Genomic DNA, 144179 nt, shown 5'->3' with positions numbered 1-144179 from the left:
AATTAAAACTTCAAGCAACTCCAACAACAACAATAACAACCACCACCAACCAAACTTGATCGTTTCTCTTTGTGTTTTCCTAGAAATATGCAGCTAATCGAACCGGTGTACGATACTTACAACAACAACGGTGCGATGTCCGACCAGGGGGACTCCTCCTCTGCTGAGGAAGTGGAGTCGCCGCGGTCAGTTGTGACCGCGGCTGTAGGGAGAAAAGGTAGTAGTGTTGGTGGAAGGTGGAGACGGTGGCGCAAACGATGCGCCAATAACAATAACAATAATAATAATGGGATTCAGAAGGAGAAGAGTTATTTGCATAGTCAGGTTTTGAGGGTTAAGGAAGAAGAGTTACAAATTGGAGAGTATTTGAAGGGTGCTTTTGGAATTTATAATATAAATTACGTGCCCGATTCGATTCCGCTTGTTGTTGTTGATGATGATCTTGATGCTTCTTCTAAGATGGTTTTGCCTGCTTCTCCTCTTGGATCTAAGAAGAATAATTGTTAGGATTATATGCTTGGATTTCAGAACAGAGCATCAGGTTTGTTTGTTTTTTTTTTTTAATCTTTCCTTTTTTTTTGTTATTAGGTTATATATTAGAAGTAGAAAAAATTAGTCGAGTGATCATGTTAGATATCTAATACGGCGTGTTTATAATCGATATCTGAGAATTGTCAAGTTTATAGCGGTTATGAATCCTTTTTTTTATAATTATTTAGTGATCGTTGTTTGAAATTCAAATATATAGATATATATCTGACTTGTGTTAGAGATCTAGTGTGACACTTATTTGAAGCCATCTTGTTACAATATTCATCGTTATTTTATCCATTCGATTACTCGATCTAACTAAATGATTTTGTTAAAAAAAAAATTAAATACTCCGTAGATCTTTTATAAAATACTATGACTTTACGAGTATATAATTACGAATTAAGGAAAGACTTTTGAATAATTTTATGTTACATATGAATATGTGGTAGGAATTATTTTGAAACGGATAGATGAAAAACGTGAGGCATAAAAGGTGGAAATAAATTTGAAAGTTTCAAAGTAGAGAAGGTTGAGCTGCTCTGCTTTTTGGCAGTTATAACAGTTACCCATTAATTTGGATGTTTGAAAAGAATATTCTTTAATTCCACATTACTATTGGTCAAAATTCTCAATTAAGATTTATGTTTGAAGAACGTTACTACGGAGTACTAAATTACTAATATAAGACCTATGTTTATTACTCCCTCCGTCCCCGATTGATAGTCACTTTTGTCATTTTTGGTGACTCAAAATGTTAGTTACATTTGCTTTTTTCAAGTACCATTAATATTATTTTTGTACCAAAATTTTTCTAACATTTGCAAAAATATTTGTGCAAATTTAACTTTTCCATGTAAATTTTATTTTTTCATGTATTTTAATTACTTCCCCTCTCTACTTTTTTGCATATCTAATATAAATTTACTTTTCAATATACTTTCTTTAATTCTCCTTAATTCCCGTAATTTTTCTTCAAAAGTGACTATCAATCGGCAGACCCGACGCGACTGACAGATAAGCCGACGTTAATAGCAGGTCTAATTCGGGGACGGAGGGAGTAATTGTTTTAGATAAATTGGATTGTCTTTGAGATCATTTCAAATAGTTGGAATTTCATAATTGTCTATGATAATTAATTTCATAATGAAATTAATAACCTTAAAGTATTACTCATAACATTGGATTTAAGTTGCTATCAACAAAACTTCTACATTTATATCGACATTTGCAATCTGAAGGGTAGTAGGCTAGTAGCTTAGATAATCCATAGCTAAAATTCAATAGTCCATACCATATATTGGTTTTATAGTAACAATTTCAGGTATTAAATGAAATGGAATCCGATTAATTAGCTTACATCAATACCCTTTTATCATTCATATATAAAATTTACTAACGTTGGAAATTGTATGGAAATTACAGGAAGAAAATGATGGTGGCAAGAGGACAAAAGAGATGAAACCCGGACAAACAAGTGAACAACACGAACGATCTTTCTTGGGTCTCACCGTCTCACACTTGTTTTTGTTTTGTTTAGTTTCTTAATGAATGCACATATATATCTTAGAGATATTTTGAGATCTTTTGTAGCCACTTGTACAGTTAAATTTCATAAGAAACAATACAAAGGTGGTAGCTGTCACATTTTCAAATGTGATTCACCCCATTTTGATTAGATTTGCATTATTCTTCTCAACCAATTTGCAACAATAATGCTTGATTAAAGGTAACCATTGAATTATGACTAATATAATACCAATACGTCAAGTTATTATTATTAAAGTTGGATCAATTTTAACTTTTTAAAAAATGACAAGGTTAATGGGCAATGTCAGCAATTGCTCAAAATCTCTAATCAATCATCAAAGTGTTTGTAGTTTTGGATAACAATATGTGTTAATTTGTGATTGGGTGGACTAAAAATGATTTTGAAATGCACTTGAAATAATATATACAATTAGTTTATTTAAAGAAGTAAAATATCATGTATAATAGATATTTATTCGATAGGCTAATTAACCTTGAGAAGGGGAAATAATCCCTTTGAGTAGTAATGTAGTATTGAGGGAAGAGTCCAAGGGCCTGTTCATATTTACTGAGCTGAACTGAAGTGATTGGAGCTGAACTAAACTGAACTGAACTGATCTGATTGGAAATGAACTGAACTGAACTGAACTAAGCTGAAATGAATATTTTATGAGAGAGGGAAATTAAGAGCTGAACTGAACTGAACTGATTGGAGCTGAGCTGAACTGAACTGAACTGATTGGAACTGAACTGAACTGAACTGGACTGAAAATAAGTAAATATGAACAGGCCCCAAGACGAAAGAGTACGTCATATGATTAGTACAAATTACATAGCATGATAATTAAATATATGGACTTATTTAGTTAGAGCATCTTGGTTAATTATTAGGACTTACTTGTAATATTATGTCTAGATACCTTCTTAGTATATATATATGTATATATATATCTATAACTTTATACTAAAGGCGAAACCAGGAATGACACATGTCATCTCCTGGTTAAAAAATTTCCTTCCAAAAGTTTTTTTTTTTTAATTTTTATTTTTTTGGCCAAAGCTTCTTAAAGAAGTTTTTAATACAAACTATGCTATAATATTTCATTTCCTATTTGATAAGTATATTCTATTTGTACACATTCAAACAAAGATATTATTTTTTTATACAATAATATGCAATAAAAGTTTGCTATCTATAACCTTGTAATGTAATTCATAGTTATTTTTATTAGTCGTGCATGCATTATTATCTCTGTTTTCTTTAGCGTGATAAATTTTTATTATTTATTTTTTTTTTATTTTTTTTTGTAATTACAGAACTTTCATCCTATTTTGCAATTAGGTATAATTTTTTATAATTAAATAATAGTGTTAAACTAATGATAATTATTAAGTATTAAAAATTACCGTGCATGGCGCGGGACTTAACCTAGTATATATATATATATATATATATATATATATATATATATATATATATATATATATATATATATATATATATATATATATATATATAACCAAATTCCACTAACTTGTTTTGACATCTTTTTAGTTTCCTTCTGATTTTTTTTTTTTTAAAAAAAAAAAAAAAAAACAAACAGGAAACAAGAAATAATAATTAAATAAATCAATTGACATTATCAAAACAAGAAAAAATAAAACATCAAAAAAATTACCTTAAATCAAACATAGGGTTGGCACTTGGCAAAGGAGGAATCCCTTAAATCAGTAATTAACAAAGCAATACGACTAATTTGATCACATGAGTTATGTATTTAATTCCATATAACCTTTTGATACGAATAATCATGAAAAATAAAAATTAAAAATGCTCATCGCCAATGTTACAAAAGAAGAATCGTTTGAGTTTGGTTGAAAATAATTTTTTTTTTTTCCATTGAAATTTGTGAGAAAATAGACAATATAAAATTCCATGGAATTATATGGAAAATTGTATTGATGTAATAATGATATACTAATTTGAATCGATTGAAAAATATAGAAATTGTAGAAATTAATATAGTAGCTTCAATTAAAAATACTCTTTATTTTTTTATGATATAAATTAAGACTTAATAAGTGTCAAATTTGTTTAAAGATAGTAACTTTGTTTGCAAATCTATATTAATATTATATTATCGAGTTGCTCACGAACTTATCGAGTCAAGTTAGAGCTTGCTCAACTCGTACTCGTTAACATCTTGAGTCGAGTCGAGCTAACTCGAGTCGAATTTTGACCGAGCGTTGACCGAATTGAGTACGAGTTGCTCGCGAGCTGCTCAACTCAATTAACACCCCTAGCCGTGACCCCCGCTGTTGTCTTCCTTAACCCAAACCTCCCCTCCTGCTAATTTACAGAAAATCTAGAAAAAATTCCCAAGGAAGCCAAAATCTTCACTGATGCTTCAAATTCCCGACCTTTGTCCAGCCAATATGGGAGCCTGGATTCAAACCATCCGATGCTTCAAATTTAGCCAATCCTTGGCTACACTATGTTATCTTTAATTTTGTGTTTTTATTTTTGTTGATTTTGATACTCTATTTTGTATATATAGCTTAATTTCTTTTGTGAAAAAAAAGTGTCACTTTTGTGGGGAAAAAAAGTCATTTTTGTGATAAAAAGTCACTTTTGTGAAAAAAAAGGGTCACCTTTGTGAAAAAGGGTCACTTTTATACAAAAAAAGGGTCACTTTTGTAAAAGAAAAATGGTCACTTTTCGTAAAATGTTCGATGTACAATAAAATTATTGTAAATCGGGGGCATGCAAAAGTTTTTGATTTTAAAATTAGGGGTCACTTGTTGAATATAATACCAGTTACGTGTGTATAAACCTTAGGTCCACTATAATGTTATTGTGGACCAGGTCCACACAAGATTTTCTTAATTAAACTTGGGTAGCCCTGACTAACCCTTATAACAATATCACAACTTATCTGAACTTATTTTATCTTATCTGGAATTTTTTTTAAAAGAAACTGCTCGGCGAGCAAGATTAGCATAAATTAACCAAAGTCAATATCCACCAAGGCAATTAAGCCTTGGGGGAAGGAAGATACAAACACTTGTTCCACATTGTTCTCAGGGCTAATCCTAGCAGCCATATGGGCAACATAATCCCCCCCCCCCCCCCACCCACCCCTTTTAATATGATTACATGAAAAAGAAAGGAACTTCGTACTCAAAGCAATAATATCATCAAAAATCAGATCCACAGGTGCTCTTCCATCTCTGGGCTTGCAAACAACATTCACCACTGCAGACGAGTCACACTAAGCTCCACCTTCTGCATACCCATATCCTTTGCAAGAATTAAGTCCATTCTAGTAGCCAAAGACTCTGTCGTCACTACACTCCCCATAACACTTAAGCGACGCACCATAACAGCTCGAATTCTGCCCAGATCATCTCTGATAACAGCCCTAAGACCTACTCCCCCATCCCTCCTTCACAGCAGCGTCAACATTGATGCGTAACACCCCAGCCGCAGGTGCATACCAAGCACTCCTAGCAGCCACAGCAGTGCGTCTGACCGAACAGGACACAACACCCATATACCCCGAATAATCACCCACGAGTTTCACAAAGCCAAGCACACCAATATCCCTGTTACTCCATGGCTCCTCAAAGATAACAGCGTTCCTGTAAGCCCACGCAGCCCAAGCCAATGAAACAAACAGCAAGAAATCCTCTTTACTAACCTTGGAATGAAACCACAGCAGCCTTTCCATGAATGAAGAAGAGGGAGCATCGGCTAAAAGATTGGCAAAGGGTGACATATCCCAAATGCTCGCAACATTTGAACACGAGAAAATTGCATGAATGATACTTTCAGCCTCTCTGCTACAAATTTTACACATCCCATCATCTCTTATGTGTCTTTGGTGCAGCCTCTCAAATGTAGCTAATGAACCTGTACACGCTCGCCAGATGAAATTGCGTAATTTCGGAGGCCCATCAACATTCCAAATTTTATTCCAAGCCAAAGCAGCTGTACTACCAAAGTGTGACTCCCACCCACGAATATGGATCAATCTACCAGTCAAATATCCAGATTTTGTAGTGTAAATGCCATCCTCTGCCGCTGCCCAGAATCTATGTAGACACCTAAAAATGTCTCCCCGAAACCAAACCCGATGATGAACAAACTTTTACCGCCACTATTGGTCGGGTTCAGTATTTAATCCCGAGAGTGCTTAAAAAATCGTATTTAATTAAATTCAATTTTTTTTGAATGGTCCATGGATCAGTCTTGATGTTTAGTCAAAGCATAGTTTTTTATTATTTTAGCCCTGTAGACACCTAAAAATGTCTCAAAAAAACCAAACCCGATGATGAACAACCTTTCACCGCCATTATTGGTCGGGTTGAGTATTTAATCTTGGAGTGCTTAAATCCATATTTCCATTTCATAAAACAACCCAAATTCTAGCCCATTTCCCCAAACCATAACTTATTTTCCACTTTTCGTACCTTTAAACCCAAAATAATTCATTTCGTGTCCCTGTAAAATCATTCATTTCGTGTCCTTTTTATAAAACGTTTATTACAGTTTATTTTAGTCCATTATCTGGGTTCAATGATTGAATATTTGTATGGGGTTTTAAAAGAGCTTTTCAAATATATATTATAAGCCCAAATCCGAGTTATAACGAATAAGTTATGGCCAAAATATTAAACTGAGCCCAAACCGAACCTAAGCCCACCTTACCTACGACCCAATGATCATGTAGAGGGTCAAAATTATTTAATCCAATTCCTAAACCAATTAGGATTAATTGGAAGCTTCTATAAGTTTCTAAAAGATCCTAATTATTCTTTTTGAAAAGATAAGATTAAAGAGTTTGAAATTGAATAAAACTCCTTTTTTTGAAAGACCTAATTCTATCTGAATTGAAAGACGTTCAAAGATAGACATATATTATTTTTGTGACTCATAGTTTTTATCCTAATTTTATAGGGTTGGATATCCCTTGAAATTATCTTTCCAATGATATATTATAATATCAATTCCGAGCTATAACGGAAAAGATATGAATAAAATGTCAAACTCTATCCAAAACTGACACCGTCTCATTATTTCGGCTATATCTTTTGTTATACAAAATATTTTAATCTGATTTCAATTGGGTTAGAAAGTAGACTTCAAGATATTTCCAACAATATCTTATTAATCTTATTCCGATTTCTGGATCAACAGATATGATAAAAACAAAAACCGCAAAAACTACATTCTATCGAGTTTTATTTCGATTTAATTCGGATCTTGTCATAATTTTTCGACCCTTCTTTTTTCTCTATAAATAGAGGTCATATCACCCCTTTTCCAATTATCAATAAGATTGATCATCAAATAATTCTCTTCTCCCTATTTAGCCTAAACACTAGCCTCCCTATTCTTTCATTCCTTCCCTTAAGCACTCCAAGGAGTTCATACAATACCCAAAGTTTTATACTTAAAACCAAGGTGTGAAAAGGTAGAATTAACTGAGGGTTTGGACCAAATCAAATCTATATTTATTTAATTTAATTTTCATTTGATTTATATTTTTATTGAAGTTACTAACAGTTTATTCATGATGTAGCAATTTAAAGGAACGCGCGGAATGTGAGTAATTAATTAATTTAATTACTCTTATTTTATTTTTATATTGCTAGTATCATGATTAGGTTTATTATTATTTGATTTAACTCACATTATTATTGCTAAATTGCTTCCAATATTAATGTTTATTCTATTATTTTTATGATCACTATATTGCATGTTTAAAGGGAATATGTAATTGAAAATCACGCCTAATAAGATAATTTGAACAACCGGTTTAGGTTCCTTTTTAATCTTGTTGTTTAATCAAGTGATCACGATATTTTAGAATTATATGTTGCATTAATATTCAACCAATCTAGCTTAATAATAGTTTGGAGCGAATTGAATCTCTGTTTGCATGCCTTTGAGATCGCAGGAATCACTTTTCACTATAAGAATCGAGTAGAGGTCAATACGGGCGAATGTGACTCCATGACTCACTTCGTACCATCATCCCCGATCCTCCTTTCGTGGTTCCGAACCATATGTAGTTAGTAATCTCATGGATTATGAATGGGGTGTAACCTTCACGGGTCAATCGTTATCTGTTGCCTATCGTTGACCCTTTAATCGTGGTTGCCTTTTATGATCCATGAACGGTTTACAAGTTCCTTAAAAACTTGTTGGCGGCTCCTACTTTATTTGTCCCTAATCGTATTATGTTAATTCCCACTTCCTATGAGTGCCAAGCATATTCACACATGCTTTAACGTAGGCGCACTTCGAGCGACGCCTACAAGCCCAAACCTTTTTTATTTTTTATTTTGGCCAAAACCTGTTATTTATTTTATTTATTTTGTTTAATTATTTATTTTAGCCCAATTAATAATAATAAATCAGAAATGACCCGAAATTATTAATCGACACTTAAAAATGCTGAATGAAATTAGGGATAAAAATTAATTTGGACGGAAAAATGGACTACAGACTCCCGCGTCACGGTAAATGTCCAGCATGTCATGGGAATGTTCCCCGTCTAACGGTGGATTTCCCGTGACATGGTGCCCCTGCCGTGACACGGGGCAGTTCCGTGTCCTTTCTGCGTAAACCCTTCATGTGTTTTATTCCCCGTACCCTAAATATTTCCCGCGTCACACAACTGTTCACCGTGTCACGGGAAACTGTCCCGTCTAACGGTGCCAAGCATCGTGTCACGGAGCCCTCTTCCGTGTCGTGGTGTAATTTTTTAGGGTTTTTATCTTTTTAGGGTTCCGTGTGTTCCCTCAGCACATTTTTTTCTATAAATACCCCCTTATATCTGATGTACGGGGCATCAATTAATTCTCTATTTTTCTCTCCTCTATGCTCTAAGCCTAAACACTAGCGTACCCTTCTTCTTTCAAAATTCCTTCTTCAAGCACTCCAAGGAGTCCATACTTTACTCGTGGTTTTGTCCTTAAGACAAGGCGTAAAAGGTAGAACTTTTGAGGGTTTGGCCCCAAATCAATTCTATTTAATTTAATTTAATTATCGTTTTATTATTATTTCCTTGAAGTTACTAACTCGTTTATTATTTTATAGTTGTAAACAAATAGAATCAAAGTAAGAATTATGCTCCTTTTATTATCCTTTCGTGGTTTCGAACCATATGGAGTTAGTAATCTCATGGATTATGAATGGGGTGTAACCTTCACGGGTCAATCGTTGTTGCCTATCGTTATCCCTTATCGTGGTTGCCTTTTTATGATCCGTGAACGGTTTACAAGTTCCTTAAAAACTTGTTGGCGGCCCCCTACTTTTCTTTGTCCCTAATCGTTGTCCCTAATCGTAATGTCAATTCCCACTTCCTATGAGTGCCAAGCATATTCACACATGCTTTAATTAACGTAGACGCACTTTGAACGACGCCTACAATCTGATATCTTTTTTGTGTTGAAAACTCAGAGGTATAATCTGAGCAAGACTAGCATCCTCAAGAGAAAGGTGTTGGTGCAAAGCTTTAATGTTCCAGGTACGATTTTCAGCATCAATCAAGTCCTCAACTCGTAAGTCGGCAGAGCTTTCAATATTGGGACTTGGAACACGACTAACACCTTCACTCGGCAGCCACACATCATCCCACACATTAATATCTCTCCCATCCCCCACTCTCCATTTCAAACCATCAAGTAGAAGAGCCTTAGAGCCCCAAATACTTTTCCACACAAAGCTAGGGTCATGACCACGATTTGCCGACAAAAAATCATCATTTTTAAAATGTCAGGCTTTTAACACTTGATGCACGAGGGAATTAGGGTTACAAATCATCCTCCAACCTTGCTTGGCTAAAAGAGCTTGGTTGAAGGTGCTTAAATCACAAAAGCCCATCCCACCAAAGGACTTTGGAAGACACAATTTCTCCCAGCTAATCCAGTGGAGTTTTCTCTCCGTTCCCGTAGCACCCCACCAAAAACGAGCCACCATTCTATTGTTATCATCGATAATGCCTTCCGGAATACGAAACAAACCCATCATATAAGTCGAAATAGCTTGCGCTACAACCTTAATGAGCACCTCCTTCCCGGCTTGGGAGAGAAATTTCTCCTTCCACCCTTGCATCTTCTTCCAAATCCACTGTATGAATTGGGGCTTCAACTCAAAACTCTGAGCGGTAACAGGTGGTCTAACAATACTGGAGAGAAATTCGGTTGTTGTATCCGGAATACCATACTCCAAAAGAGATTTTGTTCCTGGGGCGACCATGTTTCCTATATTTCGATTTCTCCTTCTTCTACCTCTTCGTCTTCTCGCGGTAGCTTCGATCTCAGAATCAAAAGGTGTTAAATCATCTGAACCTGAACTTCGAGTTTGCATGCAACAAAGAAACTAAAACGGGAGATCAAAGACACAAGGAACAATAGCTGAAGCAACAAAATATATGCTTAGTAAAACGAATCACAAATAACTAGAATGAAACCGTTAGTCCCCGGAAACGGCGCCAAAATTTGATAGGCGTGTCGCGTACCTAACAAAAATAAACCTAACTAGACCACTACTATGTAGACGGGCAAGCAAGGGTCGGATCCCAAGAGACTACGGTTCAACTGATTAAATAGACTCAAGCAATTACTAAGCAAGTAACCAAATCAAATGAATGAGAATCAATAATTAAATAACTAATTAAAACTATTAAATCAAAACAAAATGACAATTCAATGCTAAAAACATACAAGATCAAGCTTCACCACGAATACAATTAATGCAATAGTCGTTCTACCCCTAACACATAATTTAATTGATTAAAGAGGAAAAGTAATCCATGAATAATACCAATAGTCTCTCCCAAGTTATCAATGGCTTCTATAACCACAATCAAGCCTACTTCCATGGAATCATGTAAATTAGAGACCTTAAGCACATTACTCTAATTTCCTAATCATCCATTCAACTACTCCCGTGATGAACTTCAAACCCTTAATTGATTTATTCAAATCCGTCAAAACCCAACTCCCGTTGCGATTAAAACAAAGGATTAATAACAATACCAATTATCCCTAATCTAGTATTGGCATAAGCATAATCAATTAAGCAAATCAATTACAATTATTATTAGAGAATTTAAAGAATTAAATCATGCATTAATCATATTCGGGTTCCGCTAGATCTTGGAATAAAGAACTACTCACACATATTAATGAAAGCAAAAACAATAATCAATGAAGAAAACATGATTAATAAGCAGTTAAAAGTAAAAGAAGAAATAAAGATGAATACCAATTGCTTGAATGAAGAAAAGTACCAATTGTTGATGAATAAAGATTAAAACTTGAAAGTGGAATGTAATCTAGATCTAGAGAGAATATTAGGGTTCTAATAGTGTTTTAAAACTGCTAGGATAATGATTAAGTATGTTAAGTCGGGGTTTACAAAGGGTATTTATATTCCTTAATTAAGAAAACCCGAAAATAGTGAAAATACGCTTCGCGAAACTCCGCCTGGTCAGACCGGGCAAGGCTGCCCGGTCGGGCGCAAGAAACAAAGTCGGCTTGCGCTTCTTCATCTAGCTTCCTCATGTAATACCTCGTCTGCCCGGGCTGCCCGGGCAAGGCTGCCCGGTCCGGGCGGACGGAAGTTGAGTTCTTCATATTCTCCGCATTTCTCTTCCTTCCTTCGCCCTGGCTGCCAGGGCAATGTTGCCCTCCAGGGCGGACACGGGTATCATCACACTTCCATCTTAACAAACTCTCGTGACCATCCAAATTAGTCTCGTTCATCCTGAAATACATCAAAAATAACGAAACTACCCATAAAAGCACAACATGATCACAACCAAATCAAAACAAGCTAAAATAAGCTATGAACAATTAATCTAAGCTTGAAAACTACCTAAATGAACTCTAAAAACACGCTCAATATACGACTTATCACATCTTCTTCCAAATCCACTCCTTAAGACATGAGAAGACAACTTTTTTTTATCTCCCAATCATAGTCGGAAGGCTAAGGTATTTCTCATGTCTAGCCACTTGCTTCACCCCAAGAACTCCGATGATGTCCCTCCTTCAGCTTGCCTCCACGTTCTTGCTAAAAGACTTTTCGGACTTATCAAAATTTGTTTTTTGCCCCGATGCTCGTTCATAAATGCTAATAATGTTAGCAATTGTAGAGCATTCATGAAGTGTCGCCCTCGAGAATAAAATACTATCGTCCGCAAAAAACAAGTGAGAGATTCTCAGAGCACCTCTACATACCAAGGCCCCATGGATAAGATTCTCATTAGCCGCTTTGACCAGCAATGAAGAAAAAGCTTTGGCACAAAGGAGGAAAATATAGGGGGATATCGGATCCCCCTGCCTCAAACCACGAGAAGGAGAAATAGAACCAGTAAATTGTCCATTGAACTTGAAGGAGTACTTAACCGAAGACAAACACATCATAATGCGACTCGTCCACCCATCATCGAAACCCAACTTATCAAGAATATGCTTCAAAAAAGTCCACTCAACTCGGTCATAGGCCTTACTCATATCAAGTTTAAGCGCCATCGTTCCTCGTTTCCCCTCCCCCCTTCTCTTCATGGCATGAAAAATCTCGAACGCCACAATCGCATTATCTTTGATCAAACGAACCGGCACAAAAGCACTCTGATGATGAGAAATAAGCTCCGGAAGGATAACCTTAAGACGATTAGCCATCATCTTAGAGATTATTTTATTGATAACATTGCATAAGCTTATTGGTCGAAACTCAGTCATCTTCGTCGGTTCCTGGCATTTAGGAATTAACACGATGCAAGTCTTGTTCACCTCACTAAGATCACCCCCCCTCCCCTCAGTCCACCACTTCTAAATAAAAACCACAACATCAGGTGCCACAATGTGCCAACATTTCTGGAAAAAGAGAGCATGCATTCCGTCAACCCCCGGGGCCTTATTAGGATGCATCTGAGAGAGAGCTTGAAAAATTTCATCCATCGTGGGTACTTTTGTAAGGGCCTCATTCATATAAGTTGACACCATCGAGTTAAGACCTGCAAGAGCCTCCTCAAAACTAAGCTAGAAGGCAATGATGAAGAAAAAATGTTAGAAAAATAATTTTCAATGATGCCTTCCATCTACCCTTCATCATCACACATGACTCCATTTGCATCTTCAAGCTTGCTAATGCAATTATGCCGCCTTCTATAATTAGCTTTATGGTGAAAATACAAGGAATTTTTATCACCAACCTTTAACATATTGACTCTAGCTCGCGCGTGCCAATAAGACTCATCGAGTCTTTGTAATTCCTCCAGTTCAGCCACGATATTAGCACATTGCTCCATCGTCACAGCATCCGGATCACAACGCTGCCAATTCTGAAGCTCTTGCTCCTTGAGAGTGATTTTTTTCCTTGTGTCCCCAAATGTCTCATTGGCCCAAAAGTGAAGTCTACTAGCATAAGCAGCAGTTTTAGCACCAATACTCTGCCCAGCACCATTAGCCCAAGCATCCTTCACTGTACGTTGAAACTCTCCATGAGACAACCATAAAGCTTCGAAATACCGATGCTTTCTACCCTTTTTTCGTCGCCTCTCATAATCAGTCTCCAATAAAAAGGAGCGTGGTCAGAGTAAACGATAGGAAAGTGACAAACATGCCTCTTTCTAAACAGCTCACACCACCCATCACAAGCAACAAAACGGTCTAACCTTTCCCTAACAACATGTAATGTCTTGGATCATTTCCTATCTGCCATGTGAAAATTTTCCCCTTATATCCAAGATCACTAAATTCACATTGCTCCGTCATATCACGAACAAGCTCCATCTTCCTTTCACTTCTACTCACTCCACCGCTCTTCTCATTATCATGCAATATCTCATTAAAATCACCAAAGACAACCATAGGAACATGAATCTCATCCTTCAGCATCCGAATTAACTCAAAAGTAAAGCGTTTATTCCCAGTTTCCGGCCAACCGTACACTCCAACCGCTGCCCGGCCACTTTGGTGTTTTATCCGCATCTCTAACCTCAATAGCCATATGATGAGCCGAATAGGACCAAATATGAGCATTAATGTCCTTCCACCATAAGCCAATCCCACCGGAATTACCAACACTACTCAAACAAACTCCATCCGTAAAACCACACCGATTTCTAATAGCCTCTAACCTACGCGCATCAGTCATAGTCTCCATAACAAGCACAATATTTGGGCGTTCCCTCTAACACCAATATTGGAGATTATGAACTTTCCGGGGGTTGCCTAATCCCCGGCAGTTCCAGCTCAAGATTTTCATTGTCGTTCGCGGGGTTGGTACACGCCAACCTTTGCTACTTTCCCCGCATTAGTGACCATGGTAGAACCCTCACCAAACTTGTACTTCTTTCCATTGCCTTCAAGCACGTCACCCAATTCATCAGACAACTCCCCTGTATGTTTCCTCTTCAAACCCACCACACCTTCCTTATCATCCCTCTCCATGTGCATCCCATCCCTCCCATGTAACAATTTCACTTTTCTTAATTTTTTGCTAGCTATATTCGGAGCATTAAGAATAGCAGCATCATGTACCCCCCTATCTCCAATTAAACTGGCAGCATTAATTTCCTTGGCATCACATATATAGCCAAAAGTCAACCCACTAGCGTTCCCACTATCACTGACAACATTCCCCTCTTTTTCCAACCCATCTATTGTGACCCCACCCAATTGAGACACCACATCATTCACCACACCTTTGTGCTCCTTACTAACAAAACGGGTCTTTTTAGCAATAAATAATTGTTTTTCATAGCTCCCCTCTTCACTTTTATCACTCTCATCAATTGGTTTCACTACTTTCCAAGGAGACAAAACCCTCATAGTATCACTGTATTTTTTCCCAGTTGGCAGATCATTATTATCTTCATCACAATCTTTATCCCCATGTCCTAACTTCCCACACACATAAGAAAATATAAGGAGCTTTTCATACTTAATATCAACGTACTGTTTATCCCCACCCCTCAATTTCAAGCTAATTTTTTTTAGCGGCTTCCGCACATCCACATTCACTTTGATGCGAAGGGATTTATTAATTCCAGCATTTCCAGTATTTTCCAAATATAAGAACGAGCCAAATTTATCGCCAATAGTTTGAGCATTTGCAATATTATTCCTCCCCATAAAGGAAGATCATAAAACCTAACCCAAAAAGGAACATAAAATAGAGGGATTTTAGACAGTTTACAATTACCTTCAATGTTGCTCAAAATCAACACATGTCTGTCAAAGTGCCAAGGTTGTTGCCCCTCCATTACTTTACTCTTATCCTTCCAATGGTGGGATTGGAACAGATACAAATTCTTCTCAATACAGTTGGCCTCCATTCCATGCTTAGGGTTCCAGAGCCGGTTCATTTGAGCGATTAAAGTGTTTGAATTTACATGCCTTTCAGTCCAAATATTTCCTACAACCCCTAAGGAAACCCTAGCTTCCTCCTGCTCCTTTGCTTCCACTATCCAATCAACCCCATCTTCATCGTCACTAAGCGTAGGTTCGTTACGGGTAATAGAGAGATTATCGTCACCACTTGCCATTAAAACAACCTCAAAAATTCGAGACAAAGCCTTCAACGAAGGAAGAAACTAGGATGCCCTAGAGAAACCCTCCCAAAAGTCGCACTCTAGAGGGAAAAAATTATATCAAAGGAGGCTAGTTGGATTTTTACCCTTATCGATCTAAACTTATTAACCCTGAAATAAGTGAAAATAAGGTGAACATATTAGGGCCTTAATCAATTTAAATCATCTAAATCAATCAAATTTATGTATAATTGTATAGTAACCTTTTTTAAGCCAGTAATTGTATAGTTACCTTAAGGGGCCGTTTAGTTCACCCGGGGTAAACGGAATGGAATGAACAAAGGGAATGGAAGAGAATGGAATGAAAATACCCAATATTCTCTATGTTGTTTGTTTTAGAAACAAAGGGAAAGAATCTCATCAACCCACCATCACACAACCACCTAATTCATATACTTTCCACCTTTTGTAGCCACCATCCGTCCACCAAATCACCAGCCGCACCTTCGCCGCCCTCCGCCGCACACGCGCATCACTCTCTTCCCTGAAAATCAACCTCTAAAAAACCCTAGAAACTAACCCAACCCATAGAAATCCCTCCCTCTCCCCGCAAAACCACCGTCCGACCCTCCCCTACCCTTGAAACCCTAGCGGCTAGGTTTTCGAGGGTGGGGGAGGGTCGGACGACGGTTTTGCGGGGAGAGGGAGGGATTTCTAGGGGTTGGGTTAGAGTTTGCGTGAGGAGAAGAGAGTTTTACGGGGAGGGGGAGAGGCGGCGAAGGTCGTCGGAGAGGCGGCGAAGCAATGGGTAGTGCGGTGGTTGGGTTTCTCGGTGGTGTGTGGAGGTAGGAAGGTGGTGATGTGGTGGTGGCTAGGGAATGGAATGGAAAAGTCTAGGGGGTGGGGAATGACCTTAGAGGGATTTGGGGTAATGAAGAGGGGAAAGGGAATGAAAGAAAGTTCTAAACAAACATCAACAAAGGGAATCGAGCCAGTTGGTTCCCATTCCCTTTCCTGATTACCCCCAACCAAACGGCCCCTAATTGATTTATTATACTACATAGTACTTAACTCAAATAATGTGACAAGCAAAGAAGCTTACAATAATTTTATTATGATTAAAAGCATTTAATTTAATTATTTTTAGCGTTGATTTTATTAGGCGTTAAATATGTTAAGAATAGCATAGCCCTCTTCATCGATGAGGAAATCAATTAATTTCGAGACATTTGTGTCTGCTTTATAAATGGTACTCCCCAATTATCTTTGAACTTATACACTACACTATAATGTTGATGCACAATATACAAAAATATTTCGCTTTTAATAAGGAAATTTTGTGTAGAACTACTCTAAAGATAGGGTCATTTGTGAACAACTATCCATTTTTTTTATTTGTTTAGTATTACCCACAAGTTTGAAAACGTTTGAGTAGCACTACTCATTAATTTTCGTAAAAAAAAAAAAAAAAAAAAAAAAAAAAAAAAACTACTTATTAACACTTTCCTTCTAATTAAGACTTTATCGAAGCCCACTTTTTTCACTTTTGCCGCTCAATTAACTCTCCCAAATTGTATAAAGGTTTTAATTAACCAAATTAGGGTTTGAATTAGAATTTATTTTAGGGTTCATGAGTTTAATATTATTTGGGGATTTTGATTTCTAAAATTTGGGGGTTTAATTGTGTAGAAACCTAAAAATGTCTCCCCAAAACCAAACCCGATGATGAACAACCTTTCACCGCCATTATTGGTCGGGTTGAGTATTTAATCTTGGAGTGCTTAAATCCATATTCAAATCCATATTTTCATTTCATAAACCAACCCAACTTCTATCCCATTTTCCCAAACCATAACTTATTTTCCTCTTTTCGTGTCTTTAAACCCAAAATAATTCATTTCGTGTCCTTTAAAATCAATCATTTCGTGTCCTTTTATAAAAACGTTTAATCCAGTTTATTTTGGTCCAAAATCTGGATTCAATGATTGAATAGTTGGATGAAGCTTGAAAAGATCTTTACAACGATATATTATAAGCCCAAATCCGAGTTATAACGAATAAGTTATGGCCAAAATATTAAACTGAGCCCAAACCGAACCTAAACCCACCTTACCTACGACCCAATGATCTTGTAGAGGGTCCAAATTATTTAATCCCATTCCTAAACCAATTAGGATTAATTAGAAGCTTCTATAAGTTTCTAAAATATCTTAATTATCATTTTTAAAAAGATAAGATTAAAGAGTTTGAAATTGAATAAAACTTTTCTTTTTGAAAATCCTATTTCTAACCGAATTGAAAGATGTTCAAATATATACAGATATTATTTTCATGCCTCATAGTTTTTATCCAAATTTTATATGGTTGGATAGCCCTTGAAATTATCTTTCCAATGCTATATTATAATATCAATTCCGAGCTATAACAGAAAAGATATGAATAAAATGTCAAACTCTATCCAAAACAGACACCGTCTCACTATTTCATCCATATATTTTATATTCTAATTGGGTTAGAAAGTAGACTTCAAGAGCTTTCCAACGATATCTTATTCATCTTATTCCAATTTCTGGATCAAAAGATATGATAAAAACAAAAACCGCAAAAACTGTTGTCTATCGCAAGAGTTTTAATCCGATTCGAACTCGATCTTTTCTTACTTCTTCGACCCTCTTTTTTCCCTATAAATAGAGGTCATATCACCCCTTTTTCAACCATCAAATAATTCTCTTCTCCCTCTTTAGCCTAAACACTAGCTTCCCCATTCTTTCACTATTTCTTCCTTTAAGCACTCCAAGGAGTTCATACAATACCCAAAGTTCTATACTTAAACCAAGGTGTGAAAGGTATAATTGATTGAGGGTTTGGACCAAATCAACTCTACTTTTATTTTAATTTAATTTTCATTTGATTTATTTTTTAGTGAAGTTACTAACAGTTTATTCATGATGTAGCAATTTAAAGGAACGCGTGGAATGTGAGTAATTAATTAATTTAATTACTCTTATTTTATTTTAATATTGCTAGTATCATGATTAGGGTTATTTTATATTTGATTTTACTAACAAATTTGTTAAATTGCTTCCAATATTAATGTTTATTCTATTATTTTCATGATCACCATATTGCATGTTTAAAGGGAATATGTAATTGAAAATCACGTCTAATAAGATAATTTGGACAACCGGTTTAGGATCCTTTTTAATCTTGTTGTTTAATCAAGTGATCACAATATTTTAGAATTATATGTTGCATTAATATCAAACCAATTTAGCGTAATAATAGTTTGGAGCAAATTGAATCTTTGTTTGCATGCCTTTGAGATCGCATGAATCACTTTCCACTATAAGAATCGAGTAGAGGCCAATACGGGCGAATGTGACTCCATGAATCACTTCGTACCATCATCCCCGATCCTCCTTTCGTGGTTCCGAACCACATGGAGTTAGTAATATCATGGATTATGAATGGGGTGTAACCTTCACGGGTCAATCGTTGTTGCCTATCGTTGTCCCTTATTCGTGGTTGTCTTTTATGATCCGTGAACGGTTTACAAGTTCCTTAAAAACTTGTTGGCGGCTCCCTACTTTCCTTGTCCCTAATCGTGTCCCTTGTCGTATTATGTCAATTCCCACTTCCTATGAGTGCTAAGCATATTCACACATGCTTTTAACGTAGGCGCACTTCAAGCGATGCCTACAATTTGGCGACTCCACTGAGGAGGATTCTTGGTTATTTATCGATTTGAGTGAGCAGTATTTAATTGAGATGAGTGGATGAGACTTGAAAGATTCTTGAAAAATATTCCTTAAATTTAATTGGCATTGTCACATATGCATATGATTTTTTTAGGTTACCTATTTTGCCACAATAATACGTATTCTACATATGTTCCACTAGGAAGGCTGCCTTGCTAACGCGTCCAAACTCTTAACCATGGTACCCTTTGACACCCAAAAGCTTGACCATAGTGCAACATAGATCTTGACTTTAGGTTGCGAACTTCATTGCATCATTCGTGACAATGTGATTATATGTGCATTTTTTGACTTTGTATTTATTCATTATCAAACCCTTTTTTTATTATTAGATTCGAGCCATAGATTTTATTTTATTTTTTAATTTTTGAGTCAACCCGAATTTTTATTCCCGTATACTGCACAAGAGTCAACTTGTTTTGGTCATATCTGGAGTTCTAGAAATAGTTACGTGTCGTGAAACCAATGGATCTGTAGCCCCGAGTTTTATCTTTCATTTGGAATTGGTTTCGTCCCAATCGGAGTCGCAGATAAAAAGTTATAACTGATATACTACAGTCTGTCCAGTTTAGGTGTCTTTTTAGCGTCAACTTTCTTTTATTTATTTATTTATTTATTTATTTATCTTTTTTCGTGTCAAGCTAGTCTTAGCCAAGTCCTTTAATCCGTGTCAACTCATATAATATAGGATTATAGATTTTTATTTTTATTTATTTATTTTTTATACCCATGAGTCATAACTCTTCTAGAATTCTAGTCATCTTCCTAGTTTCTTGTGATCAATTTTTGTGCTAACCTTAACATGGGTTCTTTGTCTTTGATTGTGGTTGATCTTATTTATGACTAACGATTGCCAAGGGACCATTTTCACCTATTAAATAGCATAAACATTAAAATTGGACAAAATTAATCAAGTTAGTTTGTCTTTTAGTCTTCCGTGCTATTTGGTCATTGGGTCTTTTGTTTTTCATAACGTCCTCATGTCTAGCCATGCGATCATACCACGAGTCTTAATAAACTCACCTAATCACATATGTTGAGTCATTGCACACACTTTGTCTTTGAGTAATGCACTATAATGTTTATGATCGTATATTAAGACCATGCATGCGTCATTTTCCGTCATAATAGGAATGAGTGGAGTTTTTCCCTTAGTTTTCAAAATTGTTTCATACACTCTTCCTTTCCAATCCGAGTATTGAGTGAATGCATTAAGTGAGTTTATCCTTACACATTACTTGAGTCTAAAATCACTAGGCAATAGTTGGAAGAATAAGGGGAACGTCACTCCTTCCTTCTTTCCTTCCAATCAAAACATCAACAACATGAAACTATTTTCCAGCAGGCAGCTAGAAGTAACTCATAAACAGCCATGAAGACAATGCACGATGCAAGCTTCTCACCAAGATTTCATTTTTTCTTCTTCTTTTGTTTCAAACCCTTCCCCCTAAAAATCTAGCATAGGTTCTCCTTATCCATGTGTCTATGTGTCACATTGCTTACCTTTTTTATCAATGAGCATTTCTTTCCTTTTCATTCGATCATGTCATTCGCCAAAAAAAAAAAAAAAAAAAAAAAAAAAAAAAAAAAAATCAATTACCGAACTAAACCCAAGGTACACCAATGACTCGAGGCACCTTTGCAACCCTGTCATTCCCTGTTAACCGTTCAATCACATTCCATTTCTTCATCAACCATTTTGAGCCTCGTCTAACGTTTGGCCTTCATTTCTTCATCCCACACTCACTTAACCCTGGGATTGGAAGATGTGTAATTGTATAACATTCATAAAGCAAGTAAAAAAAAAGCAGCAAAACAACAATAAAACAATGTCTAAGGGCAAGTGTTCCAATGTCTTTGATATGAACACGTCTCAAATTGCGTCTCTCATCGAGTGTTTGGTATGGTGCCTGAGAAACATGAATGCCAAGTGAGTGATGGACCGCATGATCTGAGATTGCCTACATTGATTCACAAGAATGGAAAAAAGAAAAAAAATATATATTTCAAAACAAAAAAAAATTTATGAAAAATAAAACTTGCAAAGTCTAATACACAATTGCATATCTTAGGGGCTTCTCTCGGGTCTTGAGCCTTTTAGCTTAACCACCTTACAACCCTTGAAAGACCTCTTTGAGGTGTACACACACTTATGCAAAGTTCGGTTAGAGCTAAGTTCGGCCTGATTCCTAACGGATACGTAGGCAACCTCACATCGAGGTGCGGCCACATTCATATTCATATCCATGCATGATCGAGTCAAAGAATATCCTATGCTTACCCCTACCCATTTAGAACTAGACTTGGGGGCTTGAACCCACATCATTTATCCTACCTAGCCTAAAGAGTCATCATCTTTGACTCTTCTCACATCTCTTTCCATCGCCATAACCCTTGCAGCCAGCCTTAGTATCACATTCACACACTTCACTCACACATCCATATCCATATCAATCATCTTTCCCTTTAAGAACCCTTTTTCATGAAATCTTGTTTCAACACTATGCATGCTTCATCATCTTTCGAGACAACATTCATTAGAAGAAACATTGTATACGTGCTTAGCTTCTAGACCTAAGAAATGTTCATTGTTTCATACATCGCATATTGTGCTTAGCTCCTTGACCTATGTGACATTCATTATGCGATACTCATCGATCACTTCATCTATATACGTGCTTAGCTTCCAAACCTAAGTAACGTTCAAGATCGTTTCTTTACACCATATGTGATGCTTAGCTCCATGACCTAAGTTCATTCATCTATCGTGTCACATGACGTAATTTTCCTTAGCCTCCTAGCCTAAGAACATACATCATGCATACATTATACTCGAGACGGGCAGTTCAATATGACAAGAAGAAAATCCATGCGATTCATTTTGTCTTCCTCGACGAGGAAGTTCAAAACTTCTTTCCTTTTTTCGCGTCTTTTCTTTTGAGGAAGTTTATAAAAACTTTTTCAAAACTTTCTCATCGAGGAAAGTTTGAAAATAAAAGTTCAGTTTTCACATCTTTCTTTTTCGGGAGAAAGTCGGTACCCTCCACTCATGACAAAAATTGACGGAAAATGTTTGCTTTTGCATCTTCGTTTGCTTGTGTCTGCACACACACACACTCACAAGTCATGTCACATCAAGTCAAACTTGGTCAAGTTAGTGGTCAAGTCAATCACAATATATACGAGTCCATCGGCAAATTTATTTTTGCAGGTCTCAGCTACAACCCACGTCCGGGGACAAGCGGACCATCTACTGCCCACGTTCGGGGACAAGCGAACCAACTACAACCCACGTCTAGGGACAAGCGGACCATCTACAGCCCACTTCCGGGGACAAGCGGACCATTTACAACTAGCCCACGTCCTGGGACAAGCGGACCATCTACAGCCCACGTCCGGGGACAAGAGGACCATCTACAGCCCACGTTCGGGGACAAGAGGACCATCTACAGCCCACGTTCGGGGATAAGCGGACCATTTACAGCCCACATTCGGGGACAAGCGAACCAACTACATCCCACGCCTGGGGACAAGCGGACCATCTACAGCCCACGTTCGGGGACAAGCGAACCAACTACAACCCACGTCCGGGGTCAAGCGGACCATCTATAGCCCACGCACGGGGACAAGTGGACCATCTACAATCCACGTCCGGGGACAAGCGGACCATCTACATCCCATGTTCGGGGACAATCGAACCACCATCATTTCATGATTTAAGGTTCTCGATACACAGAGACTTGCAATTTCATCATTTGTCGACTTTCCTCAAGCATGGAAAGTATTATCCGGTGGATTTCTTCAAGCATAGAAAACCGCCAAATTCCTTTATCGGCTTTCCTCAAGCATGGAAAGCATTATCGGTGGATTTCTTCAAGCATAGAAAAATGCCAAAATCATATGTCGACTTTCCTCAAGCATGGAAAGTGTCATCCGGTAGGTTTCTTCAGGCTTAGAAAGCTACCAAACTCATCTGTCGGCTTTCCTCAGGCATGGAAATCATTTCAACAAACGTCATCCGGTGGATTCCTTCAAGCATAGGAATATACCAAACTCATTTGTCACCTATATACTAGTGTCAGATAAGCATTCTATCCCTTTACTCTTTTATCTGTAGAACTAACATTTTTCTGCAGGTATCGGCGTATACAAAGTGATTTAGGATCGCAGAACGTCTTAAATCATTCTCCGTCCCTATCGACTACTTTGACTATCGTTTTCGAAACTGTCTTTTCTACAAACTCAGTCAAAGTGGGAGCTTCTGTAGACACCTAAAAATGTCTCCCCAAAACCAAACCCGATGATGAACAACCTTTCACTGCCATTATTGGTCGGGTTGAGTATTTAATCTTGGAGTGCTTAAATCCATATTCAAATCCATATTTTAATTTCATAAACCAACCCAAAATTCTAGCCCATTTTCCCAAACCATAACTTATTTTCCTCTTTTCGTGTCTTTAAACCCAAAATAATTCATTTCGTGTCCTTTAAAATCAATCATTCCGTGTCCTTTTTATAAAAACGTTTAATCCAGTTTATTTTGGTCCATAATCTGAGTTCAATGATTTATTAGTTGGATGGGGCTTGAAAAGATCTTTCCAACGATATATTATAAGCCTAAATCCGAGTTATAACGAATAAGTTATGGCCAAAATATTAAACTGAGCCCAAACCGAACCTAAGCCCACCTTACCTACGACCCAATGATCATGTAGAGGGTCCAAATTATTTAATCTCATTCCTAAAACAATTAGGATTAATTAGAAGCTTCTATAAGTTTCTAAAATATCTTAATTATCATTTTTAAAAAGATAAGATTAAAGAGTTTGAAATTGAATAAAACGTTTCTTTTTGAAAATCCTATTTCTAACCGAATTGAAAGATGTTCAAAGATAGACAAATATTATTTTCATGCCTCATATTTTTTTATCCAAATTTTATATGGTTAGATAGCCCTTGAAATTATCTTTCCAATGATATATTATAATATCAATTCCGAGTTATAACAGAAAAGATATGAATAAAATGTCAAACTCTATCCAAAACAGACACCGTCTCATTATTTCGGCCATATCTTTTATTCTAAAAAATATTTTAATCTGATTCTAATTGGGTTAGGAAATTAGACTTCAAGAGATTTCCAATGATATCTTATTCATCTTAATCCGATTTCTGGATCAAAAGATATGATAAAAAAAAAAACCGCAAAAACTGCTGTCTATCGCAAGAGTTTTAATCCGATTCGAACTCGATCTTTTCTTGATTTTTCGACCCTCTTTTTTCCCTAAAAATAGAGGTCATATCACCCCTTTTTCAACCAACAAATAATTATCTTCTCCCTCTTTAGCCTAAACACTAGCTTCCCTATTCTTTCACTATTTCTTCCTTTAAGCACTCCAAGGAGTTCATACAATACCCAAAGTTCTATACTTAAACCAAGGTGTGAAAGGTATAATTGACTGAGGGTTTGGACCAAATCAACTCTACTTTTAATTTAATTTAATTTTCATTTGATTTATTTTTTATTGAAGTTACTAACAGTTTATTCATGATGTAGCAATTTAAAGGAACACGTGGAATGTGAGTAATTAATTAATTTAATTACTCTTATTTTATTTTAATATTGCTAGTATCATGATTAGGGTTATTTTATATTTGATTTTACTAACAACTTTGTTAAATTGCTTCCAATATTGATGTTTATTCTATTATTTTTTATGATCACCATATTGCATGTTTAAAGGGAATATGTAGTTGAAAATCACGTCTATTAAGATAATTTGGACAACCGGTTTAGGATCCTTTTTAATCTTGTTGTTTAATAAAGTGATCACAATATTTTAGAATTATATGTTGCATTAATATCAAACCAATTTAGCATAATAATAGTTTGGAGCAAATTGAATCTTTGTTTGCATGTCTTTGAGATCGCAAGAATCACTTTTCACTATAAGAATCGAGTAGAGGCCAATACGGGTGAATGTGACTCCATGAATCACTTCGTACCATCATCCCCGATCCTCCTTTCGTGGTTCCGAACCACATGGAGTTATTTATATCATGGATTATGAATGGGGTGTAACCTTCACGGGTCAATCGTTGTTGCCTATCGTTGTCCCTTATTCGTTGTTGTCTTTTATGATCCGTGAACGGTTTACAAGTTCCTTAAAAATTTGTTGGCGGCTCCCTACTTTCCTTGTCCCTAATCGTGTCCCTTATTGTATTATGTCAATTCCCACTTCCTATGAGTGCTAAGCTTATTCACACATGCTTTTACGTAGGCGCACTTCGAACGACGCCTACAAATTGAATTGGGGTTTTTGCTTATTTTAGCATTAATTGGCCATTGTAATTGAAAAAAGTGAAAAATTGGGCCAAAATAACGTTTTAATTGAACGAAAAACGTTAGTGGGTAGTGCTACCCAAAATTTTCCAAACTTTTGGGTCGTTTTAAACAAATAAAAAAAATGGATAGTTGTTCACAAATAACCCTATCTTTAGGGTAGTTCTACACAAAATTTCCTTTTTATAACTCAATTATACAATATTGCATTGCTTTCTCCATACCAATGTGGTTAATTACCAAGGCCGTTAATATGAAATTTTAACAAATTCTACTTGTATACTTCTTTTGTCCCTATTTTATTTATTTATTTATTTATTTTCCTCATTGTCAATATTTGGGTCAAATTTTAAAACTTTGGTAATAAATTAACATTAATAATATAGTCATGTACTTATGTTTGTAGGATAATGGATTCCTCCAATTCTGTATTTTATTAACATCATATTTCTTACAATTTTTACGAATATGAAACTAGATATGTACGTTTAAAATCCGTGTTGGAGATCGTAAAAGCCAAAAAGGTCGCTCCAATTAATCTCCGTGATAAATTAACGGAGTAAAATCGCTATTTGAGGAAGTAATTTTGTCTTAGAATATATTCTCTAATTATAGTATAGTGTAAAAGTTCATCAAAGATATATACAACAATTTGAAAATATATTCTATTGTATATATCTTTATTATTGTAGATATTGACTAGCTAAATAAAGATATATACACAATTTGACAATATATGCTAAATATATTCTAAGCTACTTGTCAAGTCGTAACTTTGTAAAGCTTAAATTACTCTATGTACCCGAAACTGATAGGATTCGACTTGATATCAACCCGAGACTTAGATTAACCCAATATTTGAGACCGAACCCAAACATGACCCGACTTGAAAATTATCTGACCTGACAATAACCCGCAAATTACTGACTAGAACTGAACTTTACTCGAATCTTGGAATGACCCCTTACTCATTTTAACCCAACCCGCATAAATTATGACATTAACTTGAATTGACCTAACCCATACTAACCCGATCCAAACCCAACCTGTTTACCCAAATTGAAAGCTCTAGATACAATATTAACGTCATTGCACTGGTGTAGATTAGAGTATTAGACGATGCAAGAAGTCTTGCGGAACTTTCATTATTTGTGGGCTTGATTCTGTCCATTAAAATTTATCGGACCCAACCCAAACATGATATACAATAAACCTTTGTAATTCACTGCATTATACTTCCTCTGTTCTGTTAATATTGCAACAAGGAGGAAATTACGCATCCCAAAATACATTTTATATGCTAAATATCTATAATTGTGTAAAAGTAAAAATTATAAAAAATTGATATTGTGAAAGTATTTTATGAGACGAACCCAACAAGATCCCACTTGACTATATTTTGCTTAACGTATAACTCATATTATATGGTCAAACGAGAGTGATAAATAGTGCAAAAATTCCATTGTTGCAATATTAATAGAACGGAGGAAGTACATCAATTAGCATTCAAAATTTCAAATGAATCAAATAAAAAAGGCTCATACAGTACATTTTTTTTTTGAAACTGGCTCATACACTCATACAGTACATGTACCTTGCTTCCTCCGGTTATTTTTTTTCCTTTTTTCTTTTTTTATGTTACTTTTATTTTACTAGGCCAGTTTGCCAAAACTTGTCTTAGATATTAAAATTTTATACTAACATAAACAATATTTATAGATATCTTCAATGTGTATTTCAATATTATTATTTTTTTAGAATTTTATTTAACAGTCGATTTATACAAAATCTAATGGTCAAAACTTAAAAAACAAAGCGAAATTAGGTCAAAACGTTGCATCCATTTATAAAATAGGATAAGTTAATATTTAAGCTATAAATATACTTATATTCTCCATTCGCTTTCCTCTTTTCCCATTTGTATTTTTTCCTCCATTGCTTTTCAGATGGTATTGATGAATGATCGCTGATAATGGTGTAAAACAGTAAAAGTTGATGACAAAAATGATTGGTACAAGTTTTTTCAAAAAAGAAAAAAAAGGTAAATATAAAAAAATAAATAAAATAAATAAATAATAAATAAATAAATAAAGAATTTAGTATATTTTCTAAAACTTCCTTTTAAAAGTATCCGGTGGGCCCGAAATGAAAAGCCCAAGAGAAACAGTTAGGATCTGAGCTAAAATTGATAAAAGTCTAACTGTCCATATGGGCCCAAATCCAAGGCGGGACAACATTCAATCAATAGTTCAACACTATTTACACATTCAACTATTCCTTTGAAGAAGTTTAAACCCTTAGTTGAAATAAACAATCTCATTAAAAACCCAACTTTCGTTGCGATAAAAATAAAGGGATGATAATAATGTTAATTATCCAAATTTAGCATTAGCATAAGCGAAATCAATTAAGCATGCCAATTAGATTAATTATTGGGGAATTTAATGAGTTGAAATAAACAATCCCATTAAAAACCCAACTTTCGTTGCGATAAAAATAAAGGGACGATAATAATGTTAATTATCCAAATTTAGCATTAGCATAAGCGAAATCAATTAAGCATGCCAATTAGATTAATTATTGGGGAATTTAATGAGTTAATTCATGCATCAATCATATTCGGATTCCTCTAAGATTTGGGAAATTTCTCACACATAGTCACGAAAGTAAAAACGATAATCAACAGAGTAAACATGATTAACAATAATTAAAGAGAACAAGGCCTTGTTCTTTTGAGTAATATTTTTCTGCTATGCTTTGTCGACACTTGCTTTGCTTGCTGACAACTGCTATACCTCCATTCTTATATTTTCTACTCACTTGCCTAAAGTACGCAATTTAAGAGATTGTTGAAAGAAGTGGGTGAGTGCGGGAAATGATTTTGGCATACCCCAATTGATTTTGGCACACCCTTATGTGAGAGGACAGTTTTCTATGCTCTTCTCACATAGGGGTGTGCCAAAATCAATAAAGGGTGTGCCAAAATCAATTTCGATGAGTGCTATGTATATAAGATGATGTTAGAGGGATAATGTATAAAGGTAAGTTTGTGTAAGAAAAAAGTGAATAAAACAAGATAAAGATTAAGGAAAGCAATGTGTTATTATGGAGGACTTAGAATAATAAGATGGTAAAATGGATATGCCATAAATATAATAAGCAAAGTGAGTACTACTACTGCTGCTACTAAGACCAAGGCCTAAGACATTAAACCAACGAGAAGGATATATAGCTAACAAAAATGATTATTCCTTTTCAATAAAGGTATCATTTTAAATCTTGGATAACATAAAGATTTATCAAAAAAATTCTTAAGAAAGCCTCAACCAAAAGGACCAAAAATTCCTAAGAAAGATAAACCACGATCTTGAAGACAAAAGTTTTGAGGTTTAAATTAGATAAGGATAAAATTCCAATCGAACAAAATAAAATTATGAAAAATTTAGAAAAATAGGATCGTTGCCACTCCTAATGACAAAGCTGAAGAATGTTATTTTGTCTTCATTGACATGAGACTACTATTGTTGCACATTAAAAAGAGTCGTATATTATAAGGAGAATGACAAATTATTTTTAACCCTTTTAGGATGAAATTTGTATATGGTCAAACTGTCATCAAATATGAGCTTAATTTAGCCCAACAAAGATTACCTACGAAACATTAGTTTACATTCCTTTGCAAGGAAAGAAAGAGAGTTAATATTGAGTTTAATACTCCCTTCGTTCCTTTTTGTTTGTCACATTTACTTTCGCATGATTTTTAATCCACTTATTTAAGCATTAATTTTTTCAATCCATCCTTATAAAAATTACGAAAAGTTAGTATTTTGAATCTACAAATTGACACAAATCTTGCAAAATCGCTCATGAATATTTTTTCTTATATTTATCATTTATTTTTCATAGTTGAATTCTTCTCATTTCTATATTTGAAGATTCCAAATGATGAAACACACAAACGGAGGAAGAAACTAACAACAATTAATCAACTATACGACACAATGCATAAGATAATCCTTGAATAACTTACCAACCAAGCACATGGCTTCACAATGATATAGAAAGTATTGAAAGAAAAAGACTTAATTTTTTTTTATCTCCACAATAGATCGAATGTTCCCAAAAGTGGGCACATAAATGTAAAGCACGACATTACATAATATATATGACTTGTAAACTCCATTTTACAGTGCTAATGTGTTACTATTTGCCTATCTTTTGTTCAATCATAATCCAATTTCTTGATAAATATAAAAATACAAGCATAAAAGAAAAAGCTCTTTTGATGTAGGCAACTAACCAATAATATTAAACACAAATAAACGAATCTAGCTATAGTAATGGCAATTCAATTAAAAGAAGAAAAAATAAATCTACAAGTATCTAGTTTTGTGCTTTACAATATTTTACAACATTGTGATATACCTAAAACTATATGCAAGGCGGAATGTATACACTCTATGCAATGATATTTTTTTTTTTTTTTTTAAAAAAGAAAGTTAATAAATTAATCGATTAGTTTTTTTTTTTATTATTTTTTTTTTCAACTTGGTAAGCTCAACTGGGCTCCAACTAAAAGCTCCTATCACAAGAAGTCTAGCTAACAATACCCATAGGGGTAATGCATCAATTAGTGTCACACTTATTTTTGCCGACCCTTTTTCCTCTCTCCCTCTCTGCTAGGGTTTTCTAAAAGTTTGGCCGTTTAGGCCGAAAATAGTCTAATTTCTTCGGAAATTAGACTATTTCCGACCCTTTTTCCTTATTTTTCTTTGATTTTGCTTTTTAGGTTTCAATAATTCCCCACTTGTGGGATTTTTGGTTTGTTTTATTTTTTTTTTGTGTGTGTTTATTTCCTAGATTTTAATCTATGGAATTTAGGGCTTGTTCATTAACAAGGACTGATGCGGGTTTGCAAGGCGTGTCAATTCGGCGGGCACATGAAGATGGATCAGAGGGTAGGTTTCTCCATGACTACATACGCAAAGGCGAAAGCTGTTCCATAGATAGTCTCTCGTGTGATATGAAAGCCTGTGGCGATATTAGCGGGGGACGCTCCCCACGGAAATTCTATGCGGTGTTTGTAGTGTTGTTGAAGCGATTAGCCTTTTGATTTATTTTGTAATTTTCTTGTTGGGGTTGAATGTCTTTGTAGATGCCGTATGGCTTTCTTATTAATGGATTTTATCTTTCTCAAAAAAAAAAAAAAACAATACCCATAGGGGTAGGGGGATGGAATTTGTGCCTCATGATAATCAAGCCTCGCACCTCAAGGATGCGAAGTGACCTCTTAGCCACTGCTCTAATAAGAGGTCTTTCTCAAATTAATCGATTAGTAGAAATTTATAAATTATAATACAACTTCTTTATAAGTAGGAAGTTATAAATTATAATACAACTTCAAAGAGGTACGACTCCAACAAATACATTTACATGAAATTGAATCAAAATAAAAGTTCCTTTCATCAAAACTACAAAAGTTGTGTATCAAATTTGAGAATCATTTATATTCCTTAAAACTTTCGAATTCATACCCTTAAACTAAGCTACCACTCTCTGTGTCCCTTCCTCTCCTTTAAAATTTTAAAATAATTTTTCGGTGTATAGGCAGAACATAGTCTAATTAATTTCTTCAAAATGCAGACTTTTTCAAATTTTTTTGTTCTTTTTCAAAGGTTCATTCTTAATTTCATCAAATTTAAACAATAAAACAAGTAGTGTAGATGTTATTGCATAAATGTATAATTGATTCAATTGTTATTGAAATGGTCACAATTGAATTTGTTAATGTTAATTTTTTTTTTATGTACTTTAGTTGTCAAAAGGATGCCCGACCATCTCCTTCCTAAGTGACCTATATCGGACCTTTGTTGCCTAATCTTTACACTACTACATTTTTGTAAAAAATTAACATAACTATTACAATAATGTTACTAAAAATCTTTTAAAAAAAAGCAAGTTGATTAATCAATGACAATTAGGAGGGTTAAACGGCCAAGATTTGTTGTCGGCTGTTGCCACCGCTGGTACAATGATGGAAAAGGAACTTTAAGGAAGGACCACCTTTCGTTCATATGGATGAAAGGATTAAAGTTATAATTGAATCATAAGATAATAAGTTTATAATATATGGTATTCCGTAAATATATGTCCCAAACAATAAAGTACATCTCATTTTTTAATATCAATACCAACTTAGTACTTGTGCTTTGGTGATGGAAATCCCTAACCTTTTCAAGGATTGACCTGTATATCGTACGTTTAACTCGATTTATTTTCTGAAGAAAGAAAATAAATAAAATTAATTTCTATTTGATTGCTCTATATACTACCTCCATCTCATATTATTTGCAACGATTTGACATAAAATAGAGAGAAAAAATGTCTAATCGTTGCAAATAATATAAAACGGAAGTAGTATTATGAAATCATAAGTTATTGCCTTATTGGTCTCTTTGTTCGATCTCTTACACTTTCATTGTTTGTACTCAAATGAAAAAACAATTGATACTTAACGGTTAAAGTTTGAATACTTTAATAGTTATTTGGTAATGTCTTTTTTAAAAAAATTGTTATTTGGTAATAATAATTACTCTTTGATTTTAATCCCAAATTAAATTAAACAATTAGGTCCCGTTCACTTCACCTTAAAAAAAATAATAATAATAAGGGTCTGTTCTCATTGACTGAACTGAACTGAACTGAACGAGCTAAACTGAACTGAATTGAACTGAACTGAACTGAAATGAATATTTTATAAGAGAAGGAAATTAGGAGCTGAACTGAACTGAACTGAGCTGAACTGAAGTGAACTGAACTAAACTAAATTGAATTTCAACGTAAGAGAACATACTCTAAGTAAAAATAATTTCAGTTCAGTAAAAATAAGTTCAGTTTAACAAAATTAATTTCAATTCAGTAAAAATAGTTTCAGTACAGTAAAAATAAGTTTCGTTCAGTAAAATTTAATTTTCTTAAAGAAGAATTATAATAGAAAATCAGTAAAAGTAATTTCAGCTCAACAAAAATAATTTAAGTTCAGTAAAAGTAATTTAAATTCAGTAAAAATAATTTAAGTTCGCAAATATAATTTTGTTTCGGTAAAAATAATTTTAGTTCAGCAAAAATAAGGTGAAATAAACGGGGCTTTATTGACTTTTATATTTTGAAAGATACACCTTTAAACATTTATACTCCGTATGCATTAGTTACAATTATGAGAAATTTATACTTTGATGATTTTCACGATGAGTTAGGTATAGCCGTATAGCTATATCACAAATAAGTACGGGGTATATTTTTTGTATTAAAGGGAGTATATGGTCAAAACTTGTGAAGTATAACCCTATAGTGAACCATCAAAAATATTATCTTTCATAGTATATAAGTAATTCTTGAAGATCATGCATATGGAAATAGACACTGTATATATTCCATCTACTTCCTCCATTTCTATTTAGTTAATACGTTTAATTTAGGCACACATATAAAGGAGAGGAGAGAGAATGATAAAGCAAGTGAGATACACTTAAAAAACAAGGTATAAAACTTACCCAAAATAGAAACGTGTCAACTAAAAAAAACTTCCTAAAAAGAAATACGTGTCAACTAATAAAAAACGGTGGTAAGTATTTCTTTTTGTTTGTCTCAATTGATATCTATTTGCACAAGACAACCCTTATTTATGTTTTAATTTATATTAAAGTTAATATTCTAATACTACATATATATTAATGCAAATTTAACAATATCCTCACAATATATGTATTTTTTCTTATATTTTATCAAATAATATCTTTGTACTCAATATTTCTTCCTCTCCTAATATATTTCACTCAAAATTAGAGTTAAGAGTCATGATAATATATACAAGAAAAATGTACACATTATGCTACATTCTAACTTACAAAAAGTGTTTCAACTATTTTTAATACCCAAAACAATTACCTTGCTCTATTAAGTTTGACATTCAATTATTTGCAATAATTAAAACATTATGGTAGTCATATTTCAAATGACTACTGTGAAATTTTTAAATTAAATGATACATTATGTTCAAGGTTGTCAAAATAATATTTAAATAAGATTAATGTCAAGTAATCTATTGACAAAATTATGTGAAAGTCTTTTATTTGTGTTTATTTTGTAACAGTAATTAAATACTTCAGGTAACCTATTGAGAGAGTTCAATTTTACTAACATTGCTCTAATCCCAAAATGTGACACTCCGGAGACTATGGATAACATGCGGCCTATAGGACTTTGTAATGTGATTTATAAAATTATCTCAAAATGCATTACTAACAGGCTTAGGAGAGTGATCAATGATTTGGTTAGCCCACTCCAAAATGCCTTCATTCCTGGGAGGGCAATCTCAGATAACATTTTGCTTGCCCACGAATTGCTTGAAAATATTAGGAAGACCAAAAAAGGGGTGAAGGGAAAAATTGCCATTAAAACTGATATGAGTAAAGCATACGATAGAATCAAGTGGGATTTTCTTGAATGTGTCTTATGCAAATTTGGAATACCTAGTTTGATGGTAAAATCCATAATGTCTTGTGTTTGCTCGGTTTCCTTCTCGGTGATCGTTAATGGGTGTACTCAAAAGCCTTTCAAGCCAAAATGTGGCCTCCGTCAAGGTGATCCTTTATCACCTTACCTATTCATTTTATGCATGGAAGCACTCTAAGGTCTTATTAGAAGAGAGGAAGCCTTGGGTAACATTGTAGGGTTGAAGGTAAGCCAAAGAGCTCCCAAAATTAGTCAACTCTTTTTTGCGGATGACTCGGCGTTCTTTCTTCAAGGTAAAGAAAGTAATGTGGCAGCCCTAAAGAACGTGCTTGATATTTATTGCACGGCCTCTGGTCAAGTTATTAGTCAAACAAAGTCAGTGCTCCTTCCTAGTCTGAACTTAGAGGATCAGGTAATTAACAAGTTCACCAGCATCTTGGTATTAACAGAAGTAGTAAATTTGGAATTTACTTGGGAATTCCAGCAGATTTTGGTGCCAACAAGAGGGAGATTTTCGGGTTTATGGTGGATAAAGTGAAAGAAAGATTAAATGCTTGGAACTCCATTTTTCTGTCTCACGCAGGAAGACTAACTCTCATAAAATCGGTTCTTTCTAGTCTAGGGACTTATGTTTTCTCTGTATTCAAGTGCCCTGTTGGGATTCTCAAGAAAATAAATAGTATAGTTGCTAAGTTTTGGTGGTTGGGTAATAGGGACAACAAAGGGGTGTACTGGAAAAGTTGGAGACATCTCACTGCCCCAAAGGAAGAAGGGGGGCTTGGCATACCTGATGCTCGTTTATTTAACCAAGCTTTGCTTGCTAAGCAGGGTTGGCGCATTATAAATAATACGGATACAATGGTTAGCAAGGTGTTTAACGCCAAATATGGTATTTGTAAGACCACCCTCTTTGATAACAACTGGTGTGCTAGGAAGTCAGACTCGTGGGGATGGGAAAGTATCAAATGGGGATTGCACTTGCTAAAACAAGGCAGCTCGTGGTCCATAGGGGATGGGTGCCTAGCGAAAATTCACCACCCATGGATTCATGGTAAGAAGCCTGTTTGGAGGATACAAGATGTGATTTCGACTGACAGCGTCTCCTCTTTGCTTGACAGTAATGGAGGTTGGAATATGACCAACTGCAAGGTGCTTTTCGTTGAAAATACAGTAAAGGAGATATCCACCATGGGCAACCTGACCCCTGGGATCGAGGATATGATTATCTGGGATAGCGACAGGGGAGGCAATTACACTACTCGGGGAGGGTACAACCATTTATACAGAGTAAACTGCACACCTGCTCAGCAAACTGAGGTGAATGTGATAAATTGGAAGAAAATTTGGAAGCTTCCTGGCAATCCTAGACAAAAAATTCTGATCTGGAAAATTCTCCAAGGTGCGCCTCCAGTTGGAAGTGAGAGAAGGAAAAGGGGTTTGGGGCTGGATCATTATTGTGTTCTATGCCAAAATGATTCTGGAAGTGATCATACAGAGCTAGAAACCTTGGAGCATCTTTTCCGTGATTACTCTTTTGCTAGTCACATATGGAGAGGTAGTGCACTGGGCATTAACGTTTCTCATCAAGCTAACATTCCAATAGCCAATTGGATTCATAATTGGCAACGACTCTTATGTGATAGCAAGAGAGGGCTAGAGGGAGGCTATATCCTTTTCCTAACAGTGTTGGAAAGCATTTGGGAAGCGAGAAATGACCTGATCTTCAGGAAAACAAAGCAAAATGCAGGGATCACGGTTAAGAAAATGGAGCATAAATTAGCAGCTTGTAGATCAAACCACAACTCAAGTGATGTGGTTGATTCGACTGAAGTTGATCAGAACTTACCCCCGGGTTTTGAGGATGGAGCTGGAAAGAAGAGAACAGTACGGCGGATCATTGAGGTGCAGCTTATTGTAGGGAAGGGTGAGTGCAGAATGGCATCTCTGGAGCTGAAGAAAGCAGGAAACAAATATCACAACACTGGGAACTGGGTGTTGAAAACTCCAGATGGCGCTGTGTATAAAGGAAAAACCGCCACCCAACATCGTGCTAACAATGTACCCATTACCCTTGATTTACTTTTTGCAGGTATTAACTCGACCTTAGAGAGAAATCAGAGGCACTTGAAGGTTACATCTCAGGATACTAGAGCAATCAAGTTGATGCAAGGAGATTTTACAGGAGCCATTCATGCTAGGAGGAAAATACAGGAACTCTTATCTTTAATTCCTAATTTTCACTGCTTTAACATTCAATGTACTAAGGCTACTGGGGACTAGGTGCCCTTTTTCTCAGCTGTCAAAAAAAAAAGTAATTAAATACTTTAAACAAATATTCATATGAACTACAAAGTTCATTAAAAAAAAACCTCCATGTGTAAGAATAAATTACCTTCTCATATTATCTGTAAATGTAGGATTGTAAATCATGGGATCGTATTAAGATCCTCACCTCGTTATATTATTTATATCCAAGTAGGATTCTATAATCCTACAAACTTTAAGAACTTACCTATGATCCAGATCAATCTCATAGTTTTGGGTCTTAGGATTGAATTGGGCTTTAAATAACAATGAGCACAAATCATAACGAACTAACAACCAATATCATAGTTAACAACCACCTCTACAGAACTGCATCGATTTACATTTTGCTGAATATGATCGAAGTAGACACTATATTATGGGACCGAGGAGTATAAGTTATACAAATGACAAATAGTCAATGTTTCATTTATTTTGAAACAAGATGCTGGTAGATAGTCCACAATGTAGCTCTAAAATATGTAATTATGTATGTGGATTTGGTGACACGAGATTCAATGTACATACATAATGAATAAATGTGATTTCCTAGCTATAGACCTATTGCATAGATAGATCAATTAAATATGCCAAAAATATTAATTAAACTTAGCAAAGGTTTTGACCTCTTCCATATCCGATTTTAGCGTTTGAGTAATATTCCCTGCCTTTATTAAAGGATGGTAGCATAAAATGTGAGGTCTAGGACCTATACTAATCTCTAATTATTTGCGTATCATAATCATAAGCCATAATGAATGCTAAGAGTATAATTATTTGCGTATTATCATTATGCATGTTGAGCGTAAAACCAATTTGTGTGAGTATATTTTTGTAATTTTGTGTATTGCATGTGTTCCGGCACATAATGCTTATATCAGGTATTTGCTTTGTATTTTTGTGATCGAGTTTGTCCATTCCCGTCTAAAAATGCATATATGAATATGATTATATGATAGGAGGAAGCAATTTCCGTATAAGGGACAGCATTGTAATTATAAGATGTTAATAAAAAAATACACAAAAATGAACATAATAAAGGAGCTAATTCTTTCTCCATTTGTATTAATGGAAGTATTGATGGTTTCTTCCAAGGTAAGAGAGGCTGAGAGGCTTGAGGCAAGGTAATCTCATGTCTCCTTTTGCTTTTTGTGCTCTGCATGGAGTGTTTGTCTCGGATTTTGATTCAATTGAGAAACATGACAGATTTTAGTTTTCATCCCAAGTGCAGAAATTTGAGGTTAAATCATCTTGTGTTTTAGATCAATGATTTAATCATCTTAGTAAGGGGGGATAAGGAGTATACACTACGTGAAAAAATGAAATTGCCACCGGTTCAAACCTGGCTTAAGGAACCGGTTTGAACCGGTGCCAATGTGGGGGGTGCCAATAAGAGGTTTAAAAAGGCACCGGTTCAAACCGGTGCCAAAATTCGAAAATTGGCTCCGGTTAACCGATGCCAAAAGTGCCAAAATATTAATTTATTATTTTTTTATTTTATTTTTTTACTTAAAAATTAACTTAGTATTAACCAAAAGTGCCAAAATATTAATATAATCAAATCTGTTCATTATATATATATATAATCAAAAAATATTTACAGTATAGATCAAAAAAAATTACAACAGCTAAATCAAAATAAAAAAAAAATTACAACATATAAATAAAAAAAAATTACAATATAAATTAAAAAAAAAATCAATTGATTCTTCGATTTAAGATCAATATACTTGCATGTTGATTCTTCAATTTAAGATCTAAATCCATATACCTGCACCAATTAAAACAACCAAAATGAATCGATTAACATGAATTAGTTCAAAAACCCAGAAAATCGAAAACAAAAAGGAAATCGAAAAACCCAGAAAATGAAAATGAAAATCAGTTCAAAAAAGAAAATGAAAACGAAAATCAGTTCAAAAAAGAAAATGAATCGAAAAAAAAAACCAGAAAAAAAAAGAAAATCGGTTCAAAAACCCCAAAAAACCCAGAAAATCGGAAGAAAAAAAATCAGTTCAAAAACCCAGAATATCAATTAAAACCCAGAAAATAAAACCCAGAAAATCAATTAAAACCCAGAACATCAATTAAAACCCAGAACATCAATTAAAACCTAGAAAATAAAAAAAAAATCGGCAAAAAAACCCAGAAATTAAAAAAAATTCGAATTAAAATAAGTTTAAAAATTGATTAACCAAACTAGAAAATCGAAAATCACTTTAAAAAAGCAAATTTAAATCGATTAAAATAAAAAATAAATCGATTAAAATAAAAGAAAATTCGAAAATCACTTAACAACCCAGAAAATAAAAAAAAATCGAATTAAAATCAAGAAATTATACCCTAACCTTGCTCATGCATCTGTTCGTGGTGGATTAAACCAAATTTTTTTGAAGAAACCCATAAAAAATTAAAGAGAAGAGATGGTGGCGGCGGCTTTGCGGTGTTGTTGTTGTTGTTGTTGTTGTTGTTGTTGTTGTTGTTGTTGTTGCTGCTGCTGCTGCTGCGGTAGTGTTGTTGATGTTGCGGCGGTGTTGTTGTTGTTGTTGCGGAGATGCTCGAAGAGAAAGAGAAGAGATTGGGAATGAAGGAGAGCTAGAGGAGAGAGAAGGGAGAGGAGAGAGTAAAGAGGCGGAGTGAGAGGAGAGATAAGGATAAGTTTTTTAGGGTTATAAAATGGCCGGGTTTTTTTTTTTAATAATTAAAGCCCTGGTTCACAAAGGCACCGGTTCAAACCGGTGGCCTTTATGATTTTGGCACCGGTTTGAAGTGAACCGGTGCCTGTTACTCTGATTCAGCTTCCCTCCAATTTTGTAGGCCATTTTTGGCACCGGTTTGGACTGAACCGGTGCCAATTAGGGGGTGCCTTTTTTATATTTTCTACTAGTGATATTAGATTGACTATGAGGGGTCTTACTACCTTTTCTATAACTTCTGGCCTAGATTGGTGGCTAATGAGGGTAAATCTAACATTTACTATTGTAATGTTAACTAGGATGTCATAGAGCATATTAAAGTAGTTTTGGTTTTATTGAAAGTCACCTTCCTTTCATATAACTATAGGGGTTAAACACTACTAGAAATTAAATAGCCCATTTCTGACGGAAAAATTCCGTCGAAAACACCCTGAAATCCGTCGGAAAAGGGGTTTTCGACGGAATTTCCATCGGAAGCGGCTGTTGGAAAAGGTTTGGTAGGAAAAACAACCTTTTCCGATCGAAATTCCGTTTGAACCGTGTTTTCTGACAGAATTCATTTGTCGGAAGGGATTTTTCGATACTGAAAAAATCCGTCAAAAATGTCCGACGGACACAATTCCGTCGGAGATTTGTGAGGAAAATCATTCTAAATAACAAAAAAAAACCACGCTGCACCACCAGCCCGCAGCGCCACTAGCCTTCACCGCCAGTAATAAAAAAAATATGGAAATCTCCACCAGGCCAGCCCCACCACCCTGAATGACCTTGACCCAATCCCATTCACCCAAACCGACCCACCTACCTAACCCTAAAACTACCAATCACAGCCGTCACCCACCTAATTCTAAAACCGACGCACCCTCCTAACCTTCAAATCAACCTTGACCATGCCCCAAAGACTAACCCATCAAGCCCCTTAAACCCAGACCACGACCTAAAGACTTAACCCTTTAAATCAATCGACCCAGACCACAACCCTTTAAATCAACCCACCCATTTAGCCCCTTAATTTGACCAAGAGCCACCCACAACAACCCTAAAACCACCAACGAGCCACCACCGTACCACCACAACCCAATTTTTTATAATTTTTTTTTTGTAAAAAAAAAAAAAAAAAAAAAAAAAAAAAAAAAAAAAAAAAAAAAAAACTTAAAAGCAAAAGAAAATAAAAAACACCATAACATACCTTAAATTATGCTTCGAACTTCACCTAATTTAGGATAATATGGTTAAATTCGTCCATAAAAACTCTAGATCTAGAGTTTCAATTGTCGAAATTGACCTTAAAAACCTTTAAAAAAAACCTTAAATTATGCTTAAACGGACGGAGAAGGAGAAGAAGATCGAGAAAGAGGAGGGAGGACAAGAGAAATATGAAGGCGAAGAGAGGAAAGAAGAAAACCGAAAGTGGAGGGAGAAGGAGGAGAACAGAAAGAGGAGGACAGAGGAAGGAGGAGAACGGAAAGAGGAGGAAAGAGGAAGGAAGGGGAGGGAGGAGATGAGAGAGAATTAGTAGGGGAAGGAGTAGAGAAAAACGGCTGAAATGAAATGGGGTTAAATGTTTAGGGTTTTGGTGCTGAAATTAAAAAAAAAAAATATTCCATCGGATAACCCATATATTCGGACGGATTTATTATCCGTCGGAAATTTCAGACGGATTTCCAACGAAATGTGATAATCTGTCGTAAATTTACGATGGAATAAAAATCCGCCGGAATTTCCGATGTTTCCGACGGAATAACGTGTCCGTCGGAAATAAGCCTATTTCTAGTAGTGTAAAGTGAGTGCTAAAAGAATCTCTAAAGATGATTGTCAATGCCTTATTGATAAAAGCATAATTAGGACTTGGGGTTATAAAAACCTATCTTGTGTAAGGAGAGTTGTGCTTGTTAATTCAGTTCTAATGTCCCTTCATGTATATTGGGCTTCCATTTTTATCTTGCCAAAGGTTGTGCTGGATGGTGTGAGTGTTGTTTATAGAAATATCTTTGCGATGGTAAAGCTATTTTCTCTAGAGCCCATCCTATTGCTTGGGGACTTTATTTACAAGAGTAAGAAGCACGGTGACTTGAGGATTCATGATATTCATGCTTGGAATATTGCAACAGTTGGCAAGCTTATTTGAAATACAGCTTAAAAGAAGGATATCCTCTGGCTTAAATGAGTGAAAAACCTTTATGTGAAGGAGAAAAGCTAGAAGAAGAGGTACAATGGCCCTAGAAATTATAGCTGGAGCTAGAAGTAGGTGGGTTAAGGAAAAGCTGAAAGATAGTTTTAGAAATGATGTTTGGCTTGCAAATCCTAAGGGTTACTTAGTTGTTAGTGCTTATACTTGGTTAAATTAGAATGCAAGAGAGGTTCATTAGTGTAATTGGGTTTGGAATAGAGTTAATATTCCTAAATATAGATTCATTTGTTAGTTGGTCATGTGAAAAGGATCAAAGTCAAATCTTAGCTAGCAAAGTGGGGCATTATCAGTGATGACTTGTGTTCTCTTTGTAATCTCAAGCCTGAGACTATTGATCACGTACTTTTTGATTGTCAGTAATGCAAGATGTATTATGTCCAATTGCCGAATATAATTAGAGTCCAAGTTAATCCAGTGAACATTAAGGATTGTAATGCTAAGTTAGAGAAGATTACAAGGAGGTTCATAAGAAGAGTTCTTCAGAGTTATTTTGCAGGACTTATTTACTGCATTTGGCAGCAGAGGAAAAAGGTGGTTTGGGATAAATTTCTGCAAAGTCCAAAGGCTGTAATTAAGGACTTGCAATTTGAGATTTTTTTGAGAATTAGTTTTGTCATTCCTATCAAATGAGCAGGAATAACATAAACTGGTATATGAGTCTTTTGTGTAAGTATAAGGTGGGCGGGGGTGTGTTTGTATTTTAGGTGGCGCTGGTTGTGTTGACTCATCTGCTCTAGGATTAAGCACAAGGTATACCAATGATTTGAGGCACCCCTTGTAGCCACATCATATCTCCTTTCACCTTTCAAATTTTACAATCCTTTCTTCATAAACCACTTTGAGCCTCGTCTAACAGTAGACCCCTCTTTTTTTAACCTACATCTACCTAACCTTGGGATGGGATGGTGTGCAACTTATGCAATTCTAAAAAGAGCTTGAGTGACTTCAAAAGATTAAAATAGCAAAAATAAGCAAGCAAAATTAAATAAAAGTGTGCAAAAGGGCAAGTGTTCCAATGTCTTTGATATGAAAATATCTTTGATATGAACACGTCTCAGATTGCGTCTCTTATCAAGTGCTCGGTACCGTGCCTGAGAAACATGAATGCCAATTGAGTGATAGACCGCATGGTCGAGATTTCTCGCACTTGTAAAAATGAAATAAATGCTAAAACAAAAGAGAGCTAAAAAACAGTAGAAAGTCAAGCATAAAAATACAAAGATTTAAAAGCAAGGTTGCAGGGGCTTGTCTAGGGTCTTGAGCCTTTATCCCCTTCTTCTATAACCTTTAGCCTAACCACGTTACAACCCTTAAAAGACCTTTTTGAGGTATACACACTTGTGCGAGGTTCGGCTAGAGCTACGTTCGGCCTGATTCCTAACGGATACGTAGGCAACCTCACATCGAGGTGCGGCCGTAATAAAAATGCATTCATATTCACATTCACACAGTTGCACCATGATCATATCAAGGGATTTCCTATGCTCATCCCTATTCACTTAGATCTAGACTTGGGGGCTTGATCCTTACATCATTAGCTTACCTAGTCTAAGAGTCACCACCATTTGACTCTTTTCAATAAATTTTTCCACACACTTGCTCTTGCGACCTAACTTTAGTGTCACTTTCACACACATCACAGATACATGACCAAATATACTTCCCTTAGGAACCCTTTGTCATGAAATCTTAATACAACGCTGAAGCATGCCTTGTCATATCAACATCACTCATCATTGCATCACGAAGCATGAAGTACTTAGCCTCCGTGCCTAAGTTACCCAAATACTTTCATCATTGAGTCAACCATTGAGATAACCTAGGATGGATTAATCCTTGAACCTTGAGAGATAGTATCAAATAACATTTGACTAAGCTCATTCAACATGCACCTTCACACTTCGATTCTTTTTTCGCGTCTTTCTTTTTCGGGAGAAAGTCGGTACCCTCCACAAAAATGACGGAAATTTTTTGCTTTTTTGCATTTTCGAGTCGCATGTTCACATTACAATGCACACACAAGTCAGTCAATCAGCGAGTCAAGTTTATACCTTGAGTCGTGTCAAGTCAATGAGTCAAGCAATTCTAAACCTTAGGTCAACCCTAAGATGATTAAAAATTGGCAAAGTTCTATGGTCAAAATAGATACAGGTGCAACAGAACAGGGAAAACCCTATCACAGCGTTCGGCGACAGAGTCAATTGTTGGCGCCAGAAATATCTCAGCAACGACAAGACTCGAAGCCTCTCCAAAAGGTGATTTCGACTTTATACAGCAATTTCGGGTTCCTTGGTACGCCAGTTAGCCCCTATAAGAAATTTGACATGATTAAGTAGTCGGTTTGATTACAATTGCAATAAGTGATCGACCTGACGAAAGATCGTCTCACTTAGCTTAAGCGCCTAAAACACTGGCTCATTACAATCGGTTCAAAAGCAAGCACTCAAACGACAATATTTCCAAGTATGGATTGTCGCGCATTCTTATTAAACGACAAAGTTTTCCAAAAATTGGATTGTCATCCCCAACTGACAATATTTCCAAAAATGGATTGTCGTGCATCTTCTGCAACGACAATTTTTCCAAGATTGGATTGTCATCTCTGGCAAAGTTTCCAAGCGTGGATTGTCGTGCTCCTTCTTTGTTTGGCAAGTTTTTCCAAGTTCGGATTGTCATACATTCATCGGCTCGTTGGAAAGTTTTCCGAGATTGGACTGTCATACACCTAGTTCCCTATGGCAAAAATTCCCAAAAGATTGTCGTAGGTCTCTATTCATCATAAATTTCGGCAAAAGTTCCTCGACGTGGATTGTCATAATAAGTGGCAAATTTCCCGGAAGAGGATTGTCGGTCGACTCTTTTTTGCAAATGTTCCAAGACGCGGATTGTCAATAGTGGCAATATTTCCCCAAAAGGATTGTCGCATAGCGTTTGGCAAATTTCCAAGGTGGATTGCTTTCAAGAGTTATATTCCAAGATATGGATTTTCGATCGTAGCAAAGTTCTTATGAAAGATTGTTACGAAGCATTGGCAACTTTTCCAAAGATTGGATTTTGACAAATTTTCTGAGATACGGATTGTCGCTTCATCATGACAACATTTCCAAGGACGGATTGTTACGAAGCATTGACAACTTTCCCTAAATCGGATTGTCATACATCATACAAGAGTTGTGTTGGCAACTATTCCCCAAAGAAAAGAGGATTGTCATCACAGGAAAAGCACCGACATACTGGTTCACAAGCAGCAAAGCGTCGACATACAGGCATAGCGGAAGCAAAGTTCAGGCGAACTTTTAAAGATCGACAGGCGTGGATCTTCGGTAATTTCCTTGGGAAAATTATCACATCAGAAGATGACTTCAAGAGAAGATATCTTCGACAGCATTCCCTAGCTTGCGGAGAGTTGTCACAAACAACTGAGGATTGTTTCAAGAGAAGCAATCTTCGATAGTATTCCCTTGGAAGCGGAATATTATCAATGCGGATGGAGATTGTTTCAAGAGAAGCAATCCTCGATGGTATTCCCTTGGATATGGAATACTATCATAGCGGAGGAGGATCGTTTCAGGCTAAGCAATCTTCTAATTGGAAGCAGTTACAGACGTAGCGGTTTTCAAGCGGGATGGCACTCTCAAGCTTGCAAGAGGTCATCAAAACAATCGGTTACATTCGGTCATCGAAACGTGTGTATTTTGTTATTAGAAAGAGGTACGAGGAATCAAAGTAAGTGCTTTAATTGATTTATTGATATAATGATGTAGAAATCATGTTTACATTGTTCTTATGATATTCCTAGTATCATGTCTAGGGTAATTTTAATATTAAATATGATTGTTACGATGCTTCATATGTTCTTCCTAATATTTATTCATGTTAGTATCATGTTAGGGCTAAAGATTTGATTTTTATTGCCTAGTGACATGCTAGGGTTTGTTATTAATCTTGTTAGTATCATGCCTAGGATCTTGCTATTATTATGCTTTAACATTAACAACATGATTATGATTATAATTCTTATAATGATCATGAATATTATTATTATTATTTTGATGATGATTATTTTCTTTATGATGATATTATTATTATTATGATTATTATAATTATTATTCATGATTATTGATTATTATTATGTTGCTTGATGATATTTATTGTTATTGCTTGATCACACTTTCTATGCATGTTTAAAGGGAATTTGGTACTTGTAATCACGCTTAATAAAATAATTAATAATATTGTTAGGTTTAATTTGATTATAATTCAAGTGATCGCCAATAATAAATTTATTTGTGCATTTAAATTCAACCAACATAGATTAAACATGTTTAGGGTTAATCTTATTGACTGCATGTTAATTAAAAAGCGCACATGAATACGATCAGAATAATTAGGGCAGGTTCAATCTCTTTTAGGTTGAATTTGTACCTTCATCCCCGAACCCTTATTTGGTTCTAGACCTTATGGAGTTGACGATCTCTTGGATCGTTAAGGGGTGTAACCTTCACCCTATGAACGGTTTACAAGTTCCTAAAAACTTGTTGGCGACTCTTTTGCTCTATCTTCTTCCCTTTTGGACGCCACCGTACTTTAGTGTATGATCACAGTGGGGTTCGAGCTAGTGAGATTAAAGCTTGAAATTATCCCCTACAACTATGCACAGATATCTTGTAATTAGACAGGATAGTGAAACTCATCCAGCTATTATCTTTTGCCCAATGTAGGGCTGCTAAGATAGCAAACAATTCAGCCATATAAGATTTTGGAACTAGACAATGCCCTGCTATTCCTTGGATCCAATCCCTAGATTGGTTTCTACAAACACAAGCTATGCCACAGGACAGGGTCTGGGGAAAAAAGAAGCATCCACAAAGATTTTTATCATATGGGCTGGTAGGAGGGGGTGATTTAGGTTGGGGGGGTTAGGAGCAGGTGTATGGTTTGAGAAGTGGAAAAGTTCTTTAATGGTGTAGAGGGTAAAGGTCCATAAATGGTGGATGAGTTTGGATTTTTTGTTAAAGATATAGTCATTTCTTCTCAGCCAAATCTTCTTAAGTATAATAGGAAAAGAGAAATGCCAAGGAATCCCTGAGATCTGGGCTGAATTGCTTTCCAGGTTTCCTAGAATCTAGGATTGAATATCTATCTGGTCAAAACTATTAGGGGGTTTGCTAAATTCCATACTTCCTTTGCCCTAATGTAGTCCCTAAGGGCATGTATACCGTCCTCAATAGTGCCAGGGCAAAAGGGATAGAATTGTGAAGACGTTATGTGTTTAAGATAAAGTTGTTTACATGTAGGCAGCCTGTCCCGTAGGCATTGCCATAGAAAGATCTTAGCCTAAGGGGGGAGACACAAGTTCCATAGCTTTTCCCATGGAATAGATGGGGCTTTGAGAGATCTGGTTTTCTGGCATAGGTAGGAATAAGCTTGGGAGGCATCAAAGAAATTACCCTTTGATAGAAAGCAGAAGGGGAAGTCATCACCCTGACCAGTGAAGGGAGTGGCAAGGATGTGTTGTTGGATGTGGGGAGGGATTGGTACACTGATATTTTGAAGACTCTATTCTCCATCACTAATAATACAATCTAGGGTCTAGAGCTCTTCATGAAGCTTTAAAGGTCCTTGGATTAAGGTTCTCAATAGTCTAAGGCCTGTCTAATTATGGTCCCAAAGGAGAAAATATTACCCTTGCCAATGGACCATTCTGTAAAAGCTTGGAAAACATCCCATCCTTTACACATGCATTTCCAGATGTGGGAGCCATTATGGAAGGAGTTAAGGGTGGATCTAGCACAATATTTAGTTTTAATGATTTTTGCAGCTAAGGTGTCAGAGAAGCACATATTCCAGCAGAGCTTTGCCAACTGGGTCTGATTTTGGAGTTTAAAAGTCCAAAACCCAAACCTCCTAAGGCTTTGTTGGTGCTTAGGTTTTCCCACTTAATCATATGACATCTCTTCTGTTCCTTAGAAGAGCCCTAGAAGAATCTGTTGCAAATCTGGTCAATTTTCTTACAGACAGAGGTGTGAAGGTGGATGGCCTGCATTGCATATTGGGGAATGCTAGCTAGGGAAGATTTGATAAGAACAACCCTTCCAGCTTTGGAGAGGGTCCTAGCTTTCCATGCAGCCAACTTGAATGCCATGTTCCTGGCAATATAGTTCACTTGATTTGGGGAGGGTCTTTTCTCAGCGAGGGGAAACCCAAGGTAAGTGCCTAAGTCAGAGCTAGGAGATACATTGAAGTGAGAGGAAAACAAGTCAATAGTGGCTTGATTTGCATTTTTTGAGAAATACAGTTAACTTTCGGTATTGTTCAATTTTTGGCAGAGATAGAAAAGAAAGTATCAAGGATGTCAGTTACTGAATCCAAGGTGTGCTGAGAGGCTTCCCCAAAAAGAATTAGGTCATCAGCAAACATGAGGTGTGAAACAACAATAGAATTCCTTTTAAATTGGAATGGAATCCAGGTACCCTCATCATAGGCTTCCTGTATTAAAGATGAGAGGTATTCCATGCACATAATAAACAGGTAAGGGGATATGGGATCTCCTTGCCTAATTCCTCTAGATGCATGGAAGGAGTAGGTAGGTCTGCCATTGCCCATGACATGGAAAGATGGAGAGGAGACACGGCTCATGATTAGATCATAGCTGTCTTTGCCAAAACCATTCCTTATTAGACACTTTCTGATAAATGACCATTCCAGTATGTCATAGGCCTTTTCAAGGTCTATCTTATAGGCAAACCAGGCTCTCAGATTTCAATTTCATGGAGTGCAATATTTCAGATGCAGCTATGAAATTGTTTTGGCATCCCCTTCTTGGGAGGAAACTCCCTTGGGCAGGAGGGATAATTGCATTTAGAAGGGGTCTCAATCTATGCACCAGAATTTTGGTGATGATTTTATAAGAAGTATTGCATAGACTAATAGACTTGAATTGCTTAATAGTAGGAAGGGCAACTTTGGGAATGAGCAAATGGAGGTATGGTTTATATCTTGGGGAATGCAATTTTCAGTGAAAATTTTAGTGGTGAAGTCTTGCAGATCAGTCCATAGGTGGGACCAGTGATCTTGGAAGAAAAATGAGTGGTAACCATCAGGTACGTCCAGGGGCCTTAAATCTCCTCATTGAGAAGACTGCTTCACTAGTAGAAAAATAACAAAGGGCACTGGTTCAAACCCGGCTTAAGGCACCGGTTTGAACCGGTGCCAATGTGGGGGGTGCCAATTACCCCCTTTTTGGCACCGGTTCAAAACCAGTGCCATAAACCGGTTTTGGCACCGGTTAAAAAGTATTATCCCTCCTTTTGGCACCGGTTAACCGGTGCCAAAAATGTCCATTTTTTTTTGTTTTTTTTCACTTAACAATTAAATCATCTAAAAAAAATAACATCACAATATAAATTGAATTGGTTTCAATATAATCCAAAATTACAATATATAATCAAATCCAAAATTACAAAATAAATCAATTACAACTAACATATAAATAAATAAATAAATTACATTATAAATCATAAAAAAATTACAATATACTCGTAAATCTAAAATAAAATTACAATATAAACATATAAATATTCTGAATAATCTGTACTTGCACCAATTAAAACAAAAAAAAATCAATTAGTAAAAATAAGCTTAGGAAAAAAACCCAGAAATTCAATCCAAACAATTCAAAGCCAGAAAAAAAGCATTAATTCAAACCAAGGGAAAAAAAACCAAAATTGAAATCGAAATTAAAAAAATATCAAAATCGCAAAAAAAAAAAAAAACCAAAATTGAAATCGAAAAAAAAAGAACCAAAAAATCGAAAAAAATAAAAACAAAATCGAAAAAAAACCAATTAAGATTGAAAGCCAAAAATTAAAATCAAAATTGAAACCCAAAAAACCAAAATCAAAAACAAAATCCCAGAAATCGAAAACAAAAACCAAAATCAAAATTGAAACCCAAAAAACCCAAATCGAAAAAAAAAATCCCAAAAATCGAAAAAAAAAACCAAAATCGAAAATAAAAACCAAAATCGAAAAAAAAACAAATCTGAAAAAAAACAAGAAAACCAAAATCGAAAAATTTGAATCGAAAAAAAAAACAATTAAAATCGAAAAAAAATATCAGAACTCGAAAAAAAAACCCAGAAATGGAAATCGAATAAAAATCGATTAAAATACAAAAAAAGGAATAAAAATCAATTAAAACTCATAGAATTGTGTTGCATGTCTTCGTCTTCGTGGTGGTCTTCGTGGTGGAACTCGATTTCGGATGCTCGTGGTAGAATGAGATGAGAAAGTGAAGGAGGAGATGAGAAACCCGTGGAGGAAAGATGAGAAAGAACCCGTGTGTAAGGAGGAGAGGAGAGGAGAGGAGAGAGAGAAGGTAAGAGGAGGAGAGGAGAAAGAGAGGATGAGAGGAGAGAGTGTAGGGTTTGGGGGGGTTTTATGGGGTGGGGTTTTTTTTAAAAAAAATATTAAATGGCACCGGTTCACTTGAACCGGTGGGCTTTATGTTTTTGCCACCGGTTTGAAGTGAACCGGTGCCTTAAACACTGGTATATTAGGCCGCCTATTTTTTAGCCCATTTTTGGCACCGGTTTGGACTGAACCGGTGCCAATAAGGGGGTGCCTTTTTGATATTTTCTACTAGTGCTTGGTGGATTTCAGAGATGGAGGGAGGGAATGAAATGCAAATATCAGAGGAGTAGGTAATAGTGTCAGGATGGTCAGGATGGGATTTCCGAAGTAAAAAGGGAAGAGAAGTAGTTGACAACATGTTGTAAGATCATATTGTCTAGGATTGGTTCCCCTACTCCTGATCTAAGGTTTTGGATTGTATTCCTTCTTCTTCTTCTAGTTAGAAAAATTGATTGGTTCCCCTACTTCTTCACTCTTCATATGCCACCGTTTCAGTTTGAACCTATGCCCCTTACAAACAGCCATAACCAGCCCATTTTTCCCCACCGATTTTTCAAAGGGCGATGGGGATGACTCGTTGCCCAATTATTTTTTTCTACAAGTGTTTGGAGTGAGTTCTACCTCTAACAAGCATAATCACATTCCTTCATCAAATTGATGAATATATGGAAAAGGTTTAATATAGTACTTTGAAATATAATCGTGACAAAACATTACTAGAAGTTTCCAAAACTCTATAAAGTAATGTTAATTACACCGATGTACGCGTGATTTTTTCATGAATTCCCAACTTAAATCCATTTTAAAAAATATATTTGATGCTTATATATACCCCTAAGGACTACATATATCATTAACTATAAATAAATTAGGAAAAGACCATTCATTATGTTTAGAATTGCTTCCTCAAAGATTAAACAAAATAAATTTCAATATCTCCCTTTGAGTATGATGAGAAAATGAGTTCACAATTTATACTTGAATCTGGAAAGCAATAGAATTAAACTAGCAATTGTGTTTAGTTTTGATCTAGAAGTAGAGAATTGGCTCTCCTTCAAAGTGAGTAAAAAAAATACAAAACAATGAACTATTTAATATTCCTTTTTCTTTTTTTTTTTTTTTTTTTTTGGGGGGGGGGGGAGGGGGGAGAGAAGGGAGGGGAGGGGTATATGTGCTGCATTTAAAGGTTGTGATAGATATTTATTGGATAATATTTGTTGCTGAACTAGGATATATTTTTAACTTAACCTGAAACTTTTTTCGCGCTTGCCAATGTAAAACTTTAACGTCTAATAACTTTAATTTTCCATAAGTAAAATTTATAGAAATTATATATTATGATTATACTTATTGAGACAAATCTAACAAGATCTCACATGAATATGTTTTTACTTATATGTAATTCACAAAAGATGATCAAAGGAAGGGTGGTGAATAGTGTAAAAGTCAAAGCGGGTTAAGTAAAAAGAACGGAGGACATATATAATACTATCTATCATGTTGAAATCCCAAAGTATTTATGTGGGAGTTAATTAAATCCTCCAAAGAAAGAAGCAATCCTCACATTTCATATTGTGATTTGTATACTTGAGAGGAGTGTTTTGTTATGGTCATTTTCAAGTTCAATCTAAATAATTAAGTTGGAGATATTTTAGCTCTATTCAGTCTGTTGTGTGCAAAATGCAATCCACGGTCTTTTTTAGGCTGTTCCACTTCTTACATTTATGGTATCTTCTTTCAAATGCCAAAGCCCTCCTTTGGCACTTCAAGTCCTCTCTTGCATTGATTTTGGAAAAAACTAGAAAGGAAAAACCGTCAAGAGCATCTAGATACATACATTGAGATTTGAAAATGGTGATGGTGGAGTTGATGATAGACCTTTCAATCTCTTCACCCTTTTCCAATTAACCCACCCTCCAAAGTCCTTTGTAGTTTTACGAATGTTAGGCCGATGTACTAGAATACCTATATGTATAAAAAAAAACTAAGAAATTTCCTCTAAAGAACACAAAAGCAAGCTACAACCAACAAATGAATTAGCAATATAATGACGCCTCAATGGACTAGGATCTAGAAGGCAACTAATAGTATGCTATGAAACTACATGCAAAACTATCTTAGAAGATCTCATTAGTTAGATAAGGTATCAACATTGAATAGCAGTTTTCGTTAGTCATGCTAAACTCGTAGTAAAATGAATTAAGTAGTGATTACTAGTTAATAAAAAATGAGCATATTGAGACATTTGTTAACTCTATGTCCACTAGTAACCGTTGGCAACATGATATATTGTGTTAATAAATCAAGATTTTTGTTTGACTATTCAATGATCATTCATGATATTCACTTAAATGTAGTAGGGCCAAACTCTCAAGTATTATGTTTTTAGGCTATTTTTAGTTTTTAAGTCACTTTAAGGTGACCAATCTCAATATTCACATTCAAAATGCGTTTATCATTTTAAGTCACATATAACTGATTCTCAAAACATTCATGTTTAAGTCGATCCTCAGACTTGGTTTGGATTCAGTTCAGATCAAGATTATGATACATTACTTTTGTATTGAAATACATCCATGAATAAATGAATTCATCCAAAGAGAAAAAAAGAATTTAGAGTTATAAATTTTTTAATTTTTTTTTTACAGGTAATGATTTCTCTTTCCAAGTACTAACGGCCCCACAGTATGGGCATGAAAGGCAAAACTTTGTAGCTATAAAACGACCTCAAAATCCCTCTCTCTTCTTGAACTTTCAATTCACTTCTTCACTTCCCCCTTTGACCATCTCACTCACCTTCTTCCTTCTCTATCCCCACTTTCAGTCGGGCTTCCTAACCCAAACCCACCAACCCGACCCGACCCGAATTTCATAGTATCAAACAAATCACCCCATTTTCCCACATTGTGGGTAAATCGAGGGCACACACAAATTGAGAGACTAAATTTGACCAAACCAATTACCCTTTTTCATACTACTACCAAAACCAAAGTAGCGAGTTTATAAAATATTTACACAAAAAATATAAAAATAAATGTGTTTAAAAGAAAGATTCCTCTTCATTTAGTTCTACTTCTACTTGTCCTTCATTCCAGATCTCATTAATGGCGCTTAACTAAGCGCAACGGTCACATAACATTAATCAGCTAGTATATTTCTTATTGATCAAACCAAATAAATCAATAAGTGAAGTATTGTTTCATCAATGGCGCAGTCTACGGCCGATGGAAAAGCCATGGCCGAGGCCGAGAAGAAGAAGGATCAAACACTACCATTCTATCAGCTGTTTACATTTGCTGATAAATATGATTATCTTTTAATGAGTATTGGGAGTTTAGGTGCTGTTATTCATGGCTCTTCTATGCCTGTTTTTTTCTTACTCTTTGGTGAGATGGTTAATGGGTTTGGTAAAAATCAGCTTAATCTTCAAACTATGACTCATGAAGTCTCCAAGGTAAATTATTATTTTTTTTTACATCATATACTCGGGTGTACCTCGAGCAAGTTTAACTTATTAAGCTGAATGTTTTATTTATTTATTTTTATTTGAGAAATGAGCAAATAAATAGTCTTGATCGTCGATATACAATAAATGATCTATCTTTATTAGATCTCAGATCTTTTCTTGATTTTTTAGTTTTAAATTTTTTTGGGTTTCTTTGAATTTGTGCAGTATGCTTTGTATTTCGTCTACCTTGGCCTCATTGTATGCGCCTCGTCTTACGCTGGTGAGTTTGTTTATGATTATACTGTTCATTGCAAATTGCATTACAATTGATAAGTTACTTTAAAATCCCATTAATTTTATTATTTTCTTAAAATTAAGTCACTATTTTAGTAGCATGAATCATACTATTATGCTGTAGTATAGCTAGCTTAATCCTTCCTATATCCGAAATTAGTTGTCATATTGTCGTAATCATCTACTAGCTTATTAAATGATTTCATACTTCATATAATTTTTTTGATAGGAAATCTTGTATAATAGTTAAGTCTCATCTATCTTCTTATCAACTTTCATTCCAAATGGGTGTGAATAGAATTCAAATTAGACTTCACTACTATTTCATATACGTGATCTTTTCGGACATCTTAAAACAGTATACGTGACAACAATTATTTTCGGACACGAAAGTGAAGTGATGGAAGAGTGTAACTTGAATCAACAAATTGAAAAGAAAAAGGGTTAAATTTTGGTACTATGACTTGACGAAATTCTTACTGTTGGGTATTCTTTAGTGATGCTAAGCTTCATATCACAACCATTTGTTAGGTGTGAGCTTTGCACGTGGTTCGTGGACCGTCCTTTTGTCGTTTTTATCTTTTATCTGTCAATTTTTATTCATTTTTTGATATTTTATAATTTAATTAATTTTTTTTTATTTAAATTTTATCCCCACAAGTCACAACATCCCCATCACTAATATTCATGTTTTGTGATTCTTTCAATAATTAATTTTATCTATTATTGTGGGGTTACAAATTAGTTTCAGTAGATAAATAAAAGAATTTTCTCAAATTTTGATTGTTTTTATTTGGATTTTAATAAATGTAGAAATTGCTTGTTGGATGTACTCTGGAGAAAGGCAAGCTGGAACATTGAGAAAGAAATATTTAGAGGCCGTTTTAAAACAGGATGTGGGGTTCTTTGACACTGATGCTAGAACTGGTGATATTGTCTTCAGTGTTTCTACTGATACACTTCTTGTTCAAGATGCCATTAGCGAGAAGGTTCGTCGTCTACATTTCTTATCGGATCTTATCTGAACTTGTTCGAACTAATCTGAATTTGTTAGAACTTATCGAACATACATTAGTTTTTATATGAACCTATTAGAACTTATATTCCGCGAAACATGGTTTTTATGAAGGCGAAAAGTACAAAGTGAAAGTCTTTAATAAGGGGAAATAGTGAGGTCAACAATAGCGGAAACAACATTATTAATCTGAATAGTACAAGTTTATTTGATATGATTGAACCTATTCAATATCAATTGTAAAGCTAAAGGCCCACCCTTCCCGTTCATGAGTGTCATGAAGCACGTTAGAAATCTTGCCTAATCAGGCGCCCTGATATAACAACTTTAACATGCTTCTTTTTATGCTTTGTTATTGTGAGTACTTCCCATTTTTATTACACTGATTCTTCATTTCAGTTGTAACGTCTTTGTCGAAAATTCTATGTTCCTAAATTTGATTAGAAATGCTAAGTTATACCAGTTTATGCCAAGTTAGATATGGGAAAATGTGCATGAAATGGTAATGGCCATCCAATAATATGTAGTAGTATATTTTCGGTATAGTGTGTCCATGTAACGTATCATTGTACTGACCTTCCTAGGTTGTAGGATCAATTTTACGTGTCCTAGATGGTGTATTTTACACACCAAATTAATACAAGGAATGTAGCATAATGTATCTTTCTTTTTCTTGATAATATGTTATAAACTGTACGATGATCTGGGTGTAAGTACAAAGTTTGATGGGTGAATGATACATGTATGCAGGTGGGAAATTTCATACATTATCTATCAACGTTTTTGGCGGGATTGGTGGTTGGGTTTGTATCAGCATGGAAGCTAGCATTGCTGAGTGTTGCAGTTATTCCTGGAATCGCATTTGCAGGAGGTCTTTATGCTTACACTCTTACTGGACTCACGTCTAAGAGTCGTCAATCATATGCCAATGCTGGTATTATTGCTGAACAGGTCAGTCCCACACTTTTACTTTTGTAATTATTCAAGGGCATAAAATAGACAAAAAAGGAAAGGGGAGGGGCTGAATAAGGTGATTTGTTAGTGAGACTTTAGGTGCCATGATTTTGAATATGATATGTTGGTGTATTTTTGGCATGAACCTGCCATGCGTTTCACGTTTTGTAGCTAGCTGGCTTTGTTTTTGAATCTTAATGATGACTCTTCTCCAACCCAAAAACATTTGTGAATTGCTGATGAAGCTGGACTGTAGTTATCTCGTTGTTAAGTTGCTTGTCTTTATTGCAATGTGTCCAATTATAATAGAAATGGCATGAAGAATTATTAAATAAACATAATAATTATGAGCTTATGATTTACAAGAAAATTGGATTTGGGCTTGAATTTACTTTTCAATCCTTTTTTAATAGCTTATATATATGTTGATTATTCCGAAAATTTTACATATAGGCCATTGCACAAGTTCGAACTGTGTATTCATATGTTGGGGAGACAAAGGCGCTTGATTCATATTCCGATGCCATTCAAAATACTCTTAAACTTGGTTACAAGGCTGGGATGGCAAAGGGTTTGGGTCTTGGATGTACGTATGGTATTGCTTGCATGTCATGGGCCCTTGTTTTTTGGTATGCTGGTGTTTTCATCAGGAATGGACAGACTGATGGAGGAAAGGCTTTCACAGCCATTTTCTCTGCCATTGTTGGTGGCATGTAAGATCAAAAGACCTTTCACTATCACTTTATTTTAAAGGAGGGAACGCAATAGCACTGGTTTTGACTTTTGCAACTTCATTATTACAGGAGCTTAGGTCAGTCATTCTCAAACCTTGGGGCCTTTAGCAAAGGGAAAGCAGCAGGATACAAGTTGATGGAGATAATCAAACAAAAGCCGACCATTGTCCAAGATCAGGCCGATGGAAAGTGTTTGGAAGAAGTTAGTGGAAACATAGAATTCAAAAATGTGTCATTCAGCTATCCTTCTCGTCCTGATGTGATGATCTTTCGAGATTTTTCAATTTTCTTTCCTGCGGGAAAGACTGTTGCTGTGGTTGGTGGTAGTGGTTCAGGGAAGAGTACAGTTGTTTCCTTGATTGAGAGGTTCTATGATCCTAACGGCGGTAAGTTAGACAATTGGGTTCACTATGCATATTGGAAAAAAGACGAATAAATGTTTTTGCTTATAGCAATGATATTTACATAATAACAGGTCAGGTTTTGCTGGACAACAATGACATTAGGACACTGCAATTAACATGGTTGCGCGGTCAAATTGGTCTGGTGAACCAAGAGCCGGCGCTCTTTGCTACTACCATCCTTGAGAATATTCTCTATGGAAAACCTGATGCTACAATGGCCGAGGTTGAAGCTGCTACCAATTCTGCCAATGCTCATAGCTTCATCACCTTGCTTCCAAATGGCTACAACACCCATGTAAGATTCTTTTTTTTTGTTGCATATTGGGATTTTATCATTATATTCCTGCTCTGCATTTAATCGATACTCTATTAGAACCCTTTGTTTATTCGTCGATTTAATGTGAATGCAGGTGGGTGAAAGGGGTGTTCAGCTTTCAGGCGGTCAGAAACAGAGAATAGCAATTGCTAGAGCAATGTTGAAGAACCCGAAAATTCTCCTCCTAGATGAAGCCACAAGTGCACTTGATGCTAGCTCTGAGAGCATAGTCCAAGAAGCACTTGACAGATTGATGGTGGGAAGAACAACAGTAGTTGTGGCCCATCGACTTTCCACCATCAGAAACGTTGACACAATTGCTGTAATTCAGCAAGGACAAGTTGTCGAGACAGGAACTCACGAGGAACTGATAGCTAAAGCAGGGGCCTATGCATCATTGATCCGGTTCCAAGAAATGGTTGGAAATAGGGAATTTTCAAACCCCTCTACACGTCGTACTCGCTCATCAAGATTGAGCTGTTCTCTTTCCACAAAATCCTTGAGCCTTCGTTCAGGAAGTTTGAGAAACTTAAGCTACTCATACAGTACAGGTCTTGATGGCCGGATTGAGATGGTTTCTAATGCCGAGTCAGAGAGGAAGAATCCTGCACCACGAAACTATTTCTTTAGGCTTCTTAAACTTAATGCCCCCGAATGGCCTTACTCAATCATGGGTGCTGTAGGATCAATATTGTCCGGTTTTATTGGTCCAACTTTTGCTATCGTGATGAGTAATATGATCGAGGTTTTCTACTACTCGAATTATGCTTCTATGGAGAAGAAGACTAAGGAATATGTCTTCATCTACATTGGGGCAGGACTTTATGCTGTCGTTGCATACTTAATCCAGCATTACTTCTTTAGCATCATGGGTGAAAATCTCACAACTAGAGTTCGTAGGATGATGCTTGCAGGTAGTTTATTAGTCTTTTGTTCTCTTATCTTTTACTCCTAACTAAATTTAATCACTTAAGCATATGAAATAAATGTGTTTTGCTTTAATTTTGTGCAGCAATCTTGAGGAATGAAGTCGGATGGTTCGATGAGGAAGAGCATAACTCTAGCCTCCTAGCAGCTCGCTTAGCAACTGATGCAGCTGATGTAAAATCCGCTATTGCTGAGAGGATTTCTGTTATACTGCAGAACATGACCTCACTTCTCACATCGTTCATCGTTGCTTTCATTGTGGAATGGAGGGTTTCACTTCTCATATTGGGAACATTCCCACTTCTAGTCCTTGCTAACTTTGCTCAGGTAAACACTCTTCTCCTTGATTGATAATATGCAAAATTTACCCCTCTTTACAATCATTTATGTTTGTTTTAGCTGCTGTGTAATTCTCATCATGTAAATACTTCATGTTAGGGACTAGTACTTGTCAAAAAAGTATTTCAGAAATATAAACCACTAATAGCATTAAAAGCTCATTGGTACAAATTTACCATTTTGCCCTTACTAAATGAATGTCCAGTTATCTAAGGTCATTTTAACAAGTGAAGCAAGGTATACTTACAAATTCGCGCTTATTAGTGCTTACCACCTATCTAAGGAAATTAGAGTCGTTTTAGGCAAACATTAGTTGCCTAACTGTTACACAAATAGCCGAACTCGTTTTATCACTATGATAATGATAGGACTTAGGAATAGTACTTTGTAATTTGTAAACAACTGTAAAATTTACAAAAGACATAGGTAATGGGGGTGTGGAAAAAATGTCAAAGACCAAAGTATTAAATTTGTAAGTTGAGAGTGTCAGCCACCCCTGCAGCAATTCTGGGGTTTCTGGGTTGTCATATATTGGAATCTTATGTTTTCATTACTTGCAATATAGTAAACGACAAATACTCCCTCTTTCTACGCATCTGCCTTGCACGTGCTTTCATCCCCTTATATTTCTCTCAACCTTTGGAAATCCACACTAACCCTCTTTTAATAATGCATCTTGGACCGCAGTCTTCATATAATTTACTTCTATAATGCTAAAATTTGATCACTTTTTGAACCCACCAAAGCTTATATTATACTTCCTCCGTTCTATTAATATTGCAACAATGGACTTTTTGCACTATTTATCGCTCTTGTTTGACCATATAATATGAGTTATACGTTAAGCAAAATATAGTCAAGTGGAATCTTGTTGGATTCGTCTCATAAAATACTTTCACAATATCAACTTTTTATAATTTTTACTCTTACACAATTATAGATATTTAGCATATAAAAAGTGTTTCGGAATGCGTAATTTTCTCCTTGTTGCAATATTAACAGAACGGAGGAAGTAATATTGATGTCACATACTTTGTATAGTACTGCATAATATTTTATCAACAAATACTTGGATCAGCTAATTTTGGTTATTCTAACTGCATTAATGATTTCGGGGCTTCACACTAGACGTAGTTTGAATTCGGATTAGTGTATACTCTCTATTCTCTTAAACTTGTGTTAAGGAGTATTTTAATTTGTACCTGTACTAAGAAAAATGATTCTGCACATGTATAACCATGTTTGACATGGATACGTGTTATTGTGGTAAGTGTCAGACACGACTATTTTGTGAAACTTACTTCGGTCTAAATGGAAACGTGAAAGTGTCCTGTTCATGTCTAAATGGTGTGATCCGACAAGGGTATTTGAGGTAAAATGAGGAGCTCGGGTGACATAAGGGGATAGTCTCTGCCGTTTCCTTTCCTATACTTTCCGCCAAAAGATCTCAGTGAGTGAATTAATATCTTCTTGTAATGATGTTCACTTTATCTCTCTCCCCTAAATTTTTACTAGGAGTACTACAGTATACAATTCCTTCTAACAACCTGCCAATTTCTTGGTGTGAGATATGACAGAGAAAGCGAGTGAAAACAATGTGAGTTTCAAGAGATTCTTAGTCAGACCCGTGATCACATGCTCTATATTGTGAATTTCATGCTAACAATCATTCATTTTTGATTCTTCATTAGTCGTACAGGATCCAAACACCCGACTCGCCCCTAATCTAAGGTCTTGTACACAATTTGCTCGGATCGAGTTTATTTCAGTCCTGCTAAAATTCTAAAATGGGTCATTTTAAATTAGATTAGATAGTTTTTAGTCGGATTAATTTTTAACACTTCTGGACCTACACCGTACTAACCCGTGTTAACATTGATTCAATAATGTGGTAACCTTTTTCCCTAGTAATATCAACCAAAAGGTGAAAAAATATTCATATACTGTTTTCCACCAATTTTAACTGTTTAGGGTATTTCAAGTAAAAATTCTCTCTTGGAGTCCTACTTTTTTCCTTGTCCTAGAGTTCTGCAGAAACTAGCGTTTTGTGTATCAGACCTAGATTGATCGCAATCTTTCCATATTTTGTGGTTTTATTTTATAAAATTGTGAAAATTGAAACTTCCAACATTTAGTCAAATTTATCAGTCCACGTGTCAGTCATTCAGGCCTGCTGTAGTTGTGGTCCTCTTGCTTCTTTTAATTAAGTTAGTTTCTGTATCTGACCCACCATGTTTGCAGAATTCAGTAACATGCAAAGCAGCATTATTATATGGTTTTAATAAGAGTGAGGAAATATTAAAATCAGCCGTTAAAAAATTTTGAACTCCTTTCTTTAAGTTATAATTGTACCTTGATTCTATTTCTTTTATTGCATTAGACCCATTAATTCTTACTTGTAGCCTTGTGGAGGTATCAATGATCATTTCTCACCGTGGTCTAATACCGACCCAAAACAACCCGACTTAAGCTCAAGTGACCCGATCACCCGATACATAGCATGACTCAATGTGAAATGACCCATTAGATTTGACTCAAGCTTGACTGGTGATCCGAATTGACAACAGAATGTGATGTCTTGGGTACATGTAGGGGATCTTTAGAAGGGGGGGGGGGGGTGGTACCCGTATCGGACTTTTGACACTCAAACATGGGTATAACACCCGAACACTTCACTTTTAGTTCAAAATCATGGACCTTTTTCACAAAATAGCCGAGTCGGACGCTTGAATACTTACCCGTGTCGGATATGAGTACCTGAGTCCAAATAACATAGTTAAATGTAATATTGCTATAAGAAAATAACAATGTTGTGGTAAATTTTAGTACTTTTATGTTTAAAATGATTATGATCATAATGTAATTTAAATTATGGGTGGTAAAATTAAGACAAGATAGTACACTAGTATGGACTATTAAGTGTTCAAGATCACTTGGTTATAGTGAATTAGTGATCATTGTAGAAAGTAATCTGGTGACTGCTGTTGTCAATTTTGCTTCCATGTGATTAGTTTTGTTAAGATACTACCTTTTTCCGACATTTAGCGTAATAATCCTGAACTATTAATTGATTTTACATGACTAAGTAGGGTTTTGATCTTTTTGAAGGAAAGTGACTGAAATTATGTTAGTACTAGCAGTTAGTCTTTGTATTTTTCCTTTGATTACATGCTAATTTGGTGCATTATTAAAAGCAATTTAATAATTTATGTCAAAAGAAGCTTAGTGGCAAAATTAATTCTATGCAATGGACTTGTACTCTTCTGGTTCGAATATTATCAGACTGTTCAATAGCTTCTCCTAGCGCTTTTTATTGAGAATAAAGTTATTTGCGATGATTTAGGTTGTGTTATGTAGCTAATGTAAGCATTACATAGTGGAGATTTCTAATGTGCTTTGCAATTGTGCTATTTGCAGCAACTATCACTGAAAGGATTCGCGGGAGACACAGCTAAAGCACATGCAAAAACGAGCATGATTGCTGGTGAAGGGGTGAGCAATATTAGAACAGTAGCTGCATTCAATGCTCAGGAGAAGATCCTATCCCTTTTCTGCCATGAGCTTCGAGTGCCACAAAAACGTAGCTTCCGTCGTAGTCAAACTTCTGGTGGTCTCTTTGGTATTTCTCAGCTAGCTTTGTATGGTTCAGAAGCCCTCATTTTATGGTATGGTGCTCATCTTGTAAGCAAAGGTCTTTCGACTTTCTCCAAAGTCATCAAGGTCTTTGTAGTCTTAGTCATCACAGCCAACTCAGTTGCTGAAACTGTGAGCCTTGCTCCTGAGATCATAAGGGGCGGAGAGGCCGTGGGGTCTGTTTTCTCAATCTTAGACCGATGCACAAGGATTGACCCAGACGATTCAGAAGCAGAACCTGTTGAATCCATACGTGGGGAGATTGAATTCCGTCATGTTGATTTTGCATACCCTACTCGCCCTGATATCCTTGTGTTTAAGGATTTCAACCTTAGAATTCGAGCAGGCCAAAGCCAAGCCCTAGTCGGAGCAAGTGGGTCTGGGAAGAGCTCAGTCATTGCATTGATTGAGCGGTTCTATGACCCATGTGGTGGTAAAGTTATGATCGATGGCAAGGACATCCGGAGATTGAACCTCAAAGCGCTTAGACTTAAGATTGGTTTAGTGCAACAAGAACCAGCCCTTTTTGCTGCTAGCATCTTTGATAATATCGTGTATGGGAAAGAAGGAGCAACAGAAGCAGAAGTTATTGAAGCTGCTCGAGCAGCTAACGTGCATGGTTTTGTCAGTGCATTACCCGAGGGCTACAAAACAACCGTTGGAGAACGAGGAGTTCAGCTTTCTGGAGGTCAGAAGCAGAGGATTGCCATCGCCAGGGCAGTACTCAAGGACCCTGCCATCCTTCTTTTAGACGAGGCTACTAGTGCCCTGGACGCAGAGTCAGAGTGTGTGCTCCAAGAGGCTCTTGAGAGATTAATGAGAGGCCGAACCTCTGTGCTTGTTGCACATCGTTTGTCCACAATAAGGGGAGTTAGTAGTATAGGAGTGGTCCAAGATGGGCGCATTGTAGAGCAAGGTAGCCACTCCGAGTTAATCAGTAGGCCTGAGGGGGCTTACTCTCGCCTTTCACAACTTCAACTCCATCACGTGTGAGTGAGCAAGCAAGCAAGCACGGTCCAATCATAGCCGTAGGGATGATATTGTGTAGCATTCGAGTTGCTACTATTAGTAACATTTGTGTTATCTGCGACGTTAACTACCCGTCGGTTTTAGCTAATTCTTTGTCAATGATGGTGGTGGGTGATGGTGATTGCTGTAGATATGGGGCATAGTAAGGCTATTTCTAGGTTTTTCTTTCTTTTTTCTTATTTAATCCAACATTTGATTTCTGTATGGAAAAGAAATCATTGTATTATGAATGGAGGGTTCTGAAAAAAAAAAAGGACTGTTTGCATGTGAGCTGAGTTTGGTTAGAGTTTTCTTGTAGGCTTTTTCATTTACTTACTGGAAAAAGATCTGCTGAAGACCTTTCCAGCATAACTAAAAAAGCTCCCTTTTTTCTATTTTTTATGTATGGTAACATGAAATGCATATTTTGGAGCTATTTTGCTTCTCTTTCTCTGACCAAATTCATGTGTTTTTGCTACTGTATGTTATTTCTATTTGTTATATCGCACTTTGTCCAGCTTTAACTCGGACATTACAGTCGATTTATAAACATTAAATACATTTCCTTAAACGCGCGACATGATTACATGTTAATGTTTAATTTTCATATACCGTTTATAGTAGGACCTTTAGGTCTAAAGTATGTTATTATCTTCTAATATTGAAAAATAAAAGGCAGACATCAACAACTAGACACTGTTTGGAAGCATAATAATCTAAAAAGCTAACTTTATATTGAAATAGATTATTGAGTTACAACATAAAAAGATTGATTTAGAATATGCAACTTTCATGATGATTAAAGATTGTGGTATATGCTTAAAAGAGAAAAACATGTTATATGTCCATTAAAAGATGGCGCATGTCTAAAGATAGAGCTTTAACAATCTTTTTAATGAGGAAAGGAAGATGATTAATGTCTGGCCTGATATTATACTATCATATAACTAAGTAGGATACTATGAGATGCTCTTGTACTATAGTATTATGGGCATTTATATATAAGATTTTATGTATGGAAATTATGCATAATGATCTTTATTGTGGTGGGTGGAGGGCCCAAATGAGTTGCAAAACATAGAACTTTTTTGAGCAATGATTTATTTGTAGTGATTTTAAGTATGGTGGAAAATTATTAGAGTGTGCCACTTGACACCTTTTAGATTCATGAATGTGTTTGAGAATGTAACATGAAAAACACCATGAATTTCATTCATATATATGTAGTCTAATAATTTTAGACTTAGCATTGAAATGAGTTTAGTTTAGATTTAGGGGTTGTTTGGTTGACAGAATAAAATAAGGGAAGTGAAAATTTATGGAATTTTATAATTTGGGTAGTTTTGGTTGACACAAAAATGCAAAAAATAGGAGAAGTTGGAATTTATGGGAATTTTCACTTCCTACAAAATGTAGAAAGTAGATTACTTAAGCCCTCCTAGTCATTCAAAATTCATGGAAATTTCAACTTTTCATTGTTACAGCCAAACAACTCAAAGAAATTCCTAAGAATTTCATTTGGAAAATAATCTCCCATGAAATACAACTTGCTATGGGAATTTACTAGGCCTTAGTTTGATTTATGTTGTAGTTGATTCAATTCATCATGAATTTATTTACATATGTTGAAATCACTCATTATGTGACATGATTGACTGTGTTTGGCACGACAAAGTGGTCCGATTGAAATATGTCTGACTAAACATGAAAAAAATTAACGAAAAGAACATATTAGTAGGGAGTCTCCTTATAATTAATTAGTAGCCTGGATGTTCTTATATACAACCACTAATTGATTCAACATCACTTATATTTGGACCAATTCTATTAGACGGCCACTACTTGATTCAACATGACTTATATTTAGAGTTGTTTACGTTAGTTAACTGTACCATTAAGCCTTAACAGTACGATTAAGCATTATACCGGTTACTAAAAAAACATAAACCGTAAGTCCATAACTGTACCATTAGGAATGGTTAACCATTTTTTAACAGTACAGTTTTCGGTTAAGCACTAACCATTAAATAAATTTTAAATCAATACTTTTTTGCTCTTCCAATAGTTCCAACCTTAACACATAATTAGATACAAACAAAGTCTTATATGTGGCTGGCCACACGATGTGGCCATCCATAATAAGGGTTACTTCGTTAGTCGTGTTATAGGGGTTACTCGTCCAGTTTTACATGAGTTATTTCGTTAGTGTTATAAGAGTTAATTGGTCAATATTACAGGGATTACCGGGTCAGTGTTATAGGGGTTACTTTGTTTTTTTACAACTAGTCATATAATGTGGCCAGCCGCACACAAGACACACTGTTAAATACAAACAATAATAAGTTTCAATTAGTTGGATACAAACTGATAAAGATTCTTTTAAGGTTAATTTTCATAATTATATATACTACATCCAGTTCTTATTACTCGCAACAAAGAAATATTTTATGTCTAACAAATAATACCCCTTTGTTGCAAGTAATAAGAACCGGAGGTACTTTTTTTTCTCCTAAAAAAAAGTTTATAAAAATATCATGTCTTTTTTATCTAAATGGTTACTCAAAATTGTAATCGTACCCGTTAACCGTTATTTTAACGGTCCAGATAATCATAACCGTTAAGTTTAACGATTCGATTAATTAACACATAAAATTTGTCGATTATACCCATTGACGGTACAATTTTTTTAAACACCCCTACTTATATTTGGGTTAATTCTCATAGACGACCGCTACATGATTCAACATGACTTATATTATTGGGCCAATTTGGCTACGTAAATAACCGGCATATATTCTAATTGACATCTTAAATTAAAGTAACTATTATTGTATGCTTTGGTTAATTAATTTAGATTAAAGGTGGCATTTTCATTTAACCATCAGATTATAAGGACCCAATGTTGTTTGTGTCCATAGCTACTTCACTTTGGTTAGTTAACAATCAAAAGCTTGTTTTTATACATGAATATATTCAAACCAAATTAAAAATTTAGTCAAAATAGTAATTTCTCCGTTTCTCGTTAGTTGACACGTTTCTTTAATCATATATGCCAATGCACAACTTCAATCATTAATAGCTTTAATTACCGATAAGCAAAAATTATAAAAAGTTGATATTTTAAAAATATAAATCATGAAAAATCTAACAAAATCTCACATGACTATATTAAATCAAACCAAACCAAAACAAACCATGGCAAAAATGTTCATAGTAGCCCTGGCCCATGTCTGAATAATTTATTACAGGCGAAGAGAACTTCTCCTAATTCAGGACAAAGGAAATAACCAACAATTTCACATCACAAGCTAAAATTTATAAATTTGTATAGGTTGTCACCTGCCAAATGAATAGAATGGGCAATGCTCACATGGTACAACAAACACACAAAAATCATAGATGATCCAAGAGGATACCTTGTTTTCCCTCAGTTAGTATGTACCAGATTTTTCAGGGCCGTCTACTATTGTTGACTACAAGCAATGACAGGTCTATTTGGAAGACAATAGGCTTGGCCCATTCAATTTATGTACTACAATTACTTCACTAAATTTAGAGCTGGCAAAAAGCCGTGAATTCGTAAGAGGTGATACTCAAGATATATGATTAAATTCCGTCTATATCACTTATTTTTGTGTCTCTCTAAACTAATTTTTTTTAAAAAAAATATATACCAAAAGACGTTTAAAATGTGGTCTGAATTGCTACCATCAATGAGGTCTGAATTGAAACGTACATGTTTGCCGCAACAAATCTCATCGCATAAAGTAATTTGACTTTTGGTTTGTGATTTAATCATACTTCACAAACTTGAGAAAGTATTGCCCCATTTACATAAACTTCCTCTAACCAATATAATTTGCCAATCCATTGTAATTTGCCAATCCAATATAATTTTCTTCAAGAAAATGGGCCAAAGACTAATACTTACTTCCTCTATCCAATATAATTTGCCCCTTTTTCTTATTTCACTCTTTAATTCTTTATTTAAAGATTGTCGTCTTTTTTTTTTGACACAAAGATTATCCTATTTCACTTAAGTTAGAATGGTCCTCAAATACCCTCTTCAATATCAATTAGCCCTCAACCTAAAAAGCAAATTCACCACACAACTATTACAACTCCAAACAAACTAGTTTTTTTTTTTTTTTTTTTTTTTTTTTTTTTTTTTTTTGAAACACAAACTAGTTAAATTTAACTAACTTATGGAAAAGCTTAAGGAAAAGCTCTTCAATCATGAATTACAAGTGTTGATCCACTAAACCCTGATAGGCCTGAGTCCATTAAACCATACATAGAAGCCCGAAATTAATATGACCATTTTACTTGATTTTGGACTAGACCAAGAAATTCTGAGCTTGGACCTAAAGCACTTCATCTTCCAAACTCTGTTTTTATTAGGTATTTATAGGAGTTTAAATTGTTCAAGCCCATAAAATGCCAGTAGTGTGTTACATAAATGGGCTTTTTGCAATCTGCCAATCCATATAAGTTTCATTTGCCAAATAAACTTGAGAAGAAAATAGATTTTGTCTGTTTTTTAGTTAACAGAGTTTGATTTTGGGCATTATTTACACACGTAGTTAGTTTTTTTAACTTTCTTTTGTGACTTATATTTATGAAAACACAGTCATGTATGTTCTTGTTATATTTAAGTATATATGGAGTATAAATATACTCTCTTTGTCACATAATATAGTGTCTATTTTATTTTACACAATATTTAACATATACCTTTGATCTTCCATATTTTCAACTACATATTAACAAAATTTATAGAAATTCATATATATAAGAAAATTTGTAAATAACCACCCAAATAGTAGGCCTGTTTTGAAATTACCACCCGTTTTTATTTTATTTTATTTTATTTATTTATTTATTTTAATTTTACCACCTCTTAATTAAAAAAATTACTCAAATTTCCACCTTTTTCAAAATTTCGTTGGCTTTTCCGTCACCCTACCTAACTAACTTCCCTCCTTGTTTTTATTTTTTTTTTCTCTCGATTTAATCCTCTTACTAATATATTTCACTCAACCTATCACTTCCTTCATTGAATTCCTTCAATAAATAGCTGAAAAATCATCAACCTTCTCCCTCTTTCTCAATACCCATCTCCTCAATCTCCTTCAACAACCAATTTTCTCGTTTTTTCCCCTCTAAATCGCTGTCATTTAAAATTTCAGCAAAACCTAAAACCCTAAACCCTTCCTCTCTCCTCAAAACCCCTCTTTCAATTGCCGTTGCTGCCACCACAATCTTCTTCTCTGGGTTGGGTCGCAGTCAGTTGACTACAAGAGCTGAGCCAGCTGTGCTGCCTATGGTTGAGACGTCGGAGAAGGGAGAAAATGTAAGTTTCAACGAGGAGAGAGAAAAAAAGCTCGAGGAACCTGTTGCGGCGAACTCAAATGATGTCAAAGCATTGAAATCGTTAATGGAAGCAAGAATCAAGAACAAGAAGCTTCCAAAGGTAGTGGAGGTGTTAAACAGGTTCATTAGCAACATGAACCCCAATTGTTGAAAACACTCAATTGCATTGTCTCAAGAACCATAATTCCCAAATCTACCTATTTATCCCAATTATAGTGAAATTTGGTGAAGGAAATACAAATTGAAGTTGGGAGAGTTGTTTTAAAGAGAAAAATCGGGGAAAAATAGTCAAAAGGGTCAAAATAGCGATTAGTAGCTGTAAGGTGGAGTCCAAAGACGGAAAACCCACCGGAATTTTGAAAAATGTGCAAATATGAGGTTTTGTTTTTTTTTTTTTTTTTTTTTTTAAATTTAAGGGGGTGTTAAAATAAAAATAAAAATTAACTGGTGGTAATTTCAAAACAGGTCTACTATTTGCACATTAAGACAAATCTAACGATATCTATAATAATTATATTCTCTCCTACATAGTCGACATTGATTTTCAAGTTTCTTCTAGTCACACAGTCGGCATGTATATAAATAATAAAATATGGCAACTAATTGACATAAATTAAATAACCCACTTTTTATTCTAGCTTATATCTTAAAAAGAAATGAAAATGCACTCTTGGCCCATTGTGTTGAGACTATGTTGACCTTCAAACAAACAACCATGGGCCATGATCAAGGTGCTTTCAAGTCTATATTTGTAAATGATTTGATTTGAAAGTGATTAAAATCCTAAATTTTAACTTGACCTAATATTGAAGGTTTTTTTTTTCTTTTTTTAACAACAATATTGAAGTTTTTGCAATGTCATAGTTTACTATGAAGTACTAGTAAAAGAATTATAAAAAGAAAAAAAAAATGATACCAACATATATGAAGATAGAAAAAAGCTACAAATTTCACTAGTTTCTTTTATTTTTAAAAAGTATTATTGAACACTATTCATAATTTTATATTGGAGAATCTAATATTTAGACTACATTATATTCAACTGATTTTATTTGAATTAATATGATGTAACATGTACATGAATTTATCTAACATTATTATGTCTTATTAAAATTTATTTTATTATATATTGTATATGGATAATCATTATTAAATTTTTATTTGAACTAAATTTTTTAATACTTATTTAATTTGATCGGCTGTTGAACCTTTATTATCTGAAATGATAATAAGATGAACAAAATAAGGCGGTGGCGGTAATATATTTATCAATGGCCAAAATTATGTTTTGGAGACATAGATTAATGTAAGGGTTGGTAGCTTTGTTTTGATTCTCCGGGTGTTAGGCAGACCACCCTTGATTAAGATGGAGAAATTAATGGCAATGTTGGGAGGAACACATGACTTGTAAAAATAAAACCAATATTAATGCAAAGCTTGTAAACTCCTTTATTTTCTGCCTCAATTTTCTATAATCAACATAGTAAGTTTGAAGCTTTTAGGAGACAAAGACACACGTCATGTAGTGACAAGTGGGCCAAATTAAAGTATTGTAACATGAAATTTGACAATCCAAGAATCAACCCTCACTTAAACATGCATCGAATAAGGAGGAAAATATCAAAATATTAGACATTAGAAAGATAGAATTTCAAAGTAATATTACTAATAATACATGCTTTACATCAAAATTCAGACACGGTGTAATCTATCTATCTATCTATTACATAATACTAAAGGCGAAATCAAGAGAGATACTTGGCAACAATATATATTTAACTAAGTTAGATTCTGTGCCATGCACGGTGATCGTTATAGATTATTAATAGATAAATATTATAATTATAAATTAGTCGAGGAATAATAAAAGTATGTAATACGTTAAATTTTAATTGTAGCTACAATTAAAAATAAAAGTAGGCAAAAAATCCAAGCAATATTTTTTTGTTTGTTATAAAACAGATCACAAAATATTTTTAAGAATATAATTTTTGGTTTATAGTTGTCCAATTTTCTGTTTTAGAAAAATTATTTGTGAAATATTTTTACTTTAAATATACTACATTAATATGGAATATGCACCATAAATAATATTATTTTTGAAATTGATTTGTTTCCTTAATTAATAGATTTTTTATATAAAATAATAATAATAATTAAAGACACACCAGGAGATGACACGTGTCATTGCTGGTGTGTCTTTTAGTATATAATATTGAAATATTATTGATACACAAAGTTTCATATGTGGTTGGGGTTATTTTCTTCTGTTCTCTCCCTCTTTTCTTCTTCTAAGTAGTTGGGGTTATTTCTTTCTCACTCTTCTCTTTTCTTTTTCTCTAGAATTTGAATTTTTTTTATGAAGAGATAATCGTTGATGAGAAGTTAAGTTCGAATTTTCAAGGTTGGAGCTCCTCGTTATTGTCGCCGGAAAACGAAATTTGGCCTTTTTAGCCATATTTAAAGTGAAATTCGAAGGCATTGTTAATTTTAAAGGTATTTGTTCGATTTATTATTATTTTTATTATTTTTTTTACGATTTGGTTGTGGGTTCGGTTGGATCTATATTTGTTTGTGGGTTCGATTTATGGTGGTGGTGACATGGCATATTGGGGGTAGGGCTAGTGGCGTATTGGGGGTGGTGGTGGGTCAAGGGTTACTAGGTCGAGGGTTACTTAAGGGGTTACTAGATGGGTAGGTGGGGGGTTACTTAAGGGGTTACTAGATGGGTTACTTGAAGGGTTACTTAAATGGGGTTACTTAAGTGAGGTTATTTGATGGGGTTACGGAGGGGTTACTTGGAAGGTTAGTTAAATGGGGTTACTGACATGACACCTTGCCGCATAAAAAACGTGCTATAAAATTTTCCCTCCAATAATAGTTGCTAAAAAAACAAGGAAAATTTGAATTTTAGTACCTCAAAATTGGGGGTAATTGAATTTTAGTACCCATCTAATTTTTTTTTTTTAAATTAGTACCTCCAAACTGACAAAAGTATAGGTTTCAGTACCTCCGTTACTATTCCGTCTGATTTGCCGTTTGTGGGCCCCATGTCAACGGCTAGTTTGTTACTTCCCTTTTTTTAAACCACGATTTTCTTCATTTTTTGCCCATTTTTGCTGCTGTTTATAGTGAAGAATCAAAATTTGTGGGTTAGAAATTCAATTAGACTTAGGGTTCTTGTTAATTGCTTAATTGCGAAGCTGTTGGGAGGATTGTTCACGCATTTGCTGAAGATTTGGTTGGCTGAAAAAAAAGGTCATTTTGTTCATAATTTTGTATACGAATTGTTATATTTGAAGTTGATTTGAGTAGAATTGTGTTGTATTTGTGGTTCATATGATATTGACATTGTAGTTTGTACTGCCAATTGTGTGTTTATTTGAATAATGTTGATGTAATTTGTATTTTGATGCTGTAGAAAAGTTAGGGTTCTTTAATTTGGTTAAATTGGGGATTTTTGGTGTTATGAAATTAATGTTGCATGTGTGTCATATTTCTAAAATTGGGGTTTTTTGTTGCATATGTGTATTTTTATTTGCAGAATGGCTGAGGATAGAGTGGTTTTCAGATATAAGTTCTTGAGTGTAGTGATTGACATTGAAGTAGAAATAGGTAAAGACAACTTGATGGATAAATGCTTAGAGTGGGAAGACCGTTTGCGTGAAATGGACGATCCAGTAGAAGGATCTATAGATATTTTGTTTCCCAGATTCCAGTACATTTATAAAGGGAAATATAGGGATTTAGAGGATGATGGGGATGTGTTCAAAATGATTAGGAGGCTTGGTAATAAGGACATCTACACCATTCATGTGGGCACCACTGATGATCCTGGGTTCTTGGCAGATTGTATGTGGGAGTTTAGGCAGAAACAGAATGGGAATTGGCCACCCCCTGGCTATCCCTATAATGGTGCTCAGCCACCAGTTTAACAAGGTTTGTGTGATGCATGGTGTGTCTAAGTGGTGTTGTTGTTGTAGTGTGTTTTGTCTAATGCCCCTATTTTTATTTTGTTTGATGTTTGCAGGAGTCATAATGTCCTGCAATACTGAATCTCCCTCTAAACTGAAGAAGTGTAACTGTGGGTTGCCACTAGCAAGGCTGACATCTTGGACGAGGGAGAATCCAGGGCGCAAGTTAAAGGCTTGTAAATTTTGGGATCCAAACACTGAGACAAGGGGTTGCAAATGTTTTGAATGGGTTGACTTAGAGCAAACTGAGTGGCAAAGGGAGGTAATCAACAACCTCACTCTTGACAAGAAGTTAATGAAGTCTGAGATGAATTCTTTGCAAAGGGAGGTTGATGATCTTGTTGGGCAAAGGAGGTGTTTTCTAAATGAAGTTGACACATTGAAGACTAAATGCAAGGCCTTGTCTGGTGATAGGAAGAAGATGACATGCAACAATGGTAGTGGTGACAGGCTTCAGTTGACTGTAGTTGTTGTATTTTGTGTACTTGTTATGGTTTTAGGAGTTTGTGTAGTCATAAAACTTATTTAGGGGAGGGTGATGAATTCCAGGGTATTATGTCTAAGTATGGTGATACTAATTTTCCTACTAATTATGTATGGTTCTTAATTGTAGTTGTATTTGTGGTTTGTATTGAACTTAAGTTATATATTGCACTTTATGTATGTATGAATTTCAAAAAATATTGGCCTTCAAATATATGTGCTTCATTTATCTAATAAAATAGAGTCATATCATATATACATAAATATGTCTACTTACAAGGGACTAAGTCCAAAAAGTGACTACTAAATATATAAGTTCATCAAAGTGAATACATAATGGATACTGTCAGAGAAATAGGTTCAACAATTTTCAGAAATTGCACTTAATTTTTTTTCTTGCTTGGCCTTGTTGCTGTAGTATTTTTTGTTGTTGTTGTGGTTGATGCTTGGCTGCAGAGGTATGGCTCAGCTCCTGCACTCTGCCTTGACCTTGTATTAGGCCTTTGAGAAGGTGCTGCTTGTGAGGGTGCTGATGCTCCTTGAGATGCTTTTGCTGCAGCAGTTTTTGAGGATGCCTTTGGTCCTTGAGATGCAGCAGCTCCTGCTCCTTGAGATGCTGCTGCTGCAGCAGCTGTTGAGGAAGCTTTTGCTGCAGCAGTAGCAGCCTTCTTCTTAGCCTCTTCTTGTTGGAACTTCTTATTGGCAATGCTGTTAGGTCCTGCTGATGCTCCAGGAGTAGTCTACAAAAATTAGGGGATGTATACTAAATTAAGACAAAGAAAAACAAACTAAATGACACATAAATGAGAAAAATTTCATAAATAACCTTGTTTAAAGCTCTTGCAGCTTTGATTCTCCTCTGTTCTACCACCCATGGTGTGTTTACAGCAGGTTTTCCCATAGAGTTAGGCTTGGAAGAAGGCTCTTTCACTTCTGCAGGCATATTGGAGCAAGTTTTTGCATAGTGTCCAAATTGAGCACATTTTTGGCATCTCTTCTGCCTTTTTTGTGAAGTACCCTCAGCTGCATCTGCTACACCCTCTCCCTTTTCCTTCTTTCTCTTTTTGGATTTAGGTCTGCCAGGCATGACTCTCACAGGTGGTGGCAGTGGCTCCCTTAGTTGAATCTTTTCCCAGTGTTTGGGACCTGGCATAGGCTGTACTGGCAAGTCATATGCCTCTAAATATCTCTCCCTTGTATAATAGTGGTCCACATACTCTTCTGGATCACTTCTCTTGTCTAATATACAAGAAAATCCATGCACACAAGGGAGGCCAGTTAATTGCCAGTGGTAGCATGTGCATGTCCTATTTTGAAGGTCAACAGTTACTTGGTCTGAATTAAGGTTGACCTCATAAGTGTCATCCCTAGAGACCTGCACTATGCAGTGCCTAACCACCCTCTCCATTCTCTCATACAGTTTAGTCACATAAGGCATGACTTTTCCTTGAATTTTTTTCACACCCTCCCACTTGTCATTGTGTCTTTTCATTGCATACCTCCTTAACCATTCCATTTGGGTTAGGATAGGTTTGTCCTTAGCTTCTCTAATGCAAGCATTGAAGGTTTCACACATATTATTCAATAGCATATTAGATTTGCAATTAGTTGAAAAGGCATGCCTAGACCAATGTTGGGCAGGGATGTTGTCAAGATATTCATAGGCATCCTCACTAAGGAACCTTATGGATTCCATTGCAATTTCAAAATCAGCCTACAATAAGTGCAAAGCAATTACATATAAGTATGCTTATAAACTAATCACATCTGGATTTTCCACAAAAAATGACAAACTCAGCATTCAAACTGAGCAAACACAGTGCCCAGTCATACTTTAATGACAAAATGAGCATTCATAATGACCTCACAAACTGAGCAAACAAATAACACATAAACTGAGCATACAAATAGAACAGGGCATATATTAGCTAACATACTGCAAGAACATAACAGACAAATCAGCATACCCAAATTAAGCTTGCAAACATAGTCAGCATACTCATATTAAGCCAGCAAACAAAGTCAGCATACCCATATTAAGCCAGCAAACTTGTTTACCAAAACTGACCACCTAGATGGTCACAAACTGTTCACAACTAAACTAACCACAAAGTTATGCTTATAAACTAATCACATCTGGATTTACCACAAAAAATGAGCTAATGCCATACTAATAAACAAACAAAGAACATAGCATACCCATATTGTAGCTCTAGCAGCATTCCAAAACAACTCTTTGAATGTGGACCCTGTGAACTGTAATTTGAAGTTTGCCCATATGTGTCTCACACAAAACCTCTTCTCAACAAAGGGCACCACACCTCCTCAAATTCCTCTAGAAGGCCCTAAAAACACAAAAATGACAATTATATGTGAGTAAACAAATAAAACACAGTCAATTCAAAATAAATGCCACAAAAAGTCACTAAATTGATAGTTCACTAACCTTCTGCCTATCTGACATGTAAGTGAAGCCACCTCCCATTGCCAAGTCATCCAAACTTTGCTTCAAACACTCCAAGAACCAGCACCAAGTTTCTTTGTTCTCCACCTCTACAGTAGCCCATGCAAAGGGGTAGATGCTGTTGTTCCCATCCTTTCCCACTGCCACCAGAATCTGACCAGGGTAGGAGCCCTTCAAAAGGCATCCATCCACCCCTATTAAAGGCCTACAGCCTTTTAAGAAACCCCTTACCAGTGGGGAAAGACACACATACATCCTCAAGAATAGTGGTGGCTCTAGCCTATCCAATCCATCAACCACCACATTCACTACAGTCCCTGGGCTATATTTCTGCACTGCCTTCCCATAATCCCAAACTCTAGCATACTGTTCAGAAGCAGAGCCATATATCATGAATTTAGCCCTACCCCTGGCTAACCATGCCTTGTAGTACCCAATCTTAATGCCCAAGTCACTCAAAACCCTATCCCTAAAGCTGTTTATCTTCCAACTAGGGTTGTTTCTCCACTCTTCCACATATCTCTCAGCCAAGTACTCTGCTGTAACATTGGCATTCATGTTGCTCCTCATACAATTGTGTTCCAACTTCAGATCTTGGATTTGCCAAGCACTACTCTTGAACAAAGGCCTTGCAATGACCTTATACTTGCACCTCCTCACTTCCTCACTGCACTAACAAATAGGAATCTTACTCCTCTTTGAACCCCATTCACAACCACATCTCTTCCTGCAGAAAGTGGTTAACTTCTCTTTGTTGTTGTGTAGAAAATAGAACTCATATCTATTTTCAATTGCATGAGTTCTTAGTGCTTTCCTAAGCACCAAAATGTTAGTGAACTTCTGATTTTTCACCAACACAACAGGTTTCTTGAAATCTGTATCCTCCCTAAACCAAGGACTGTCATCTATGTCCTCATCAGAACCATGCTCACTTCTCAGCTCATCATCATCAGTTTCTTCTTCATGAAGCTGTACTTCACCCTGCCCTAGATCTTTCACCAGTTGATCCAACTTCTGCTTACTCCCCTGCCCTGAACACCCAGGATGAACCAATGCCAAACTCTTTTCCACCTCACCTAGGATGTTAGCAGTGCTCTCACCCAATCCCTCATCTTCAGAATAACCCTCTTCCTCCTCACCTGGATTCCAATCTATGTCTATGTCACTTAAGTCCTCACTAGAAGAACCTGAATCACTCTCCTCATCATCAATGAACAGCTTCCTTTGTGCCTTACCCTTCCCTTTCCCCTCTGATTTGGCTATCCTCTTTCCCAACCCAGCAGCTTCACTCAGCTTCCCTTTCCCTTTATCATTTCCCACCCTCAATTCACTTCCTGAGGAAAACCTAAGACTCCTCCTCACTAATGGCTCACTAACTGCACTACAAGTTTCTGTTAATGGGTTGGACTGTTGCCACCTAGGGCTCCTCCTCAAAACTAATGAAGTACAAGCTTTTTTGGGAGTGTGTTTACCAGGGATTTTTTCTTGAACTTGGGGTTTACTTCTTTTTCCAGTAACTGTAGATTGAGGTGGGCTGACATTAGGCAGATTTTCAGTTTGTTTGGGTGGGCTTATGGTTGAATTTTGACTTGGGCTTGCATTCTGAGCTGGATCTGTTTGGTCAGGAGGGTTTTGCTCACTAACAGTCACAAACAACTCCAAGTACCCATCGTTATGTTTAGCCTCAAGAAACCCCCTCAAAGCCTCATCATCCTCTAATTTCCTTTTCCCATTCATCCATGTTTGTCCCTTCTCTTTGTACCATAACACATAAATGTAAGGGACTGCCTACCCCTTTTCCCTAAACCCTTCAGCACATAGCCATCTCAAGTAGCCCACTCTTATAAAGGAAAGAGGCACAGCTAACCTCCAATACACAAAACCAGCCTCATACACTTGATACTCACTACCCTTTCTCTTTCTTTTCTTAAACACAAAACCCCCAAAAAGTCTTATTTTAATGTCAACAGTGTTATCAAGCTCATCCATTTGAGATTCTAAAAATTAAGGAATAAACAATCTAATTAACCAATTTTCTATATCACAAACAACAATAACAGCAACTGTAACATGCATTACCCTACACCAATTACCATAAAGCAACAACACAGTAACTGCAACAACACAAATACCCTAACACATGCATTTGTAACATTCAATTATAAATAAATTTCAATTAAATTGATACTTTAATCCAAACACAGTAATCTAGGGTTTAATTAATTTTTTCCAAAAATACCCACAAATTTCATCAAAATTGCGCAACAAACCATTAATGGACAGTACAAAAAGTTGGGGAAATCATACATGTTCGTTGTCAGAAGAATCTCCCACTTCTTTCAATGGAGATGACGACTCCAAGATTGACCTTTCCCAGAAGCTTGCTGATGTGTGCTTTGAGTCAAAAGAAGACACCTTTGAGTCAATTGCAGAGGTACAATGAAAACAAAAAAAAAAAAAAAAAAATTTACAGCCTAGCAATTGACAATGGAGAGAGAAAGAAAACGTGGTTGAATTTGGGCAATGGAGTTATTGCATGTGGTTGAGCATTTGATTATGGAGGAACAGGGAAAAGAGAGACAAAGAGAGTAAAATGGAGGGAATTGAATGAGAATCGAAGAGAGAGAAAGAACAAAGGGAGGGAAGTTTGGTAGCTGGGGCCCACAAACAGCAAATCAGACGGAATAGTAACGGAGGTACTGAAACCTATACCTTTGTCATTTTGGAGGTACTAATTTAAAAAAAAAATTTAGATGGGTACTAAAATTCAATTACCCCCAATTTTGAGGTACTAAAATTCAAATTTTCCAAAAAACAATTACTTTACAAAAGAATTGTTTCTAAATTATTACATTTGGCTTGCATTAAATATAAATTAAACTTTCTAAAATATGAAATTTTTCATTACAGAGTATAATTTTATATGTTTTTTTTATTTGGTGTTTAAAGAGTCACAAAGGCGGGTGATGAGAATCGATCCTAGATTCACTTGAAAACGGGAGGAGGCTCTAACCAATTGAGCTATCCCTCACTCTCATAAATGGTTATTTATTAACATACTTCATGCTCCATACTCTTTAATAGTTCGTTGGTGTGTCATGTCCTTAAAAAAACACTATTCTTATATTTTTTTTGTCAATAAAATTATTGCACAACAGTGGATCTATTGTACGAGGTTTAATCTAGTTTATCTCTATTAGGTTATATCTCGTGCCATGCATTGTAATTTTCAATAACTAATTTTAAAATTAACATTGTATTAAATTTTTTGACTTAATACATACTAATTGAATGCTGAAAAATAACAAAAATGACAAGAAAAACAAACCACATTTCCATAGAATATTAATTGATTGAAATTCTAATCATAAATTATTCAAGAAAATAACAATTAATAGTATCATTTATTGAGTTGATATTCGCATTTTATTTTTGTAGTAGCTACTCTACTATTACATAATAAAAAAAAAATCAAGAAAAAAAAATCATATAATCTTGTTGTAATTAACATATGTAATACATAATATGTCTTTCTTTTAAAAAAAATTACAACAAATTATGTTAATAATATTATTTTATAATTTTTTTTGCTTAAGTTTATACTTTCTCCATTGCTTTATACATATAACACACACTTTTCATAGGATTTAAGAAAAGTGGGGATCATGTGAATTAATACAATTAAGATGAGGATGAGAGATGGTTAGGAGTATAATGTAGTGGGACATGTGATTAAAATAAGGGAAATAGTACAACTTTTAACAAAATAACTTTCTAATTTTAGTGTGTTGCAAGTATTGTGACATTTCCATTTTAGGGAAGTGTTGCAAGTATTGTGACATTTCCATTTTAGGGAAGTGTTGCAAGTATAAAGAAACGGAGGAACTGGTTGTCACTATGTTTTGTATACATCAAACCTTCTACTATAATTTATACGTAATTATTACTTTATATATGTAAAACGATTTGTTTTTTAATTAATTCTTTTGTAAAAAAAAAAAATACTAAGGACACACCATGATATGACATGTGTCATTGTTGGTATGTCTTTTAGTATATAGTTATTAACTGATTGATTGTTAATTATATAAGCGACAAACTTTTAAATAAATCGGATGTACAATAAAATATTGTACATTTGTTATAAAGTTACCCTAAAATGAGCAACAGTTACCCTAAATATGAATAAAAGTTACCTTGACATGAATAAAAGTTACCTTGACATAAATAAAAGTTACGAATTATTTATGCTTCCCTACCTTATAAAAAGTGGGAAAATACTCTTATGAATAGTGTTAAGACTATTATATCCTTAAAAAAGTTAATTGACATATTTACCACCAATTAAAATTAATTTTGATGCATTTAAGTATTTAACCTTTCGTATTTTTGTCCTCTATTTCTTTTGTTTATCTTCCTTATCATTCCATCGAAAAGGCAAAAAAACCTCATTTCTCAATTTCCTCTTTTCTGAAGAACTCTTTTTCTAGTTGCGGGAAAATACTGCTAACATGCCAGTTTCCATTCCCTCGATCACCACCCACCGGGGTTGGATAATAAAGCTACAAACTGACATGTAAGAGTAATACGTACATTGGTGAGTTATAATCTATATGATCATTTTCAAAATAAATAATCATAACACAAAACATGTTTCGACAATTAAATAAATTAAGATATAATCTCTTATTGACTATCTAAGACAAGTATAATTCAACACCAACTCAAAGTACGTAAACTTTAAGGTTCGAATTTATAACTCCCCTACGGTGGCTAGCTATATCGTGCGCATCGCGCGCATAGGATTCCCTAGTTATTAATAAAAGTTACCCAAAAAATTGTAAAAGTAACCATAAATTTAATAAAAGTGACCACTGATGTACAGTAAATTACTATGCACTGGATGTATACAAAAGTTACTCTATATATAAGCATAAGTTAGGTTACAGTTTTTAGAAAAGAATTTTCTAATTTATGTGTATCTTTGTTTTTCATATAAAACAACTAGGGGTGAAAGTTCGGTTTTTGGTTGCGTTTTTTGCCCAAACCGAAATCGAACCACAATATTTCGGTTTTTAGATTTTGCAAACCACACCGTACCACTTTAGCTTTGAAACCGAACCAAACCAAACCATGTAAAGTTCGGTTTTCTTAAAAAAACCAAACCACATCGAATTTGCCTATTAAGAATCATAAACATAAAATATTGCAAAAAAATGAACCAAACCACACCAAACATAAACCGAACCAAACAAAACCAAACCGAACCAAAACCCACAACGACCCAACCAACCTTATTTCATCACCCTTCATCCCTTCCACACAAACCCTAACCGTAGATCGACCCAAAACTACCTACCACCACCGCAATTCAAATTTCAGTCACATACACACCACCATAAAAATAAAGTAGAAAAAAAAACTAAAACCTCGAATTTAGGTTTCAAAGGTCAAAATCGACCATGAAAACTCTAGATTTAGTGTTTTCATGGTCGAATATGACATGAAAAACCTTTAGTTAATGGTGTTCGAAAGGAAAAACCTTTAGTTGATGCCCTTGATGGAGTTCAAAAAACCTCAAAATGTTCGCCAATGGTGATGTGGGCTGGTGGGGAAAAGAGGAGTTGAGAGTGAAAGTGAAGAAGAGATCAAAGTGGAAAGAGAAAGGGCAAAAGTAGAGAAGAGGAAAGAAGAGAAAAGGAGGAGAAAAGGAAAGGAGAGGCGAGGAGGAAAGAAGAGAGAGAGTGCGCAAGTAGTTTTTTTTTTTTTTTTTTTTTTTTTTTTTTTTTTTTTGGCTTTATATACTTAGGGTAAAATTTTTTGGGCTAGGGTATTTTCTGGGTTTGGACCTAAATTTCGGTTTGGTTCGGTTTTTCACTTTCTCAAATTGAAACCAAATTGAAAATCATTTTTTTTTCAAAACCGAAATTGAACCACTTTCGAGAAAAACCGAACCATATTTGTTATTTGGTTCGGTTTTTGGTTCGTTTCGTTTTAAACCGAGTTTGTTTAACCCCTAAAAATAACCTCTATTGTTAAAATAAATAATAACCTCTATTAATTATGTAAGCTGAAGAATAAGACTGTAGTGTCTCTCTAGACCTACCTTGAGATTTTTACTAAATTTTTATTAAGCACTACTAGAATGTAACTATGTGATACGTATTGATGGTTTCAAAAAAGTATGGGATACGTATTAATGATGGTAAATTACTTCTCTTCAAACTTTCGATTTTAGTAGTTATTACTGTACTATTTTTAGATTTTTCCCTAAGAGTTTTTACTATTCAGGTTTTTTCTTGTTTTAAAAGTCTTAAGAATTTACTTTAATGTAATTATTTTTTTGGTTATTTAGGTAGCCGAATAACTACAATATACTCCCTTCGTCCCAGAATGACTGAGATGTTGGACTTTTTTTTTTCACTTTTTATATATTAATTTTGACCATAATTTATACTAACATAATAAACATATTTTATGTACTTTGTCCTAAAATATCTTATTAGATGGATTGTAGACACCCATTTGTGTCTCCCCAAAATCAAACCCAGTGATGAATACCTTTCGCGTCGAATCATAACCGAATGAAGTGAAAGTGTGAAAAGTCTAGTGTTGCGGTTTGTTTTTATTAAAAATCTTTCTTTCTGTTTTCGAAAACCTACTCTTTTTTTTATGAAAATAGCCAATTCAGTTTATTTTGTTCCATAACAAGGGTCCAATAATAGTATAGTTGGATGGGGCTCGAAAATAGCTTTCTAACGATATATTATAAGCCCCATTCCGATTAATAATGAGGAATTTATGGCCAAATTAATAAACTGGGTCCGGTTTGATTCTTATATGCGGCCCAATGATCTAGAGGATGGCCTATTATGAATTATCATTCCTAATGCAATTAAGATTGATTATAGTTTTCTAGAAGGTTCTTTTGATCGTAATAGGATTAGGATTAATAATTATGTTTTATGAGTTTTATTTGGAATAAAAGAAGTGTTTTATGTGAAATTACGATTTTCCCTTCGTACGGACTTTTACGACTTGATTTTATCAAAAAATAGAAAACGCGTGGAATAACCTTCGGCAGTGCCAAACGTCAAGTTGACAGACCTAGTTACCCAGGTTCTGTTGTTGGCGACAGAGGCGTGTTTTATTCCTTTTCGAACTCTGATTCGTATTATCAATTCCGGACTATTTTATTATAAATAGGGTCCCTAGACCTCTGTTTTTAATCATCAACTAATAACCAGAATTCTCTAATTCTCTTCTCTCTCTCTCCCTTAAGCAATATAGCTTATTCTCTCTCCCACTTTCTAGCCCAGCCTTTTTACAAACACAATTCCTCATACATTAGCATTAGACACACCTAGCCAAGCTCGAAATTGCTTTCTCCCTAAACGTGAAAGGTTTGGTATTTCTGAGGGTTCGGTCCGAAATATCTATTTCAATTATTTAATTTAATTCTTTAATTTTATATTTTCCTTGAAGTTACTAACGTGTGTATTTTGTTATTAGAAAGGGGTACGAGGCATCCAAGTAGGTGCTTTAATTGATATTATGATATAGTTTAGGTTATTATTTTGATTCCTAGTATCATGTTAGGATTTTTTCCTTGTATCATGTTAGAATGCTTTTCTTAATATCACTACTAGAAAACATCTGAATTATGACGGAAAAATTCCGTCGAAAACACCCCGTTTTCCGTCGGAAAACCCGTTTCCGACCGAATTTCGTCGGAAGCGGTTGTCGCAATATGTGTTGTCGGAAAAATGACCTATTCTGAAGGAATTTCCGTCGAAAAAGGGTTTTCCGACGGAACGCAATATGTGTTGTCGGAAAAATGACCTATTTCGAAGGAATTTCCGTCGGAAAAGGGTTTTCCGACGAAATTCTTTTTGTCGGACGACATATTCTGGCCCGGGCAAGTCCGTCGAAAATTCCTGACGAATATGATTTTGCCGGAAAATTCTGACGGAAATTCCATTGGAAAATTCTATTAAAAAAACAAAAAAAACTGCACCCCCACCTAGATACACCAACCTCCACCCAAAACCACCACCCCCACCCGAGAACCACCGCACACCGACCCCAACCACAAACCCACCCTTATCCCACCACCACAGACACAAACCTAGTAAATTAAACACCACCACCACAAACCCAGTAAATTAAACACCACACACCACCACCACAAACCCAGTAAATTAAACACCACACACCACCACCACAAACCCAGCAAATTAAACACCAAAAAACGAAAATTAAACCCATAAACACGAAAATCAAACCCCAACAAAACGAAAATCCCCCAAAATCGAAAATTAACACCAAAAAACAAAAATTAGCCCATAAATCTAAAAATTAACAACAAAATCGAAAAATACCACACAAAATAAATCAAAACCTGTAGATCTACATATTTAAACAGAATTTCGTTTTAAAAAAACATTAATTTTATTACAGGAAATATATAAATATACAATTATCTAATAAAATTCATAAATTTACATAACAATTACAAAAAAGTAACTAGATCTACAATCTAACCTAAACTAAAACTAGATCTACAAAACAAAAACCTTGAGAGTGGGTGGCTCGAGACAGTGGTTGTCGACTTTGTAATTGTTGCGTCGTTGTTGTTGCAGGTTGATGTTGTTGTGGGTTGATGTTGTGGCGGTCGTCGTTGTTGTTGCAGGTTGATGTTGTGGCGGTCGTCGTTGTTGTTGCAGGTTGATGTTGTGGCGGTCGTCGTTGTTGTTGCGGGTTGATGTTGTGGCAGTCGTCGTTGTTGTTGCGGGTTGATGTTGTTGCGGATATAGACAAGAGAATGATAAGAGGAAAGGAAAGGGAAGAGGAGAGAAGAGGAAATGGAAGAGGAGAGGCGAAAGAGATTGAAAGAAAGGAGGGGCAGAGCCACAGAGGAAAAAGAGAAATGAGAAGAGAAGAGGAGAGGAGAGAGAAAGAGAATGAGAAGGAAAAGGGGAAAGTGAAAGAGGCGGAGAGGAGCAGTAGATGTTTAGGGTTTTCTTTTTAAAATAAGTGATTTTTTTTTAAAAAAAAAAAAGGACTTCCGACGGAAATTCCGTCGTAAATTTCCGACGGATACAAATTCCGTCGGAAAATTAAATTTCCGACGAAATAATCCGTCGGAAATTACATATTTTCCGAAGGAATAATTTTCCGTCGGATTTCCGACGGAATTTTTTATTTCGTCGAAAATATATGACGGAATATAATTCCGTCGAAATTTTTGGTTTTTCCGACGGAATTTCAGGTCTGTCGGAACCTTTCCGTCGGAATTCGGCCTGATTCTTGTAGTGTATATGATGTTTAGGGCAATAATTAAGTTCTAATATCAATTATGATTATTATGATGCTTCCTATTTCTTTCCTAATATCATATTAGTATCATGTTAGGGCTAAAGCTTTGATTTTTAATGTTTAGTGACATGCTAGGATTTGTTATTAATCTTGTTAGTATCATGCCTAGGATCTTGCTAATATTATTATGCTTTAAATTGATTATTTTAATTATGATTGTTATTTTTATAATTGTTATGATCATAATTATTATAATTATTGTGTTTCTTGATTTATATTATTGTTATTTCTTGATCACACCTTTTATGCATGTTTAAAGGGAATTTGTACTTGTAATCACGCTTAATAAGATAATTAATAATCTTGTTTAGGGATAATTTGATTATAATTCAAGTGATCGCCAATAATAGATTTGTTTGTGCATTAATATTCAACCAACATAGATAAACAGGTTTAGGGTTAACCTAATGTTTGCATGTTAGTCAAAAAGCGCACATCAATACGAGTAGAATAAAGTAGATGCCTATTACTAGGGCAAGTTTAATCTCTTTTAGGTTGAATTTGTACTTTCATCCCCGAACTTCCAGTCTTGGTTCCAGACCTATTGGAGCTAACAATCTCCTGGATCATTAAGGGGTTTAACCTTCACCATGTGAACGTTTTACAAGTTCCTAGAACTTGTTGGCGACTCTTTTGCTCTAGCTTCCTTCCCTTTGGACGCCACCATGCTTAAGTGTATGATCACAGTGGGGTTCAAGTTTTGGGTATTGCTTGAAATATTCCCCAGCTACATGGATATTAATATAAAGTTTCATAATATAACTTTTATTATATTTTTCATTAATACTAATATAAAAACAAGCTCAAACTAGTAAATCGGCATGTGTGAAAAGGTTGACTGTTTCAGTTATTATGGGACATAGGAAATAATTGTAGGTATAATTTGGTAGGTAGTCCAATAACTGGGATATAATTGTTAGTATATTACAATTCATTTATTAGAATGATAGATTAGCGTAAAGGTCATATTTGCAAAATTTTATATTTACAAATTAGGAAGAGTTTTCCAAGTTGTATTACGATTTGTTAAGGCTAAAACTCGTTTTACTTAGTGTTTCTTGATCGAGACTAAAGATCCTAAACCTTTCAAGGACGATTGAAAGTAATATACCATTAAAATTCACATCACTATGCTTATGCAATAGATATACTACTCTTTGTGATGTTGGGGTTTCTTAAAAAAAATTTACTGGAAAAGTGTATGGAATTGGTAGTTTACTAGTTTTTACTTATTTATTATTTTGTTCTCACAATGTGAACTAGGTAGTTATTGTTTATTTATATACAAATTTTGTCATGGAATCGTTCCTACTACTACTAGGTAGTTATTGTTTATTTATTTACAAATTTTGTGTTGACTTGAAAGGGTCTTCTCCTTTGACACAGTCTGGGCTATCTGACTTTGTTCCTGGACAAGTAGTGACTTATGCAGCCATCGGAAGCGGATCAAGTACGAATCCAATTATCGAGCAATTGGATATGGCTTCCTTCCTTTCTCTTCTATTGGGGAGTTAGAAAATGAGGCTGTTGCATTGTTGAAGCGAATCCAGAAGTTCTCGAAGACTCTAGACATTGAGGCACATGCTGCAGCTTATATATTCACTAGGATAGGATTTGCTATACCTAGAGGAGTGGGGGCTCAGATTGTATCTCTGCTTCCCACTAATTTTTTTGTAGGTTGTAGGACTTTGTCAATTTTTGAGATATAATAATAATAATAATAATAATAATAATAATAATAATAATAATAACAAATTCTAAAAATTGTTTTATTTATTTATTTATTTTTTTTTATTTTTTTTACCTAACGTCAAGAAAACCGTTAAATCTAATGCTTTAAAAAAAATTTCTTCCAATTTCATGCACAAAACATGTTCTTCATAGATTTAGGGGGCATTGTAGTCCTATGGAACCAATTTGAGGTTAGAATTGACAAAAAAAAAAAATGGAAATGCCTCGTTTTGCGTGCTTTACGCAAATCAAGGTATTTTTAAACACGCAAAACGAGACATTTTTGATCATTTTTGGTTAATTCTAACCTTAAATTGGACCCTTTAGACCAAAATAACCCCCAAAACCCCTAAAGATCATGGTTGAAGATTTTAAAACATTCTGTTAGGTTTTTGACGATATATGGTAAAAAAACAATATTTAATTTAATTTGGTGGTAAAATAAAAGTTTTAAAAGTTTTGGTGGTAAAAAACAATTTTTTGATTGTTTTTTTTTTTTTTGTAATAAAAGTCAAAATTTCCTTATTAATTTATAATTCATATATTAAACTCTTTTTTTTTTGTTTGCTTTTAGTTATCTATTAATAAAAGATTAACTCATAAATTTTTAGTTCTTTTTATAAATTTTTAATAAAAAATAGTATAAAAACTCAAACCGCATCAAAGTTCTGTTTGGTCTAATTATTTTTGGAAACCGCACCAAGCTGTAAACCGCAGTTTGGTCATTTTAAAAAACTATATCACAATTTTCAAACCGCAAATCGCACTGTAGGGAATAATTTCAAGCGTTATTCCCCTAACTTGAACCCCATTGTGATCATACACTAAAGTACGGTGGCGTCCAAAAGGGAAGAAGATAGAGCAAAAGAGTCGCCGACAAGTTTTAGAAACTTGTAAACCGTTCACAGGGTGAAGGTTAAACCCCTTAACGTTCTAAGAGATCGTTAACTCCATAAGGTCTTGAACCAAAAAAGGGTTCGGGGATGAAGGTACAAATCCAACCTAAAAGAGATTGAACCTGCCCTAATAATAGGCCTCTACTTTATTCTGATCGTATTCATGTGCGCTTTTTGACTAACATACAATCAATAGGATTAACCCTAAACCTGTTTAATCTATGTTGGTTGAATATTAATGCACAAATAAAACTATTATTAGCGATCACTTGAAATTATAATCAAACTAACCCTAAATAAGATTATTAAATATCTTATTAAGTGTGATTACTAGTACGTACAAATTCCCTTTAAACATGCATAAAAGGCGTGATCAAGCAATAACAATAAATATCAAGCAACATAATAATAATAAATATCATGATAATAACAATCATCATAACAATAATCAAAATAATAATTATAATCTAATCATAACAATAATCATCATAATAACAATCATAATTATAATATCATAACCAAAACAATTATAAAAATAATCATAAATCATGTTAAAGCATAATAATAGCAAGATCCTAGGCATGATACTAACAAGATTAATAACAAACCCTAGCATGTCACTAAGCAATAAAAATCAAATCTTTAGCCCTAACATGATACTAACAATCATAAATATTAGGAAGAACATAGGCATCATGACGATCATATTTAATATTAAAATTACCCTAGACATGATACTAGGAATATCATAACAATTTAAACATAATTTCTACATCATAACATCAATAAATCAATTAAAGTACTTACTTTGATGTCTCGTACCTCTTTCTAATAACAAAATACACGCGTTAGTAACTTCAAGGAAAATAATAAACAAACAATTAAATTAAATAATTGAAAGAGAGATTTGGGACCAAACCCTCAGAAATTAAACCTTTCACGTCTAGGGCGAAGCCAACTTCGAATATGGCTAGGTGTTTCTAGATCTAATGAATGCGGAATTTTGTATGTAAAAAGCAAGTTTAGAAAAAGAGAGAGAGAGAGATGGTGATTGATTAAAGAGAATGAGAGAATTGATGAATGCGAATGAAAACTGGTTGTAGATGAATGAAAACGGAGTTTTAGATGATTATAATTGAAAACCGGTTGTTGATCCATGAAAACGGAGTTTTTAATACGTTATTTATAGAGAAAATCAGCCAAAAATATAAAATTAACAAAACAGAGCATTGGCGCACAGAAAACAGAGCTGGCGCCAGGTGCCAACATTAGCGCCAGGCGCCAATGCCTGGCGTTTTGCGCTAATCCTGTTTTTGACGCGTTTTCTAAAAGCAGATAAATTTTGCCGTACAGAGGATAAAATCGTATCTTTTCCTCAAAAATGCTCTTTGATTTTAATTAAAACTTTGAAAAGTCAACAAAAGTCAATTTATCAATGCTAATTGAATTAGGAATGAAAAGAACCTTATAGAAGAATCTAGAAGACTAAAACCATTCCTAATTGCATTAGGAATGATAAATCATATTAGGCCCTCCCCTAGATCATTGGGCCGCATATAAGGCTCAAACCGGGCCCAGTTCAGTAAATTGGCCATAACTTCCTCAATATTCATCGGAATTGGGCTTATAATATATCGTTGGAAAGCTCTTGTCAAGACCCATCCAAATACACTACTATTGGACCCATATCATGGACCAACCAAACTGGATTGGCTGTTTTCTTAAAATAAGTTTTCAAAAACAGAGAGAAGAGAAAAGAAATTAAAACTATCCGCAACACTAAACTTTCCACACTTTCGCTTCATTCGATTATGATTCGACGCGAAAGGTACTCATCACTGGGTTTGCAGTTTAGTGCGGTCTAAACTGCACTCAGAACAACCCTAACCATGGTGCTTAATTTCGGCACGTTCCCTAAGGTTCACACACCACTCTCACACAAAGACACTTTTGGGTGAGAGGTTAGACTCACATAAACTTATGCTTAAAGAAGATGAAACGTTTTAATTATTTTGCGTGCTGTAAAAATGGATAAATCATATTCTCTCTCTCTCTCTCTCTCTCTCTCTCTCTCTCTATCTCTCTCTCTCTCTCTCTCTCTCTATATATATATATATATATATATATATATATATATATATATATATATATAATTCACAAGGTAATTTGAACGATCGAAGAAAATGAAAGACAAAGAGATTAATAAAAAATTAAGAGAGTTAACCAACCCTTAAACATTCCATCAAGGGAGGAGTTAAGTGGAGGTTTCAATCTTATAGAAAAAAAAATAAAAAGGGTTTTTTTTACATTAAAACCCTTTTATTTTCCGTTTTCTACGATTTGCCCCTATTTTTTTTAGAAATCTACATTGTAACCCAAAAATACATTTACTTTCTATACGGTAACTTTGCCATTATCCCGCTGCTAACAAATTTCATTAGTGGGACCCACTCTCCACTTAATAATTATTTTTTATCGATTTGCGTGTTAAAAATTGTTCCGTTAAAGGTTTTGGGGGCTATTTTGGTTTTTAGGGGCCCAAATGAGCTCAGATTTAGCAAAAAAATAACATAAATACCTCGTTTTGCGTATTAAATACGTAAACACGTAAATTGAGACATATATGCAAAACGAGGTATTTATATTAATTTTTTGGTTAATCTGAGCTCAATTTGGTCATTTTAAGACCAAAATATCCCCCAAAACCTTTAACAGAACCATTTTTAATATGCAATTCGATAAAAAATTATTATTAAGTTGTGAGTGGGCCCCACTAATGAAATTTGTTAACGACAAGGTTACCGTATAGATATTGATTGTATTTTGGGGTTACAATGTGAATGTCTCAAAAAGGAGGGGCACAACGTACACTACGTGAAAAAATAAATTTGGCACCAGTTCAAACCCGGCCTAAGGCACCGGTTTGAACCGGTGCCTATGTGGGAGGTGCCAAAAAGGGGTTTAAAAAGGCACCGGTTCAAACCGGTGCCAAAAATCGAAATTGGCACCGGTTAACCGGTGCCATAAAGGCCCATAGAAAATTATTTCAAAGTTTTTGGCACCGGTTAACCGGTGCCAAAAAACCCCCAAAAATCAATTTTTTTTTTTTTTTTTTTTTTTTGTTGTTGTTGTCATTTTTCACTTAAAAATCAAATTGACTAAAATAAATAAGAACAACAACATATTAATCGAATATCATTGAATATAACCGAAATTTACAGTATATAATCAAGAAAAAAATTACAATATACGAATTATAAAATTAAACAATTACAACATATAAATAAATAAAAAAGAACTACAATATAAATAAAAAAAATGTTACAACATCACAATAAAAAAACCCAAACATCTAAATCAATATTCTTGATTCTTGATTCTTCAATTATGTGCAATATTTTGGGCTTGCAAAGCAAGTAGTATACCTGCGCCAATTAGTTCATCCAACAAAATCAATTAAAATGTATTAGCTGTGAAAATTAGTTAAAAACCCAGAAGTTAAAAAAAATCGAAAAAATTAAAATCGAAAAAAAATTAAAACCCAGAAAATCGAAAAAATTAAAATCGAAAATTAGTTAAAACCCAGAAAATGAAGAAAAAATTAAATTAAAACCCTGAAAATCGAAAAAAAATTAAAACCCAGAAAATTAAAAAAAAATCAAAATAAAAATTAGTTAAAAACCCATAAAATTAAAAAAAATCAAAAAAATTTAAATCGAAAAATAATTAAAACCCAGAAAATTGAAAAAATTAAAATCGAAAATTAGTTAAAACCCAGAAAATCCAGAAAATGAAGAAAAAATTAAATTAAAACCCAGAAAATCGAAAAAAAATTAAAACCTTCGAAAATTTTCAAGAAAATAAAAAAAAAATTAAATCGAAAATTAGTTAAAAACCCAGAAAATTAAAAAAAAAAACGAAAAAAACCCAGAAATCGAAAAACAAATAATAATCGAAAAATGAATCTAAATCGAAAAACAATAATAATACCCAGAAATCGAAAAACAAAAACCCAGAAATGAAATCGAAAATCAAAACCCAAAAATGAAATCGAAAACAATTACCCAGAAATGAAATCGAAAAACAATTACCCAAAAATGAAATCGAAAAACAAATACCCGTAATTCGAAGAAAAATAAATCAAAATAAAAAAAAAACCTATTAAAATCGAATAAAAATAAACCAGAAATCAAAAATAATTATCAAAACAAAATAAAAATCTATCAAAGTTGAAATCGAATAAAAAACCCCCCAGAAATCGTAAAAAAAAAAAATGAAATCGAAAAAAATACCAAGAAATCGATTGAAAGAAGTGAGGACGGTGTTGCATGTTGGAATTCTTCGATTGATAGATGGGAGGAGGACACCAGGGAGAAGGAGATGAGGGAGAAGGAGATGAGGGAAGAGAAATAGAAGGAGGACGGAGAAGGAGGACGGAGAAGGAGATCGAGAAAGAGGAGGAGAGAGAAAGAGAAACGGCTGATTGAGTTAATAAGTTAGGGTTGGGGGGCTTTTATATGGGCCGTTTTTTTTTTTTTTTTTTTTTTTTTAATATTTAATGGCACCGGTTCACTTCAAACCGGTGCCCTTTTATGTTTTTGCCACCGGTTTGAAGTGAACCGGTGCCATATATCCTGGTTCAACTTCCCACCTAATTTTAAGGCCATTTTTGTCACCGGTTTGGACTGAACCGGTGCCAATTAGGGGGTGCCTTTTTGATTTTTTCTACTAGTGGTAGAAAACGAAAAGTTACAGAGCTATAACATAGAAACCCCCCCCCCCCCCCCCAAAAAAAAAGAAAAAGTGGAGGTTACAAAAGAATCCCAAAAAAAGAACTAGAATCCCAAAAGAATTAATCTAGATAGGAAAAAAGTCTATTCCACAACCCACCTTTGGGAAAAGGGGATTGGCCACAACCTACCCTTGGAGTACATGCATTGATCAAGTTCTTTTACTCTCTTTACTCCAACATCTTTATCTTTCTCTCTTCATCTAATTAATACTAGCAAACAAATTTTGTGTAGAATGACAAATAACCTATTAAAGTAGTAAATTAGTTATTGCTCCTGACAATGCCCTGATTCACTAATGAGTTATGACACATAAGGTGACACATTGTTAGACATATAATAAGATCAATACAGAAAATGTATATCTAAATAATATCTTTAACATAAATAAACATAAATATATTATTCTTCTAACAAATTTGCATGCCCCCGGTTTGCAATAATTTTATTGTACATCGAACATTTTACAAAAAGTGACCCTTTTTCGTATAAAAGTAACCCTTTTTCTTTTACAAAAGTGACCCATATTTTCACAAAATGACCTTTTTTCACAAAAGTGACTCTTTTTTCTTCACAAAAATGACCCCTTTGTTTAAAAAAGTGATTTTTTTTTTAAAAAAAAAGTGACCCTTTTTTTTTCCACAAAAGTGACCCTTTTTTTTTCACAAAAATACTTTTTTCACAAAAGTAATTAAGCTACATATGCAAAATAGAGTATCAAAATCAACAAAAATAAACACAAAATTAACAATAGTCGTGAAAAAACACTACAAAGTCTACAATCACTCAAACAAATCAAAAGTCGTCGCCGGAACCACCGCTAGCGACGCTGCTATCCACCATTTCCGACTATATCACCGAGCAAAGCGACGACGATGACGATGACGGTGACTGTTCACTTGAAGCTTATTAACTGTGAAATTCCTTTAAATAACAAAAATCAATAAATAAAAAAGGCAAAAACCTTTGAATCTCAAAATAAATAAAGATAAATGATGGAAGAAAATGAACTGCAGCAAAAAAGAACAGAAGAGGAAGTAAGAGTGGAGAGAGAAAGTGAAAGAAGAAAGCACTCAAAAAAGGATGAAGATCCAGAAAATGAAAAAGATAGGAAGAAGGTGCTCACGTAGTCACGTACGAGTCCAAAGAAGCTGATTTACAATAATAATATTGTAAACCGGATTTTAATAAATTTTTGTGTTCTTCTAATAAGATCAATACAGAAAATATATCACATATATATTTTCCGATATTGATAATATCATATCTCTAACACACATAATACCCATGTGGCGCCAAGACATATGAAAGGAACGGTGACAAATGACGATCACTTTAAAATTTAATAAAAATATAGACTATAAAAAATGGGTTAATATGATAACTGCATTATGCATGACTCATATCTATGACAAAAGTTTTAACAGTTTTAATTTTTAAGTTACCCCATAAACAGGAGTATATAACGGACACATTTTCACGAAATTGTAGTGTTTGACTAATGGGGCCTTCGAAAATTTCAGAAACATCATGAATGTATGAAGATCTAAGAGTGACTTGGAGAGTATCTTTATGATTTTTAGCTCAACTTTGACTGATATATTCTTAATCCTTATATCACTCCATAAAAGGAAAATAAAGAAAAGAAACAAACATGGTTTGAATAGTAATTTTTCTAGAAAAACACATAAATATTAATAATCTATTGTAATTAATCATATAGTGAAAAAAAGTTGCTGTTTAATTTTAAGCAATATTGTATTATTTGATCCAATAAGTCAAAAGTAGATAATTGATCTTTTGCCGACGAAAGATTGTTTTTAATATTACTTTTGGCACAATGAAGTCCTTGATTTCCAATTAAAGGACACAAATTGAACACTTGAAGTCTTGAATGGCATAGCCAACACGGGAAATATTAGAACATTTTATAGACCGCCGTCACATTATTAGTTGATAGTGTCTAAAATGTAGAGATTACCGACAATACTAAAATATTTTATATGACCGCCGTCACACTATTAGTTGAGAGTGCGTAAAATTATATATAGATCAGATTACCGATAAAATGTGTATATGAAGTTAATGATAGAATTACTAACCATTCATAAATGAGATAATTAATGATGTAGATGATGATTCGGTATTAAAGAAGGGAGTATTGTTATTCATATACAAATGATGTTATAGATATGCAGTGAATTACTACATCTTAGTACGGATTAGATAAGGTTTGATGGTTTTTTATTTTTTATATTTTTGCTACCTGCGTCACACAAAATTCATGTTGCATATAGAGAAAGAAACTCCTTTCTAATGGCCTTATGGGTCAAAAAAAAAAAAAAAAAAAAAAAAAAAAAAACAGGTTTAGGCAATTATTTTTCATTTTTGCGACAATCACATCCAAACAGAAATAACTATTAAGTTTATTTTGAGGGAAGAAATAACTATCAAATAATAAAGGTAATTCTTAACAATCACTTTCTAATACAATTTTTTTTATTTTTTTATTTACTTTTATTTATGTAGAGAGCTAGCTACAAGGGCGGGTAATGAGAACTGATCTTAAAATTCCCTGGAATCGAAAGTAAACTCTTACCACTTGAGCTATCTCCAGTGTTTCCTAATGTACAAAGATAAAGGTATGATGTGCAATTAGTTAGGTTAAGTGGGTTTCAATTTGGAAGTGATTGAGTGGTTTTGATCCAGGGAGTGAGTTTGTGTTGGTTTTTAAAATTTTGAGGGGTTTGGTGGGGCATCGTCAGTGACTAACTAGGTGGTGTTGGGGTGGTGATGGGATTGAAATGTGTGTTATTGGTGGTCACATGCATTGCACATGTGGTCAATGCCTGAATATGGTGGTAAATGCTAGAATCCGACATAAGGTGCTACTCCATCAAAAAAATTTAGAAATAGATCTCTTCGTAATTTAGTTTTATTTTTATTTATTTCTTTTTTAAAAAAATGTAGTTCTTTAGAAAAGCCTTTTTTAAAAGTGATTTTGATAAAACGGAAAAAACCAATTATCAAGAAACTCCCTTGAAAGAGAGGGTGACCTACCTTGCGAGAGAGGGCTTTCTACCAGTGCGTGCGTGGTATTTCTCCGGCAATATGGCCGATGATCTGATCGAAAAGTGCTCAAACTTAAGACTTAATGAAGAAGAGAATGAAATTGTTGATTTTGGTGAGGTTGACTCGACAGAACAAGATACTAGGGTTTCCCTAATGCTAGTCGGGAGACTTTTGATGGATCGTAGTGTGAACATTGATGCTTTAAGAGGACTATTACCCAATCATGGTCGATGAAGGGAAGGTGTTGATTAGGAATCTTGGACCTAATTTGTTCGTCTTTCAATTCTTCCATTGGCGCGAAAAGGAGAAGGTTCTTGCTGGGGGTCCATGGTGTTTTGAACAAAACCTGTTTCGGGTGAAAACAATGGGACCTTGCTGAAGGTCCGATGAAGTGGTGAAGACTAGATTCGGTCCAAGAAATGTTGGGCCGAAGGTTTCCTGCACAGTAAACACACGTAAACTAGCCTCGGGGGTGTTGCCGAGGAAGGCCCCTCCGATGCTAAAGTCAGTATAGTGTGTAGAAAGAGAAGACTATGCAAGAGAATTAGTTGCTTGAGGCTTTGCTTGAATGAATGAGAATGAATGTAAAAATGTAATATTGATGGCTTTTATACCTCTTCATACATGGAGAAGTTGGGCCTTAGCCCAATTGGCTTGCCTTGAGGGCTGATCTTTGACTTTAGCACAATTGGAGAGATGAACCTTGACCTTGAGCTTTTAATTGGATCATTTAATGCCTAAGCCCAATTGGACTAAATTGGACCCAAACAACTTGCCCCCCAGACCCGATTTGGAAGGATGACGGGTCGGGTTTGATTTAATTCAGAAAAGGAGGGAAGTGAATGATTTAATTAATCCAAAAATTTGAATTTAAACCGTAATTAATGAGATAACAACGGTTAAGGCGGATGATTGTGGAAGTTGGACGGATAATGGGCAGTTTAATCGCAAGGTCGCGTGTTTAACGGTTACTTAATGGGGTATTTAAGAGAAATTGAAACGCGGACTCCCCGTATTCCCATTTCTGGAGATATAATCAGAGGCGCGTCATCTCTCCTCACTTATTCACCAACACAAACCCAGAATTCTCGAGAGAATCCAAGAACCCGCATCAAAACTTCTCAAATTCCCCGAGCATTAAGCTTAGAAACTGAGACTTGCCACTACGAATTCGTAAATCGGCAACTTTCGCTTCAGATTAAGGTAAATTCCCTTGATTTTAGTTTATTTTTCTTCGAATTCGAACTCCTTCCCTTTTTTTTCGACTTTTTTCTTCGAAATTATCAATGGCAAGAGGAGTTAGAGGTAGAGCCCGTGCTCCAAGAAGAGCAAGGCCAATTCCCGATCCCAGGAACAGGATTGGGACCTGGAATGGACGAAGAGCAGAGTCTGACCCCGCTGAAGGGATCAGGGCGACTCCAATTTCCTCGGCTCCTCCTCAGAGAACGGAGGGGCCGAGCGCTTCTGGACGGGACGATGAAGTTCCCGCTGTCCTTTGGGATATCCTCCCCGGGTTTTCAGAGTGGGAGGATGCCGAAGTAGCTTCGGCCATGATAAAGAACCGCCCCTACTCATGGTGGGTGGAGAATGCCGAACAGTATCGGTTTTCCGAACAAATTGAGTTGCATTACGGCATCCTTGAAGCTGATGGGTATTGGTGCCGAATGCCCGTGGCATCCGATAGAATCCATCGTCCACCCCCGTGGTATGTGGGGGTGTACACAAGACAACTTCAGTATGGGCTGAGGTTCCCTTTGGACGTATTCGTCCGAGACTTGCTGATCCATTACAATATTTCCCTATGTCAGCTAACTCCTACTAGCATCCGAAGGGTGATGACATACTTATGGGTCTGCAAGTTCTTCAAGTATGTGCCGAACCTGCACTGCTTCAAAAAGCTTCATCGGCTAGTGCCAAATATTCAAAGTGGGCACGGAAGTCATGGTTCTGGGTGGTACCGAATTAAGTCTCGGCCCCAGTACCTAACCATGTGGCCGAACGACTCTTCAGACAAGGACTGGAGAGGTCAATGGATTTGGGTTAGGGCACCCACGGACCCGGGCCACCCTTGCGTCTTCAGCGCTCCCCGGTACCTTGCTGAGCCTGATCCCGACATGGGAAGTCTAGGTCCCCCCCGCAGATAACGGCCCAGATCCGAACCTTAATCAACAGAATATCTTCGGCAAGCTGCCGAACCGGGGGGGAGGGGGGGGGGGGCAGCGGCCGAATGCAGCATATCCCGGAGACTTGGCTCCCCGATACGCATTATGTTTTCCAAGAGAACATGGTAGCAGCTGTCGGCCTCAGCCGAAAGTTTAAGGATGGTAAGCTTCTTCGGCTGGGGCCGAGGTCTTTTAATTATCTCTTTTCCTCCTCTTTCACTTCGCTTTTTATGCTGTGCCAACCTTGCTGAACCGACCTTTCCCCTTTTCTTTTTCAGAGCGGGACGAGACCAACGTCGGCATTAACTACGCTCGTCTTGGCGTCAACCGAGAACGAGTTGTAACTGATCGGGCCCCCACTGATGGAAGGGGAAAAATTCCTCCAAGAGCACATGGGAGTGGACGTCTCCAAATTCAAGGCTGCCATTGAGAGCCGAATTCAGGAAGGAGCTGCTGCACAAGCTGAAGTGCAGCAACGGCTAGAAGCTCTTGAAGCCAGCAGAATGGCTGCTGAAGAGATGCTCCAAGCCAGGGATGTCCAACTCTCAGAGGCTGCTGCTGCTGCTGAAGCTCAGAGAGCTAAGCTCCAAGAGGCTGAGGATCAGCTGATGGCCAAAAAGGAAGAAGTGGCCCAGGCTCAGACAGAGGCTTCCCAAATTCAGCAGGAGCTGAATGAGCTGAAAGGTTCCTCCTCCAAGCTCGCCGATGAGCTGAAGAAATCCAAGGAAGACTTGGAGGAGACCCAGAAGAAGTTGGCTGATGCTGAGGCTCTACTCAAAGTCCGTGTCTATACCCAGGAAGAATATGAAATGGGTTTCAGAAACGGGTTCAGAGTGTGCCGAAGAGTCTGCCTTCATGCTGAGCCGAAGCTGGACTGGTCCAAATGTGCTGAATGGGTCCAGAATCCCGAAGACCCTCATATGAAGTATGCAACTCCAGTCGAAGCTGAAATTCTTAAGGCTGAGGAAGCCGAAGAAGAAGCCGAGAGAATGGAGTTGGAGGCTGAACAGAGGGAAAGGGAGGCTCGGCAGAGTGCAAAGCCTGCTTCTTCTGCTGCTGGGGCTGAGACCACCATGGGGCTCAACAATGCTGACCAGTCTGATCCTCGGGCTGAAGCATAGGAACTCGGGCAGTCGTCTTCAGAATCTTGCGGTTCATCATGCGCTCAACTTTAGACTTGCCGCTTTCTGAATTTTTTTTGCCTTGTTTGTTTTTTGCTTCAGCTTGCCTTGTCGTACAAAACAGTTTATTTTTTTGCTTCTGTACGTATTTCGGCAGCTGTTATTTTCGCTTGTGGGCGGCTGCCGATACAGTTTATTTGAACTTGTAGCTCAATTTTCTGAGCATAAATTATTAATTTGATGTTCTTTTCTTCAGCTGCTTTGTTTTTGAATGCTTTACTGTTTCTTCAATTCTGCTGAACATAAACTTGCACTGGTAGTGCTTCTTGCCCCCCCAGAAATTGAAGTATGGCTTCAGCTGAATAAACAATTTCTTTATTTCTTCAAAATGGGTATTCGAAACACAGGGCCAACTGAAGGCAATGTTTTGGATAATGGCTTTCTGGGATACAAGGCTCAGTTAAGGCAATATCCCAGAATTGTCCACGGACTCACGCCTTTGGAGAACAAATCTTACTGAAGCTTGACTTCAGCTGAAAGACTAGAGTTCTTTAAAAACTGGATATCCGAAACACAGGGCCAACTGAAGGCAATGTTTCGGATAATGGCTTTCTGGGATACAAGGCTCAGTTAAGGCAATATCCCAGAATTGTCCATGGACTCATGTCTTTGGAGAACAAGTCTTACTGAAGTTTGACTTCAGCTGAAAGACCAGTGTTCTTTAAAAAGACGAGTTTTGTCAGCAATCTGAAACCTAGTTACCCGAAGGCGAAGGTTTCAGACGAGGCTGAATAAACAATTTCCAACTGTTGCTGTTATCCTTGATTTTCTGTCTATCATTGAAAAATGGATATCCGAAACACAGGGCCAACTGAAGGCAATGTTTCGGATAATGGCTCTCTGGGATACAAGGCTCAGTTAAGGCAATATCCCAGAATTGTCCATGGACTCATGTCTTTGGAGAACAAGTCTTACTAAAGTTTTACTTCAGCTGAAAGACCAGTGTTCTTTAAAAAGACGAGTTTTGTCAGCAATCTGAAACCCAGTTACCCGAAGGCGAAGGTTTCGGACGAGGCTGAATAAAAAACCCTCAAAGAGTAGATAGAACCAAGAAAACTTTGAAAGGATAAAAAGTTGCAAACACTTATATAAATGGTGGCTCCAAGGCCTTTCATTAGTTCAAAATGTACTTACAAAGATTGTTCTGCCCCGAAGGGTTTACACATGATATTTTTTCAGTACATCAGCGTTCCAGTGATTTTTCAACTCAGTTCCATCCAACTGCCGAAGTCGGTATGTCCCTGGCTGAAGCTCATCACAGATTTCATAAGGCCCTTCCCATGCAGCTGAGAGTTTCACATGGATTCGGCCTTTCTGAACTGCAGCAGCATTCCGAAGGACAAGGTCTCCAATTTTAAGAGGCCTTGCATGGACCCTTCGGTTATAAAATTTGCTGATTCTCTGCTTATAAGCGGCCATTCTGTCTCGGGCTGAGTCTCTTACTTCGTCGAGGAAATCGAGAGATTCCCTCATCAGTCGCTCATTCTCAGCCGAGAAGTGGTGCACTCGTAGGCTCTCAGAGCCAATTTCCACTAGAAGAACGGCTTCGGCACCAAACACCAGTTCAAAAGGTGAATAGCCCGTTGCCTCTTTTTCAGTTGTCCGAAGGGACCAAAGGGTTCCAGGGAGCTCCTCCAGCCACTTGGACTTTTGATCTTCCACCCTCTTCTTGAGGGCATTTAGGATTTGTTTATTTGCAGCTTCGGCTTGTCCGTTACTTTGCAGGTGGCATACCGCTGAATATGCCAGTTTGATGCCGAACTGATCTGTATACCGCTTCAGCGGTAAGTTATCAAATTGCCTCCCATGATCGAAGACAAATACTCTCGGGATGCCAAAACGAGTAATGATATTCTGCCAGATAAATTTTCTGACAGTTTGCTCTGTAATGTTCGAGGCTGCTTCGGCCTCGACCCATTTACTGAAGTAGTCAACACCAACTATCAGCCATTTTTTCTGGTACACAGCCTCTGGAAATGGTCCTAGTATATCCAGTCCCCATTGGGCAAACGGGAGTGGATTAAGGATCGGCTGAAGATCCCTTGCTGGCTGGTGGATAACTGGAGCGTATTTTTTGACATTTTTCGCATTTCCGGACCAGCTCCTTAGCATCTGCGATCATGGTGGGCCAGTAATATCCAGCCCTCAATGCCTTGTGGGCTAAGGTCCTTCCCCCAATGTGGTTCCCACAGATGCCGAGGTGAATCTCCCGTAGGATATAATCTGCATCTGTTGGTCCCACGCATTTCAGCAATGGGGCTGAGAAGGACTTTTTCAGTAGTTCCCCCCTAAAGACAATGAACCTTGAGCTGGTTCTCTTCATCTTGGAGGACAAAGCTTTATCTTCAGGAGTTTCTCCCCGAAGCTTGAAAGCTAGGATGGGGTCCATCCTACTAGGCTCTAGGTCAGCGCAGCACACTTCAGGTGCTTCGTCGACACTTCTCTCTCGACGCACTTCTACATATACAGATCTGTTCAGCTCGATAAGAGATGAACTGGCAAGTTTGGAGAGTGCATCGGCTTGAGTATTCTGACCCCTTGGGATCAGCTGAACCTCAAAAGTTTTCAGCTCTGCAATGACTGACTTGATCTTGGCAAGATAAGCTATCATGGAGGGCTCTTTAGCCTCGTAGCTGCCGCTAATCTGATATGCAACTAGCTGAGAGTCTGTTTTCAGGCAGACATGATCGGCTTCCAGGGAGATGCACAATTCTAGGCCGGCGATTGCTGCCTCATATTCGGCTTTGTTGTTCGAGGCCTTAAAAGAAAATTTTAGTGCATACTCAAAGGATTTGCCTTCGGGAGAAGTTATCACTACTCCTGCCCCCGAACCGTTTTCGGTGGAAGATCCATCCGTAAACACGGTCCAGACTTTCTTTTCATTGTCTAGCGCTTCTTGGTATGAGCATTCGGCCAAGAAATCCGCTAGAGCTTGAGCCTTAATGGCAGCCCTCGGACGGTAGCTGATGCTGAATTCGGTGAGCTCAAAAGCCCACTTGGCTAGCCTACCAGATTTTTCAACCTTGCCGAGAACTTTTTCCAACGGCTGATCAGTTAAGACAACTATCTGATGGCAATCAAAATAGGGCCTCAGCTTCCGAGCAGCTACTACTACCGCGAAAGCGACTTTCTCGAGTAGAGGGTAGCGAGTCTCGGCATCCGTCAGTGTATGACTGACAAAATAGATCGGTTGCTGACTTTTACTTTCTTCCTTCAGCAGTACTTCGGTGATGGTGGCTGGGCTAACGGCCACATACAGGTACAAAGTTTCTCCTTCTGCTGGGCTAGCCAGCGTTGGGAGTTGAGCCAGATGCTCCCGAAGCTGTTTAAAGGCGTCTTTTTGCTCTTCCTCCCAAACGAGCTCTTTTGTTTTCGGGAGTTTCAGGGCTTTGAAGAAAGGTAACCCCTTATCCGAAGCTCTGGAAATAAACCTCGAGAGGGCTGCCATTCTTCCGGTGAGCCGCTGAACATCCCGCTTTGTTTTCGGCTCAGGAAGGTCGAGCGCCGCTTTGACTTTGGAGGGATTGGCATCAATCCCCCTTTTGCTGACTATGAACCCAAGGAATTTCCCTGACTTCACGCCGAAGACACACTTCTTCGGATTCAGCTTCATTTGATGCTTTCTTAAGGTGGCGAAAGTTTCAGCCAAGTCCTTAACATGGTCCTCAGGTTTTTTGCTTTTGACGATCGAATCGTCGACATAGACTTCCATGTTTCGGCCCTTTTGATCGGCAAAAACTTGATCCACCAGCCTTTGATAGGTTGCCCCCGCATTTTTCAATCCGAAGGGCATCATTTTGTAATTGTACACCCCAGCGTTCGTGACGAATGCTGTCTTTGCTCGATCGTCGGGGTGCATGAAGATCTGATGATACCCCGAGAATGCGTCCATGAAACTAAGCAAGGCATGGCCACTTGTCGAGTCGACTAGCTGATCGATCCTCGGCAAGGGATAGAAATCCTTCGGACAAGCCTTATTTAGGTCCGTGAAGTCAACGCACATTCTCCAGGTACCATTGGCCTTCTGAACCATCACCACATTTGCCAGCCATTCTGGATATTGGCAAGGCTCGATGAAGCCTGCCTCCAGCAATTTTTTGACCTCGGCTGCGATGTCTCGGTTCTTATTAGCGGAGTAATTCCGCTTCTTTTGCTTAATTGGTCGACACGTTGGGTCAACATTAAGCTTATGGGAGATGAGGTCTGGACTTATCCCGGGCATATCAGTTGCCGAGAAAGCAAACACATCTCTGTTGTCCCGAAGGAGCTGAATAAGTTCACAACGGGTGTTCGGATCAAAGTCCATCCCGATTGTTACACATTTCTCAACGTCTCCTTCGGCCAACTCAACTGTTTCAGTCTGTTGGTCCATGTCCATTGCTGATGGACTGGACTCTTCATAATCTGGCCTGCTGCCTATGTCAGCAGGTGTCCCAGTATTTTTGTTCTTCGGCTGGCTCTCTGAGTCTTGTTGTTCAGCTGAAGAGCTAGCCTTTTCCCTTTCGGGCCCTTTACCTCTGGGTACAAATCCTTGGGCCGAAGCACTTAGGCCTTTCGGCTTTTTTGTGCTTGGCTCTCTTTCTTTTTCTTTCTCCTCCTCATCCTTGTCGTCATCTAGGCGACTACTGGATGGTTTGAGGTAGTTGCACCTTCGGGCGTCCTTTTGGTTGCCCTGTATCCTTTCGGGGAAGCCGGCGTCTGAGACGTAAATCATCAGCTGATGATAAGTTGAGACGACCCCTTGGATCTCATGAATTATGGGTCTCCCCAAAATCACGTTGTACACTAAAGGAGCGTCAATGACCAAAAATTCAATCATGACGTTCCTGGCTGCCTCATCGCAGCCGATGGTGATAGGAAGTGTCACCTTCCCATCTGGATAAGTTGAAGCCCCGTTGAACCCGGATACCGGGTAGGGTACCGGCGTAAGGTGCTTGGGCTTCAGCTTGATTTGATTGTAGGCCTTTCGGAACAGAATGTTTGCTCCGCTGCCACCGTCAACAAGGACCTTACTGACGTCGTGGTTGGCCACCGTGGCGATGATCACCAACGGATCCTCGTGAGGGAACGTTATCCCCCGGCAGTCGGCGGCTGTGAACGTCATGTTCAGCACCGGCGACTGGGGAGACTGAATGTCAGCGTTGTTCACCTGGTGAGTCAAAGCCCTAAGGTGTCGCTTGTGCTCCCTCCGAGAGCATGTTCCTCCCGAGATAACATTGATCGGAGAGAATTTCCCCTCCGGCTTTTTACTGTTCTTCCGGGGGAAGTCGAGGTCTTGCCGAGAGTCCTTTGCTGACTTCTCAGACTCTTTTTTCTCGTGGTGATCCGCGATGTATTTTTTCAAGAATCCCTTCCGGACCATGTCCTCTATCTGGTCCTTCAGTTGGATACACTCCTCAGTGTTGTGTCCCGGAGACTCGTGGAACTCGCACCACTGATATTTATTTTTCCGCTGATACAACTCTGGGAGTGGTCTTGGCTTTCGGTAACTCTGCTCCTCCTTCGTCACGCTGTAAATTTTGGCGCGTGGAAGAGAGAGCGGAGTGTAGGACTCGTATCTGCCTGTGTATGAGGCAGATTTTTCCTTCTATGGGTCGCTGGCCGGAGATTGCTCCGAGGCCTTTGACTTTCCCTTTGCCTTATGGCCTTGGCCTTCAGACAAGGGTATTTGTCTTTTTTTCCCTCCCCCGAATTGAGGTTGGGTTTTCGCTTTGTTCCATTCTTCGGCTCGGATGAACTTATCCGAGGCATTCAGAGCTTCCTCCAAGGTCTGCGGGGTATGCATGACCATGAAGTCTAGGAACTTCCCGGGCTGAAGGCCATTATGCATTGCAAAAACGGCTAGCCCCTGGTCTAGCTGAGAGACGCTGGATGACTCGTTACTGAAACGGGTCAGATAGTCTCGGAGGCTTTCGGTTTCCCCCTGTTGCAGACTCATGAGTTCTGCAGTAGTCTTCTCTCGGCGGTTTTCCGTGGAAAACTTGCTCCTAAATTTGGAGGACAGATCATCCCACCCTGTTATGGAGCCTTGCTTTACTCCCTTGGAGATCCACGCTTGCGCGACCCCCTTGAGAGTGGTTGGGAAATATTTGCACCAAGTCGCTTCGGATCTGGGGCAAAGATGCATATGAGTCTCATACGAGGCCACGTGGTCCTTCGGATCCGAGGTCCCGTCATATGTGATGTGCGACGGTATTTTAACCGTGGGCACGTGCTCTTCCAGTATCCATTGCTCGAATGGAGAACTGGCGGGTAGCATAACGGCCTTGCCCTTGTTCCTGGCCGAAGGGACCGCGCTCCGCCCTCTTAGAGAGGTAGGAGTGGTTTTCGTCCCTGGCTGGGAAGTCTGGGCCTCGGCCGCAGGGAACGAGAGGCGACTGCGCACGCTCGGTTCCTTGCCGTCGAGTCGGTCGAGGACGCTTCGGCGAACAGTCTCAGGTTCTCGGTGAGTAGATTCTGGCCGAGAAGCTGAGCTGCTGCTCTTATGTGTTTCCGGTCGGGAGGATGAGGATCCTTTTAAAAATTGAGGGTTATTTTTCCTCTCTTTTTCATTTTTCCAGGTATCCTCTTCCCACTCTTCCAGTTCCCGGAAGGAAGCTTCCCACCATCATGGTCTAGCTTCCTCCGCTGATGCCGGGTATGCGGAGGGGTTCGATCACGAGGTGGTGACATATTTTGTGCCCTCATCGCCTCCATGAGCACTGCCAGCGCTCTTGCCACCTCCTCCGAGCTGGGCCCCGTCAAAGGGGTCCTCGGCCGAGTATGAGAATGAGGGCGCACAGTCGATGGTTGGCTTTGGGGCACTGAATGTGTCCTATGATCGGACTCACCCCTGCTAGACCGAGAGTGACTCGGCCTATGATGAGAGTCATGAATTACGGGAGAAAGGGAATCCTCTTTGTATGATCCTCCCCTTGAGCTGGCACCCTTGGGAGAGTTCCGGTCCGGCGAGGGTGATGGTGTAGGGGTTTTAGGCTTTTCGCCCGCTCCTTGACGGAGGCCTTTGCTCTTGCGTTTCTTAGCCATTGCTACTAAGATAATTGCAAGATGATCTTGGTTAGAAATTTGGCTTAAAGATTTTTGAAAGTCTTCCCCACAGACGGCGCCAAATTGTTTCGGGTGAAAACAATGGGACCTTGCCGAAGGTCCGATGAAGTGGTGAAGACTAGATTCGGTCCAAGAAATGTTGGGCCGAAGGTTTCCTGCACAGTAAACACACGTAAACTAGCCTCGGGGGTGTTGTCGAGGAAGGCCCCTCCGATGCTAAAGTCAGTACAGTGTGTAGAAAGAGAAGACTATGCAAGAGAATTAGTTGCTTGAGGCTTTGCTTGAATGAATGAGAATGAATGTAAAAATGTAATATTGATGGCTTTTATACCTCTTCATACATGGAGAAGTTGGGCCTTAGCCCAATTGGCTTGCCTTGAGGGCTGATCTTTGACTTTAGCACAATTGGAGAGATGAACCTTGACCTTGGGCTTTTAATTGGATCATTTAATGCCTAATCCCAATTGGACTAAATTGGACCCAAACAAAACCTATTAATCCTTAATTCGATTAAGGGCGATGAACAGCCAAACAAGGTTAGTCTTATGCGTGCTCCCTTTTGGATTCGATTTGAAAATCTGCCTTTCAATTGCCGTTTTGACGCTCACATTAAGGCTGTAGCCTCGATTATTGGTGAAATAATAGAAATTGAAGATGATTTGCTTGGTATTGGTAAGAACCGTAGGGTGAAGATTATGTTGGATGTTAATAAACCCCTAAGACGTTATTGCACTGTTAAAAATAGAGAAGGTAATCTTGTCAAAATTCCTCTGAAATATGAAAGACTTCCTTTCTTCTGTTTCTCTTGCCGGACGATGATCGGAATCAGGGGTTAGGGTGGGGAACTTGGTTAAAAGCTTCTCCAATGAAAGGCAAAAAACAGAGTGAGGAGGAGATTAGAGAACTTCAAGCTGCAAAAAAACTCTTGTTTGTCCCGAAACAATCACATGATGAGTATGAAATGGGAGAAAGAAGTGTGGTGTGTAGGGAGAAGGTATGGGGAGGGCCGAAAGGAAATGTAGAGGGGAGTAAAGAAAATGCAGGAGGGAGTTTGTTGTTGCTGGATGAAGTAGCAGGGGAAGGGAGCAAGAAAAAGGGGAACGAAAGTGAGGGGGTGGGGACAGCTGGTGGGGCAGTAACTAAGGTAGGGAATATGATTTTTAGTGGGGATTTGTGTCAAGGGGTTGACTCAAATAAATGGTTGTTGGGTGATGGACAAAGGGGCTTAGGTGGTGCTGATGTTGGTAGTCAATTGGGTAGTGGCGTGGAAAGTGTGGAGTGGGGGGATGCTGTAATAAAAATAATGTTGGAATACCCATATTTAATATGGGTGTGGGGAACAATGCTGCTCAATTTTTGAAAAAGACAAAAAAGAAAGTGAAGATTTCTCCAGTTAATAAGTCTAGGGGTTCTGCAATGCTGGTTGATGATGATGGGGGACATAAAAGAAAAGGCTGGGAGGGGATGGTGGTGGGGAACAAGTGGATAAAGGGGGTGATGTTAAGAGATTGAAAAGTGGCTGTGACAAAAATGATGCTAACTTTGAATTAACAGTAGCGGATGTTGGCGATGTCCAACACCGCGAACAACAATGAAAATCTTAGCATGGAACTGTTATGGGCTTGGCAACCCATTAACAGTCAAGGCTCTCCAGGATTGGTGTTGGAGAGAGCGGCCAAATGTAGTTTTTGTCTCGGAAACTAAGATTGATTCACAGAGATTAGAGTTGGTTAGAAATAGATGTGGTTTTACCAATGGGTTGTGCATTAGTAGTATTGGAAGATATGGAGGTATTGGGTTATGGTGGAGAGATTTGACTGTAAACATTAGTAGTTTTTTTCTGACCATCATATTTGTGGTGTGGTTTGCAATGCAGAGAATGTTCCAATTTGGAGATTGATGGGTATTAATGGGTGGCCGGAAGCTACTAATAAGAATTTGACGTGGGATTTGATGAGGTCTAATTATGCTTCCTCTACTCTTCCGATTGTGATTTTTGGAGATTTTAATGAGATTCTTGGTATGCACGAAAAAGATGGTGGTGCTACTCGTGGAGAAAGACAGATTGATGCATTCCGGGAGGCTATTGATGACTGTGATTGTAGAGATTTGGGGTTCAAAGGCAATGTATATACGTGGCAAAAAGGTACATCAATTGAGACTTTTGTGCGTGAACGACTTGATCGATATGTTGCTAGTAGTGGGTGGTGTTCATTATTCCCATCTTTTGAGGTAATTCATCTACCCATATGTCATTCTGATCATGCACCGATTTTATTGAAGTTCGGAGAAAGTGAAGTGGAGTAAAAAAAAGAATTTTTTTTTTAGATTTGAGTCACTTTGGTTGTCAAAAGAAGAATGTGGTAAGGTGGTATCTGATGCGTGGCTTGTGGGAGCTGGGGGTCCGATACATGAGAGAATAGCTAGGGTGGCGGAGGGTTTGTCATCATGGGAAACCACTACATTCGAGGAGATTAAAAAGAAAATAAAAAAGGCAGAATCCAGGCTTCAAGAGGTACAGGGGCAGCAGTTGGACGCTCGTCGTTTGAGTTTGTGTATCGAAATTGCTCAAGAGCTTAGTGAACTTCGAAGGCTTGAAGAATCATATTGGCATGCACGATCAAGGGCTAATGAGTTGCGTGATGGTGATAAAAACACAAAATATTTTCACCATAAAACAAGTCAGAGAAAAAAGAAAAAAACAATTGTCGGCCTATATGATGAGAATGGGGTATGGAAAGCGTCAAAGAATGAAACAGATGGTATAATTGCAGGGTACTTTAGCGACTTATTTGCTTCAACTGGACCAACCGAATTTGAGGAGGCTCTATCTGGCATTGAGAATAAAATGTCATCTGAAATGAATGACATACTTGACACGGAGCCGACGGCGGAGGAAATTAAGGATGCTTTGTTTCAGATGCACCCGAATAAAGCTCCCGGTCCAGACGGAATGCATGCTCTCTTTTTTCAGAAATTTTGGAGTATTATTGGCAGCGATGTCATTCGATTTGTTCAGTCGTGGTGGAGGGGCGAAATTGATCTTTCGGAGGTAAATCGTACTTGCATTGTTTTAGTTCCGAAATGTGATGAGCCTAAGCAAATGTCTGAATTTAGGCCTATTAGTTTATGCAATGTGTTATACAAGATCATATCGAAAACCCTTGCAAATAAATTAAAGCCTATGCTTGGTTCTCTTATTTCGGAAAATCAGAGTGCTTTTGTCCCGAACCGGCTAATTACGGACAATGCTCTAATTGCTTTCGAAATTTTTCACTCCATGAAAAGAAAGGGAGAAGGTAGAGATGGTAATGTGGCCCTTAAGCTTGATATGAGTAAAGCCTACGACAGAGTTGAATGGGTTTTTATTGAAAAAGTTATGTTACAGATGGGATTCAGAGTAGCCTGGATTGGTAGAATTCTGCAATGTCTATCGACGGTTTCTTTCTCTTTCAAATACAATGGGGCTATTTCTGGTGCTATTTCTTATATGTGCAGAGGCTTTCTCTACTCTGATTTCTAAGGCGGCGTCAAATAATTTGATACATAGAGTTAGTATTTGCAGGGGAGCGCCTAGGGTGTCTCATCTTTTCTTTGCAGATGACAGCATTTTATTTGCGAGAGCTAATTTGCATGAATATTCTAAAATTGCTGATATAATCAGTACATACGAAAGAGCATCCGGTCAGAAAGTCAATCTAAGCAAAACTGAAGTGGCTTTTAGCAAATGTGTGAAGTCGGAGAGAAGAAAGGAAATTATTGATACTCTTGGTGTTAGAGAAGTGAATAGACATGAGAAATATTTGGGGTTGCCGACTCTTATTGGAAGATCGAAGAAAGAAGTTTTCACTTGTCTCAAAGAGCGTATTTGGAAGAAACTTCAAGGGTGGAAGGAGAAATTATTATCTCGGCCCGGCAAAGAGATATTAATTAAGGCGGTGGAACAAGCAATTCCAACTTACATGATGAGTATTTTTCGGATTCCAGATTTTCTCATTGATGAAATTCACTCAACTCTTGCCCAATTTTGGTGGGGCTTGGATGGCTCGAATAGGAGAATTCATTGGCATAGATGGGAATACCTATGTCTACCTAAATCGAAGGGTGGAATGGGGTTTAGAGACCTAAAGTGCTTCAATTTGGCTCTCCTCGCTAAGCAAGGGTGGAGGCTTTGTGGTGACAATAATACAATGTTGCAACAAATTCTCAAAGCAAAGTACTTTAAATACACTGATTTTTGTGGTGCTTCGAGAGGCTTTGATCCGAGCTATACTTGGAGAAGTATTTGGGGGGCAAAATCGTTACTCCTTGAGGGATTGAAATGGAGAGTGGGTAATGGTTCCTCAATTAAAGTCTGGGAAGAGGAATGGCTAGGTGGAGATGATTCGAGCTCTATCCCGACGCCCCAATTGCATTGTGATATTGATTTGCGGGTGAGTGAACTCATTGATTTTGAGAATATGATGGGATTCTGAGATAGTGGCTGCCACGTTTTGTGAACAGGATTGCCGTAGGGTGCTTGATATACCATTGCCGTGTGTATGGGTTGAGGATAGGAGGTACTGGTGGCCATCGAAGTCGGGGATTTTTTCTGTAAAATCTGCTTATTGGCTAGGCAGATTGGGTAAGATAACTTCATGGGAATTGTTGTATGGAGAAAGCAAAAACCGACTCTGGCGTGAGCTCTGGGACTTGAAGGGGCCTCCAAAGCTGAGCAACTTTGTATGGAGGGCGTGTAATGGGTCCCTTGGTGTCATGGAAATGCTGCACTTTCGTCATATACAAGCCTCTAGCAGATGCTCAATATGTGGTGTTGAGAGTGAGTCAATAATTCATGCCTTGTTTCGTTGTACGCATGCTGTGAGTATATCGCAGCAGATTAATTTTCTTGAGCTTCTTGATGATGCCCCAATGTCCTCATTTCAGGAGCTATTCTGCTGGGTGTCGAGTAAATTAGATAAAGCACAGCTGAGAGTATTTTTGTGTCTTGCGTGGGCTGGATGGTGTTGTAGAAACAAGGCAATTTTTAGCAATGCAAATGACATTAATGGAGTGATGATTGCAGCAAGTTTCGTCAAATTGTGAGGACTATTGTGTATACAATGCTAGAGTTGGTGGGGGTGTATGGTAGTTGCTCCTATTTCCTTCTCTCGTCCGCCACATTCATCTTTTGTTAAGGTAAATACTGATGCTTTTGTGCCTAGCCATGGAAGTGTTTGACTTGGTGCTGTCGTGAGGGATGAATGGGGCACAATTTTGATGATGGCTACGAAAAAGACCTCGTGCAGATGGACCTCAGATGTGGCTGAAGCTGCTGCCGCGTGCTATGGTGTTCAGATTGTGAGCAGACTCGGGTTTGCAAATGTTATCCTTGAAGGCGATTCGATGAATGTGGTTCGTGCTATTAGAGACAAGCAAGAGGGAGCGGCTCCAATTTTTCATTTCTACGAGGATATAAGTAGAATGAGGAATGGTTTTACTAATTTTAATTGTGTTCATGTTAGACGGGCGGGGAATACCGTAGCTCATTTAGTTGCTAGAAGGGATTTGGGTACTAGTAATGAATGTATTTGTTCGGATCCTATCCCCCAAAGTATACAAACTTTGGCGGACCTTGATTTAATAAATTGATTCCCCGTGTTTGTCTTCAAAAAAAAAAAGTGATTTTGACAAAATTTTCTAATCTAATTCATCTCATTTGAGCTTAGAATGTGGAGAAGATATTACGAAATACGAGTAATATATAGTTTAGAAAATTCTAGCTAGCCCATGAGAGTTTTTACTAGTAGTTTGCTTCTGATATCACAATTTTCTAGTGAATCTATACTATATTAAAAGGCGTTCCTCTTTTAAAGGAACGGTGCCACGTGACACTCTTCAAAGTATGTGTGCTACGTCAGAATGTTACGTCATCATCCAAAGTATATGTACCACGTAAGCTAGCTACTTCATTTGACAAAATAAAATATTCTTTGAACAAGATTCGAACCCATAACCTCCAATACATATAAGTAATACATTCACCATCTCGACCAACTATTATTAATATTTCAAGCTGCACATAATATTATATATTCCTTTCATTTATAAAGTAAAATAAAGGTAATATAATTTATTTATTTTTAACAAGATTAGAATATAAAAACATATGATGTAAAAAAAAGTGACATCGATCCGAGGCAACGCCCAAACCTTTCACACACTTACTATACAAATAGTCGAACATAATTGCTAAATTAAAGCAAGAAGTACACAAACTAGCAACACGGGGCATCGCCCGGGGTACACACTAGTTAAATTATTATAATCGATTATTCTTTCAATAACAATCTTCTAAGTTTTCATCACCTCCGCAATTAAATTAAATGTCAATTTATGCTAAATTATATAAATAATTTAGGGTTTGTTTGGCATCACTGTGGTTTTCTGTTGAATCAAAAATTATTTAAACTTATTAAAATCATGATAATTTTGAAAACTGACAACAGAAAGTGGAAATATCTTTATCTTGTTTCCTGCTATTACTCCGTACTTTTTATGTTTTTTTTTTATAAAAAAAAATAGGATACCGTTATGCCAAACCCTTACCTTTACTTTTTTGTACCACTATAATTTAACCGAAAAACATTAGTAGCAATTATGTTTTTGAAGCCTACTTTCTCAATTTAGGGCTTGTTCTCTTCACCTATTTTTGTTGAACATAAATTTTTTTATTGCTGAATTGAAATTGTTTTTGCAGAATTAGATTTTATTTTTTGCAAAACTAAACTTATTTTTAACTGAACTAATTTTACTTACCTGAATTAAAATTAATTTTACTAATTAAAACTTATTTTCATTGATTATTGTATTTGTTCATTAAACTTACCGATTTTAACTGAATTGGAATTATTTTTACTAAATTGAAGTTATTTATTAAAATTAATTTATTTAAACTTGATCTGATTAAAATTAATTTTATTAAATTAAAATTATTTTTAGTGAAGAGAACGAGGCCATAATCTCTCTATTTTTTTAATAACAGCTAATTCTTATAAAAAAAAATAGAAAATGGGAAGGGCAAATTGAACAACGAAAGATTAAAACTAAAGTAGTTGATTAGGATTGAATCACAATATCACATGTAATGTTCGGTAAAACTATTGATACAAGTATTCAATTGCATAATATCGATTTTGCAATTTGTTTTTCTTTACTTATCCCATTTATAATGGAATATGGTAAGTACAAGTTCTTACATAAACTCAGAATGACGCATGTCTATATGCCCCCAACCTTATAGTAATCGAATTATACTCCTCCTTAGATCTCATTGTGGTGGTTTACTTAATTAAGTTGGTAACCTAATTATTGTTCTAACTTGTTCTCTTTGGGTCTGGAATGAACCTCATCACATATATATCATTATTTCACAATTTAATATTATGCTAATCAGATTATAATCTCAAAATCTTTAAATCAATTCCAATGACAAGCTAATTGTCAAATTAGTTTGTAATGTCACATAAGCTTTTAAGCTAGTTATCTTTCTAGCTAATTTGAGTCACAATAGCTTAGTGTTTAAATTATTAACTTATTGTTTTCTTTTAACATTTTTTTTGACAACTTTTTCAAGCGAATAAGCAAAGCTAATTTTCCTGGCTAGCTAATTGCACATTCTAGCTTTAATAATGGTCAAACTAGTAGCTATAAACTATTTAAAATTGCAAGCAAGTCCGCCTTAACTACAATCATTAGAGTTGCTCTTATTTGATTAATTATATTTGACAATACAAAGTTTTGAACCTTAATATAGTTAATTGTCAATTTATACATATAATAAAAGTTGATATTCCATATTTTGAACTCGAAACATATATAAGAAATTAAGAATATTCAACATGTGACTGTCACTATGTTTTATGTAGCTTAAAATTAATATAACTAACTAACGATGGTTAAATGTAAGCCAACAATTATATATGTAAATAATAATGTTGAAGCTTAAGAGTTTTGATGATGATGAACACAAAGAGCAAACTTTAACAAGTGAGATTTCGCTAAGTGTTGTTAGTAGAACAGGTGAAGTTGATTTTGGAAGTATAAGAGTAGCCTATCTGTGAAGATTCAAGGAGATTACAAGGAAAGTTAAAATAGAAAAAGAGTTCCTTAACAGGAACATGAAGACAACAAGTTCCACAGGAATTTGGCCTGCGAAGTTCCAGCAATTAAGGTGCTGGACTGCGTGAAGCCCAAGTACCCTAACCTACAAAAATTGACGAAACAATCTAAGTTATGTTAAGTTTATATTTTTAAGGATTGTTTTAAATATGTTATGTTATTTTATGCATGGAATTATTAGAAGCGTGGAAAAACTTGGCAAGCTTATAAAAGGAAAGTTTATAAAAGATAAGTTTTAATTAATGAAAATATTTTCTAAAAGATTTTATCTGATAAAATCCGGTACTAAGAAGATAATATTCTTTTTATAAATTTATCTTTGATAAGTTTACTAAAAGATTTTCCTTACAAAAGATTTACATAAAAACGTGTTTTGTGACAATCGGCAGTTTTGATAAATTCTATCTTTTGAAAACCCTACTTGTTATATGAGTTCATTTGTATATAAAGTAGTTTTCACATTCTACACAAATTGTGAGTTTATGCGTGAAAAATCTGAAGGGAGATCTATTGTATAAGTTTGCCGAGTCTAACTTTGTCATATTAGTTTTGGATTCCATGTGTAGCTTTCCTTTCATATATTAGAAGTCAATTGTTTAATTTGTATTGTTTTGGTTTTGGATGTGTGAATTTTTTATTGCATACAAATTTGTAGGCTTCTATAGTGAAGCTGAGTGAGTAAGTACTCTGGGAGTACAGAGTGAATCTAAGTCAGGGTTTTACTTTGCAGCAAGTTCAGTCTGGAACTTGTGAGTTTATGTCTGATTATAATAGGTTGTAACTGTTGTGTTTGCCCAGTTATAGTGAAGTGTTTTGGTGTTTGAAATCACTTAGGAGGGTCGAGGTTTTACTTCCAGTTGGGCCTGGAAGGTTTCCTCGTAAAATACTGTGTGCTATGCAAGTTCCTTTTACATTTATGTTTCATATTCTGCAAAAGTAGGCATAAGGAACTCACTACAATTCACCCGCCTCTTGTAGTGTTCATCTCAACTAACAAATAATATGTCAAAAGTTAACGGGGAACAGCTAAAAATTGACTTAAGTATATCTTATACTAGCGGGTGATTACAGAGTATGTATGTAAAATGTAATAATGCAATCCATCAAGGTGTAACATTCAAACATATAGGCAATGCGTTAGCATTTGTAAAACATGTAATGAAATATATGAATAAAATATAAATAATACGAGGAAAAAAAAAAGTAAGTGTGTTGGGCCCGTATGAATATATGACCCAGTACATTTTGGGCACCACTCCATGATCAAAAAGTATAACGAATTAGACAAAGCGGCTCGATTGAAACAAGTAAAGAAAGCGAGACCAAGAATATCAATCAAGAAGATACTTGCCAAAAATATACCTACAGAACAAGGAAGAGAATAAATTAAAGAGATCTCCTACACTTTGAATATATTTTCAATATCTATGTAACCCTAGGAGTTCCTAGGTATAAATAGGAAAATTCTGACATTATAAAACTTATGTATGCTCACTCACATTTAAATATAAGCTAGTTATTCTACTTTTGTCTATGGATCTGCATTCCTGTTGAACAAGGAAGCCTGTCCTTACTCAGTATTGTGTCTCTAAACTTGTCTCTTTGATCTTATTGAATAATTATTGCTTATTTATTGCTTATTTACTGCCTTGTTATCGTTCTAAATTGCTTTATATATTATTGGTGGAATGATTGTTATTACCCCTCAAACGCTAGAAAATTCTTAGATGTCCTAGATGAGATTTGCCTAAACAATTTGGCGCCCACCGTGGGCCTGATAATCAATTAACCTACCAATTCACCAAAAAGCGAGACAATCACCATGTCTGGACAGCCAGTACCCTTTACCATTGCCGAAATCAATGAAGGAATGAACGCATTCCGTCAAAACTTAGACCAGCAGAAAAGCCAAATCGAAACATTGTTGGCCCAAAAGGTTCAAACCGAAGCCAAACTCACTAGCTTAACTAAACAAAATGAAGCCCTCTGTAGCCAAATATAATCAGTTGCATCTAAAACCGTTAACAACAGAAAAAGTACCGAAAGTATAGCCATGCAGCTTGATATGTCTGGAACCTTCCACACCCCTAACGGGGAAAAAGGATCTAACAGTAGGGAAATTCCCCTAGAACTAGATTATCTGGATGCAGGAACTCTCAAGAAGGAAAGACATGAAGGAACTGAGCAGGGAAAAATAGAGAAGGTGGTTAAGGAGTACCTCAAGGCATTTGAGGCCTAGATCGCCAAAATCCCTAGAGTGTCAAAGCCCATGGAAGAAGAAGCAGCGGATGGCTATATATAGTCTCCTTTCTTAGAAGAGATCGCCATGGTAGAAGTGCCAAAAAGGTTCAGCACACCCAACATGGCCATGTACAATGGAACAACGGACCCTGATGAGCACGTGTCCCTTTACAAGCAAAAGATGATGACGAGCTCAATCCCTAGAGAGATTAGAGAAGCCATCATGTGCAAAGGCTTTGGATCCACGTTATCAGGTCCAACCCTAACTTGGTTCATTAATTTAGATAATGGGACAATTCGATCTTTTGCAAGAATGGTGAATCTATTCAAGATTCAATTTGCTAGTAGCAGAAAAATCGAGAAGCAATCCTCAGATCTGTACCGTGTTGTGCAAAGACACGGAGAATCCTTGAGGGACTATCTTAACAGGTTCAACAGGGAGAAGATTGGGATACAAAAATGCGATGCTCCTACAACAATCGAATCATTCAGAAGAGGTTTGCTAGACCATAGTAAGATCTACAAAGAGTTGACCAAATATCCCTGTACGACCTTCGAGGATGTGCAAGCCAAAGCTATGGCTCAAGTCAGATTTGAAGAAGATGTCTATGCAAGAAAGACCCCAGAGCCGGATCGCCAATCAAGAAGGAACAACAACTTTCCCAGGAGAGACCATCAATTCAAACTGTATCAGCGTTCCCGCTTTGATGAAGGATCAGTCAATACTGTCGAGGAGAAATTCTCAGATTGCAGGGAAGATCCTGAACTCCCACCTAAATTGCATGAATATTGTTTCAATGTTAACCTTGCAGGAGTAATTAGGAGCCTGAACAAGATGGGAGACACCGTGCAGTGGCCTAGAAAGAGTGACAGGCCTGGAGAGAAAAAAGATCCATCAAGATGGTGCGATTTCCATTCAGATATTGGCCATACAACCGATGAATGCGTTGCGCTAAGAAAGGAGGTTGCTTACTTGTTGAAGAAAGGATATCTCAAAGAACTCCTATCAGACAGATCCGAGGCCCCAGGAAGGGAAAAAGAGTCCATACAAGGTGGCCCCCCACCTCCTCCTCCCATTGTCAAAACCATCTGCTTCATATCAGGAGGTTTAGAAGTATGCGGCCTAACATACTCAGCAGCGAAGCAGCATGCGAAAGAAAGCAACAAGGATCAGTCTGACAGAAGGGAAAGGTCAAAAATGGAGATCCCTATCATGTTCGAAGAGAGCGATGCAGTGGAAGGCCATCATGACGGCCTGGTAATTTCGCTCCCAGTTGGAAACTATATGATCAAGAGAATCCTTGTTAACAATGGAAGCTCTGCAAACATCATCATGCTTGATACCTTGAAGCACATGAACATCGATGAAAAGAACATCATCAACAAGTAAACAATGCTGGTAGGATTCAGTGGGGAAACAAAGAAGACAAGTGGGGAGATCACATTAGCCACCTATGCAAAAGGTGTCAATTTACAAGTCAAGTTCCTAGTGATCGACACCTTATCATCGTACAACAAGATTCTAGGCAGACTATGGATACATGAGATGAGAGTTATTTCCTCCACATATCATCAAGTCATTAAATTCCCTACCAGGTGGGGCATTCAAGAAATCAAAGGAGACCCTAAGGAAGCTAAAGAATGTTACAAGATAACCCTGAAAGCAACCTCTGCAGAGAAAGGTTCGACATAGCAATCAGAGGGTCAGCTGGGCTAAGAAAAACTGAGTATAGCAGAAGAACAAGAAGCCGCAGAAGTCCAGCTGAACCCCAATCACCCAGACCAGAAAGTCAGAATATGGTCAGAATTGAATTCAGATCTTCGTCAGCAAATTTATGATTTCTTAGAGGAAGAAAAAGATGCATTCTCTTGGACTCATGAAGACATGAAGGGAATTCCCCCAGACGTGATCACCCACAAACTGAACGTAGACCCAATGCATACGCTAGTAAAGTAGAAAAGAAGAAAATTTGCGCCAAAAAGGAACAAGGTCATCAATGAGGAAATCCAAAACTTGCTGAAGACAAGAAAAATTAGAGAAGTAAAGTACCCAGAATGGCTTGCTAACGTAGTGGTCGTCAAAAAGAAGAACGGAAACTGGCGAATCTGTATCAACTTTACAGACATCAACAAGGCCTGCCCAAAGGATCCGTTCCCATTACCTCACATTGATGCCATGGTAGATGCAACAGCAGGGCACGAGCTGCTATCCTTCATGGACGCATACAGTGGGTACAATAAAATCCTAATGCATAAAGATGACCAGGAAAAAACCGCTTTCATCACTAGTCAGGGAGTCTACTGCTACAAGGTAATGCCTTTTGGATTGAAGAACGCAGGAGCGACATACCAGAGGTTGGTGAACAAGATGTTTGAGGAACAGATCGAAAATACAATGGAGGTCTACATAGACGACATGGTAGTAAAATCCAAGAAGGCAGCCAATCATGTCAAAGACCTTAGAGAAGCCTTCTCTATCTTGAAGCAATACGACATGAAGTTAAATCCTACAAAGTGCACATTCAGAGTTCAGTCAGGAAAGTTCTTAGGATACATGGTAACGCAAAGAGGAATTGAAGCCACCCCGGACCAAGTTAAAGCCATCCTGGATCTGGAGCGACCAAAGTCAAAGAAGGAGGTACAAAGCTTAACAGGGAAAATTGCAGCACTGAACAGGTTCATCTCAAAATCTTCAGACAAGAATAGAGCCTTTTACGAAGTCCTGAACAAGAATAAGGAATTCAAATGGGAACAAGAGCACGACGAAGCTTTTTAAAAGTTAAAAGAATACTTGGCCAACCCGTTGATACTCTCTAAATCTAAAGAAGGGGAGCCACTCCAATTGAACCTCGCAGTATCAGAAGGGACGATCAGCGGAGTCCTCACCAGAGAAGAAGACAAAGAGCAATTTCCGATCTATTACGTAAACAAAACCCTACTCAGTGCGGAAACGAGGTACGCATCCTTAGAAAAAATCATTTTAGCTTTAGTTACTGCTTCAACAAAGCTACGTCCGTACTTTGAAAGCCACTCTTTACGAGTACGGACCAACTACCCCATCAAGGCCATCATGAGAAAGCCAGAAATGTCGGGAAGGATGGAGAAATGGGCCCTACATCTGAGTAGGTACGATATACAACATGAGCCTAGAACCGCAATCAAGTCACAAGCTCTAGCAGACTTTGTAGTAGATTTCAGCCCAGCCCTTGAGGAAGAAGCACAGAAAGAAGTTTTGGCCTTACAAGAACCAAAGGCTACGCAGAAATGGACACTCCATACAGATGATGCAACAAACATACGCGGCGTAGGCCTAGGAGTGGTACTGACATCACCACAGAGAGACAAATTAGCACGAGCAATAAGATGTAACTTCAAAGCCACCAACAATGAGGCCGAGTATGAAGCACTAATCACAGGGTTAACTGTCGCAAGAGATATGAAAATACAACATCTAGAGGTAATCTCAGATTCCTTACTCATGGTAAATCAAATCAATGAGGAATACGCAGCAAAGGACGCCAGGATGATAGCCTACCTAGAAGTCACAAGAAGGCTTATTAAGGGGTTTAAGGAATTCAAGATAGACCAAGTACCCAGGAACTTAAACACTGAAGCAGACGCCCTGGCAAACTTGGGGTCAAATATTAACCCTGAAGAATTCAGAGCAATCCCCCTAGTACACGTACTTTCTCCAGCTATAGAAAAGGAAGCAACTATGAATGTCCACGAAATCCAAACAGACCCTGTAGGGGAGGAAGAGAGCAGTTGGACGAAACCTCTCAAAGATTATCTCCAGGACAAAATAGTACCAGCAGGGAAAGTAGCAGCCTCAGCACTTGCCCTAAGGGCATCAAAGTATTGCCTAATCAGCAACGTACTCTTCAAAATGTCTGTAGCAGGTCCCTTCTTACGATGCTTAGAAAATGAAGAAGCGCAGCAGGTCCTACAGTCCCTACACAGTGGGAAATGCGGAAACCATTCAGGAGGAAGAAATCTGGCCAACAGGGCACTCGGGATGGGATACTACTGGCCTAGCATGCGAAAGGAAGCCGCAGAATTTGCCAAGAAATGCCTAGCATGCCAGAAACACGCACCTTTAACACATAAACCATCTGAAGAGTTGCACCCCACATTGACACCTTGGCCATTCATGAAGTGGGGAATGGACATTGTAAAATTACCTCCATCGTAAAGATGTACTTCTTAGCAATGACAGATTACTTCTCAAAATGGATCGTAGCAGAAGCATACAAGGAAATCAAGGATAAACACGTCATCTCATTTATCAAAAGGAACATCCTAAGCAGATTTGGATTACCAGCAGAGATCATTACAGACAACGGGTCCCAGTTCATCAGCAACAAAACCGCAAAGTTCTGTAAAGAATGGAACATCTCCCTCATCACGTCTACACCAAGGTACTTGCAAGCAAATGGACAAGCAGAGTCAAGCAATAAGGTCCTAATAAGCAACATGAAGAAGAGGCTAGAAGGAGCAAAAGGGAAGTAGGCTGATGAACTACCCAACATATTGTGGGTAGACAGAACAACCCCAAAGGGCGCAACGGGTCACACCCCCATTTCATTAGTGTACGGATTTGAAGCAGTAATCCCAACAAAAGTGGAAGTCCCCACAGCAAGGTATGGGTTGATGACAGAAGAAAGAAGCCAAGCTGAACTAATGTATAACCTAGACACGATAGAGGAACTAAGGGAAGACGCAAGAATGAGGATGACAGCCTACCAGCAAGAAGTAGCAAGGTCCTTCAACAAGAATGTCAGAGTGAAAGTTTTCAAATTAGGAGATTGGGTCCTCAGAAAGGTGTACGAAAATACCAGAGAAGTAAACGCAGGAAAACTAGCGCCCAACTGGGAAGGACCATACAAAATCATCAAGGTAGTAGGCAATGGAGCCTAGAGACTCAAGAGCGCAGAAGGAAAAGAGGTACAAAGAAGTTGGAACGCAACACATCTAAAACTCTATCATTTCTGAAGAGAAAAGGTACATATTAATCATTTCAATTTCGTTTTCTTTTTACAAAAATACAAAATACAAAAAAAAAAAACAAGAAAGCAACAAAAACACAAAAAAAAAACAAAAAAAAAAACAAAAAAAAAAACAAAAATCTCTAACAGCCAAAGGTAGCACGACAGGTACTCTTCTTCACCAAAACTTTGTCAATTCAATTTATATTCATTACGAGTACTGACTTTGGCATCGGAGGGCCGTTGGGGAAACCACGGCCACCCCTCACCCAATTCTGTTTTGCAAGGACAAACAGCTACGCTGCCATACAAAGCACAAGAAGACGACAACTATCTATCCCTGCAAGGAGCAAAGCACTAGCAGCACACACACGTAAGCAATGTTACGTACATACTACAACTGTAATACAACTGTGATGCAATAAGAAATACAAGCACAACATAGCAAAAGAAGTAAGAATACTTAGTTGCGAAAAGCAACAAAATAAGCAAATCATCCAGCTGCAACAAGGCAGCACAAAAACAAAACAAATTATCCAACTGCACTAGGGCAATAAAAACAAACATTCTTCAAAGAAACTTAAATATTGTTCACAGGTGACACAGCCACATGGAAACTAATTTTCCCCAGTGTTATCAGTAGGGACATTCTCTTCAGCAGCAGACTTGGAATCTTCAGGACCATCCTTGGCATCCTCGTTCATGGGAGAATCAACCTCTTCATCAGCATAGGCTAGCAGCAAGGTACCAGGAGCAGCAGACCCTGTAGGGAAAGTTTAATCAAAGGCAGACTTCTCAGCATCATAGTCCCATGCCCCGTGCTTCCCTTGCTGATAATCCTCCATCATCTCCAAGCGCGCCTTTCCAAAATAATAACTAGCTGCATCAATAGAGTCGTTTGCAGCCTCCTTCGGAGTACCCTTCAGCGCATCTCGATCTGCAAGGCATTGCTTGTACTTGGTCCTTTCAGCCTTCAAAGCATCAGTGGCAACCTTATACTTATCAACAAGGGCATCACGCTCCTTCTTCATAACAACATAAGCCTGAGTGAACTCTGACACCTTGCTCAACACACCAAGGCACGACTGAAAACTCTACAGAATATCACAACAAGGTTAGGAGACACAAAGGGACACCCAAATTGATTTTCCGATTTTTTTTAAAGGAGTATACTATACCTGGAATGACTGCGCGACAGCCTCTTGAGAAAGGTCAGCGAAAGTCTACGAGGACTGGCGCTCCTTGAAGGCTGGGAAGAGCAAATTACCCACATGGGGAGCCAGAGAATCATAAGAGAAGTCAGCAGCATCAACGTCAGCAGGAATCTCAAGCTTCCTCTTAAGATTGGTACGAGGAGGGAGTGGAGGAGGAGCACTCCTTAGAGGCTTCACATTAGCTAGAGCAGGGACGTCCTCTGAACCCTTAGAAGAGGACCGTGATCTAATGCGACCCAAGATAGAAGAAGAACTAAGCAATTCATGAGACCTCAACGACCGAGAAGTATCTACAAGAAATAGGACAAATTCAAAAGGGAATACAGCAAAAAGTACAACAAGGTCTATAAGGAACAATAACGGATTTTATAAGAAGCGTAAGAAGCACAAATACAACAAACCTAACAGTGCATATAGATTAACCCTAAAAGGAAAAGCAAACAGGAGGACAATAATCACTTTCCAACAACAACATAAAAAAACGTAATCGACATACCACAAGCAGATTTGCAAACAAGAGCAGCACAACAACAAGGTGTAGGGACAACAAAAAGGAATACAAACCTTGAGACATAGCAGGAGCGACCTTCCGTTCAGAATCAGAATCATCCAGGGACTCTATCGGGATAACTGCCTCGGGCTGTGTCAATTTGATGAAAGATCTCTCGTCCACACTCAACTCGTACAGCTTATCAACCAAAGATGGAGATTGAGAGCGTTGCTTCAACTTACTCACTGCAACCATCAAGCAAATAAGCACAAATCAACAAAGAAGGAAAGCAAGACACAAAAAAACAAGAAAATAAAATACCTTCAGCCTCAACAGTGTCAATAAAAATATCACAATCATCACCCAACGTGTCAATCCTCACAAAGAAAAACTTGTGATACCACTTCTTGTCAAACGCCTTCTCCAAGTCAGTCACCAAAGGGCCAACACCATCCTTCAAACGGAGACCAACCCGACCCTTACCACCGGTCCTAATAGTATAAGGATAGCATAAATCCCTCACATCAAGTTCTATACCCAATTTCACACTTAGCAAATTGAGAATTCTCAAAACCCTCCAAGTTTGGGGCAACAACTGACAAGGCGAAACCCTAACCCTAGACAGAAATTGACGAACAAGGGGGGAGAAAGGGAAGGTATGCCCAATCACAAAGGGACACTCAAAAAAGCAGACCCAACCAGGGGCAGTCCAGTCAGCTCTTTCCCTAGACGATGGAATTTTCACCACCACTCCATCAGGAAATCGCGCAACTACAACAATCTTTTGAACCTCCTCCTTTGTCACTGTTGAAGGATAAACATCCTTAGCAGGGAAGACATTCTACGCAACCAAAGACGGCTTCTTCACACCCTTGTCAACCCCAGCAAACACTACTCTCATAGTATCGCCCATCACAACAACACAAGAGAAGCAAAGAAGTAAAGAAACAGGGAAGAACAGAGAGGAAAGAGAAAATACCTGAAGAAATTCGAAATCGGGGCAAAGAGTAAAGTGACTAGACAAGAGCCTGCACACTAAATAAATACTGGCAGAAGAAATAAACCGCACTTCACGATTACCGAGGAAATTGCCTTAAAACCGCCACCACGCTCTTTATTTTTGTTAACCGTTGAAATAACTTCCAAAAATTCGAAAATCCCTCAACGGCTTCTTTAGGTAATTTTCACCTTCAATACTTGAAAATAAAAATTAGGGGCAATGGTTGGGCTCGTATGAATATACGACCCAGTACATTTAGGACACCACTCCATGATCAAGAAGTACAACGAATTAGACAAAGCGACTCAATTGAAACAAGTAAAGAAAGTGAGATCAAGAATATCAATCAAGAAGATACTAGCCAAAAATATACCTACAGAACAAGGAAGAGAATAAATTAAAGAGATCTCCTACACTTTGAATATATTTTCAATATCTATTAACCCTAGGAGTTCCTAGGTATAAATAGGAAAAGTCTGACATTATAACACTTATGTACGCTCACTCACATTTAAATATAAGCTAGTTATTCTACTTTTGTCTACGGATCTGCATTCCTGTTGAACAAGGAAGCCTGTCCTTACTTAGTATTGTGTCTCCAAACTTGTCTCTTTGATCTTATTGAATACTTATTGCTTATTTATTGCTTATTTACTGCCTTGTTATCGTTCTAAATTGCTTTATATATTATTGGTGGAATGATTGTTATTACCCCTCAAACCCTAACAAATTCTTAGATGTCCTAGCTGAGATTTGCCTAAACAAAGTGTACCTTTCGAAAGGAACATTCGGGGTAAAAGGATCCTAGTTTATATGTTGCCAAATTAATCTAATGAGTTTACCTTCTATTTACAGCCTTTTAAATTTAGAAAACCCATTTTATAATCAATAACTGAAAGAACAAATATATTATCATTATGTCTTGTGCATAATAGATGTTTTGTATACAAATTAGTCATTTCAAATACATAAAATTTCACTTTTTAAAAGGTTGACTAAATTGAGGTTAAATTGTACAATATGTCTGTTTTGTACAAGTTATCTTTAAATAGTGTACATTACTTTTACTCTTATAATGCTACCTGTTAAAAGTTAACCTTTGTTTAATTTGGTCTACAACCCTCCCCCCCCCCCCCAAAAAAAATACCCAACTTCCCCTTGTTATTGCCATTGCCTCTCCATTATAAACTCCTACTATCATCTACTAACATTTTTTGTATCTCTACTAATGTTAGGGTTGTTTCGTGACAAAGCAATCTAAAAAACATGTATTTAAGGTTTCTTTTTCAATCTATAGGAATAAGTTTCTAAGCTACTTCACCTTTAAATGGTCCACAAACCCCATTGTCAATATATTGTCATTGTCCCTCCATTACAATCACCGCCATCACTCTCTCATCCAATTGCACCTTTATTACTATCTAGACTAGTTATTTTCGTGATAGTTAAAGCTTAAGAGTAGATTTTTTTTTTCTCTCTAGAGAAATACATTTTCGAGTTACTTTTTTTAGATAAAATTCATCAATTGAGCTAGCTAACATACACAGTTATACATTATGGAACATCTATGTCGAAATGAAAGTAAAAGAATAAGGACATGGATGAGGATGGGGATGGATATTATGGGAAGGTTGATTGAGAAAGAAGTTTGAAAAAGAAGGAAGGTTGTATAAGTATGAACATCCGTGTTTATATTTAACTCTTCATCAAGTACCATGTAATCACTAATTCACTCCACGTCCAAGCATGGCATGTGTACGTTGACTTAAACACCCTCTCTTTCCCACCATCCTTGCCCTAATTAAATGCCCTGAAATCTAGGAATCTTTCACTTAACTTTCTTCCATGATCCTTGTTTTAGCATATATGGAAATATTAAAATATGGAGTAACAACAAAATAAAAAGAAAACTAACCTTAGTTAATCCATTATATACATTTATTTATTTAATTTTTTTTTGAGAAAATCCATTATATACATTTAGATTAATTTTTCTTAAATTATTATTTTAATGGCACAATATTTCTATCGGGTGAAATTTAGTTTTCCTAATTCGCTAATAAATTTGTTCTTTGTATTGAACTTAACTTGTTTTTTCCTAAACTTAAATTAATATTTACTGAGACTCGTTCATTTCACCTTATTTTTGTTGAACTAAAATTAATTTTATTGAACTTAAATTATTTTGCTGAACTTAATTAGATTATTTTACTGAACTAAAATTAATTTTATTGAAGTGAAATTAATTTGCTGAACTGAAATTACATTTACTGATTCTCTATTATACCTTTTTTTAGAGTTACTGATTTTTGCTGAAATGAATTAATTTTCACTGAACTGAAATTATATTTATTGAATATTTTTGTAAGGTGGACTGAACGGTCTAAATGTTACTTATTTTTACTTGATATTATTTTTTAGGTGAAGTGAATAAAATCTTAATTTTATCCTATGGTATGTTTAAATATACATGTAATTATGTACTTGTATAATGTTAGATTTAGAGTTTCTCATTGGAGAAGATCCAATCCAATCTATCCTTGCCCTCCTATATTCAATGATCACATGGGACTTTGTCTAACATTAATTGATTCATAACACAAATTTTAAGGCCCACTTTTGTTAGCTTATTCACAAACACTTGTATTTAAGCCCACTTGAACTTAAACCCTAAGTTGGGAACATAAAATTACACTCAAATATAATGCCACTTTCTTCTTAACTTCATCTTTTGGTTCTACCCACATGTCTTCTACACTACCAACATCGCTGTCTATTGTAATTGTACATTTATCTTTGTGGTCCTTCTTTCTTCTTAATTATCAATTTATACTCTTACCTTTTCTATTTATTTTATTTTTCATGTATAGTCCACCTTATATTATAAAGTTATAACCTTGCTTGTTCAACTTCATTTTTCCAAAGATTCTCCTACATTTTTCTATGCTCATTTTTGTCACTTACATTAGCAAGAACTACTAGCTAACCTAGCTTAACTAAGTTTACTTAATTAGCTTATTACTTCGATTCTCGGGTGTTCATCCGTTGGCCAGGTTTTTACGATACATTAAGAGACAATGTCTAGCAGAAGGTCAAGGCAGCAATCAGGAAGTTCAGGAATCTCCGATGATCAAATCATTCAACTTGTCTCAAAGTTGCAACAACTAGTTCCTGAGGTTCGCCAACGTCGTTCCAACAAGGTAAGCTATCCTAACTATGTATTTTATAGCTTCATCCTCGAGATGGTTTGCAAGTTTGTACGTTGTACTAGATAGTTATATATGATGCTCTCTTGAACAATGCCAATGTTGTGCTAACTACTAACATGTAAGATGTAGTTTTCTTTAACAATGTAGTATAAAATGATTTATATATACGTTTTTGTAAGTTTAGATAAGTTCATATTAGTGTGACAATGAAGAACATTACTTATTTAGGTGATCGAAAGAAATGAAGCCTATATATACATAAGCTTGAGAAATATATATAACTAATTTAACTGAAAATTGTGGTGGATAGTTCTATCAAGATATTACTACAGTTTTACACTTATATATATTTGAGTAACCATAATTTTGACTTTTTATCTTAGTAGTTATAATGCTTCACATAATTCAACCACTTTTCATAAGAATTGTTCAAAGCCAACTAATATTGACTTGTTCTATTGATGAGAAAAAATCTTGCTTTGAATTTATATTTTTCTACAACTTTTATCACACCTTCGAACAATAATTTGCTCCAAGGTAGGTTTAGTTTTTATTTCTACTTTTGGATGGTAAGAAAAGAAAGTTGAACACTACCTTTTATGAATAACTCATACCACTTTCATTAATTTGAGGCGACGAAAGTACACTTTTAACCTTAAGCGGATAAACATGCTAATGAAGTAAGACTAAACATAAATTGAAATAAATAATACAAAGGTATATATTACGCAAAGGGTAAAATCGTCATTGCATACGAAGATGACTCCAAGGTAACATACATTATAATTTTTTACCTTGTTATTGACGACCATTATATTGAGGCATTGACCAATGGCTTGCTTAAGAAAATTGTATAATTACTGTTACAAGGAAGTTTCTTTAGAGGTGAATACATACAAATGTTGGTTATATTAGTTATTATGGTAGTGAGAGTAATTGAGGGCTCACATGCCCATGATAAATAATTTCTTAGAAAGTGCTAAAGGCTAAAAGCGACGTGACTTACTATTTAAATGAAATTTCTAACCGTTTGGGCCCTAAACTTCGCCGTACAATAGTATAAGCTAACAACTACTATAGGACAACCAAGAAAATAACCTTAAATGAAAAAAGAGATAAAAGGAACCAACCTAAAGTGATGTTTTCATGGTCATTTTTTGTGTGTTTTAAGTCACTCTCTTACTTCTACCATGCCGTATTACCATGTAATGTATGCAATGCAAAGAAGATATTTATCGGATCATTCGTTATGTATACCTAGGTGCAAGTACATACACCCGTGAACAGTTTTTTTTGTTCATTTATTTATCATGAGCTCTAAAAATTATATTGACGTAAGTAAACAATGATGTCTGGTAAATCTGAGTGTATGATAAAGTTTTGGATTTCATATAATACAAAATTATTTTGATTATAATGTGAAAGTTGTCATTGGAGCTATTAAAAAGTTTAAAAAATAAGCTTAATACGCCAATATCTCGATTCTCAAATCTAAGCTTTTTTCCTTTTCTCATGCATATTTACAAATTAGACCAATTATATTAATTAATGTGCCAAAGATCGTGACTTAACAATACATTATGATAAATTTTAACTCTTTTGCTTATGTAATTACGGATCAAGACAATGCAATTAGTCTCTTAGTATCAAATGTCAATTTTAGTTTTTTTTTTTTTTTTTTTTTTTTTGTAAATTTGTTTTTTATTTGTTACACTATATAGAAATTTCATTAAAAAAAAAAATTAAATTAAAGTTAGAAATACTCAAATCATATAAATATCTTATTTCATTAGAAAGATAAAAGTGTTTAAATCTTTTGATAGGTTCACCAACCTTATGGGAGTAAAAAATCCGTAAATCATATACTTCCTCCGTTTTCTTTTAGATGCAACACACCCTTTATCGCGGTAATTAAGAAAGGTACGTGGGATTTACATGATATAATAAACTTTAAAATAGAAAGAGTGGTTGTTAGAAGTGTAATTTAGTGGGTCATGTGCTTTAAATAGGGAAATAGTATAGTTTATCTTAAAGTAACTTTCCTTTTATAGTGTGTTGCAAGTATTGTGACATTTCCTTTTTAGGGAAGTGTTGCAAGTAAAAGAAAACGGAGGAAGTATATATTTTTCTTAGTAGGATAAACAAACCTTCAAAGAAAGACCTTTGTCACCAAAAGAAATGCAAACAAAAAGTTCAACATCCTTCACACTTTAAAGGTATTTCCCTAATTTAATCAAAACCTTAATAGCATATATTTATCTTTAGATGGGAATTATATAATGTTAATGAAGTCTCATTTTTGATAAACCAAATATTTTAAGCATATTTTACGATCCTACCTTCAACTTTAAGCTTCCTAACTTAAAGGAGTTAAATAAAGTCTCTACATTACCTTTTTTTAGGTAAAACACAATTGGTCAAGCACAGTTACCCTTGATATTGTATACATTTGTTTGGTTAACCATCATTGCCCATTAATTTTTAAAAAAGAAACATTTAGCTACAAAATGGTAAGTTTATTTAAAGTTGTTGTCATGTTAATTAAAATGATGGTTGGAGTGTTAGACAACTACTTATGAAAATCAGGAATTTACTAGTTTAGTTTTATATAATAAAACAATCATATCAATTTTTAGTTAGATTATACCTTTAAAGTTGGATTTTTGTTTTTAATTTTTTTTTGTAAGCTCCACCTAACTAGAGAAATTTCTAAAATATATACTTCCTCTATCCAAGAATAATTAACATAATCAAACTTGCCACACATGTCAATGCACTACTTTGATCTTATAATATATATACAATCAAATTTTATTAAAAAATATAAAAAGTTTGATCTTATAAAACTCTAAAATAATTGAATATTTCACAACATATATTATCATTTTTTTTGGCCAAACTTTTTTTTTTATAAAATAAAGAAATTTTGGATCATATGTCAATTGTTGCTAACCATATTATGATTTATTTTTTATTTTTTTATTAATAGGTTTCGGCTTCAAAAGTTCTTCAAGAGACTTGCAACTACATAAGAAATCTACAAAGGGAAATGGATGATCTTAGTGATCGTCTTTCACAGCTCTTAACCACACTTGATGCTGATAGTGAAGAGGCACAAATCATTAGGAGCTTACTTAATTAATTAATCGATTAATTAGATCACATATCTTAATTAAGGTCAATGCTTTCATTTTTATATAGTGTTACCTATTATTCTAGCTAGGATTAATTAATTAAGTAATTAATTTCGTACTAAATGAAGCATGCATGGACTAGGAATCATTAGGTACCTAGATCTAGCTTGTAATGCAAATATATATATATCGAATACATATATATAGAATATGGCCTTCTGTAATTAAGCTCTTTAATAATAATAATTTGCACGCAATTAGGCCCTTTATGTAGATGTTAAGCTAGTGTTTTTTATAATTTCTTTGACTTGATGACTTTTTATGTTGTAAAAAGAGCATAATCATTTGCACGGGGTATGATTAGTGTTTATAAGTTGTTTCGGATGAAAACAATCGAATCTCGGAAGATCCTTTTATCTTGAGGGAACTTGGTCTCGGTCCGAACGACGCCGGAGCCGAAGGTTTCCTGCACAACAAATACACGTAAACTAGCCTCGGGGGGAACGCCGAGGAAGGCCCCTCCGATGCTTAAGTCAGTATATTAGAGAGAGAAAGCTGTGCAAGAGTTTAGTTGCTTGAGGCTTATTGTCTTTTGTCTTACTCTTACTCTCACCAAGAATTGACCAAATTGTTGGCTTTTATACCTTGGCTAATGAAGGAGGCGGATTGGGCCCGGAAATCAGTTGGGCTGGGCCAAGCTGATTGGGCCGTTGACTGACCTTGACATGGCTTTGAGGATGTTGATTTTTGACTTTAGCATATTTGGAGAGTTGAACCTTTGCCTTGGGCTTTTAATTGGATCATTCAGTGACCAGGCCCAATTGGACTAAATTGGACCCAAACAACTTGCCCCCCAGACCCGATTTGGAAGAATGACGGGTCGGGTTTGATTTAACCAGAAAAGGAGGGAAGTGAATGATTTGCTGATCCAAAAATGTGAATTTGAACCGTAATTAACCCATGATTAATGAGATAACAACAGTTAATGTGGATGATTGCGGAAGTTGGACGGGTAGTGGGCGATTTAACTGCAAGGTCGTGTGTTTAACGGCTACTTAGTGGGGTGCTTGAGAGAAATTGAAACGCAGACTCCTTGAATTCCCATTTCTGGAGATATAAATAGAGGCGCGTCTTCTCTCCCCACTCACTCATCAACACAAACCCAGAATTCTCAAGAACGCTCAAGAGCCCGCATCAAAACTTCGCAAATTCCCCGAGCATTAAGCTTAGAAGCTGAGACCTGTCACTACCAATTCATAAATCGGCGGCTTTTGCTTCAGATCAAGGTAAATTCCTTTGATTTTATTTCATCTTTCTTCGACTTTGCACTCTTTCCCCTTTTTCGACTTTTTCCTTCGAAATTCGTCAATGGTGAGGGGAGTTAGAGGTGGAGCCCGTGCTCCAAGAAGAGCAAGGCTAATCCCCGATCCCAGGGTCAGGATTGGAACCTGGAATGGACGAAGGACAGAGTCTGACCCTGCTGGAGGGGTTAGGGCGACTCCCATTTCTTCGGCTCCTCCTCAGAGGGCTGAGGGGGTGAGAGCTTCAGGACGGGATGATGAAGTTCCCGCTGTCCTTTGGGATATCCTCCCAGGGTTTTCAGAGTGGGAGGATGCCGAAGTAGCTTCGGCCATGATAAAGAACCGTCCCTACTCATGGTGGGTAGAGAACGCCGATCAATATCGATTTGCTGAGCAAATTGAGTTGCACTACGGCATTTTTGAAGCTGATGGATATTGGTGCCGAATGCCCTCAGCATCCGATAGAATCCATCGTCCACCCCCGGGGTATGTGGGGGTGTACACGAGACAGCTTCAGTATGGGCTGAGGTTCCCTTTGGACGTATTCGTCCGAGACTTGCTGATCCATTACAACATTTCCCTGTGCCAGCTGACCCCCACCAGCATCCGAAGGGTAATGACGTACTTATGGGTCTGCAAATTCTTCAGATACGTGCCGAACCTGCACTGCTTCAGAAAGCTCCATCGGCTAGTGCCAAATATTCAGAGTGGGCACGGAAGCCATGGTTCTGGGTGGTATCGGATTGAGTCTCGGCCCCCGTTCCTAACCATGTGGCCGAACGACTCTTCAGACAAGGACTGGAGAGGTCAATGGATTTGGGTTAGGGCGCCCACGGAGCCGAGCCATCCTTATGTTTTCAGCGCTCCCCGGTATCTTGCCGAGCCGGATCCTGATATGGGAAGTTTAGGTCCTCCCGAAGATAGCGGGCCAGACCCGAACCTTAATCAGCAGAACATCTTCGGCAAGCTGCCGAACCGGGGAGGCAGCGGCCGAATGCAGCATATCCCGGAGACTTGGCTCCCCGATACACACTATGTTTTTCAAGAGAATATGCTGGCAGCTGTCGGCCTCAGCCGAAAGTTTAGGGATGGTAATCTTCTTCGGCTGGGGCCGAGGCCTTTTAATTATCTCTTTTCTTCTTTCATTTTGCTTTCTTGTGATGTGCCGAACTAACTGAATTGACTTCTCCCCTTTTCTTTTTCAGAACGGGACGAGACCAACATCGGCATTGATTACGCTCGCCTTGGCGTCAACCGAGAACGAGTCGTAACTGATCGGGCTCCCCCTATCACTGAACCAAGGCGCCGAGAGGTTCACCTAGACTCTTCCCACTTCCAAATTGAGGCTGTTGCTCTGTATCAGAGGCAGAAGCCTTGGTGGAAGAAGAGGGATCCCTTGTTTCAGCTGCTGGAAGAAGAAGCTGAAGCTGCCCGTACAGCCGAAGAGGTTGCACGGGTTATTGAAGCTTGTGAAGGAGGAGAAGGGTCCTCCAGAGCTGCTGAAGCCGAAGCTGCAGCTAGAGCAGCTGAAGAAGACGAGGCTTTGCTGAAGACCTCGGTGAGTTTTTAGACAACTTTTTTCTTTCTTCTTTTTTTTTTTTTTTTTTTTTTCATCTTTTTTTTTTTTTTTTTTTTTTTACTCACACTCTTCTTCCCCCCTGTCTGTTACAGTCTGAAGAGAGTAACAGACACAGAGAAGGCAAAGCTCCTGTTCGTCCCGAAGATCAAATACAAGAGTCTTCAGATTCAGATATGGACGAGCAGCCCCTTCTGAAAAGCCGCCGAAGGATGGCCATCATCGGCCCTCATGATTTTCAGCAGAGGCCGATGACCATCGGCGTCGCAATAAGGGAACCTGAGGAAGGCAATGGATCGCCGAGGGTTCCCCAGCCAACACCCCAATCTCCTCAAAAGACCCCTCCACCACCTCCTGAGATGGAGGTGGATCAGAGAACTCCCGGACCTAAGGGAGGGGTCCAAGAAGAAATCAAGGAGAGTGCTGCTGAGCACGGAAATAAAGATGCCGTGATGTCAAGTGCTGAAGGCTTCACGGCAGATATCGCAAGAGAGGTTGAGGCTTTCGTCCTCACCCCTGAAGAAGAGGAGGTCATAGTACTTGACTCCTCTGAGAAGGACGATGCTGAGACAACCAAAGCTAATCAAGCTCCATCGTCGTCCTTCCCTTCTCTCCAGACTCTGCATTCTGGAGAAATGGGTTTCTCGGCCCCCCGAATTCCAATCCCAGATCACATCTGGGACCTCATATGGGGTCAAAACCGAGAAGGAGCTGCAGCCTACTTCGGCAATTTTGCTGGCATGTCCGAAGTAGACAGGGCAAGGATCTGGTCGCTGAAGGCCACTGCTGGGATGGGCGAATCCAGTAGATCAGTTCCTGACCCAGCCAGGTCTAACCAACTGCTGATGATGCAGGTAATTTTCCTTGCCTTGATTTCTTTCTGAGCTCAACCTTTCAGCTATTATTTTTTGCTTTTTTAACTTGTGCCCCTGTTTTCAGTTCGTGCACAATCAGACTCTCACTGTAGAGCTGATAGATTCCCTACAAGATAGGGTGGACGCTGCCGAGCACGATCAAAGGGTAGCCGAGGAAGAGCTAAAGCTTGCTAAGCTGAAGCAGGCAGCAGCTGAAGAGAAGCAGCAGGAGGTTGAGGAGTACGGCAAAAAAGCTGCCGAAGCTCTGAAAACCTTCTGTGATGCTATGGAGATGGAGGTTTTTCCCCCACTGATGGAAGGGGAAAAATTCCTCCAAGAGTACCTGGGGGTGGACATCTCCAAGTTCAAGGCTGCTATCGAGAGCCGAATCCAAGGAGCCGCTGCACAGGCTGAGGTGCAGCATCAGCTAGAATCTCTTGAAGCCAGCAGAATGGCTGCTGAAGAGATGCTCCAAGCTAGGGATGTCCAACTCTCAAGGGCTGCTGCTGCTGCTGAAGCTCAAGGAGCTAAGCTACAAGAGGCTGAGGATCAGCTCACTGCCAAGAAGGAAGAAATGGTCCAAGTTCAGGCCGAGGCTTCCCGGGTTCAGCAAGAGTTTACCGAGCTGAAAGGCTCCTCCTCCAAGCTCGCCGATGAGCTGAAGAGATCCGAGGAAGACTTGGAGGAGACGAAGAAGAAGTTGGCCGATGCTGAGGCTCTACTCAAAGTCCGTATCTATACCCAAGAAGAGTATGAAATGGGTTTTAGAAACGGGTTCAGAGTGTGCCGAAGGGTCTGCCTTCATGCTGAGCCGAAGCTGGACTGGTCCAAATGTGCTGAATGGGTCCAAGATCCCGAAGACCCTCACATGAAGTATGCCACTCCAATCGAAGCTGAAATCCTTAAGGCTGAGGAAGCCGAGGAAGAAGCTGAGAGGATGGAGTTGGAGGCTGAGCAGAGGGAAAGGGAGGCTCGGCAGAGTGCAAAGCCTGCTTCTTCTGCTGCTGGAGCTGAGACCACCATTGGGCCCAATGAAGCTGATCAGTCTGATCCTCAGGCTGAAGCATAGGAACTCGGGCAGTCGTCTTCAGAATCTTGCGGTTCATCATGTGCTCAACTTTAGACTCGCCGCTTTCTGAGTTTTTTGCCTTGTTTTTTGCTTCAGCTTGCCTTGTCGTACAGCAGTTTTACTTTTTGCTTATGTACGTATTTCGGCAGCTGTTATTTTCCGCTTGTGGGCGGCTGCCGACTATTTTTGTAATTCAACACTTTTATTTCAAAGAAGTTCACTTTCTCAGCTTTCTTGTGTATTTTTTTTTTCTTCGCTTTACCAGTCTTCGCACTTTATTGCTTTCTTTGAATGATCTTTCAAATATTTGCTAAGTGCAGAACTTCGGCTAGCGAGAATCATTTCTGCTGAGACTTCTTTTTGCCGTTTGTACTCGGATGTTTTCAACTTGTGAAAAAACTGACATAAGTATCAAACTTCGGCTGAGCTGAAGGGTATTAGATCAGTTGTGCCATTTCTCTATTTCCCTCTGCCCCCCCAGAAATCTGAAGATGAGGTCTTCTGAATTCTGGAATGGCTGATAATTTTTCTCGGCTAAGCCGAGGATCTTTGAACACTTTGCTTTATTTTCTACATCTGTTTTTAAAGTACTGATTTCCCACCTGAGAGTTTTCACTCTAGAGATGGTACTCTTGTGACACTTTCTTCAATTCATCCAAGGGAACAACTATCCGAAACACCATGCCGGGGCAGCAGTTTATCTGAAGTACGAGGCATCATCATGCAATACTTCAGAGTTGCAACTACCACCCGGAACTGATTCATCCGAAGTACAAGGCATCACTATGCAATACTTCGGGGCTTTATCAGTTCCTATTTTTTAGGCTATGTTTCGGATAAGTCTATGGCCTTTTTGCCCAAAGGAACAGATTCTCCGAAGTACAAGGCATCACTATGCAATACTTCGGGCTTGTATCCTTTTTTGGCAGGTTTTACGGCTTGCCGAGGTACAAGGCATCATTATGCAATACCCCGGACAGCGCCGAATGAAACCTTGAATTTTTGAAAAACCGTAGAAAGCATAAAGACTTAAAGAATACACGCAATCTGAATGAATACTGGCTCGATGGCCTTTTTGTAAACAAAATCAGTGTACTTACATAGATTGTACTATCCGAAGGATTTACACATAGTATTTTTTGAGCACATCGGCATTCCAATGGTTTTTCAGCTCGGTGCCATCCATTTGTTTGAGTCTGAAGGTACCGGGCTGAAGCTCTTGATAAATTTCATAAGGTCCCTCCCAAGATGCTGAGAGTTTGCCATGAATGCGACTTTTTTGAACAGCTGCAGCATTCCTCAGAACTAAATCCCCAACTCTGAGAGGTCGTTGATAGACTCTTCGGTTGTAGGATTTGCTCATTCTGAGCTTGTGTGCAGCCATCCTTTCTCGGGCTAGATCTCTAATCTCGTCAAGGAAGTCGAGGGACTCTTTCATGAGCTGCTCATTTTCCTCGGCTGAGAAGAGATTCACTCGTAGGCTTTCTGAGCCCACTTCCACTGGAAGCACTGCTTCGGATCCATACACCAGCTGAAAAGGTGAATGCCCCGTTGCCTCCTTCTCGGTTGTCCGGAGTGACCAGAGGGTTCCCGGAAGTTCCTCTACCCACTTGGACTTTTGATCCTCTACTCTTTTTCTGAGAGCGTTAAGGATCTGTTTATTTGCGGCTTCGGCTTGGCCATTACTCTGAGGGTGGCAAACCGCGGAGTAAGCCAATTTTATCCCGAATTGATCAGTGTATCGGCGCAAGGGCAGGTTGTCAAACTGTCTGCCGTGGTCGAACACAAAAACTTTTGGGATGCCGAACCGAGTTATTATGTTCTGCCAGATGAACTGTCTGACAGTTTGCTCAGATATGCTTGAAGCAGCTTCCGCTTCAATCCATTTGCTGAAATAGTCGATTCCGACTATCAGCCACTTTCTTTTGTATGGGGCCTCGGGAAAGGGTCCCAGAATATCCAACCCCCATTGCGCAAATGGAAGAGGATTAAGAATTGGCTGGAGATCTAGGCATGGCCGATGGATTACCGGTGCAAATTTTTGGCATTTGTCGCATTTTCTGACCATGTTCTTTGCATCCGAGATCATTGTAGGCCAAAAATACCCTGCCCTGAGAGCTTTGTGGGCTAAGGTTCTCCCTCCTATGTGGTTTCCGCAGATGCCGAGGTGAATCTCTCGGAGAATATAGTCGGCATCCGTTGGACCCACGCATTTCAATAGTGGAGCGGAGAAGGATTTTCTGAGGAGTTGGCCGCCGAAGACGAGGAATCGTGAACTGATCCGCTTTATCTTGGAGGCCGAATTCCTATCCTCGGGGAGCTCGTCCCTGAGTTTATAAGCCAGGATGTCATCCATCCAGCTCGGCTCGAGTGCAGCGCAGCAGATTGACATTGCTTCGGCTACACTCTTTTCTCGGCGCACCTCCACATAGACAGAACGGCTTAACTCAGTCAGAGTTGAGCTTGCAAGTTTGGAGAGTGCGTCCGCTTGAGCATTTTGACCCCTTGGGATCAGCTCTACTTCGAAAGATCTCAGCTTCGCAATTGTCGATTTGATCCTTGTGAGGTAAGCTGCCATTGAAGGCTCTTTAGCCTCATACTCCCCCCGGATCTGATTGGCGACCAGCTGAGAATCTGTCTTGAGGTAGACATGCTCGGCTTCCAACGATATGCACAGGTCTAAGCCAGCAATGGCTGCTTCATATTCGGCCTCGTTGTTAGAGGCTTTGAATGAAAATTTTAGTGCATACTCGAAGGTTTTGCCTTCGGGAGAGGTAATGACGACCCCTGCCCCCGAACCGTTCACGGTGGAGGACCCATCCGTGAAGACGGTCCAGATTTTCCTCCTTGCATCCAGAGTCTCCTGATAGGAGCACTCGGCCAAGAAGTCTGCCAAGGCTTGCGCCTTGATGGCTGTTCTCGGCTGATAACCGATACTGAACTCGGTGAGCTCGAAAGCCCACTTTGCTAGTCTACCGGATTTTTCAACCTTGCCGAGGACTTTCTCTAACGGCTGATCAGTTAGAACCGCTATTTGATGAGAATCAAAATAGGGTCGCAACTTCCGAGCAGCCACCACCACTGCATAAGCCACTTTTTCTAACAATGGGTAGCGCGTCTCGGCATCCGTCAGGGTGTGGCTGACGAAATAGATCGGCTGTTGAACTTTTTCTTCTTCCCTTAGCAGCACCGCGCTTACCGTGGCTGGACTGACCGCCACGTATAAGTATAGGATGTCTCCTACGACCGGCCTTGCCAGTGTTGGGAGTTGAGCCAGGTGTTCACGGAGCTGCTGAAAGGCTGACTTTTGTTCGTCTCCCCATTCAATGCCTTTTGAATTTTGGAGCTTCAGCGCCTTGAAGAAAGGGAGCCCTTTGTCTGAGGCTCGTGAGATGAACCTGGACAAGGCAGCCATTCTCCCGGCTAGACGCTGAATATCCCTTTTTGTCTTCGGCTCGGGGAGGTCTAAAGCAGCTTGTACTTTGGCGGGGTTTGCATCAATCCCCCTCTTGCTGACCATGAAGCCGAGGAACTTGCCTGACTTCACGCCGAAGACACATTTCTTCGGATTCAGCTTCATTTTGTATTTTCTGAGGGTGGCGAAGGTTTCGGCTAGGTCCGTGACATGATCTTTTTCTTTTATGCTTTTGACGATTGAGTCGTCAACATAAACCTCCATGTTTCGGCCTTTTTGCTCGGCGAAAACCTGATCAACCAACCTCTGATATGTTGCCCCCGCATTTTTCAATCCGAAGGGCATCATTCTGTAATTGTACAACCCGGAACTTGTTATGAACGCTGTTTTAGCTCGGTCCTCGGGGTGCATGAAGATCTGATGGTATCCCGAGAATGCGTCCATGAAACTGAGCAGAGCATGCCCGCTTGTCGAGTCGACCAGTTGGTCGATCCTCGGCAGCGGATAGGAGTCCTTGGGACATGCCCTATTCAGGTCCGTGAAGTCAACGCACATCCTCCAGTTACCATTTGCCTTCTGAACCATTACAACATTGGCCAGCCACTCCGGATACTGACAGGGTTCAATGAACCCAGCATCTAGGAGCTTATCGACCTCAGCTGCGATGTTCTGGTTCTTTTCGGCGGAGTAGTTCCGCTTTTTCTGCTTAATGGGTCGACTGGAGGGGTCGACATTAAGCCTATGGGAGACGAAGTCCGGATCAATCCCGGGCATTTCTGCGGCTGAGAAGGCGAACACGTCTCCACTGGCCCGTAGGAGTTGGACGAGTGCCGCACGGGTGTTTGGCTCCAGTGACGACCCGATGCTAACACATCTGTTCGGATCTCCTACGGTCAGTTCTATTGACTCGGTCAGGTCATCCGTCTCCATGCTCTTAGAGTTGGATTCCTCGAATTCCGGCCTGCTATCAATATTAGCAGACTTTCCTGACCGCGGCTGGCCATCAGAGTCGTTCGGCTCTGAGGCGGAGTCAGCCTTTTGGCCCCCATCAGATTTCTCGTTGTCTGGGGCTTCATTAGCCGAAACGTCTGAGCCTCTCGGCTTTTTGGCGTTTCGGTCCCGGTGCTTTTCCTCCCCATCGCCACGGTCGCCTCGGCGAGACGTGGATGGCTTGAGGTGATTGCATCGGCGGGCTTCTTTTTGACTGCCCTTTATTTTCTCGGAGCGTCCCTCGTCTGAAACGTATATCATGATTTGATGATACGTGGAGACGACTCCTTGAATGCCGTGAATGAGGGGTCTCCCCATGATCACGTTGTATGCAGATGGAGCATCTACGACCAAAAATTCGGCCATGATATTCCTAGCTGCTCGGCCTTCGCCGATGGTGACAGGAAGTGTAATCTTCCCGTCAGGATACGATGAAGAGCCGTTGAATCCAGACACCGGGTAGGGTGCGGGGTCCAGGTGCTCGGCTCCCATCCTCAGCTGGTCGAACGCTCCTCGGAAGAGGATGTTCGCCCCGCTACCGCCGTCGACGAGGGTCCGCCAGACGTTGCGGTTGGCGATGCCCAGAATGATTACTAGTGGGTCATCGTGGGGGTATACCACCCCCTCACAGTCTTCGGCTGTGAACAGGATGTTCGGCGCCGGTGACTGGGACTGCCGAAGCTCAGCCTGATGAATCTGATGGGTTAGACCCCTCAGTTGGCGTTTGGCTGTGCCTCGCGAGATTCCCCCGGAAATAACTAGGATGTCGAGGGACTCCTTGCCCTGAGGTCCCTTATCCTTCTTCCGAGCGAAGTTGAGGTCCTGCCGAGAATCTTTTTCAGCTTTTTTCTCCTCGCGCCTGTCCGCGAGGTATTGGCTCAGGTACCCCTTGCGGACCAGATCCTCAATCTGGTCCTTCAGCTGGACGCAGTCCTCGGTGCGATGTCCGGGTGAATCATGGAACTCGCACCACTGGTCCTTTCCCCTCGTCTGATGCCAGGGAGGCAACGGACGAGGTTTTTTGAATCTCCCCTCGTCCTTCGTCGTGCTGAAAATCTTAGCACGGGGAAGGGAGAGTGGAGTGTATGAATCGTACCTTCCCGTGTAGGGAAAGTGTCTTTCCTTCTTCGGCTCGGCAGCAGAGGACGGTTCTGAGGCCTTAGCCTTCCCTTTCCTCTGCGCCGAGACTTCGGGCTGCTGCCCTTTCGGCTTGTCAATTCTCGGACGAGACTGAGACCTGGATCTGTTCCACTCCTCGGCTCGGATGAACCTATCCGATGCTTCCAAGGCTTCCTCCAGGGTCTGCGGGGGATGCATGACCATGAAGTCCAGGAACTTTCCAGCTTGGAGGCCGTTCCGTAGCGCGAACACGGCCAGGCCTTGATCCAGGCTTGTGATTCCGGATGACTCGTTGCTGAAGCGAGTCAGATAGTCGCGGAGGCTCTCGTCCTCCGCCTGCTGCAGACTCATTAGCTCTGCAGTGGTCTTCTCTCGGCGGTTGGCCGTAGAGAATTTGCTCTTGAACTTGTTGGAGAGGTCGTTCCAACCGGTTACGGAGCCTTCCTTGAGCCCTTTGGTGATCCAGGATTGGGCAACACCTTTGAGGGTCGTAGGAAAGTATTTACACCAGGTAGCCTCAGACCTCGGGTTCAGATACATGTGCCCCTCGTAAGAGGCAATGTGATCCTTAGGATCTGAGGTACCATCGTAAGTAATATGTGCCGGGATTTTGACCGTTGGCACATGCTCTTCCAGAATCCACTTCCGGAAGGGCGAGTTCGATGGAACCATGACCGCCTTCCCCTTGTACCCGGCCTTAGGGACCTCGCTCCCTCCTCTCACAGAGGTGGAAGTGGTTTTCGTCCCCGGCTGAGACAAGGTTGGGTGGGGTCCGGTATCCTCTGGGAAGGTGAGGCGGCTATGCACACTCACCTCCCTCGAACCCAAGCGTTCGTGAACGCTTCGGCGGGCGAATTCCGGGTCCTTGGAGGGCCCCATAGAATTCTGAGCTTCAGAGTGGTCGGAGGGTTGAGGGTTCCTCCTCCTCTCCTTACTGGAGTTTCGGGTGTCCCCTCGCCACCTCTGGCCGAGCTGTCTATGTGGTGGAGCTTGTCCACCATCATCCTGACCGATCCTCCTTTTCAGGTTTCTCGGCTGGTGATCATCAGGCATCCGGATTGGAGCCCCTTGAGCTTTAAGGAACTCCATGCAGATGGCCACTGCTCTGGCCACTTCCTCGGTGGAGGGTCCGGAGAGAGGAGTCTCCCGCGGATGTGACCCGGATTGCACGCTATGGCGCGGCGGGGAGTTCCTCGCACCTGAGCCACTCGGTCTCGGGGATGGCCCCGGCTGCCGAGTGTGGTGCGAGGTGTTCTCCTCCTGGAGGCTAGGACCTCTTGAGGCTCCCCTTTCCGGAGAAATGGGGGCCTCCGATTCGGAAGAGGCTTGCTCCGGGGAGGGATAAACCGGCTGGCGTTCCCTCACCGTAATCCGGCCTCCTCCCTTCTTAGCCTTCTTGGAACTCTTTCCACTCTTAGTCATGGCGACTGCCGGAGTGTTTGATGACTGACGCGAAATTTAGTAGCGTTCCCCACAGACGGCGCCAAATTGTTTCGGATGAAAACAATCGAATCTCGGAAGATCCTTTTATCTTGAGGGAACTTGGTCTCGGTCCGAACGACGCCGGAGCCGAAGGTTTCCTGCACAACAAATACACGTAAACTAGCCTCGGGGGGAACGCCGAGGAAGGCCCCTCCGATGCTTAAGTCAGTATATTAGAGAGAGAAAGCTGTGCAAGAGTTTAGTTGCTTGAGGCTTATTGTCTTTTGTCTTACTCTTACTCTCACCAAGAATTGACCAAATTGTTGGCTTTTATACCTTGGCTAATGAAGGAGGCGGATTGGGCCCGGAAATCAGTTGGGCTGGGCCAAGCTGATTGGGCCGTTGACTGACCTTGACATGGCTTTGAGGATGTTGATTTTTGACTTTAGCATATTTGGAGAGTTGAACCTTTGCCTTGGGCTTTTAATTGGATCATTCAGTGACCAGGCCCAATTGGACTAAATTGGACCCAAACATAAGTTGTTTGTATTTTGTGCTTCTATGAGTTCTATCTCAATATACTTGCACAATTGAGGATTCCAATGCGCTGGATGCGAGCAATATAGCTAGCCCTTCGAGATGAATTACTATCGATGTTTTTCATGCCTTTACACAAACAAAGATGAATTATTATCGATGTTTTTCATGCCTTTATACATGTTTGTGTAGTATTTTATTAAATTTATTGGCATATAGACGATAAATATGTTGGATGTTATGTAGTTGTGCAATATTTAAAACTTTAGTTGAACTAATTTGATTTTGTAAATAAACGGTAAAAAGATATTGAGCTCGATGTAAAATTATATATTTCTGATAAGTTCTAAATAGGAAATCTAAAACAAATGGAAATAGAGAGAGTTAAAGATGGATTTAAGTACTAAAATTAAATTTACAGAACTTTTTAAATCAACTAGGTTAGGTCCCGTGCAATAATGCACGATTGTTAAAGTTCCAATATATGTCATATTATTATAAAATAAACTCTTGCTATATAGTTTTGTACAATTAAGGTAATTTACGTTTTAGCCAATCTATATTTACCTTATTAAATATTTACATTAAATAAATTTTAACAAAAAATAAAATTAAAAAATCAAATATAAAAGATATACCAGGAGATGACACGTGTCATTGCTGGTGTGTCTTTTAGTATATATTATTGATTATTGATTTAGAGAATTCAATAGACACATTATATGGCTTTTGAAATTAAATGGGGACAGAAATGTAAAATAATATTTTTAGGGATATAAATATCCATGCAATGTTTATAGAGGGTTACCTAGTTAATTCCCCAGATAAACAAAAATTTGTTTATCTAAAGGTATAATTGTCTTTTCAAGTACTAGTGGAGGGATATATGCGTCTTTTCATGTGTTAGTTGTGGGTACATGTGTAATTTTCTCTCCAAACAGTAAAAGCAAGTTGCAAACAGTAATTGGACAGCTCACTAAAAGTACTGAATAAATGAACCTGCTTTTTCAAAATATTTACAAAAATACCATCAGATTAACAAAAATTCATATTAATTAGTATTTTTCCATATTTATAAGAGTTTTCTTAAACTTTTTATAAGGTAGGAAATCAACTTTCACCATCAATTCTCATAATTAATTTTATACGATATTTGGTTCTCATATGTGTATACTACCACTTACAATAATTTAAGAGTATGAAATTGGTTCTCAATTTTCAACTTTAGCGATGCATGCAATTATTTCAAAAATTACTACAAAAGATTGCCTTAACAACAACTTCGTAACCCTAAGTGGTAGAGTATAAAACATGTTCCTGAGCTTTTAGCTGATGATTAAAGACCAGGATCGGTTTATATAATCTATCAATAAGAATGACAAAATAGTATAGATCGATAAAAGGCGTAGATTTCGGAATGGTATATCTCATTTCTTATGTACTATATGCCACATCATCCATTCTACTATAAACATGTTTATCACAAGGTTTGAACAAAAGATCAATAAGAAATGAATTAATATTCTTATCATCTTTGTTATCTTTTATTTGTGTTTCACATTCAATTATAATATACTAAATACTTTGTATAAAACAATAATTAGAGAGCGCTTATTTAGTTTCATTAGTTGTTATTGTTTACTTTTTTGTAATTATATAGTTTAAATTTTATAACTCAATTAATATTTATTAGTATTCAAAGTAAAATTTGGTACATAGCTTGTACCACACACTAGTTTTATACAATACTAGATTAGGTCCGTACCATGCACGATAATTTCACTATTATTTGTAACTCAATACTATATTTTTAAACAAGTAAAAATGAAATCTTTAATATATAGCATGTGGAATAAATATAACTGATGGGCGTTAGAGCGGTCGCACATTCCATACTCAATAAAACACACTTATAAACAAAAATCCTATAAACCAATGTTAAGTAAGAGTTTGGTCCACAAGGAACGGGATATAATTGCTAAGGATCTTAACATTTAAGCTAA

General features: G+C 37.4%; 5 protein-coding genes across 5 annotated transcripts; 4 read left to right on the top strand and 1 right to left on the bottom strand.

Annotated features, from left to right (window-relative positions):
- Nucleotides 1–52574: 52574 nt before the first annotated feature.
- On the top strand, nucleotides 52575–63345 carry LOC110688941 (ABC transporter B family member 19). Its single transcript, XM_021865689.1, has 10 exons — nucleotides 52575–53291; nucleotides 53511–53565; nucleotides 54393–54568; nucleotides 55345–55545; nucleotides 56002–56261; nucleotides 56352–56668; nucleotides 56758–56981; nucleotides 57097–57916; nucleotides 58015–58256; nucleotides 61686–63345. The coding sequence occupies exons 1-10, from the start codon at nucleotides 53043–53045 to the stop codon at nucleotides 62892–62894; spliced, it is 3753 nt and encodes a 1250-aa protein (XP_021721381.1). The 5' UTR covers nucleotides 52575–53042; the 3' UTR covers nucleotides 62895–63345.
- A 9777-nt stretch (nucleotides 63346–73122) lies between these two features.
- On the bottom strand, nucleotides 73123–75761 carry LOC110689025. The gene is made up of 5 exons (XM_021865775.1): nucleotides 75186–75761; nucleotides 75029–75084; nucleotides 74573–74675; nucleotides 73566–74453; nucleotides 73123–73479 (listed from the first exon to the last, which is right to left on the bottom strand). The coding sequence occupies exons 1-5, from the start codon at nucleotides 75759–75761 to the stop codon at nucleotides 73123–73125; spliced, it is 1980 nt and encodes a 659-aa protein (XP_021721467.1).
- Nucleotides 75762–115946: 40185 nt separating this feature from the next.
- Nucleotides 115947–117251, top strand: LOC110689024. The gene has a single exon (XM_021865774.1). The coding sequence runs from the start codon at nucleotides 115947–115949 to the stop codon at nucleotides 117249–117251; it is 1305 nt and encodes a 434-aa protein (XP_021721466.1).
- Nucleotides 117252–118946: 1695 nt separating this feature from the next.
- On the top strand, nucleotides 118947–120053 carry LOC110689023. The gene has a single exon (XM_021865773.1). It carries the CDS (start codon nucleotides 118947–118949, stop codon nucleotides 120051–120053), a length of 1107 nt encoding a protein of 368 aa, XP_021721465.1.
- A 6219-nt stretch (nucleotides 120054–126272) lies between these two features.
- Nucleotides 126273–130257, top strand: LOC110688940 (transcription factor PRE6-like). Its single transcript, XM_021865688.1, has 2 exons — nucleotides 126273–126750; nucleotides 129749–130257. The coding sequence occupies exons 1-2, from the start codon at nucleotides 126628–126630 to the stop codon at nucleotides 129899–129901; spliced, it is 276 nt and encodes a 91-aa protein (XP_021721380.1). The 5' UTR covers nucleotides 126273–126627; the 3' UTR covers nucleotides 129902–130257.
- Nucleotides 130258–144179: the final 13922 nt, after the last annotated feature.

Source organism: Chenopodium quinoa, unplaced genomic scaffold (assembly GCF_001683475.1).
Source record: "Chenopodium quinoa cultivar QQ74 unplaced genomic scaffold, ASM168347v1, whole genome shotgun sequence".
Classification (NCBI taxonomy): Eukaryota; Viridiplantae; Streptophyta; class Magnoliopsida; order Caryophyllales; family Amaranthaceae; genus Chenopodium; species Chenopodium quinoa.
This window is presented reverse-complemented; position numbering and strand designations above follow the sequence as displayed.

Bases quoted from the DNA above. Each gene is read 5' to 3' on its own strand.
- LOC110688941 (XM_021865689.1), top strand. From the start codon at position 53,043: ATGGCGCAGTCTACGGCCGATGGAAAAGCCATGGCCGAGGCCGAGAAG. The intron at 54,569-55,344 runs GTTCGTCGTCTA...ACATGTATGCAG, and splicing joins AAGATGCCATTAGCGAGAAG to GTGGGAAATTTCATACATTA. The intron at 58,257-61,685 runs GTAAACACTCTT...TGCTATTTGCAG, and splicing joins TCCTTGCTAACTTTGCTCAG to CAACTATCACTGAAAGGATT.
- LOC110689025 (XM_021865775.1), bottom strand. From the start codon at position 75,761: ATGAATGCCAATGTTACAGCAGAGTACTTGGCTGAGAGATATGTGGAA. The intron at 75,085-75,185 runs GTTAGTGAACTA...TTGTGTTTTTAG, and splicing joins ACATGTCAGATAGGCAGAAG to GGCCTTCTAGAGGAATTTGA. The intron at 73,480-73,565 runs GTTATTTATGAA...TAATTTTTGTAG, and splicing joins CTGCAAGAGCTTTAAACAAG to ACTACTCCTGGAGCATCAGC.
- LOC110689024 (XM_021865774.1), top strand. From the start codon at position 115,947: ATGGTAGAAGTGCCAAAAAGGTTCAGCACACCCAACATGGCCATGTAC.
- LOC110689023 (XM_021865773.1), top strand. From the start codon at position 118,947: ATGTCGGGAAGGATGGAGAAATGGGCCCTACATCTGAGTAGGTACGAT.
- LOC110688940 (XM_021865688.1), top strand. From the start codon at position 126,628: ATGTCTAGCAGAAGGTCAAGGCAGCAATCAGGAAGTTCAGGAATCTCC. The intron at 126,751-129,748 runs GTAAGCTATCCT...TTTTATTAATAG, and splicing joins GCCAACGTCGTTCCAACAAG to GTTTCGGCTTCAAAAGTTCT.